Source organism: Meles meles, chromosome 18, assembly GCF_922984935.1.
Source record: "Meles meles chromosome 18, mMelMel3.1 paternal haplotype, whole genome shotgun sequence".
Taxonomy (NCBI): domain Eukaryota; kingdom Metazoa; phylum Chordata; class Mammalia; order Carnivora; family Mustelidae; genus Meles; species Meles meles.
This window is the reverse complement of record NC_060083.1, coordinates 58,936,828-59,048,483: the sequence shown is the minus strand read 5'-3', so window position 1 is coordinate 59,048,483 and position 111,656 is coordinate 58,936,828. Positions and strand designations below refer to the sequence as shown.

The 111,656-nt window shown below is 56.0% G+C and overlaps 5 protein-coding genes across 9 annotated transcripts; 1 reads left to right on the top strand and 4 right to left on the bottom strand.

Moving 5' to 3' along the window:
• Positions 1-7,534: 7,534 nt before the first annotated feature.
• Positions 7,535-43,604, bottom strand: LOC123929548 (SAP30 binding protein). 2 transcript variants are annotated; one of them, XM_045985363.1, is made up of 11 exons: positions 43,460-43,604; positions 42,092-42,201; positions 39,789-39,836; positions 20,532-20,574; positions 15,585-15,673; positions 13,305-13,396; positions 12,522-12,582; positions 12,009-12,060; positions 11,055-11,113; positions 9,507-9,591; positions 7,535-9,239 (listed from the first exon to the last, which is right to left on the bottom strand). In XM_045985363.1, the coding sequence occupies exons 1-11, from the start codon at positions 43,563-43,565 to the stop codon at positions 9,058-9,060; spliced, it is 927 nt and encodes a 308-aa protein (XP_045841319.1). In that variant the 5' UTR covers positions 43,566-43,604; the 3' UTR covers positions 7,535-9,057. The 2 variants fall into 2 exon arrangements, with proteins under 2 accessions (XP_045841319.1, XP_045841320.1); XM_045985364.1 differs by lacking the exons at positions 7,535-9,239; positions 9,507-9,591 and adding an exon at positions 11,221-11,446.
• Positions 43,605-43,939: 335 nt separating this feature from the next.
• RECQL5 (RecQ like helicase 5) lies at positions 43,940-79,000 on the top strand. 2 transcript variants are annotated; one of them, XM_045983766.1, is made up of 20 exons: positions 44,412-44,538; positions 45,789-45,910; positions 47,004-47,522; positions 47,644-47,749; positions 48,258-48,369; positions 49,569-49,731; positions 56,975-57,054; positions 74,647-74,865; positions 75,115-75,214; positions 75,336-75,372; positions 75,494-75,552; positions 75,640-75,713; positions 76,079-76,172; positions 76,440-76,574; positions 76,873-76,990; positions 77,258-77,405; positions 77,555-77,645; positions 77,851-78,075; positions 78,258-78,327; positions 78,425-79,000. In XM_045983766.1, the coding sequence occupies exons 1-20, from the start codon at positions 44,418-44,420 to the stop codon at positions 78,523-78,525; spliced, it is 2,694 nt and encodes an 897-aa protein (XP_045839722.1). In that variant the 5' UTR covers positions 44,412-44,417; the 3' UTR covers positions 78,526-79,000. The 2 variants fall into 2 exon arrangements, with proteins under 2 accessions (XP_045839721.1, XP_045839722.1); XM_045983765.1 differs by having other exon boundaries at positions 43,940-44,538; positions 76,873-77,405.
• SMIM6 (small integral membrane protein 6) lies at positions 58,629-61,344 on the bottom strand. Its single transcript, XM_045984823.1, has 4 exons — positions 61,309-61,344; positions 59,901-60,065; positions 59,277-59,434; positions 58,629-58,979 (listed from the first exon to the last, which is right to left on the bottom strand). Exons 1-3 carry the CDS (start codon positions 61,342-61,344, stop codon positions 59,411-59,413), a joined length of 225 nt encoding a protein of 74 aa, XP_045840779.1. The 3' UTR covers positions 58,629-58,979; positions 59,277-59,410.
• Positions 64,030-72,897, bottom strand: SMIM5 (small integral membrane protein 5). Of its 3 annotated transcripts, none has more exons than XM_045983767.1 (4): positions 72,231-72,897; positions 66,194-66,405; positions 64,478-65,767; positions 64,030-64,227 (listed from the first exon to the last, which is right to left on the bottom strand). In XM_045983767.1, the coding sequence occupies exons 2-3, from the start codon at positions 66,318-66,320 to the stop codon at positions 65,670-65,672; spliced, it is 225 nt and encodes a 74-aa protein (XP_045839723.1). In that variant the 5' UTR covers positions 66,321-66,405; positions 72,231-72,897; the 3' UTR covers positions 64,030-64,227; positions 64,478-65,669. The 3 variants fall into 3 exon arrangements, with proteins under 3 accessions (XP_045839723.1, XP_045839724.1, XP_045839725.1); XM_045983768.1 differs by having other exon boundaries at positions 65,234-65,767; XM_045983769.1 differs by having other exon boundaries at positions 66,194-66,365.
• Positions 79,001-79,146: 146 nt separating the features above from the next.
• MYO15B (myosin XVB) lies at positions 79,147-103,496 on the bottom strand. Its single transcript, XM_045986283.1, has 57 exons — positions 103,486-103,496; positions 103,282-103,414; positions 103,098-103,211; positions 102,706-102,972; positions 101,656-101,781; positions 101,278-101,451; positions 100,779-100,904; positions 99,352-99,429; positions 99,003-99,118; positions 98,870-98,915; positions 98,588-98,712; positions 98,088-98,205; positions 97,645-97,814; positions 94,642-95,007; positions 94,505-94,529; positions 94,277-94,450; positions 93,938-93,995; positions 93,601-93,731; positions 92,588-92,683; positions 92,229-92,464; positions 91,968-92,146; positions 91,718-91,790; positions 91,138-91,299; positions 90,794-90,891; positions 90,615-90,691; positions 90,404-90,488; positions 90,104-90,202; positions 89,870-89,985; positions 89,586-89,771; positions 89,271-89,349; positions 89,040-89,129; positions 88,692-88,917; positions 88,523-88,613; positions 88,201-88,408; positions 87,629-87,741; positions 87,337-87,396; positions 86,724-86,799; positions 86,476-86,594; positions 86,141-86,259; positions 85,918-86,059; positions 85,562-85,673; positions 85,284-85,450; positions 84,773-84,900; positions 84,543-84,606; positions 84,379-84,451; positions 83,690-83,766; positions 82,180-82,256; positions 81,974-82,089; positions 81,787-81,881; positions 81,599-81,676; positions 81,379-81,475; positions 81,065-81,207; positions 80,817-80,932; positions 80,347-80,480; positions 80,036-80,169; positions 79,781-79,921; positions 79,147-79,610 (listed from the first exon to the last, which is right to left on the bottom strand). Exons 1-57 carry the CDS (start codon positions 103,494-103,496, stop codon positions 79,551-79,553), a joined length of 6,900 nt encoding a protein of 2,299 aa, XP_045842239.1. The 3' UTR covers positions 79,147-79,550.
• Between the last annotated feature and the right edge of the window lie 8,160 nt (positions 103,497-111,656).

Below are 111,656 nucleotides of genomic sequence, written 5' to 3'. Positions count from 1 at the left end.
AACGTGTTATTTACTTTGTGATTAAGAAGTGAGCTAGGGGGGTGATGAGGCTTTGTCACTCTGCCCACTTCCCAGTAACTTTCCCTGAATGGTTTTTTGGGGTTTTTTTTTGTTTTGTTTTTTTAACGATTCTATTTACTTATTTGACAGAGCAGGGGAAGCAGGCTCCCTGCGAGCCCAATGTGGGGCTCGATCCCAGGACCCTGAGATCATGACCTGAGGCAAAGGCAGAGGCTTCACCCACTGAACCGCCCAGGCGCCCCTCCCTGGATGGTTTTAGTCAGCATCCCTTGTGGATCTTTGCTTGAATTGGGAGGTTGAAGAATGGTGATTTTCTGTTTCTACGTTAGTAGAAGCTATCCTTCTGATTAAAAAAGAAAAATAGAAGTTCCCTTTGATGAAACTATGTGCCTCCGAAAACGTAGACTATGGCTGACTCAGTCAGTAGAGAAGGTAACTCCAGATCTCGGGATTGTGAGTTCAAGACCCACGCTGGGTGTGGGTGTGGGTGTGGAGCATACTTAAAAAAATGAAAACCAAAAAACCCAAGCCCCCCCCCCCCCAAATACAGGATAAATGCTTCTTTTGGGGTTATAGAAACTTTTATTTTACTTTTTAGTTTTTTATTATTTGCATTTTATTGAACAGGTCTGAAATGTAAAGCTTAGATATGACTTTTTTTTTTTTAAAGTAGGTTCCATGCCTAGCATGGGACTTGAACTCACAACCCTAAGATCAAGACCCGAGTGGAAACCAAGAGTCTCTTAACTGACTGAGCCACCCAGCACCCTTAAAATAGGACTTTAAGGGGGCATCTGGCTGGCTCAGTACAGAAGCTCCATGTTGGGGCTATAGAATATTTAAAAATAAAATCTTTAGGGGTGCCTGAATGGCTAAGTTGGTTAAGCATCTGCCTTCAGCTCAGGTCGTGATCCTGAAGTCCTGGGATTGAGTTCAGCAGGGAGTCTGCTTCTCCCTCTGACCCTCCCTCCTCTCATGCTCTCTCTCTCTCTCTCTCATTCTCTCTCTCAAATAAATAAAATCTTTAAAAAAATGAAAATAAAATCGTTAAAAAAATTATTAATCTTGGGGCGCCTGGGTGGCTCAGTGGGTTAAAGCCTCTGCCTTCGGCTCAGGTCATGATCCCAGAGTCCTGGGATCGAGTCCTGCATCCGGCTCTCTGCTCCGCAGGGAGCCTGCTTCCTCCTCTCCCTCTGCCTGCCTCTCTGCCTAGTTGTGATTTCTCTCTGTCAAATAAATAAAATATTTTAAAAAATTATTAATCTTTAAGAATATTGAATAATGGGTCGCCTGGGTGCTCAGTAGGTTAAACCCTCTGCCTTCGGCTCAGGTCATGATCTCAGGGTCCTGGGATCGGGCTCTCTGCTCAGTGGGGAGCCTGCTTCCTCCCCTCTCTCTCTGCCTGACTCTCTGCCTACTTGTGATCTCTGTCTGTGAAAAAATAAATAAATAAAATCTAAAAAAAAGAAAAGAACGTTGAATAGTAAAAGGGGGTGAAGTCTTATTCACAAATTAGTAAATGGTAAATTAGGAAAAGATGTAAAACTTTGGGAATTAGGCATAAAAACCTGTTCAGGACTTAAGGGAGGTCCTCATTTTCTTACTACAAAAGTCTCCCGTCAAGTAAAGGCTATACCATCAAGAGTGCTGGTTTATGAAAAACTCCAAATTGCACACAACCCCGTTAAGGAGGAGGAGAACCGGCCGGTCAGTTTGCCCCAGCGATGGTGGGGCTGAAGGGCGGGGCTGGAGGGCAGGGGCGGGGCTGGAGGGCAGGAGCGCTGCTGGAGGCTGCAACTCAGGTCCGGGACCTGTAGGTTTTAAAGAGCAGCAGCGGGTGTCAGTGCGTTTACCAAAAGGCTTTGCTTTCCCGTCAGTTTCTAGGATGCTGATGCTTTCCTCAAACAAGGTAGAAAAAAACCACATTAAAAAAAATTTTTTTTTCAGGGGCGCCTGGGTGGCTCAGTGGGTTAAAGCCTCTGCCTTCGGCTCAGGTCATGATCTCAGGGTCTGGGGATCGAGCCCCGAATCGGGCTCTCTGCTCAGCGGGGAGCCTGCTTCCTCCTCTCTGTCTGCCTGCCTCTCTGTCTACTTGTGGTCTCTGTCTGTCAAATAAATAAATAAAATCTTAAAAAAAAAGATTTTATTTATTTGAGAGAGAGCTTGAGAGAGCGAGAGAGCCTGTGCATGAGCAGAGGGAGAGGGAGAATCAGATCATGACCCAAGTAGAAGGCAGACGCTTCACCAACTGAGCGCCCAGGTGCCCGAAGTTGGAAACTTTTAAACATCACTATTATTAACAAAACAACCCACAAGATTTCAACTGTGGTGAAAACATAGAACATAAAATTTACCATCTTAGTCATTTGTAAATGTATAGTTTAATAGGGTTAAGTATATTCGCATTATTGGGCAACAGTGTCTCCAGAACTTTTCATCTTGAGAACTGAAACTCTGTACCCATTAAACAGCTCCCCATTTCTTCCTCCTCCAGCCCCTGGTTCACTCCTATTCTATGTTTGCGTCAATGAACTTGTGTCTATTTTTTGTGTCAATGAATTTGACTTCTTTAGAAACCTCATATAAGTGGAATCGTGCAGCATCTGTCTTTTTGTAATTGGCTTATTTCCACTTATCGTACTCTCCGTCTGTGCTGCCTGGGGCAAGATACTAAGAAATATTAGTATTAGTATTAGTAAAATATTAGTATTAGATACTAATATTTCTTAGTATCTAAATACCACGTTTTCTTTTTTTTTTTTTTAAGATTTTATTTATTCATTTGACAGATAGAGATCACAAGGAGGCAGAGAGGCAGCAGAGAGAGAGAGGAAGAAGCAGGCTCCCTGCCAAGCAGAGAGCCCGATGCGGGGCTTGATCCCAGGACCCCGGCTCGATCCCAGGACCCTGGGATCATGACCTGAGCGAAAGGCAGAGGCTTTAACCCACTGAGCCACCCAGGCGCCCCTAAATACCATGTTTTCTTTATCCATTCATCTGTGAATGGGCGTTGGGTTGTTCCCACCCGTTGGAAATTTGAATAATGCTGCTACCCGCCAATCAATCTTCTCTACCCTACTTTCAATTCTTTGGGATCTATTCCCAAAGTGGGATTGATGGATCACATGTAGCCCCGTGTTTAATTTTTTGAGGACCACTATGCTATGTTCCAGAGCAGTCCCACCATTTTATAACCCTGTCAAAAGTGCCCAAAGGGTGAATTCTTTTAACTATCAATTTCAGAGCAAAGAGTGAATAATATTCTACCCTCATGGCAGCCAATACATGTTTTCTTTTTTCTTTCTTTTTTTTTTTTTTAAAGATTTTATTTATTTATTTGACAGAGAGAGAGATCACAAGTAGGCAGAGAGGCAGGCAGAGAGAGAGGAGGAAGCAGGCTCCCCGCGGAGCAGAGAGCCCGACGTGGGGCTCGATCCCAGGACCCTGAGATCATGACCCGAGCCGAAGGCAGCGGCTTAATCCACTGAGCCACCCAGGCGCCCCTCTTTTTTCTTTTTTTTTTCAAATACTATGCATGAATAACTTTTTTTTTTTTTTTTAAATTTATTTGACAGAGAGATCACAGGTAGACAGAGAGGCAGGCAGAGAGAGGGGAAGGGAAGCAGGCCCCCTGCTGAGCAGAGAGCCTGATGCGGGGCTTGATCCCAGGACCCTGGGATCATGACCTGAGCCGAAGACAGAGGCTTTAACCCACTGAGCCACCCAGGTGCCCCTGAATAACTTTTTTTTGCGTGAATAATTTTTTGTTTGTTCAGTCGTGTACAGTGGCGACGGGATAGAAGAGATCTATATTTGGTCATTGTCCACAGTTCCTGGAGCTGCTCTGGAACCGCTAAGGTGAAAGGAGTGTCTTTTGTTATTCATAACAGGGCCCTTTCAACCGCCACAGAGTTTATGTTAATGAGGTGACTTTTGGAAAGCCACGGAGGGTGGGGGCGCTGGTTGTCAGGGGAACCGACCACGTGATTAGAGTTGGAACTTTCAGCCTCCACACTCCCCCACCCCTACCCTTGCCCCCATGGACCTCTGGAGAGAGGGGATGGGGTGGAGATTGAGTTCCATCCCCAATAGTCAATGGTTTGATCCATTATGTGGAGTAATGAAGCCGTCATGAAAATCCTAACCCAAGGGGGTTCGGAGAGCTTCGAGGTTGCTGACCACCTGGCCTGCTGGGAGGGTGTTGTGCCCAGAGAAGTCGTGCAAGCTCCAAGCCCCTGGCTCCGTACCGAGCCCCTGGGCCTCTCTTCTGTCTGGCTCTGCCTTAGCTGTATCCTTTTAGAAACCAGTAATCCATGAAGTAAACTGTTTTCCTGAGTTCTGTGAGGCATTCTAGCAAATTACTGAGTCTGTGGAGCGGGTCATGGGAACCCCCAATTTATAGCCAGTTGGTCCCAAGTACCAGAGGCCCCGCCCTGCAATTAGCATTCGATTGGGGGCGGGCGAAGCTCTCACAAACTACAGGTGGTTGGTGTCCGAATTGCATGACATGGGAAGCCCACACATCTGATGTCAGAAGTGTTTTGTGGGTGTTGCAAGTAGAAGTGGACGGAGAACAAGGGTTCTTTTCCTTTTTGACAATAACTGCATTCTTTCTGAATGTTCGGTTTTCGTCACATTTGGCCAATGGGAGAGCCTTTACACCAGCTTGACTGACCTTTGAAACACTCCTGCTAGTCTTCCTTGCTTTCTGGAACAACCTGCTCTAGTCCCACTTAGCTTTCGGGGTGAAAGGTTCCTTCCTCTAAGGAGCACGGGGCTCCCTGCTCAGCGGGGAGTCTGCTTCTCCCTCTCCCTTCTGCCTCCCCCTCTGCTCACGCTCTCACTTGTTCTCTCTCTCTCTCAAATAAATAAATAAACAGAATCTTAACTGTTACTAGGGGCCATCACACTGGGTCCTCTCAACGGACATGGCTAGGAAATTTTTTTGACAGAGAGATCACAAGTAGGCAGAGAGGCAGAGAGAGAGAGAGAGGAGGAAGCAGGCTCCTTGCTGAGCAGAGAGCCTGATGCAGGGCTCGATCCCAGGACCCTGAGATCATGACCTGAGCTGAAGGTAGAGGCTTTAACCCACTGAGCCACCCAGGCACCCTAGGAAATTTTTTTGAATCATGAGTTCGTATTGATGTTTCTGATTCAAATTTAATATTAGGGAATTTTCTTAATTTCTTAGATTTTATTCTTTTGTCTCTTTTCTCTTATTTTTGTGTTCGTTCCCTTTCTTCACAAAAGGCATCATATTACATGCCGGTTCTGCACCTTGCCCTTTTCATTTTCTCTCTCCTGGAGATCAGTCTCAATCTGTCCATGGAGATCTTCCTCATTCTTTTTTCTGGCTCGACAGGCCTTTATTTTTTATTTTTTTAATTAAAAAAACTTTTTTTTTTTTTTTTTTAAGTAGGCTCCACGCCCAACGTGGGGTTTGAACTCATGACCTGAGATTAAGAGTCACATGCTCAGGGGGCGCCTGGGTGGCTCAGTGGATTAAGCCGCTGCCTTCGGCTCAGGTCATGGTCTCAGGGTCCTGGGATCGAGCCCCGCATCGGGCTCTCTGCCTGCCTCTCTGCCTACTTGTGATCTCTCTCTCTGTCAAATAAATAAATAAAAAATCTAAAAAAAAAAAAAAAAAAAAAGTCACATGCTCAGGAGAGCCTGGGTGGCTCAGTCGTTAAGCGCATCTGCCTTTGGCTCAGATCATGATCCAGGGGTCTGGGATCTGAGCACTGGAGGGGTGGGGGAGAAGCAGAGGGAGAGGGAGAATCTGAAGCCGACTCCACACTGACGTGGAGACTGGTATGGGGCTCCATCTCATGCCTCTGAGAGCATGACCTGAGCAGAAACCAAGAGTCAGACGCTCAACCAACTGAGCCACTCATGCGCCCCTAATTTTTTTTAACAGATATTTTATTTTTTAAAGATTTTACGTATTTATTTGAGAGAGAGAGTAGGAGAGTGGGATGAAGAGCAGAGGGAGAGGGAGAAGCAGACTCCCTGCTGAGCAGGGAACCCATTGTGGGATTCCATCCCAGGCCTCCGTCTGAGCCACCCAGGCGGCCCAAGAGATTTTTTTTTTTTTTTTTTTTTTTTTTAAAGATTTTATTTATTTATTTGACAGAGAGAGAGATCACAAGTAGGCAGAGAGGCAGGCAGAGAGAGAGGAGGAAGCAGGCTCCCTGCAGGGCAGAGAGCCCGACGCGGGGCTCGATCCCAGGACCCTGAGATCATGACCCGAGCCGAAGGCAGCGGCTCAATCCACTGAGCCACCCAGGCGCCCCGAGATTTTAAACATATACAAAATCAGAGGGGATCCTGAACCTTCCTGTACCCATGACTGAGCCTCAGTAACTACCAATGTGCGGAGATCTCCAACAGGAGGCTGTCGGGGCAGGGGTCGGATACGAGGGCCAGGAGCTTTCAGCCCAGTGACCAAGGGGGCAGGAACCACCTCTCCTTCCATCCCCTGCCCCTCCAATCCCCTGGGCACTTGGACCGAGGTCTGGTTGACCACTCTCCACTCATAAGGAGAACCAGTGGTCTCCGCCCCAAGGCATGTATGCAGAGGTTACTCGGCATGGAGAAGGGAGCGATGAATGCCCAGGCGAGACTGGGAGGGAAGGCCTGAGCCACATCCGGTGCACAGACGGGGTCGGTGAAAGGGCCGTGGAGAAGAGTGGGAGGCCGGGAGTGGCAAGGCTGTTGGCAGCCTGCATTGCCCCACGGAAGGGGACTCTTGGGTGGAAAGCAGGGGGCCATGTGACCTGCTGAGAGCCCCATTGTGAGAGGGTGTAGGATGAGGCCAGATAGAGCTTGGATGGGAGTGGGGGGGGCTGAGACAACTTACAGACAAGGTCTGCCACGAGAGGGATGAGGGCCACAACTAAGCAGGAAAGATGGTGACGGGGCAGGGGCTTCCCAAGGGACCCATGCGACGTGGGGACAGCACAGGACCCCGGGTATGGAGCTGTTGGCCTGGGACGGATCCTGAGGTCATCACCCACGGTCAGAACTATAGGAAGAGGGCAGGGATGCCTGGGGGGGCTGGGACAGAGTTCGGTTTGTCCAGACCGGGCCAACCAGGCAGAGATCCCTTGGGTCCCTAGTGCCTGCAACATCCGGTCTCCAGGGAAAGGAACTGGTAATTTGACCCCACGCCACCCTCAGGGGCACCAAGGTGGGCAGGCACTAATCCTGTCTTACAGAAGAGAAAAGTCAAGTTCAGAGGGATTAGAGGGCTTGGCCCAACTCACAAGGCTTCTGAGGGGAATAGCATGGCCACATGGGGCTGCCCAACTCATTGGGTGAGTGGCCATTACTGTTCAGTGGCAGGGCAGGGGGTGCGCAGAGGACAGTCAAGGGCCACGACCCTGGCTGGTCTTTGCTGTGGAGTCTGCTTCTCTCCTTGGTCTAAATGAAGAAGGAACCGGACGGGCCGGCAACAAAGTCGTACCTTATTGTCTACACAGCTCTTGCATAAATCATTCCACAGACTCCTCACAACTGCTTAGGAAGCTTTATTACGGGGATCTGACAGAGAAGACTCACAGAGACAAGGGCCCGAGACACATGACTAAAACACAACTTGTTTAAACCAGGCTCCAGAGCAGAGGTGCCGTCTCGGTCTCCCGCCACTCCCATGGCGCCGCATGGAGCTATGGGGGGCCCCTGGTGGAGGCCGCAGGGCAGGAGGCCTTCACAGACCCCCTTGGGGCTAAGGGGGCAGCAGGTCCTCACCAGGGCTGTGAGGTCCCATCAAAGGAGGGGAGCAGGACTGACCGCTTTCCATGCCTGAGTGTGTGGAGGGGGGCACGGGGGACAGGGACACACGCGAGTCCAGTCCGATTGCTGGGATGGTGGGGCGGGACTGGCACCCTCGGCCAGTGATGCAGGCACCGGGGTGCTGTCGGAACTGCCTTCCCAGCCCTCTGCCCCTGCCTCAGAAGCTACACGGCTCTTCACGGCCCGGCTTCCCCCTCCGACACGGAGCCCTTCCGCTGGCCTGGAGAGCTGCCAGGGAGCAAGAAAGGCAGAAAATTCCCTCCGGACTCCGGAGCCGGCGGCGGCTGGGAAATCGGTTTTGGCCTCAAGAGGAGCGCAGCGGCCGCTGGCGCTGCCCAGACGCTGCTGTGGGGCAGAGATAACAGGCACAGGAAAGGTGGGGTGGCAGGATCCTCCCAGGAGCCTGGCTTTCACGTAAACAACGAGCTGCTGCCGGCCGGGGCAGGAGGTGATTCACGTCCCACACCGCGCGGGGCCTGCTGGCCGTGCTTGCCGGGCACTGAAGGACCGGGGCCGCCGTGGCCGGGTGCTGAGGCCTCTCTGGCTGTGTGTGTGGGTTGGGGATCAAACCCAGGCCTTCTGGCAACTGGCTTGACCTCAAAAGCCCGGGTGTGTCTAAAAACTGGCCAGGGAAGGGCTCAGTCACCCCTAACGGAGGAGAGGCCTCGGCTCTCGTCTGAGAACTGGCCGGGTTTCAGGATCAGGGCAGTGAACAGCGGGACCAGGGGTGCTCCTCCATCCTCCGGGCTCCCATCTGCCCGCGCCAAGAGGCATACGCTGGCAGTGACCACGCCAACTTCCCGGGCCACCCCCACGGACTAGGGCCACAGGCTTCGGCCACTCCACTACCAACCCTGAGGTAGTGACCCTGACAAGAGATGGAGAGAGCACTTGGAACTCCCACTTCTGCCTGAAAACAGACCACAGTAGAGGCCAGGGCAGCCAAGAGGCCCGAGTGGGAGAACACGGCACTTTTAGTAGGGCCCCGGGCCCCAAGTGGTGTGTGCACACAATCCATAGCACCCGACTCCTCTGTGGCAATGTCCTTTCCCTGGCTGGAAAGCCACACAGAGGCTCCTCTTGGGGTGGCATCTGGGAGCAGATCCCAGTCCTGAAATAAACAGAGCGGCTCCTCCGCGCCAACGCGGGTCGCTGGGCCACACAGTCTCCTCGGGCCCCGGAGCGGCTCCTCTCCTCGACGGAAAGAAGAATGTCCGAGCCACTCCAAGCTGGTCCCTTGGGTCACTGCTTGGCCTTTTTCACGATGGTGCCCACGGCAGAGATCACAGTGGTCTTGGAGCCGCTGGCGCTGGTGGTCACCGTGACGACGGCGGGCAGGGTCGCCGTGGTGGTGAGGATGGTGGGCTGGGCTATCGTGGTCACTGGGATGGCCGAGTCCCACTTGCTCTTCCTCTTCTGGGCGTCTGCAATAAGGCGAGGGAGGCATCAGGACCCAGACGAACCAAGAAGCAACACTCCCTTTTCTAGCAGGTCAGGAACGGCAGGGGCAGCCAGTGGACTGGGGACCCCACCCCGGACTCCCAACAGGCCTTAACAAACTCTGGGGTCAGAGAAAAGCACAGCAAGGGGAGCCTAGGCCCAGATCCCCACAGCCTCTCCTCCCCCAGACAAGGCAGGGAGACCGTCGCTCCATTCGTGGTATGGCTGGAAGCGGACAAGCCCCCTTCTACCTGCCACCGCTGTGCTGGCCGTGGTGGTGGTGGTGGCCGTGGCGTTGGTCGTGGTACCTTTCTTGGTGCCTGTCACAAACTCGATCTGGAGGGAGAGAGGAAAAGAGGTAAGGGCGGCAGCCAACTGTTTGTCCACACCCTTCTGCCGGAGGCGGCGTGCGGGGCACAGATAGGTACCGTACAAAGGACGCCCAAGGCAGCAGCCCTGTCACACCATCTAAGGGAGGGACAAGGTGTCGGAGAGGTGCCCAGAGGAGGCTTTTACTACCGTTCTTTTAAGCTGGGGTGGGGGAGAGGGGGAGAGTCTCAAGCAGGTGCCACACCCAGCATGGAGCGGACTTGGGGCTCGATTTGACGACCCGGAGATCAGGACCTGAGCCCATACCAAGAGTTGGATGCTTAACTGACTGAGCCACCCAAGCGCCCCTTTTATTTTTATTATTTTTTAGGAGTGGGGAGGGGCAGAAAAAGAGGGAGAAAAAGGATTTACTTTTATACTTCAAGGAGAGTCTTCTCTTTTTTTTTAGTATTTTATTTATTTATCTGAGAGAAAGAGAGAGAGAGAGAAAGCGCGCGCAGGCCCACACGTGGGTACACAAGCAGGGGGAGCTAGAGAGGGAGAAGCAGGCCCCCCGCTGAGCCGGGAGCCCGACACAGGGCTTGATCCCAGGATTGCAGGATCATGACCTGAGCAGAAGGCAGACGCTTCACTGACTGAGCCCCACAGGTGCCCCGAGGAGAGCCTTCCAGACAGACACTGGAACGCTCCGGGCATCACCAGGATTCTGTACATGCGGGACACATCAACCGGCAGCCCCGCCGCACATTCCGGGTGGAGGCGCCCCCCCCGCCGCCCCCCCCGCCCCCGGAGCAGCACAGCTTTGGTCTCTGTGCGCTGCAGACACGGCCCACGCTAAGCCTGGGGTTTGGAAGGGGAGGGGAAGAAAAGGGATGTTCCACCAGCACTAAGAATGAGAAAAGCTGATCGCCCGGTAGCTGCTTGGCGGGCCGCTGGCTCACCCTGGCTGCAGCCCCTGCTAGGGGTTTGTTGGGGGTGGGGTCGGGCCGCATCCCGGAGGCCCCGCTGCGCGGGAGGGTCACAGCAGAGCAAAGGCAGGCAGAGCTAGTGGCCCGAGCACAGTCAGTCTCAGAGCCGAATTTCCGTTCCCCAAGGGATCCAGACCGTGCTGCTTGGGAAGAAGTGGTGGTCAGGGGCCTAAATAAGGGGTCCTCCGGCCACCAGGTGCGGGACCTGCAAGGAGGCACTGAGGTGGACTGTGGAGATCAGACCTGGAGGCCGAGGAAGTGCTCTCAGAAGGAAGACCTGTCGCTCTACTCAGGCCAGGGAGGACACGGGACAGCAGCGAGAGCCAGCGGGGCGCCACAGTGGTGAGGGGAGCAGAGGGAGGGTGCAGTGCGGCAGACCACAGACCCCAAGAAACCAAATGGAAGCACCCGAGAGGCACCTTCAAGCTGACGGTGGGGGCTGCGAAACGACAGTCCACACACGTGCCCCTCCCACCACCAGGACATTCATCTATCACTTACTTTGGTGCGTTCCTTTTTGGCCTTTTCCAATTTGTCCATTTCAATCTTCTGGGCTTTAGCTACAAAGACAAGAGAAGATCTAAGAAAAGCAGCCCTGGAACAGCTCCCACGTGAGGGGCCACTTTAGGCCGAGGGTCCCTACACCCGCACTTGCCACACCCCGTACTCTCGCTCAGTGCGCACACCCAGCCTCCAGGCCAAGGGGCTCACTGTCCTGTTGCGATGGACAAATGGAAGGGCCGGTCCTCGGCTGGCACCAAGCAGAGGCCTCACACCAGCAGGCTCAGGGGCTGGGGCTGTGCACCCTCGTGTGGAGGGGCCGGCTGCTCCTAAGCGCCAGCAGACTGTCGTCGCCATGTGGGGATGCAGGCCCCGTGTGGACAACCTACCCGCTGACCCAGAAAAGCCGGGATTACAAACTTGAGGTACAATGTTGGCAACTCATTCAAATTAAAGCAGGACAAAACTTGTACGGGCCAAACCAAACACACCTACAGGCCAGATCTGGGCCAGGGGCTGCTGGGTTAAGACCTATCAGCAGAGGGCTCGGACTCTGAAATTCCCCTCTGTTCTTCCTGTAGGGACCCTTGAGAAAATGCTTTCCCACTGGCTTCAGGACCCGCTGTCCCCCTGCCTGCGACACTCTCTCTGCACCTCTGAACCTCAGCTCGAATAGGACTTCCTCGGCAAGGCCGATCCCACCCCCTCTGCCCTGGCCCCCTTCGGCTGGTTAGGGCGCCCCACCTGCACCCCCACCACACCCGTCACTGCTGGGACTGCTCCTTCTTTGCCTTCTGTGCCAGGTCGTAAGCCTCCCACGTCACAGCAGGTCTGTACCATTCAAGGCTGCATACCCACCGCCCCGGACACGGCCTGACACAGGGGAGACCCTGAAATACATGGTGGCGGGCTGACCGAACAGACGGAAGGCCAGATGGACGGACGGCCACCTACCTAATGCCTCATAGTAGGAGTCCTCAGACCAGCCGTGGGGGTCGAACATATCCTGCAAAAATGAAGAGCTAACACTGTAGCCAGCAAGGGTCGTTGGATGACAAATGGCTTAGAAACCCAGGGCCCTCCATGGATTTTTCCTAGCCCGGAGGCCCCTGACGTAAGGACACAGGGGCTCAGCTGTTATCCGTGGCCCAGCCACGGGGTAACCGATTTCCTCCTGGGAGTATGAGGCAGTGAGGCGTTTGTCTGCGGACTCTGCCACAGAAGCACAGCGAGTGCACGCTCGGGCCCTAACCAGTCCGGGTCCCAGGGCGAGGTCTGTCGCTGTGATTTCTCTCCCGGACTATTTCAGAGCCAGGGGGGCTCCGCGCGGGAGCTGGGACCTGCGCCCTTCAGCCGGCACTGCCGCTACGCGGGCCTGCGTAGCGGCTCCACGGCCAAATCCGGCAGAGCGAGCGCAGCGCCCCGGGCAGCCCCCCTCAACCCGCCGCCTCTGCATGCAGGGCATACCTTTGGGTAGTTGGTGCCCAGCTCATCAATTGCACAGAATTGGATCAGCTTCTCGTAGATGCTGAAAGAACAGCAGAAGGCACTGAGCAAGCCCTGGTCCCAAGCCGGGTGTGCGGCAGATTCTGAGAGATCAGAACCGTGTGGTTCTTGGGCTCAAACGAACCCTTTAAACCCAGCTGAACTGTTCCAAGCAAGCTTCGTGATAGAAGGGGAAATGTCCCCTGGCCTGACATGAAGTCATTCCTAGTCCTCCCCACGCCCAGAGAGACGGCTCATTAGCCAGGGGCCGGGACAGCTACGGTGTCCGGGTTTTTGGTCTTATCCGGACATCTGACATACAGTTTGTGGGGCGGGGCGGGGCAGGTCCCTGATGTCACTATGTCAGACTGCCATGTGCGCCATGTGCTTGGGGCCCTGGATGGAGCAAGACCTGGACAAACCTCTGTACCTAAATCCTGTCACCTGCGTGCAGCACCAGTGACAGTTTGGAGGGGAAGAGGAACCCACACGGACTATCTAGTCCAATTCCCCCACTGCAGAGATGAGGAGACTGAGGCCTCGAGAGGCTGTATGCCTTAGGAGCAGAGCGAGGAGAACACAGCTCAGGCCTCTCGGCTTCCACTCTTCATCCTGGTTTCTGTGTTACTGCAGCCCGGGTGCTGGCCGCTGTGGGCCCGGGTGCGATCTTAGCTAGGCCTCTCCCTGCCACTTCCACAGGGGCATTCCAGTTCCCAGGCCGCCATCAGTGACTCACCTGACCCTGAAGGCCCATGGAAAACTCACCTGGGGTTCCGAAATTCTTTTTTCCTTTGGATAATGTAGTTCATATCCATTCCCTCTTTTATCTTCCGCTCATAAAGCTTCTGGATCTTGTCCTACAGGAGAGAAACAGAAGGGCCCTTCGGACACCACCCATCCCACTGGCAATCCCAGCCTGTGGTCACAGGTGCTGGGTGGACACTTGGGCCACAGAGACCCACAGAGCCATGCAAGGACCTACTCCGGTCACATTGTCTTTCTCCACCCAGCCTGTGACCAGCGCTGAGCACAAGTAAGAGAAACCGAGACCAGTCCGTTTTCGGTTTGCTTTCTCCTCACTCGCTCTGGATGGCTGGCAGAGGGAACGGTGAAAGGTCAAGGCGGAGAAACCAAGGAGAAGACAACGGAGGGCTCCGCCATGGTCAGTCAGCTCCTGAATCACCCCAAGAGGATGGGCAGGGGGCTCAGTGCTGGTTTTCAATTTTAGCACAGGATTCAGTCCTCAGTGGGAGACCTGGGAAGGCTACATCCTTTCAAAGGAAGGAAGGAGTAGTGTGTTTTGGATTTGGCCCCACAAACTTCCTACAGTATCCTTTGTAGGCAGGCTCACAGACGGCCAGTCCCTACGACGTTATGAAGAGGCACTGTCAGGGGTCAAGAGCCCGTCTCATTAAAGCTACCCCACCCCAGACCCGTCCTCTGGCTTTCAGTGGGCAACAGGAGAACCAGCTGGCAGGGAGCCAGGCCGGTCCCACAGGTGTCTCAAGGCCCAGAGAGATGAGGCCGGCAGCAGATGGCAGCCACATCACCCAGTGTGGGAAGAGGCCCCAGAAGCCCGGGTCTCAGGGCAGAGTCACCTCTGAGGAGGAGCAGTCTTACCCAGCAAGGCTGGAGCTGGCCCGGGGCAAGGTCTCTCTGCAGCCTCCCCCACTAGTGGCGGCTAAATGCACAGACTCTGCAGAAGGAAAACACGTGGGACACTCTTCACCTGCAGGAGGCGGCGGGCAGGGCTGCAGGTCCCGCGTGACGCCCTTGGGGAACATCAGGAGCGGTGACCCACCCCGTGTCCGAAGGCTGACTCCTGCCGAGACCGGCCAGAGGAGGCACTGAAGTGCGGAGAGAGGGTCTGTAATGCATTCGCCAGGGCAGAGACCACCAAGAACGACACACCTCCCCGTTCTCTCTCCAAGGGCAAACCAGGGGGGCCTCACACGGAAGCCTTGGCCCGCTGAGGCCGACCCGTATGTTACAGATTCCTCTCCTGGGTTTCCTGGGCCGTCAGATGGGCTCTCCCACTTCGGGTCAAGTGAAGTGTTCACTGAAGGTCATGGTTTCTACCACTAGAAGGATCTAAAAATGAGAAATGCGCTGAACTTGAGGGCTGAGCCAGCTGGCTGTCTGTCTGGCAGAGACTGCCGGACTGTCCTTACAGGCCGCGGCTTGTTGCCTGGCGGGGAGATGAGGTGCTGTGCTCATGGACAACTCAGCCAAGGGAGGAGACTTCTGGGAAAGGAAGAGGATCTGTGCCGCGCCCCCAGCCCCGATGCGGGCCCTGCCCAGCCAGCTGCATTCCGCAGCCCCTGGGCCCCTTAGTCATGCATCCGTTAGGATGGCACCCTGGGCCCGTGCTGTGGCCAGAGGGACCAGCAGAACCTACGGAATCAAAGGCAGAGCAGGGGGACCGGGCGCCCACACTGGGCAGCCCCGGGTGTCTGCTCCTGTGTCCATCACGAGGTTCCACACACAGGGGAACCCGCCGAGGGCCAAGGAGAAACATCTGCAAGCGCTGAAAAGGAGGTCCAAGGCCCAGCTGCCCCCGAGGCCCTGCTCCCAAGGGAGTGACTGCACCCACTGCCCCAGTTCGTCCGGGTTTCAAAACCCCAGGCCGGGGCTGTTTGTGACCTTGTCAGGAGAGGAGGACAAGAACCTTAGGCATATCAATGCCTGTGTTTCTGCATTTCTACAAACTGTCTTCCATTCTCATGGTTCCTCCGTTTCTTAGTGAAGTGCCCCCTGGCTCAGCTGGGTCGCACAGAAAGTCACGGTATTTTCTCTGTCCAGGCTTAGGACCCCATGGAGGGCGAGTTAGGGGGTCCCCGCTCGAGCAGTGCCAGGTGATGAGGGAGGGGCTGGCAGTGGGCTCAGAGCAAACGCCTGTCGCAGGCGAGGAGAGGTGACCAGGACGTGTGGGCCACTGCTGACCTGGCTGTTTCTTCTACGGAAGGCTCTTTAAGTCAGACCAAACCCGACACCCGAGCAGCCCTTCCCCCCGACACGGCTGCGGCAGCAGAGCCCCGCACTTACTTGCAAGTGGTTCGAACACCTGCCAGGGGGCTCGGGCGGGATCTTGATTTCATCAGGTGACATGTTCCGGACTCTTTCAGAAAAGGAGGCTGTGAGAGAACAGAAAGAATTCTCTGTGGATGTATGTGATGGGGGGTGGGGGGCGGGTGTAGGATGGGGGCTAAACACGGTTAGGGAAAAAAGGGCACATGAGACCTTTTCAGGGAGAGAGAAAGGCTATGAGACAGTACAGTGGTGTTCAGAGTGGCTTCTCGGTCATCTGAGTTGAGATCGAATGACCAGAAGGAGCCAGCGTGTGGGAAGAGGAGTTCAGGCAGAGGGGACAGGTGTCAAGAATGCATAAAACCACATCCTAGAAGTGAACTTTTCAGGAAAAGGTCTGTCCAGGGTGTGCTGGTGAACGTCTAACAACCCGCTGGGGGAAGAGGGGAGCTTTGAGCTACAGCATCTGCAGTTTCTGGGTTACTGATGCTCTTGTTGCTGGACCCGGGCCAGGAAGCGGGGAGCACCACCGGTTGACCGTGTGAGCCAGCTCCAGCCCCCCACTGGCTATGTTCCTTTAACACCTCCCAGGATTCTGGAAGCTCTTGCCCAAGACAGAGGAGAAGTTCCGAGTTCCTCTAGGACTCAAAACATTCAAAACTGCCTGGTGCATAAATGATGTTTTAAAAGAAATTACCTGTTATTAGTTTAGTCTTTTGAAAATAAACCAATCAACCCTCCTTTGGCCCACCTCATTCCTGGGAACAAAAGGCCTGGTTCTGACGTGAAGAACCACAACTCCCAAGGGCTAATTCCCTCGGGATCTGCCACTGCCCACCCAAATTGCCTGCTCCCTCTGTTCTCTTCTCCGTAGTCTGGCCACCCTCAGCCTGCAGCGTGTGCTCAGGATCGGACAATGCACCATTTGTTGTAAGATTCTGTCTGTGCTCTTTCAAACATTCTCTCATGAAAAGGGCCATACAGTGAGCAAACGGCAGGCGGAGTGGGGTGGGGCAGGATGAAGGGAAAGAATGAACAAACCAGCACCAATAACAGCCAGCAAGTAGCTGCTGGGTACCCACTGTGTGCCAGGCCCTGGGCCGGACTATCTCTTAGCCCCGCGCGGCTGCCCGGACCGGCTGGCGAGAGCCTAGCACAGCCTTTGCCTTCTTTCCTCCCAGCGCCGGTTAGTATCTTTCTCAGCAGATAGGGTACTTTGATCTCCGCTCAGAGCGTCACTATTAGTGTAAGTAGCTCAGTGCTGAGCAGGGCTGAGGGCATGGCTCTGTGGGCTTTGCCAGTCTCAGTGGCGGCAGAATAGGCCCGCACACACTGCAAAGCCCGAGGCTGGGGCAGAGTCTCAACACGCTACACGCGCCAACTCCCGCGGTCGGCAGCGGGGTTCTCACTGGATGCGCCCTGACAACAGAGCGCTAGGCCGGCCATTTTGGGTGAGGGCAAGACCGGGATGGGGTGACCTACCCCGCCGTGAACCTGGGACAGCCGTGCAGCCCAGGAGCAGTTTCCACCAGGGGACCACGTGCTCCTCTTTGCCCGGCCCTTCCCTTCTGCCTCCTGAGTCCTGAAGCAATGGCAGTACCCAGAACGGGCTGCAGTTCAAGTCTCCTCCCGACTTCCCCCTTCTTTGCAGCCCTGGGAGGGGCTGGGGTTCTCAGCCAGAGGCTCAAGCAGGCTGCAGAGGCCAGCTGAGAGTGGACCTGGCCGGGGCGAGCTGTCCTCGGTATTTCTAGAGGGCAAAAACAAGGAGGGCCCTGGCATGCTTTGGGCACAAATGAGAAGGGTGAAGCTCTTCCCTGGGGGTGCGGGGGTGGGAGAGGGAGGCAGAGAGAGAGAGAGAGAGAGAGAGAGAGAGAGAGAGAGAGTGTGTGTATGTGTGTGTGCGCGCGCGCGCGCAGCACGGACAAAGAATGCCCTTTGGCATTTGCCAGGAAAGCCTTTTGGAAACACAGGGTGTGCCGCCGTCGCCACAGCAACCAACCACACTAGGGCTCAAGTGGTGCGCAGTATGACTCGGGGGGGGCCCTCCTGAGCTCCCGGGTTAGGAACAAAAGCATTCCTATGAAGTGACTGGCAAGTGCAGGGACAGTCAGAAAATTAGGTAAAAAATTCCGCACAGCTTCCAGGAGCAATCTTTCAGTGACTCTCTTTCCTCAGTCCCAGCACGATTTCAAGTAGAAGACCTCAAACCCGCATATATGGTCATCTGAGCAGCCACAAAGCCTCAAACCATTTTCCCAGGAAATCCGTCGAGAAATGTGTCCGGGCCCTTAGGGCAACTCCAGGTACCATGGCTGCTCTTGGGTGTGCTGGGGGCATTCTAGAAGGGCAGCTGGTACTCAGAAGTCTACCTTGGTGATTCACCCCTGTGCACACCCAAGCCAGGAAACAGCCCTGGTATCCATAGCTGCCAGGTGTGAATCTGAGCAGGAGCGGCTCCTTAGTCGAGCTTACGTAACGGTGGGGAGCAAGGAGTGCCTGGGGCGTACTGTGGGGCTGGGAGCAGGGAGCAGTGGAGCTCTCCCTAGTTCACTAGGGACACGGAGAACCCAACCGATTCCCACCCCAGGCCATTGTTCCAGGCATGACCACAGGGCGTCCGTGGGGCATCTGGAGGGCGTACGCGCTCGGCTCTGCGAAGCGGCCACGGTGCTGGAGAGACCTATGAGTCAGCTTCTCTGCTTTCATTTGCTCCATTAAACTTGGGGCTGTCTCACATATGAAAATCCTTCCCATACCAGGGGGAGCAACCCGAGAGTCCCATCCCTAGAGGTATTAACGAAGGAGCTGAGTGCAGACTGAGCTCAACTATCACCTCGTCGCTGAAGATCGGTAGGAGGAACCAAGACGATGAGGCTTCAAGACCTACTGGGGTGAACAGAGAAAAAAACTATGGGGGTAACCCTACTGTGAAAGAACGTACTTAGTAAAAGGAACTACGGATGTGCCCCGTAACACGGAAGGATCTTAAAAACGTGGTGAGTGAAAGAAGCCAGACAAAGAACAAGATGGTCATTTCATTTCTATCTGTGGTTCTCAACGGGGCGGGGGGGGCAATTATGTTCCCCCAGCCCCCAAGGGGACATCTGGGAATGTCTAGAAACATTTTTCCCTGTCGCATCTGGCAGGGGGAAGGGAGTGCTAGGGGCATCCTGAAGACTGAGGACATGCTAAAACACGGTGTCAAACACGCGCCAGGCCCCCGCGACAAGGAACGCTCCAGCCCAAAATGGCAAGAGTGCCAAGGCTGAGAAATCCTGCTCTTTATGAAATTCTAAAAAAGGGCAAAACTATAGTGAGAAAAATAGATCACTGCTTGCCTGAGGCCAAGGGAGGAAACAGTCTGCAAGGAAAGGGGTATGGGGAACATTCTGCAGTGATGGAAAAAGTAAAATTTTTTTAAACATTTATTTCTCTTTAAGTTAGCTCTAGGCCTAATGTGGGGCTTGAACTCGTGACGCCGAGATCCACAGTCACATTCTCCACCAACTGAGCCAGCCGGCGCCCCCGGAGTGACAGACGTGTCTCACACTGTGACTGTGAGGGGGTCAACAGGACTGTACGGATGTGGCAAAGCTCATCGAATGGCTCAAAGGGGCAAGGAGAGAACAGGGGAAGCTGGCAGGAAGAAGTCGTGGTGGAGATGGCTCATGTGCCCCTATCCCACTGCCCGCCAGACACCGCGGCCTCGAGCAGGCAGCGGGCTCCGGGGCAGGCTGTTTGCAGACCCCACAACCACCCCCACCCCTAGCTTCTTGGGAGTACACAGCAGGGACCGGCGAGGCGGTCAGGAACAGGAGACCGAGGCTCTGGTCTACACCTACCCCTGTGGATTGCCCACTCGAAGGAAGCCACACTCTGCTTCCTCTGTCTGCAAAGCCAAGGGGCGCATCCCCTGAGCGCCATTTTCTAAGGAGTCAACACTAAGGTCTAGAAAAATTCTGGTTTTTATAGATTTTAAAGACTCACTCAGGGATAAAGGCAGAATCCTGCTGAGGGCCTGGGCTAGTCATCGTGGTACGGTGCTACCCAAGCCTTCCTCAGCAAACAAATGTAATGGAACAACTTTCAGTTCTTCCAGTTAGGAAAACCAGAACAAGTCCCCACATCCTGTAACCCTTTAGAGGTTCCTTTAGAGGATCCTGTCCAAAAACGGGACAGGTCCAAGGGCTGCGAGCCACAAAGCCTCCATCTGGAAGAGCGGGAGTGGCTTCTGCAGGCCGCAGCCGCGGCAGCCCCGAGGCAGCAGGACCTCCGCTTTGTGAAGGTGAACGCAGCAGGCAGGGAAAGATGGTCACAGTCACCACAGAGAGGGAGGGTCACCCTTTCCATGAGGTTGGGACAGGCTTGGAATTGCTGTTTACAAAGCCCACGACCAAACTGTCGGAGCTGAGGGACTTTCTAAAAAGGATCAGGAGGCTGGCTAGCACAGGACTGGGATGACAGGTGCCAGTTCTCAGAAACATAACTGCCCCGCCCTTCTAAGTCACAAAGTATCCTAGACTCTGGGGTATGAGGCATGTTCCCTTCTGGGGACAGAACCAAGTGCCAGCAGAGGCCACATTTGCTCCTTGACTACATGAATATGCCAGCAAAGTGGGAGGCGTACAAGGACAGAGGACAGGCCTAGGGCACAAGGGGAATGAGCTCCCAGCTGAAGGAGGCCCCAAATCCATCCAGACAACACTGGCAACTGACCGAAGCCCAATGAAACGCACCATGGATATGATTTTCAAAGAATTGTTCCCTGGGTGTCCTACTCAGACATCTTAGCAAATGCCAAAGGCCCCGAGAGCGCACATGAAGAGAAGGCTGTCAGCAGAACGGCGGCCTTGGCTGAAGCAGAGAGAAGCCCCATGCAGGGGCAGGCCCGGGCGTGGTGGGAAGCCAGGTCACTCCGGGCAAGGCTCAGACCTCTGCCCCCGAGACTCCCCCTGGGGTACTCACCAACTAATTCCTGAGGATCTCGCTTTTCTACTTCTGGGTTATCCTGCAAAAGAGAAACAAATACAAGGAGGTAAGTCCGGGACTCCTGACCCACAGCTCCTCACGCAGGATTTTAAGGGAGGAGAAAAGGAGCAAGCGACACAAGAACCTAAGAGCGAGCCGGTGCTTTGGGGGCCTTCTGGGACCCGAGCCGCCTCAGCTCCCTCCATCATCAGAGCGGCCATGACGCTCCAGATGCCTGCTTCAGTCTCCTCCACGGCCTCCAGCAGCAACCAACATCCACCAATGCCGAGGAGAGCAGACACCAGTCTCCATCACCTGGACACCTGGACCCTGCCCACCGTCTCCCCTGGGGGCTGGTCAGCCATTCCCGATCACGCCGCCCCTACCTGGCACCGAGGAAGCAAGAGATGGCAACTTCCCAACACAAGAATTCCAAGAGACGAAAGTCTCTGTTGCCAAGAGATTGTTCTCGCTTTCAGTTTAAGCAGAAACGGGAGACTTTATCATCAGGGGGAAGCTCACGGAGCCCTGGGGCAGGCATGTGCTGGGCCTTTAAATAAGTGACTGACCCGGGCCCCAGTAAGGTCCTGGCACAGGGGCGGCTTCTCTCCTGGCTCTCCTGGGCTCACCTCTCGACCTTTACACTGGCTTTCTCTCTCTCCAAGGAAAAAGCTCTCCCAGATCCGTATCGCAAACTTCCACCCGGCAATACCACTTCTGCGGGTCCCTCAGGCTGGCCGAGAGCAGAAATTTCTGGGCAAAACTTTCTTATCAGGCGTTCTTCTGGACTCGCTCTGTATTTCCCTGCTCAGAGTACATGCTTCATCTAAACCAAAGCCACCTGGAGAAGGCTACGGTCCCAGCCCCCGTCGCAAGCCTGGACACAGGGAGGGAGGCAGGCCTCCCCTTGCTTCCACCGTCCCAGATGGCCACTGGCAGCAACAGAGCTGTCTCGCCCATCTCGGGGGAAACCAGCCCCTCACACACAGCCCGGTCAGGGCTCTCAAGGGCCACCCCAGGCTAAGGATCAAAGTGGCAGGAGCTGGGCTCACAGGAAGCTGTTATCTCCTTTGGTTGGCGGGGGTGGGGGCAGGCAAGACAGTAACAACTCTGGAAAATGGGCACCCGGCCACAGCTGCGGCGCTCTTGTGTGCTGCACTTACGGTTATACCAAGGAACATTTCAGAAAAGAAGGTGCCAGGAGGCCGTCGAAAGCCCTCCCGTGCTATGGCTCCCGGCCAAGAGCAGAGTAGTCGTTCTTAACGTCCTTCCCCAAAAAGTCCCTCCTGATTCTGGGACAGGCCCAAACCCCTCGCTCTTCTGAACACTGCGGCCATTCATTCGACCTGGACGGGCGTGCCGTCCTAGGCCAGGCTGCTTAGCAACCGGTCTCCCCCAGCCACCCGCCCCCTGCCCGTCAGGTGGGCAAAGAGGAGGCAGGCCTGTGCCTGGGAGGCGTGCCTGGAGGACTGCCATGGCCAATTCAGGCTGGTCATCAATCAGCTGCTTTACGGGGAGCGCCCGTCTCCAGGGGCCCCACAACAACCCCTTTGTAGCAGTGACTCCCAAGGAACCAGAGTTGATGAGTGTGGCAGCAACAAAACGTGGGGCTGGAAAAGGTCCTTAAATTTTCCCTCCAGGGGACAGCTTTCTGGGTGCTAACTATGGGAAAACATCAGTTGGGTACATCCTACCTCCCCTCCCCTGACCAGTATTCCAAGGACTGACCTTAACCATTCAAAGGCCGCCTGGGGGAACCTTCCCAAAGCACCACAGGGCACCAGCCCCTCGCTGGCCTGAGGAAGGAGGCAAGACAGCCACGTGGGAATTCCACAGGGTCCACTATTCCAGAAGCACAGGAAGTTGGTCACCAAACACAGTGTCTCTTCTACAGGGAAAATACTTGTTCACCTGCGGGTTCCTTGGGCTGGGTGAAAGGCTGTGAGCCACCCTGGGGCCTCCAGCAGCCTGTGCGCCGCCCCCACCCCTGCCCCTGCGACGGGAGGGGTGGGGATTCCTGCATTTCACAAGGCCCTCGCCTGGCTTAGCTGGGGGCGTTCAGTCATATCTCAGGGAGGAAGGCAATGCTGGGGCAAAATCACCAACAGGAAGGTGTTCCCCCTCCTTTCCATCTTTGGCTTGGTTACTCATTCTTTCAAACTAATCTTTCTACACAAATACAAAAAGTGATAAAGTTGATAGTTGGTTTCAATTCACCAACTGGTCTACTCTTTGCTTTTTCACTCTCACAGCACTGCGTGGGTGCGCACGCGCACAACCCCAGGTGGGGCGTGTCCCCGGAGCCCCGTGGAGCTATGGACTCCTGCTCAACCCCAAACCCACCATCCCCAGGAACATCTCCTCCCATGCAACAGAATTCAGCTCCATGATCCCTCCAAGCAGAGTGCCAACCCCTATGAACCATGGACCCAACTCTAAGTGCAAGAAGACTCTTTTGCCTTAAGAGAATCCTATAAACTGAAAATACAAATGAGCCACCCCAGACGGGAAGCCATATACTTTTGCACAAAGTTCTCCTGGAAAGACTTTGGAATCTGTGGTTGTTCGGATCCCTCTGTGTCACGACTACCCACGGGACTCCCAGGCCCCGACAATGAAACAATGGGAACCTGTGCCTCCTGGTGGCCACACCTTGTTAGGTTTTAGAATGTAATTCTTCCGTCCTCTGACATGAATAAGCTGGGCTGTGAGCCTGCTGAGTTCCGGGCCAAGATGCCCCCCAAAATGAAGGCAAACAACCCAGGTTCTTTTGGATCCAAAAGCATTTAACCCCACATCCTGCCCGAGCACACCAAAGGGCCTGTGGAGCCAAACACCAGAGTTCTTCAAAGGGGGATGAACCCAGGACCACAGACGATGCTGAAGAACCAGCAGCAAGGAAGGAGAGTTGGGGGTCTGCGGAGATGATGGAGGATGGCTGTCAAATTCCCCAAAGATGCTTGCTGGGCTATTTCCCCTCAGCTGTCCAGCAAGGTACATTTCATCCAATAAAGGCAGCCTCAGGGGGAGACACAGTCCTGGGGGCAGAGGCGGTCCACACTCAAGAAGAAGACCTAGACAGACACCCTCCTACCGGTCATGCCTCAGATACCAGGAATTCAGTACAAAATGAACCAAGCATCCATGATAGTTATTTTGGAAGGCAGTCATGAAAAAACATTTGATGAAGTATTTAATAGGACAGAGCTAAGGAGAGCGATGGAAGGTTCACATTATTAAACTGCCAGCTGTCCAAGACAACGGTTATAAACCCACCACAGGTTCTCTCTGTGCCCTTAAGGAGGCCGGAAGGCAGCCATCAGGAGGATACAAGTAAAAAGCAACAAGAAACCACTGTTCTTTTCTTCTCCCTCGGTGCTGTTTTGGAATGCACAGGAGGGTCCCTGTCTTGACTTGTATGAATCTATCCCCCTGACCTGCAGGGGGATAGTCTCAGTGGTCAAAGTCATGAACTCAGCCCAGAGACCTCGTACCAGACATGTGTCTGAGTCAGCCGGGAGGCACGGAACCCACAGCCCAGAGACTGGGACAGGCCTGGACGCAGGCGCGCATGGCCCTCAGATGCGGCGGGCCAAGGGCTTCCCCTCCGGTTCACTAGGAAGGTGAAAACAAAGCATCTCACCTAGCAGGTCCGAGGAGAAAAGACCAGGTAAGCCACTTCGGCTGTCTAGTTCAAGTCTACGTAGGACACAAAGAAAAACAAAACAAATGCGTAGCTTCTGAAGAAGCCAAGTGAGAACACGGGAAGGGCAGGAGAAGTGCTGAGCTGGTCAAAGACATAAACTCTGAGGCAAGGCCCCCCCTCCCGACTGTCGGCGCTCCTCTAACCTCGCCAGGCTCCCCGCTGAGCCTAAAGCCTCAGCAACTAGGGCGCCAGGGCATGAAGTGGCAGAGGCAGGCCAGTGGGTGGCCCTGGAAAACAATGATCGGGACCTGCCCAATTTCGGTTCCTTAATCATTCGGGTCCAAGACCCATAAGGATGCGGCAGATACAACAGGGCCTTGTTCTCGGGCGCCTGGGTGGCTCAGTGGGTTGGGCCGCTGCCTTCGGTTCAGGTCATGATCTCAGAATCCTGGGATCGAGCCCCACATCGGGCTCTCTGCTCGGCAGGGAGCCTGCTTCTCTCTCTCTCTCTCTGCCTGCCTCTCTGTCTACTTGTGATCTCTCTCTGTCAAATAAATAAATAAAATCTTTAAAAAAAAAAAAAAAAAAACAGGGCCTTGTTCTCAGGGACTGCAGACCCTGGAATGCGGTTCCCCCTGTAGAGAATACGAAAAAGTCCAGCCACTCAGAAACTATGACTGGAGCAGAGGAAGGAAACAGAAACAATATGGCTCCATGACGTGGGCTAAGCTGCCGTTTGAGCAGGGAGGACTTGCTCAGCAGAGACGTACCAGATCCTGGTCGAGAGAGAATGGAGTTTTATTTAGAGCCAACAAGCTTCAGCAGTCGCTCCTGGAGGCAGCCCCACAAAGCCCGCTCAGAGGTCCAGCGTCCAACCGCAGACAGAGCGGCGCAGCCCCCAGCCGCTGGATTCTGCCACATCTCAACGAGGTGGCTTTGCCCCAACTCTGGGAGCATCGGGCACAGAGAAAGTACTTTGAACAGAGGGTGGAGGGCGGCCTCTTCCCGCTGCCGGGGGAAGACTGCGACAGACTGTCCGGTTTTCTGATAGATGACTGACCTAATCCTGCTTCTTAAAAGTAGGTGCAGCCGGGGAGGCGGATTAGTGTAACAATGCCCTCCAAATCTTCGATTCTCCCAGACCTGGGACTGGCCAAGCAGTTATTAAATCCTGGTGACAGCTCACTTAGAGAGACGACTCCTCACTATGGTCCGAGGCCCTGGGTGACACCGGGCCGGCCACGTCGGCCCCCTCCTCCCAGCACAGAGCGGCACCAGAGCCCGGGGAGAACTGGCTCCCTACAACTCCTCCTCCCCACTCTCGCTGAAAAGTAAGCCTCACTGAGACCTCAGTCCTCAGCTCAAGGAAGTCGTCTTCCGCCCCCCATCCCGCCGATGAGGACGTTTGCTCTGTTCTGGGCCCTCACTGTCTTTAGTTACCATGGTGTTCCCAGCACCTGCAGGTTCGTGCCCCGGCCACAACAGGTGCTCGAACACTGCTTGACCCTGATGAAACACACACACACACACACACACACACACACACACACACTCTCTCTCTCTCTCTCTCTCTCTCTCTCTCTCTATCTATCTATCTCCTTTGTAACAGGCCAGCGGTCCCTTCCTCCACCCAGTTCCAGACGGCCTTCAGCTGCAGTGCTCCCCGCCACCAGACTCCAGACCGGTTTAGAGCCACAGTTAGCTTCAACGTGCCACTCAAGTGTCAGACGGGGAGGCAGCAGAGGGGAACTAAGAAAGGGGCTAGACTTGGCGAAGAAAGGCTGATGAGAGACAGGCAGAAGGAGGAAGGCCATAGGAACAATACTGAATTAAAACAAAACAAAAAAACAAAACAAAACAAAAAAAACCTCCTTAAATCTAGCTCGACACTCCTAATCCTAAACAAAAAAACAGAATTATCATACAGTTAACCCTTATTCCTTATTCCACAAGTAATTTATTGAGCGTTTATTCCTTATTCCACAAATAATTTATTGAGCGTTTATTACATACTGGGCAGCAGGCCAAACACTGGGGACAGAATATGAACGCAACTCAATCTCGGGGAATAAAAACCACTTCCAAGCTCCAAAAAAAAAAATAAAATAAAATGAAAGACTGTGGTTTGATGGACAAGGATGGGGCATACTGAGACTATCAGGAATCCCAAGGCTCAGCAGAAGTCACCGAACCCCATGTTGCACAGGCTCGGCCCTCCCTGACACAGATGCCCAGCGTCTGCACCCTGTTTTCCCACGCACGCAGAGGAGCCTTGGAGAAAGCCCATCACCGGCACATTTCCTTCTGCTGTATCCTGTTGGCCAGGATTGGGTCACTGCCACGGCAACACTGCCTGCCTGGGGATGGAAACACTCAACTTGTCAGAAAAATGGGCGGAAGTTGGTGGGGTCACTCTGGACCCAACAGACTCACCTTCACTCCCAGCTTACTGACGGGAAGGCTCAGTTCCCCAAGCAGAGGTTTCTACAGGAAAGGGTTAAACATGCATCCGCTAAGACAAATTAAGCCAGCTCTAGAACTGGCCTTGTAGGGCGCCTGGGTGGCTCAGTACTTAAGTGTCTGCCTTTGGCTCAGGTCATGATCCCAGGGTCCTGGGATCTTCAGGCTCCCTGCTTGGCGGGAAGCCTGCTTGTCCCTCTCCCACTCCCTCTGCTTGTATTCCCTCTCTCGCTGAGTCTCTCTCTGTCAAATAAATAAATTAAAAAAAACCAAAAACACCTTAAAAACAAACAAACATGGGGCACCAGGGTGGCTCAGTAGGTTAAGCCTCTGCCTTCAACTCAGGTCATGATCCCAGGGTCCTGGGATCAAGCCCCGCATTGGGCTCTCTGCTCGGCAGGGAGCCTGCTTCTCCATCCCCCCTCTGCCTACTTGTGATCTGTCAAATAAATAAATAAAATCTTTAAAACCAACCAACCAACCTGGCCTTGTAGACTGAAGAAAAGAGGAGAACAGTTTCTTTTCCCTATCTGAAAATTTTAGCCCATCAAAGCCAACATTGCTCAGTGTGGTGCTGATGCTCTGTCACGTGGAATCATCCAGACTTCAGTGTAAATGCAAAGCTCTGGCCAAGAGCCATTTCCCAAGGGGAGGCTTTGGTATCTGATTTGACTACATGTGATTCAAGAGATCCGAAGACTCTGAGTTTCTAGAAAGTTGTAGAAGATGTTCAGAAGGGGACCTTCCATTCCTCCCTCTTACACCTAGGGGTGTCTGTGTTTGGGTAAAGAGGTCACTTCACAGCAAGAATCTGAATTAGCCCTTCAGCGGTGGGTCAGGTTGTACTTTTTTCTTAAAGGTCTTCCATAAAAACAGTGTCTCTACATTTCAAATTGTTATTTGGGGACAGGGTGGAAGGGCTTGGAGCCAGACAAGGACAAAGAAAATAGCTTTGTGAGGCTGAGGACAGAAAAGTCTTTCTGACATGTAACTCGACATGCTCACTAAATTACACTAGCATCATCCCATCTGAGAGGTCAGCCACCGAACACGTGTTAAGATCAACATATAGGACAAAAGTAACAGATATGAGAAAGCCAGATTGGAAAGGCAAATTGGTCACCATCTGCAAAGCGGCAGGAAGAGGAATTAACGATCTACAGGGCCAAAAGCAAAAGCCCGTGCCTTTAAAGCACCATTTAGAAAAAACCAAACTCCAAAGTTAGGAATGCAAATGAGCAAAATCCTCTTGAACCCAGAAACTGCACAGCAGCATTTCAAGGGACAAGGATTAGAATTACAGAACGAGGGTGGGAAGTGCCAGATCCCTCCCAAAGGACAGGCAGCTTGTTTTCTGAATCATAGAATTTCAAAAAGATTGAAACCCTGACTAGGGAAGGAGGCACCCAGCCACACCTTGGTTAGTAATCTGTGGCATCTGGGCCCAAAGGGAAGAAGTATGTTGGGGCTTGCAGGGCTGAAGGCTGGCCGACTGGGCATGCAGGGGCTCCTTCTGGCTGCAGAACCACAAAGGAACGGGGAGGGGCTTCTGGGAGTCTGAGCCTCAGCTGACTTGGGGCAAGTGCAGTCTGTTGGCAGTTCAGTGGAGCCAAGAGGGGAGGTCAGAGGGAGAATGATGGTCCTTCTCCTCTTCAGGAGATCATCGCTTCCAGCGATGACATTTCTATCAGAAGTGGTCAGCTTAAGATGGAGTCAGCCCTTCTCTGGACGGTGGCTCGGCAAAGGACCCAGCTGGGAATTCTTTCCATCGGGACAACAAAAGAGCTCTTTCCCTCCACAAAAGTGCTGCAGCCTCTGCACCGCAGCACCCCGCCCCCCATCTCTGTCCCGTCTGCCGCTCGGATCAGGTCACCATTGCAAGCACAGACCCCAGGGTGGGGTTGGGGTGGGGGTTCTCCCAGCATGGAAATTCCAAGACTCCCACTTCTGCAAGGGAAACCCCAGCCTTGTTAAAGGTGAGTGGCCATTTGGCCATCGTGGTGAGAGAGCAAGGAAGCACGAAATGTTAAGTAAGGAGGCTTGGGCATTCTCAGCAGTTCAAAGGCCACAGTACAACTTCCAGCAAGAAGTTCGGAGTGGGTGACTCCCAATCCAGCAATGGTCAAGGGCCATTTCCGTCTCTGGTCTCAGATGAGTCATGCTGCAATCTTTTTTCTAATCAGCATTCAAAGGGTCACGAGGTACCGGAGGCACAACATGGGAGAAGGTAGGATAACAAAACCAAGATGGAGGGACCAAGTACACAGTCTCCCTCCCAGACCCCGAACAACCCAACCCACTCAAAGCTAACACATATCATCCAAATCTTCCTTACCACGAGGCAGACATTATCATTCCCATCTTACAGATAACTAAACCGAGGCAAAGTCCAATGAAGTGGCTTCTCGTCTCGGCAGTGGCAATGCTGGGACTCAAGCCCAAGTCTGTCCGACCCAAAGCCTAGTAGTACTGCTTCCCAACTTCTGATCTCCTCCCTCTAGACTACAAGGCGGCAGATAATAACGGTTTCTCCGAAGTCTTTGGTTCAACGACTGGGGAAGCCAACATCAAAGACCAAGGAGAAAAAATATCTTTCCAGGAATGACTCCATAGTAAGTCACAGAGCAAAGGAGGAGTTAAGGGGGAAGACAGCCAAAAGTATTACCTTTTAACTGTAAGGAGCAGGGAAATAGCTCAAGGGTCCGAAGTGCTCCAGTGAGTAATGTCTGAGCTGACCCGAATGGAATGGCCGGTACTGAAGATTTAATCACATAACCGGGGGGGGGGGGGGCGGGGGGCGCCTGCTACCCTGTCCGTAGCCTAGAGACTTCCTGGGTGCTTTTGGAAGGAATGCTACCAAATCCTGACCACTGCTCAGCCCTCCTCCCTTACTGGGTGAACAATCATGGGGACTGTGAGAACTCAAGTTTCAAAGAATGAGTTATTTCTTCTGACCCATGTAAAGAGCACGGCATGTGTTCTGTCCACCAGAGCCTAATCGTGGTGTTTTGTTCCGTAACAATGATAAACAAATTAATTTTTTTGCTACTAGAGTGTACTGACTGGTTTGTATTCTAGCTAGCTCACATGAGACGAGCTTTAGGAACTGATGTGGAAAAGTGCGCTAGTGACTGGTCTTTCCCTTGGAATAAAAGCCAGATCTCAACCTTTCCTTTATCATTCCTCTTTGAAGGTTTTTAGAAAATGACCAAAAAACGTTTCTTCTTAGAGCAAAGTTTCATTGAGATATAACTCACGTTCCACACAATTCTAAGTGTTTCACTTCTAATTTTCCACTGGTGTCCTGCTATTATAATTACTCAGACTGTAACAACACTGAAAACGTTTTTTATTCAGATGGAAACAAAACTGGATGCCAAATATATATGCTCTTATACAAGCAAACAAAAAGAACAGGAGAATGAAATGGATGCACTGTTAAGATTGTGGAATTAGGTGATTTTTTTTTCTTTTACAAAATATTCAATTCCTGCTATTATAGAAATTTGACAATAAAATTAAAATAAAACAAAACCCTGATAGGAAAACCACCAGAAAAACAGTATCATATAACCCTTTCAGGTATCAAAGACCTCTAAGAAAAAGTCCAAGTTTATGCTCGAACCGCTAACCTTTGCTGTACCATCCTGAAAAGCAATTTTCAGTAGAATATTCCACAAGCATGGGTTCTTCTGAAGCTCACCAAGCAAAGGCACACAATGACCCGCCTATGAAGGCTGGAAAAGGACTCATGGTTCCTACACCACACCGTACAACCTGCCCGCGCCCCCACTTTTTTTTACGATTTTATTTATTCATTTGACAGAGAGAGAGGGATCACAAGTAGGCAGAGAGGCAGGCGGTTGGGGGGGAGCAGGCTCCCCGCTGAGCTGAGCCACATGCGGGACTCGATCCCAGGACCCCAAGACCATGACCTGAGCCAAAGGCAGAGGCTTAACCCACTGAGCCACTGAGCCACCCAGGCGCTCCCCCCATTATTTAAAAAAAGATTTATTTGAGAGAGAGAGAGGGGAGAGAGAAAATGAGCATGGTGGGGGCAGAGGGAGAGAGAATCTCAAGCAGACTCGGTGCTGAGCGTGGGGCTCGATCTCACCACCCTGAGATTATGACCTGAGCTGAAGCCAGGAGTCGCGTGCTTAACCAACCGCACCACCCAGGTGCCCCACAACCTGTCTCTCTTAAGTATCCTTCACGATGAACAGAACCCTATGCAGCTTGCTTATGAAAAGCCTTAGCATCTTCCTATCTGATTTCAGAGTCCTGGAGGAAGAGCACACTCAAAGCCTGAAGAGGAAAACATTCGCTCTGCGGCAATCCTGCAGAAGCTGGTGCGTGTTCTGGAGCATCATTCCTCAGATGGCCGATAAAGAGAATCAAGGATTTCAACTGGAAATGCAGCCCACCTGCACTGCTGGGAGGCTCCTGGAAGTTCCTCCTAAAATCAGTAGCCGGTAACAAATTCCTTGGAAACAAGTTCCATGGGCAGTTTCCAGGCTCCAGATGTTTGATTCTGAAACTTGGAAAGATCAGTAATAATGCCTTGTTGGGAGATGCCTGGGTGGCTCAGTTGGTTAAGCATCTGCCTTCAGCTCAGGCCATGAACTCAAGAGTCCTGTATCGGCCTCCTTGCTTGGGCAGGGAGCCTGCTTCTCCCTCTGCCTGCCGCTCCCTCTCCTTGTGTTCGTTCTCTCTCTTTCTGAGAAATAAATAAATAAATAAAATCTTAAAAAAAAAAATGCTGGGGGGTTCCTAGGTGGCTCAGTGGGTTAAACCTCTGCCTTCAGCTCAGGTCATGGTCTCAGGGTTCTGGGATCAGGCCCCGCATCGGGTTCTCTGCTCAGCGGGGAGCCTGCCTCCCCCTCCCTCTCTGCCTGCTGGTGATCTCTCTCTCTCTATCAAATAAATAAATAAAATCTTAAAGAAAAAATGCTGGGGTAGGGGAGAGGCTGGACAGGACAGCAAGCAGGGGATTACTGAATCAGCTCTAGCCAATGGGAATCCTTCCTCTAGACTGCAAGCCAATTTATAACACATGGTGACCAAGACACTTGACCTCCTTAAGGGAACTCAAGTGTGTGAGGTACAGGCACCTAAGGTGAGACCCGTGAGTGGCCGAGCCCAGCCCCCGGGGAGGATGAGAACCTTACAAGTCCCAGTGCTCCGGAACTCCAGAGACAATCTACCAACACAGTTTCCAGACTGCCATCGAAGCACCTGGGACGCTGCAGCAAACTCACAAAGGATACACATGGCATTTAAAAATTTCAAGGGAGGGGCACCTGGGTGGCTCAGCCGGCTCTTGATGTTGGCTCAGGTCATGATCTCAGGGTTGTGAGATCGAGCCCCGTGTCAGGCGACTTCACACTAGGTGTGGATTGGGATTGGGATTCTCTCTCTCCCTCTGCCCCCAACCCCCGCTCACACTCTCCCTCTCAAAAAGATAAATCAAAATTTCAAGGGAATCACAGCATGAATCAGTATCTATCAGATACCACACAAATTCATGTATTATCTTTTCAAGCAGCTACCAAACTGTGAGGCTAGGAATACTGTTTGGAGTTAATTGCTGGGTATTTCTTTTGGCCTGCGAGTTCTGTGATAAATTCCTGAGACATCAAGGGTGCCATGAACTGAGAAGAATGTGGCAACTTCTGACCTGCACGATGGGGGCCTCTGGCCAGACCCAGTTTTGTTAAAAAGCACCCGCACACATCACACCACCTGGTGAAGTGGGCGTCACAGACGAGCTGAGGGCAGCTGAAGCCAGGTGCCTGTGGTCCCACAGCTGCAGGGAGCCGAGATGCGCTCAACCTGGGTCTTCTGACTCCAAGTCCACTAACCTGGCTCCAAAGTATGAACTCACATTTCTGCACTATTTTCGGGGCCAAAGAATCTTTTTTTAAAAAGATTTATTTATTTGATAGAGAAAGAGAGAGTGGCTTCATAAGCAGGGGGAGCAGCAGCAGAGGGAGAAGCAGGCTCCCCACCGAGCAGAGCCCAATGTGGGGCTCGATACCAGGACCCCAGGATCAGGACCAGAGCTGAAGACAGACACTCAAACAAAACTTAGCCACCTAGGCGCCCCTTGGGGTCAAAGAATCTTAGAAATGTTTTTTTGGGGGGCATTTGGATGGCTCCGTTGGTTATGCATCTGTCTGCCTTCAGCTCAGGTCCTGAACCCGGGGTCCTGGGATTGAGCCCTGTGTAGGAAGCCCTGATCAGCAGGCACTCTGCTTCTCCCTCTCCCTCTGCCTCCCCTCTCCACTCATGTTCTCTCTTTCAAACAAATAAAATAACATCTTTTAAAAAATGTTTTATTTTAATCAGAGTTATACACACCTTTAAAAAAAATGCCGGAACCGTATTTTCTCCCACCCGATGCCACCTCCTTGACCCAGAGATGCTATTTTGTTTTGACAGATGTTTGCTCTTCGGGCCAAGAGGATTCTTTCCCGGGGTCAAAGCCGGGACTGCAACACGGCAGGGAGCCGGCAATCCCACCCTGCATAGCGAAGCCGGCCCTCCCAGCTAGCTGGCAGCGGGCCGCTCCGGCTTTCCCGTGCCAGGTCATCAATGCCCGTGTTTGTTTTCAAAGGAAGGGTGTGTCAGAGACAGTAAGCCAGTGGAAATACCTTCATCCACAGGAACTGTGGGAGTGGGGAAAAAATAAGCAAGGGAAAACGTTCCAGGGTAGCCGAGGTAGACCACGGACAAAGGAGAGTGGGAAAAGGAAGCCCATATGCCAAGGGCAAACAGATGGAGGAAACACTCAAGCCATCTGGCACCCTCGTGCCTACAGTAAAGAGCTGAAGGGAGGCCTGCCACTTCCGGTCCGACTTTCTCTAGGAGAACAGCGCCACCTTCTGTTGAGTGATCAGATCGGAGTCAGGCTGCTTACTGAGGAGGTAAGATCAGAAAACTGGAAGTTGGAGAGAAAGACACAATGGAACAGAAGTGCAGAAGCATTCTTCTTCCCGTGGAATGTTCGGCCACCTCCTCTGCTCTAGCGTTAGGGCAAACTCAGCAACCCAGAGCTCGATCCCACCTCCCAGGCTGATGGATTAGAACCAAAGTCTCCCTCCAGAGGTGGCTCTGGGGTTATCATTTCTTACTCAACCTTCCAAATATGGGACTTCGCGCTCAGAGGCAACCCCAAACATCAGTGATAACAATTAGGGCAATTCCCTTTCTCAACTCAGCAGATAGTAAGTGGAGTGAGAGAACACTCAACTTTGCTTATCCATAATGTCCACGCCCTTTCCCAGGAGACCGCTTGGTGAGGGGGCAGCGGTCAGTCGAACCCCAATTCACACATTTCTTTAGGACATTCTTGACAAAGGCTTTTTTTTTTTTTTGGACAAAGGCTTTCTTAAAACTTGTCTGAAAAAGGTCCAGAAACAGGGAGCTCACCACCTTGGGAAGCAAACATGTCTCCCATAACTCTGTGCTTCAAGGTCTGCACTTGGCTGTCCCCTCCCCGCCCCTCCCCTAGGGGACCTTCAAACAGCAGACAATGCAGGCTCTTCCCCCATCAGCTCTCTCAGCTCCTGAACCTCTCAGCTAACGTGGTTTCTAGCTAGATCCCTCTAGTCCCCTCACCTTTATGACTGCTCTCCTCTGAACGCACTCCAGTCTCAAAATGTGGAATTCGTTATTCCCAAACAGGCCCAACGACAGGGTGGCCAGCCTGGGAAGCAAGCACAGGAGGTACTGGTGGTTGCGACTAATGCCACTGAGCACACACAGGAGCAGAGGCTCCTGTTCACTCGGTTAATCCGCGTAAGACAAATGAGGCGGATTTTATGATGATGCTTGTTTTCCAGGTGACAAAGCCTGAGGTTAAGGGACTTGCCCAAGGACAGCTGGAATTCAAACTCCATCAACTCCAGAGACTTAAGTGCCCCCGCCGCCCCGCCCCTGCCACCCCGGGGCTGTCTGGTCTTACTCTGATACCCTCCCCCTTCCCTGCAGCTCAAGGCCCCGTATGGCTGACAGCTCACTGGACACTTACAGACCAACGTAAACAGCTGCCAAACAACGATGAAGTATTCCCGACCCAAGACTCTTGTTCCTGAAGAACAGTGGTTCTCCAAGTTCATCTGTGGACCCCTGGGGGTCTGCACAGTCAAAACTATTTCCCCAATACTAAGACATCACTTGCCTTTTTCACTGTGCTGACGGTGTCAGGAGCGAGGGTGGATAAAGCTGGCCCTTTAGAACAAATCGAGGCAGCTACACTTAGTTTTAGTAGGCATACTCTCGATTTAAAAAAAAAAAAAACAATTTCACTGAGAATATCCTTGCTGAAGTAGTCAAAATGATTACTCTCACTGAGTCTTGACCCTTGAGTACAATTTTTTTTTTTTTGCTTTGATGCCATGAGAGGGCGTGTCAACACCTCTGGACACTGAGGTCCGATGGTCACTTCAAGGAAAAGCACTTAGGTGAGGGACTTACTAGCTTATCTAGTTGGTTTCTCCATGGAACACCACTTTTACCTGAAGGAATGACTGACAGATAAGCTACCATTAGTCAGATTTGGGTAACTGGCAGACATTTCTGAAAAAAATGAAGCCCAGGGGCACCTGGGTGGCTCAGTGGGTTAAGCCTCTGCCTTCGGCCCAGGTCATGATCCCAGGGTCCTGGGATCGAGCCCCGCGTCGGGCTCTCTGCTTGGCAGGGAGCCTGCTTCCTCCTCTCTCTCTGCCTGCCTCTCTGCCTACTTGTGATCTCTGTCAAATAAATAAATAAAATCTAAAATAAATAAATAAATTAATTAATTAAAAAATGAAACCTTTTACATCAAGGAAAACTCCAATAGAACTCACTGAACTCACCGGTAATAATGAAATTCAAGATCTTGAGTAAAAACTAGCATCCTGGAAAATGTGTACTCTCCGCGGTGAAAAGGCAGCTTTCCAATACTTACTGGCTTGTCTAATGAGATTGGTAATGTCACTAACAAATAGAATGTTCTGGATATCAGAACACAACACAGCACTGCACATCTGCATGACTCGGTGAACCAACATTTCCCAAATCCCGGCGCCTGAGGATGGAGTGTCATGGGTGGGTAAAACAGCCCTTCAGAGTGTTAGGCAGACCCAGGGACTTCAATAAAGCGGGTACAAAAAGTTCACTGAGGGGGCGCCTGGGTGACTCAGTCGGTCGGGCATCTGCCTTTGGCTCAGGTCATGATCCTAGAGTCGTGGGATCAAGCCCTGGATTGGGTTCCCTGCTCCGAGGAAGGCCTGCCTCTCCCTCTCCCTGCCAGTCCCCTTGCTTGTGTGCTCTCCCTCTGTCAAATAAATAAATAAAAATCTTAAAAAAAAAAAAGTTCAGGGGTGCTTCAGTGGCTCGGTTGGTTGGGCGTCTGCCTTTGGCTCAGGTCGTGATCTCAGGGTTCCTGGGATTGAGCCCCATATCAGGCTCCCTGCTCGGGGGGAAGCCCTGATGTGGGGTTCTCCCTCTTTCCCTCCTCCTGCTTGTGCTCTCTCTCAAGCGCTCTCTCTCTAAAATAAATAAATACAATCTAAAAGAAAAGTTTAAAAAAAAAAAGGTCACTGAGAACGTATCACATTCCATGGTATGAGTAACTTTTAGGAAACCACTGCATGTTGAATTTTGATCGAGTATGAAAGAAGAGATCCACAATCACCTAAAGGGCTATTAAAATATTTTTCCTCTTCCCCATGACCAGTATGTGAAACCAGATTTTCTTTACTTCAACCAAAAGAACATACTGCAACAGAGCGCGTGCAGGAACGGTGAGGAGACCCCAGCTGTGCACCAACATGGCCGTCTGACGCTAAGGAGACCTGCGCAATGGGAAAACCGTGCATCTTTGCATCAACTTTTTTCGATTTCAGAAACAGTTATTTTTCATTAAAATGTGCTTTACATTAATACGTAACGGGTTTGTTATTCTAAAATGACAACCATTTAAACATTTTTTTTCAGTTTTTTTTTCCCCCAAAGATTTTATTTATTTGATAGAGAGAGATAACAAGTAGGCAGGGAGGCAGGCAGAGAGAGAGAGAGAAGCAGGCTCCCCACTGAGCAGAGAGCCCGCTGAGCCACCCAGGCGCTCCAAAAATTTTTTCAGTTTTAACTTCTAAAACAGTAAATACCAATAGATAAAATCAAAATGAAGTGAAGCTCTTCGGGATCCTCAGTGTTTAATTGTGCAAAGACACCAAGTGTTTTGAGAACTGCTGTAGTAAGAAATGAAAAACAGATTTTAAAAAGCTAAAGCAGAGGTAGCCTGGCTGGCTCAGCTGACTGAGTGTCTGATTTCAGCTCTGGTTGTGATCTCGGGGTCGTGGGATTGAGCCCTGCTCCATGCTCCTCTCCCTCTGCCCCTCCCCCTGCTCGTGCTCTCAGTCTCTCCTTCAGACAAATAAATAAAATCTTTACAAAAATAATAATAAGGGGCACCTGGGTGCTCAGTCGGTTAAGTAACTGCCTTTGGCTCAGGTCATGATCCCAGGGTCCTGGGAGCAGAGAGCCTGCTTCTCCCTCTCCCTCTGCCTGCCACTCTGCCTATTTGTGCTATCTGTCAAATAAATAAATAAAATCTTTAATAATAATAATAATAATAATAAAAGCCAAAGCAGGAAGGAGTGCCATCTGGTGGAAAAGACAGTTCTGGTAGAAATGACACAAGCCATTTGCTAACAAAAATAAATGGTGCCTCTAATTCATCCTGGTAACATATCCTATTTTAGAAACTTCACATACTTAAGGTAGAAATACTCAAAATTGAAGGCTTGGAATTCAAAAATATTGTTAAAAGTTGGGGTGCCAGGGAGGTACAGTTGGTTAAGTGTCTCACTCTTGGTTTTGGCTCAGATCATGATCTCAAGGTCATGAGATCAAGCCCTATAGTCAAGTCTGCTTAAGACCCTCCCTCTCCTCCCGCCCCCACCAGCATGTGTATGCAAAGACTTTCTAATAAATAAATCGTGAAGAATATCTCTCTCTCTATATATATAGTCAAATATCAATTAAGCATGCCACCAGAAGAGTTCTGGAATAGAGGAAGGACTGGGAGGGGTTTGCGGTGGAGGCTGCTGCCTGAAGACAGTCTGAGGCCAGCTCAGGTAGGAGAGGAAGGCAGCACCAGGACTAAGGCATGGGCAGCACAGAAGACTATTTCCAGTCCTTGCGGTGCCATGAACACTCATGATTTTTGACCGTAAGGACATGTACAGCTCTGTCTGAACCCTTCCACACTCATCCTCCAAAAGAACTACAAGTCACTTTAAGAGTGGCTTCTGCATTCTGCTCTCCGAGGGCCTCTCAAGAACAGACATTGTTCCAGATCACTTTTTATGCCACAACCAGACTCGCAGTTCCAATGACTGAATGAAATATAGTAAGGCGTGGGGTGCCTGGGTGGCTCAGTGGGTTAAAGCCTCTGCCTTTCGGCTCAGGTCATGATCTCAGGGTCCTGGGATCAAGCCTGCATCAGGCTCTCTGCTCAATGGGGAGCCTCTCTGCCTACTTGTGATCTCTCTCTCTGTCAAATAAACAAAATCTTAAAAGAAAGAAAGAAAAAAAAAAAAGACACGTCTTCCCAACCTTCACATGGTACCCAGAAAGGCTGACCCGAGAGACTTTAACCTATTTTCCAGTTCTGGCCCCCTCACCCCCAACCTCATTCCCAGGGGATCTGCTGTTTCGCTTGCTGTAGTCCAGAAGGGGTGGCAGCAGAGTGCCGGCCCCTTCTTCTCTAGCAACTTCCCCAGGAGGCCTTCCAGCCTCAAGCAAAGGCCAGCCACTACACACACAAAGGCTCCAGGTCCCACAAACCCTCTTCTTCCTCCACAATGAAGTTCTAGCACTTGGCAGCTCCTCAGGCTTATCTCATGCCTGGGCTCGAAGGCCCTCACACCCCAAATACGAAGACAGAAGGTACTACCACTACCGCCATCTTCCTTCCGCAAGCCCAAGCAGCGGGGTGGCCGCCCTTGACCCAGGCCACAGGTCTGCCCTCCGGTTTTATGCTTAGAATGCCTGGATGAGTTAACCTTGAGTTCCTTAACTTGGCACAGAAAGGCGCGGCATCTGCAGTACCTAGGACTCAAGTCTTTTCTTCTGAGTGCTGGTGCCCAAGCTTTCTTCCTTGGGAAAATGTGTTTTCCGTATCATCCACAGCCTCTCACGGGCTGAATGGCTGCACAAAGTTCTATCCAAACACAGAATCCGTTCAAATTTAGAACGGCTCGTGCCCTATTTTCAGATACACTATTGTTTTGATTACAATTTGGTACAATTTTCTAAATTCTACTATGTTGCCTTGAAGGCTTTGGTTGGTTTCAAAGTAGCTTTTAATCACAAAACTAGGCCCATATTCCCCAGGCCTAGAGTGATAGAATCAGACTTTCTCTTTGAAAGAGAAATGTTTATTCCCTAAAGAATGTGTCCTCAACAGGCACAGGGTACAGTCCAGCAAGCCTACCTGACACAAGGCGGATGGGGGGGGGGGTCGTCCTTACCCATCATCAAAATAGGTCAAGGAGCATGACAGGAAATGCTGCTAATGACTCCCAGCTGCTAGTGGGAGGGAAGTATCAGAAGAAATGGCGATGTTGTTTCAGAAAGCCCATTCTGTTTACCTAAAAGCAGATGGTCATGGGCCTGGGGAAGCAAGGATTAGGTACAGCTTTGCCAAAAGGCAGGGAGAGGCCTCACTCTGTCTGACCCCCGCATGGCCCTTCCTCACTTCTAGACAACTGAAGAGTACAAAAGGCAGCCCTTATGGCTTCTTGATTCCAGAGACATTCCCACATCTAACCCACCTGCCGGTGCAGCGACCCCACCAAGCCCACCTGGCTAAGAGCAGAGGCAGGTTGCTAGGCTCAGCCAGGCCTCTCGCCTTTCTAGTCTGGAGATAGGGCACTATCTGCAAGGCTGGAAATCCAAGCTGCCTCAGGACTTACTCGTTCCACGGTGACCTCCTTTCTTTAGAAAGCTGGTTTCAACACAGAAAATGTACACGTGGTTCACAGTGTGTTAGCAAAGTGTGTTAGCGGGACTGAGCCGGCCCAGACACTGAGTCTGAGCCACAATGTTACAATGCCTCGTTTGCATCCAGCCACCCCACCACAGCCAACACCAAATACCTTTGGGTCATCAGCCTCAGGTTTTTCAGTCTCTGAATCGTCATCTTCCTACAAGACAAAGAATTTAGAGGATTAAGCTTAAAGGAGCGGGCCTGAGGGTTCTCACATGCACAACTAGGGGCTGCAGCCATCCCACCAAGAACCCCTCCCCTGCCCTATGACCCAGAACTAGAGGAAGAGAAGGGGGAAGGCGATGTTGCGGGCGTGGGGGTGGAGAAAGGAGCATCAGCAGCTCCAAGTCGCGACTCCAGCAGTGCGGCAGTCTAGAGCGATGGAAACGCCCGCGATTAAAAATCACATATATAAAAATGGGAGAAGGTTGCAATGTGTCAGAAAAGAATAAGACCAGGCCCCACAGGGTAAACCAGGCACAGTGTTTCTAATGAAATATTGCTTATTCAAACCGGGAACATGAGAACCTTTTTTTCCTTCTTTGCCTTTCATATACACAAGGACATCAGACCCAGACCTACCATGACACGGTTCACGGTCAGAGTGCCATGACCCCCACAACCACACCCCAGCACTTCAGCCCAGGAACAGTCACAGCTACATGAACAGTAGGAGAGCAGGCGTCAAATGACCAGGGCAAGTGACTCAGGGAAGGGTTAACGACCAACACCTGGCCTTTCCTGGGTCCCAGCCGGGCAGACTCTGCCTCCATCCAAGCACTCACAGAACTGCCACTGACCCGTTCTATCCAGTCTTGCTCCTGATCCAAACGGCCTGCCTGACACAAATCACCATGTGAACAAGGCATTCTCCAAAGCGTGCACTATAGCCTCACACGGGCTAGCCCACCATTCCACGGAAGGCTACCGAAGGTCAAAGATCAGCTACGCTACTACGTAGCTATATCCATGTCTGTTGCCAGAACACCCCAATGCACAAGAGCCTTTAACTTAACACCCAGGGGAAAAAAAATTAAGTTTCATTTGAAATTGCTTTTTTCAATCGAGCTACGCTTTAACCCAAACACCAAGTAGCGCCCCAGATGTTGATATAAACATCACTTGTGAGACTCGGACAAATTATACTGATAGCTTCGAGACTGAATTGTCATGCCAGTGAGCCCAAAGGGTTAAATGCAATCTCCATGATTTCCTTAAAATGAGATCAATCATGCCAAATAATCAGAGATGTAGCTCGGCCAAATACAATCACATTGCAGAATGTCTATTATCGGGATTTGATGAGAGGGTTTTACTAGAATGATGTAAAGCTTAAATATGATGAAAATGCTAAGCAAAGCAACGTGGAACAACACTTCGGAAATGTATCATGCACTCTTACTAAGAGAACAGTTATGGTGTTAAGCCAGTATGGGTGTACTTAAGAAAACAATTTGCAAAGCTTTTCTAAACAATTTTAGTCAATTCTTAATTATTAGCATTAATGGTGGGGCTACGGACATGAAAATATCTTCCAAAAGAGCATCAAATACAAAATGCTTTTTGTTTTACTTAAAACGTCTTTCAACACTAATATTTAAATATCAATGCACAAAAAAACTTTCAAACAAGTAGTAAAGTACATTAAGTATTTTGGTTAAAGGTGTTGTTGAATAACCAGATTCTATATCCAGATTTCACTTTGTATGTCTTTGTGCTAAGCATCAGCTTGAATCCTTGCTTTCTCTCCAAGCTGTTATAAACTTTGGCTCCTAAGACTCAGACGGTAATGTATCCAAAGGCTTTCTGTTTAATTAAGGCACAACTTCTCTTTTACTTGTTGCCAGCACATACTAAATGTCAGGGAAGATTTGTACTCAAGAACGGCAGGCACTCTTATCAAAAGTGCAAGTAAAATATCAAAAAAGAAGTTAAGAAGGATCAAACCACAAATAAAAAAACTAAATAATTTCCCTTCCTAATCTAATTAAAAAGCTGAAGATTTGAATAAGCTCCAACCAAGATTAAAAACAGTACAGAGTCGACTGCAGGTATAAATGATACACCAGTTAGGATGAATGCATTGCTGTAAATGGAATAAACTGTCTTAACCGGGAAAAGCCATATGAAACACTCATTGATATCTCACTTAAATAAAATAGTCCATTATCTCTTCCCCCCAATTTCAAATCAAAAGTTAATACAAAATGGTCCAGATGAAAACAAGTTTCGTTTTCAAACAGAACTACTGATATCCAACCCAGTTTCCTCAACTGAAACTAAACAAGAAGCAGGAGAACAGAGGGGAATGACGTTAGCCATGGAATGGAACACTATCGGTACAGTTTGAAGGTTTCTGGCAAATGAAATGGTGCTTTGAGCAACTCTGGATTTGGGAACAGATTTACTTACCGACTGTTTGCTGTTCTCATCCTCTTCTTCTTCATAACCATCTTCATCACCTCCGAGGCGAGAGAAGTCATCCTCTCCATAGGCTTCAGATACTAATCCACCTTTCTCCTCTGAAACAGAGGAAAAAAGAAAAACAAATGAAGGCATACAAAAATGGAAGACAATATTTTGAGCGGCCAGAATTAGCCCCGCAGATCAAAGGGGGGCCTAAATCTCGTGTAAGTGACTATAGGTCCAGAATCTGCCTTTGGAAAGAACACAATTTACTGGATAAAATCATTAAAAGAACATGGAAGAAATCCAAATGCCGAATTCTTTCTTTCATGCTTCCTATCTACCTACTATACCAATTGAAGCCTTCTCTTTCCTGAGCTACTATTGTTGCAGGTCGTTTGAAAACCTCCTTTGATATGGGTATCTCTACCTTGTACCAGAAGTCCAGAACTTATCTTCTCATACAAAACAAGGACTCCGTTGTCCTCATTTTTGTGTGTCCTCCCTACGAACAGGAACTTTAACTGGGACCCTCAAAGGGGCTACCAATCATACCTACTTGAGAAACAAAACCATCTTCTACCTTTAAACCAAAACAAACCTAACAACAAAAAACCTAACAACAAAAAAATATAAAACGATACAAATTACTGGGAAACCACCAGAGAACCTCCCAACTGGAAGACACCACAAAAAACTGAGAGTAGCTAACCTCCAAAGGAGGAAAGGAAGGCCCAGATACGAAAGGTAACTTGCTGCCTTATGATCCCAAAGAAATCTGTTCTCATTTCCTAACATTGTGACTCTCAACCAGGGTAGGGCAACAAAATCACTGATGGGCTTTAACAGCTCACAAAGTAAGGGAATCACTGAGAAGCATTAAAAAGCTCACAAAACGCCCAGATCCTACCCCAAATCTACGAATTACTCCCTCATCAGCGAGATCAGACATACATATCTTTAAAGGCTCCAAAATGCGTCTAGGGCACATTCCTAAAGCGAAGTTATAAATTTAACAAGACACAACCTTTATCAACCTCCACGTACGTTCTACTCATCGCTCTCCCCATTACACAGTGAACCCGGAGGGAATAGGTAGCTTTGGATCCTCTCCATCCACCCCTATGTCTCACGCTGCCCGGCACGGAGCCTTTCAAAAGTTTCGGCAGAATAATCGAATCAACGGAAGGAGATGGCCCGTTTTTATTCCAGAGCGTCTACTCTGTCCCAACCAGAGCCTCGACCGCGCTTCGAGGTTCCCGGACCCGACTCTCGGGGCACAATGACCACCTCTTCCCCTCCCGCTCCGCTACGTGAACAGCATTCCGAGCAGACACCAGATTCTCCCCTTCTAGTTCCCGTCTCGGGCCTCACCAGGCGCGCCGCCCGCCGTTTCGACCCCAGCCTCGCCGTCGGACTCGGGCTCTGAATCTTCCGCGTAAACTGCCAGAGACGACAGAACGTTCTTCTTCCCCGCCATCTTACTCCCACAATCCCAGAGTGCTTCACTTCTACGAGTTAAAATTGCCGACTTCCGTACGGAAAGGCGACTTTTTCCTATCCCAGGAGAACCCGCGCCGGTTCCCCTTCAGGAACCAATCAAAACGGCCATTTCTGCGCCTGGCCCCGCCCTTCGGGCCGGAGCTGCCGAAAACGTCATCACCGCGCGACAGATATAAAGTTGAGTGGGTTTTCTCTGACACAATTCCCAGCCATTTGGCGCCTCAGAATTTGGGGTGGCTTATGGGGGTCTTCGAGTAGTTCCCGACCGGCGGGCAGCAGCGGCCCGGCAAGAGTCCTTCGCTCCTGGGTGGCCCGCGCCCAGCTCTCATATCTTGGGGTGAAGAGAGGGAGACTTCGGCTGGGGAAGGGAGACAGGAGCGGATCTGTGGGGCTTAGAGGAAGAGGGATGACCTCTCCTCCGGGAGGTCTGAAGAAGGGGTCAGGGCTCTGGGGGAAGAATGGCCGTGAGACCAGCGCTTATAAAAGGAGCGGGAGGTGGATCATAGAAAAACAATTCCATCCTCTCCAAATTATTCCAAAGATACAGGTTGAGTTTCTTCTCGTAATCTTGATTTCTAGCCTGTGCTGTATCATGGATGGGATATTTCAGTGTTTCTGAAAGTGGAGGTGTTAGTTGCCCGGCAATGTGTTGCTTGAGGCTGTTCATCTGGAGCTGTTTTAGCTGGAAATACTATACTGCTTGAGAGTAATAAAGCAAATTTTACGTAGAGAAAAATGAGCAGTATTTTAAAAGCGGAACAGAGGGTGTTCGTTGCCGTCATGTGATCATCACCTTTACCTTAACTTCTGGCCACGGTCTGTCGCTAAGATGAGCACCCGCCCTTCTTTTGACCCTGAACGTCGAGTCCGGAGCACGTTGAAGAAGGTCTTTGGGTTTGACTCTTTTAAGACACCTTTACAGGAGAGTGCGACCATGGCCGTAGTGAGAGGTAACATTCCCGAACTACCTGCGTTGACGTTTGTGCTGGCTGTACTGTAGCATTGCCTGAGGGTGCCAGTTGCCACCTTGGAAAAGCCCTCCTTTTCCACCCTTCCTACTTTCCCACCCTTGGTCCGGGATTGTTGGAAATCTCGTAGACTTGTCGCTTAAAACTTGCAGTTTTATTGGCAGAATCACCCAGCTCTTCTAGTTCTTGCATTTCATAGCCCGCATGGGGGATTGTCTTTGAAAACAACTCTTCCATTTCAATTCATGTTTGTTTGTGCGTGGGCGGTAGTGGGCGTGGCAGGAATAACCTAATTCAGCTACTGACCTTCCAACCCCCTTTTATTTAAAACAAACAAACAAACATATTTATTTATTTGACAGAGTTAGAGAGACAACAAGAGAGGGAACACAAGCAGGGGGAGTGGGAGAGGGAGAAGCAGGCCTCATGCGGGACTTGATCCCAGGACCCTGAGCTGAAGGCAGATGCTTTATGACTAAGCCACCCAAATGCCCCTCTGAGCCCTTTTTTGAAGATTGACCTGGGTCCTAAATAGGAAAGGAGGGAGTAATAATACTGTAAACCTGAGATACATTGGCAAATGGGGGTTGTCAAGAGGAAAGCAACAATGTAATATTAATTACATTATAACACTTATAAGCAAAAGATCTCTAAGTGATGTTGCTTCCCTGTCTCCACAGCTGGGCCCACTCATCTAGAAATATTCAACTTTTCATGGCTATTTAATTCCATCATCCATATCCCAACAGACTCAGACTTCTCACCCTCATGGTTGTTATTGCCATTACTGGAAATGGTTTGTGCCCATTTCCAAATCTCTCTGGATCTCTACCCTTTACCAGGAAGGATGGGAAGGAAATTAGCATTATATTGAGAACTTTCTATGTGCCAGACACTCTGCCTGGTGCATTTCCTATACTCTCATTTTTCAACAGCCTTCATGAAGTAAAAGAAGGCAGGAAGTGTTTATTTATTTATTTATTTTCTTTTAAAGATTTATTTATTTATTTGCAAGAGAGAGAGTGTGCTCCTGCACAAGTGTGGGGAGGGGCGTAGGGAGAAGGAGAGAATCTCAAGCAGACTCCCCACTGAGCACAGAGCTTGAAGTGGGGCTGGGCTCGATCTCACGACCTTGAGATCATGACCTGACCTAAAGTCTAGAGACACTGAATTGCTTGGGCCACCCAGGTCCCCCCAGGCAGGAACTATTAAGTGTTGTTGTCTTTTTGCAGGTGACAAGGATGTCTTTGTGTGCATGCCCACAGGGGCGGGAAAATCCCTTTGCTATCAGCTCCCTGCTCTATTGGCCAAAGGCATCACCATCGTAATCTCTCCACTCATTGCTTTGATTCAGGTGAGGCTTAGGGGAGTGAAGATGGTAGCCCAAAAAGTTTAGGGGAAGGTTCTTTTTTTTGTTTTGTTTTGAACTGGAAATGTCACTTCTTGTTGGTCTTTACCCTTTTTTTTTTTTTTAAAGATTTTATTTATTTGACAGATAGAGATCACAAGTAGGCAGAGAGAGAGAGGAGGAAGCAAGCTCCCTGCTAAGCAGAGAGCCCAATGTGGGACTCGATCCCAGGACCCTGGGATCATGACCCGAGCCGAAAGCAGAGGCTTTACCCACGAAGCCACCCAGGCACCCTGGTCTTTACCCTTTTATTTTCTTTGATTTGCCTGTCTCTCTTTCTGTGTTGGGTTTCTGAATTGCCCAAGTGTGGGGGCCCCAGTAGTGTATATCGCTCTGGAGGGTTATGAATGAGTCTTCTGTGTCTCGATGGCCTGAGGTCTCTCACCTTCTTTTGTTACTGTCCACCCAGAGGAGTATGGAACTATGTCTGTATACACATATGAGTGAGACACTCACTCATGGACACACATGTGCACTTTTGACAGGTTAGAAGATGCAGATGGATAGAAAGCGAAATTGATCTAAACGGGCTGGGACATTGTCAGCATCTGCTCTGCACCTCTGGGTATATTTAAGGCCTGCAGATGGGCTGACAGAATCAGAAATGAGGAAGTGTGGCCATGCGGTTAAAAGCCATCCAGCATGAAGAGAAACGGGGTGATAGGAACAGTGCTTTGTGAGTTTCACGAGGTCTCGGGCTTTGAACTCAATGGTTCATGTGCATTCATTTCATTTTTGCAGTGTAAAATTTCATTTAATGCCAACAGCTAGGCTGTTAGGTAGTTGCCAGTTTTACAGGATGAACAGAGTCTCAGAGCCAGCCAAAGAGCCTGTGGTGAGTCAGTGAGTCAGAAATGAGCCAGGACTGTCTGCCTCTAGACTCTGTGCTCTCAACCACTGCACCTCCTGTACTCGTGTGCACAGAGAAGACCTTGGAGGTTGGGAGGAGGACGTTTATGGCTGGAAAATGCCCAGCGAGCCAAAGTGACGTTGACCACTGGGTCCTCCCCTTGGTGAACTGTTTCCTTTGTTCCCTCAGGACCAAGTGGATCACTTGCTGGCTCTGAAGGTACGAGTGAGTTCCCTGAACTCTAAACTCTCAGCCCAGGAGAAAAAGGAGCTGCTCTCTGATCTAGAGCGAGAAAAGCCGCAGACCAAACTTCTGTACATTACGCCGGAGATGGCGGCTTCGGCCTCCTTCCAGCCCACGCTGAACTCACTGTTGTCCCGTCACCTGCTCTCCTACCTGGTGGTGGACGAAGCTCATTGTGTTTCTCAGTGGGGGCACGACTTCCGTCCTGACTACTTGCGTCTGGGTACCCTCCGTTCCCGCCTGGCCCATGCCCCATGTGTGGCTCTGACTGCCACAGCCACCCCGCAAGTGCAAGAGGATGTATTTGCTGCCCTGCACCTGAAGCAGCCAGTTGCCACCTTCAAGACTCCCTGCTTTCGGGCCAACCTGTTCTATGATGTGCAGTTCAAAGAGCTGCTTTCTGATCCCTATGGGAACCTGCGGGACTTCTGCCTTAAGGCTCTTGGACAGAAAGCTGGTAAAGGGGTGAGGAACCTATGGGGCTGACAGGAGAAAGAGCGAGAGCTTCTTTTAGAGGAGGCCACAGTAAAAGGGACAGATTGTTCTGTTCTAAATGCTCACTCTCTTCCCGTGTCTCCTCATTCAGTGGCTGTCTGGCTGCGGCATTGTCTACTGCAGGACCAGAGAGGCTTGCGAACAGCTGGCCACGGAGCTCAGTTCCAGGGGAGTGAGTGCCAAGGCTTACCATGCAGGTGAGGGGCGCCTGGGCCGTGGGGTCCGCCTCCATCTCAGAAGCCTCTCAGTGGGCCTCTGGTTCTTTAAGGATCCTGGATAATCAGATGGTGTGTCCTCTTTTTCCGGATACCCAGGCAGAGCTAAAGGTATTCCCTTATGTTCATAAAAAGGAGTATAGACACAAATGAGATCTAAAATGAGAACTGTGACTCCTGAATTCTCTTTCTCAGCCTGCGCCTTTCCAGCAGCAGGTGAGGAGTTTTTAGAAGTCCAGGTACTGGTGTTATGGAAAGAGCACAGGTTTTGGAGGCCCGTGGACTTGGGTGTGAATCTGCGCTTTGACGCTTATTGAGTGCTCTGTGCTCCACGCAGGGTCTTTATGAGGTGAAGTGCATGGCCCAAGGCCGTACAGCTATAGTAAGTGATGGATTCCGGGTGTGCGCGTAGCGCCCAATACAGTAACACACCCGAGGTAGACTCCGGGGGAAATATGGGCTCCCTTCGTCACCTTCCCCTCCATCACAGGGCTGAAGGCTTCCGAAAGAACACTGGTGCAGAATGAGTGGATGGAGGAGAAGGTCCCTGTCATTGTTGCAACCATTAGTTTTGGGATGGGAGTGGACAAAGCCAATGTCAGGTGAGTGATGGTTTTTGCCTTCCCTTCCCAGTTGGGCCCTGGCTCAGGTGGACTGCCTAGTGCTCTCCCTCAAGGACCAAGTGCACATGCTCCTTCTAGGGCCAGAGGGGAAGGAGGCCCCAGGAGAGAATCCGCAGTGCATAGCCCACATGGTGACAGGTGCTATGCAGCCCGCTCGCCAGTGATGCAGGTTCTGCCATCCCCCAGTAGAGGGCAGCATGCAGCCATCGGGCCCATCCATTAACGCTCCCAGTTCCCTCACCAGAACGGACTATCTATAAAAATGCTCCCTGTGGAAAATCAAAGGCAGTGGCTTGTTACCCAGCATTCCTTGTTACTGCTTACTGATGATCTAGAAGAGACCGGTACATCCCAGCCTCCAAGACCCACCCTGGCAACTGCTGGGAAGTCTTTTACCTCTAGCCCCACCTAACATTCCAGAGACATTTTCAGCTACCGCGAAGCCCTTTGCTTTGAGTAACACCAACAGTAATGCCTTGTATGATTTACAGAGCACTTTTGCATACATGGTCTCGTTAAGACTCACAGGGAAGCTGGGTTGGTCAGGGGAGGAATGAGTCTGTGTGCTTACATTTAAGAGGACACAGACTTTGGAAGCAGAGTTTGGACCCTGCATTGGCTGTGGTTAGGGCCAACTTTAGTCCGACAACCCTAGGCCCAAATCCTAGCTCTGCTGTCCCCTTGCTATGTCGCCTTGTACACATTTTCCTGCATCATTTCCTTGTCTGTAAAATGGAGTTATCTCACCTGATAGCAACTGCCAAATTAAATGAGACAAATATATAAACTGGCCCATAGTAGGTATTTAATAGTGTTAATTTCTCTCTCTCTTCCAAGAGGGTAAAGGGATTTACTCGAGGTTATACAGCTCCCTAGTGGCCTTACCTTGTTTCTTTAAAGCCCAGTGCTTTTTCCTCTGGGCCATGCCAGTGAGAGTTTTTGGTTTCTCATATGGACTGGAATTGCCCCCTTTAATTCTGCTGTGGCCTTTAACTTGGGCCACTCCATGGCAGGAAGGCCTACTGATTGGGTGCGGGGGTCTTGGCTACATTTATTCTGAAAGCTGCTAGCCTCCCTGCTCTTGATGGCCACTGAGAGCCCTGTTTCCCGGGTTCTGGCCACTCCCCCCTCAGCTCCTCTGCCACAGCTCACGCGGCTTGTCCCTTTGGATCCTTCAGGTTTGTCGCTCACTGGAATATTGCCAAGTCTATGGCTGGGTACTACCAAGAGTCTGGCCGGGCAGGCAGGGACGGGAAGCCTTCCTGGTGCCGTCTCTATTACTCCAGGAACGACCGGGATCAAGTCAGTTTCCTGATCAGGAAAGAAGTAGCAAAACTCCAGGTAAATCTGGGCAGCAGGACCCCTTTCTGTCCAAACCCCGCACTCTCCAGTTTCACCCATCTTATTTCTGAACCCAGATGGAGCTCCTGTAAGCTACAGGGGTGCTCCTGGGGCTAGGAGGTATAGTGGTAGGGGAAATGGTATTCTGGTGAATACGGAGCTTGCAGTCGCGAGGTTAGACTCTTTCCCTTCCATTTGGTGTGTCTTAGTGTGATCTCTTTTGTGCCTTTTATTCTACATAGCCAAGATCAGTCCTGCCTTGGGGTTTTTTCGGTTTTGTTTTGTTTGGGTGGAGAGAGAGATGGAGAGAGAATCTTAAGCAGGCTCCACAACCCTGAGATCATGACCTGAGCCAAAATCAAGAGTCAGACACTCAACCAACTGAGCCATCCAGGAATCCCAATCCTGCCTTGTTTTAATTAGCTTTGTTACATAAGCATTTTCCCATATTGTCGAAAGTTCTTTGTTTTGTTTTCAGCCTTTTTTTTTTTAAACTGGTTGTACTTGCTTTGCAGAGAGCCTAGAAATAGACCCGAGTATGTAAATCAACTAGATATGTGATAAGTGACATTATAAATCCACAGGAAAAGGGTGCACTGTTGAATAATTGGTGCTGAAAAAAGATAAAGTCAGGTACCTGCCTCCTGTACCATACACATGTGAATTATAGGTGGAGTAAAAACCTCAAAAAAGTAATATTGAAGAAAAATATTTTGTTTCTTTGACAAAGGGAAAAGCATGTCAGGATTTTAAAAGTGGAAACTATGAAGGAAGGCATGATCTGTTTGACTAAATTCAAACTAAAAATTTCCGTATGACAAAAGACACCGTAAACAAGGTGGAGAAACGAGCCATTGCTGGGGAAGGCATTTGCAATATACATGATTGACCGCATACGTAGAGAACTAACTCCTGCAGGTCAGTCTATAAAAGGCAAACAGCTGCAGAGCAAAAAAGTATGAATTTCACAGAAGAGGGAACCAGCATATCTAATAAAGGTTTGAAGAGTTGCTCAGCCTCCCTTGGGAATCAGAGAAATGCAGAGGAGGGCATGAGCTGTCACTTCGTGCGGGTCATACTGGCAACGGTGTACAACATGTTTACAGTCACTGTTGGCAAGGATGTGGGGAAAGGGGAACTCACGGTGGTGTCAGGAACCGGACCTGGTATGACTGCTTTGAAGAGAGACGAGGTGATACAAGGAACGGAAAGGTGCTGGGGCTCTGTGATTCGGTATTTCCCCTTCTAGATAAACAAGTTTTCACGTGTATGGGGACACACGGAGATGTTTGCTGCAGCTCCGTCATAATGAACTCTTCGCGTGTAGGGTATTGGATAAGTAAACACTGGGTTAGTCACACAGTGGAATGGTCTAAAGCAGTTAAAAATGACACAGTAAATCGACATTAACCAACATGGATAAAGTCCCCCAAAGCGTAATTTGTGAAGTTGTAAAAGGATACATGCAGACTTTTCCATATAAGAAATAGTGAATGCCAAAATAGAGAAATATTATACACAAATACTTACATCTGATCTTTACCAAAATGACATTAAAAGGACAAAAAAATATATAAACCCGCAGGGACAGAAAGAATAGAAAACAAGGTAGAAATGTTAACAAATGTCTGCCTAGAAAACCCCAGACTCTACTGGAAATCTGTTGGCATTCATAAGAAAACCTGGTAAAGTGGCTGAATATAAGGGAAATATTTTATTTTTTATTTATTTTTAATTTTTATATTTTTTAAAGATTTTATTTATTCATTTGACAGACAGAGATCACAGGTAGGCAGAGAGGCAGGCAGAGAGAGCGGAGGAAGCAGGCTCCCCGCGGAGCAGAGAGCCCAATGCGGGGCTCGATCCCAGGACCCTGGGATCACGTGACCTGAGCTGAAGGCAGAGGCTTTAACCCACTGAGCCACCCAGGTGCCCCTGTACTTTATATTTTTATTAAAGATATTTGAGGGGTGCCTGGGTGGCTCAGTCGTTAAGCGCCTGCCTCCCGCTCAGGTCCTGATCACAGGGTCCTGGGATCGAGCCCCGAATCGGGCTCCCTGCTTAGTGGGAAGCCTGCTTCTCCCTCTCCCACTCCCCCTGCTTGTGTTCCCTCTCTCACCATCTCTCTCTCTGTCAAATAAATCAATTTTAAAAATCTTAAATAAAAGATATTTAAGAGAGAGCGTGAGCTGGGGGAGGGGCAGAGAGAGAGGGATAAGGAGACTGTGGTGAGCGCAGAGCCCGCTGCGGGGCTTGATCCTAGGACCCTGAGATTAAGAGTCAGATGCTCAACCTACTGAACCATCCAGGCTCCCCCATATTATGCTTTAATATACAGGTACCCTTTGCCCCAGATACTGTATTTCTGGGACCGAATGACCTGGAAGAAAAGCTCATGTGCTGGAGGGCCTGTGTGGTAAAATCGGTCACGGGGACTGACAGTGGAACAACCAAACACTTGGCCACGAGCAGTGATAAAATTGCAGCACGTGCTCACCGTGGGGCTGGTAGGCATAACTGAGTGCCCGAGGGCTCTTCTCTTGCTTTTTGAAAAAGAAATTATGTTTATTAATGTGTGACATTGGAGGTTTGCTTATTCCCTGTCTGCTCTGTTGAAATGTAAGTCCCATGAGAGCAGGGACCTCTTGTTTCCTGTGGATCTGTGACGGCCAGAGCAGTGCTGGGAAGATAGTAAATGCTTAATGAATGATTTTTTTGAACGGGTAGGGGACGTGAGTACAAGTTGGGATGGGGGGGGCGCCTGGGTGGCTCAGTGGGTTAAAGCCTCTGCCTTCGGCTCAGGTCATGATCCCAGGGTCCTGGGATCAAGCCCCGCATCGGGCTCTCTACTTAGCAGGGAGTCCGCTTCCTCCTCTCTCTCTCTCTCTGCCTGCCTCTCTGCCTACTTGTAATCTCTCTCTGTCAAATAAATAAATAAAATCTTAAAAAAAAAAAAGACACAAAGCTTTAAAAAAAAAAAAAACAAGTTGGGATGGGGAAGGAAGGGGCCTTGTGTGGGCCTGGTATTTGCCAGGAGCGAAGGGTACCTATTAACTGCCCCCTCCCTTTTTTAAAACTGGTCCCTTTTATCTGAAATCCAAGTTAGACAAAAGATTTTGGTAAGGTGATGAGGCATAGTATATTTATTTAAAACTTACACAGGGAGTTATAAGAGCTGGCGCTAGGCTTATCAGGAAGACGCGTGAGACAGAGAAGATCCAGAGCCTCCAGAGAGGTGTTACGTGGAGGGCTGGGGGCCAGAACAGCGCCAGTTTTCTCCGTCATAATATCAGAAAGGAGAAACAATGAAGCAGTGCCTTCCAATTCTACATAAACCGTTTCCAACCTAGAATTTCCAACCCAGCCAGCCAGTTAAGTTTGAGGCAGTTTAAAGACATTTACAGCTTCCGGTTTGCTAATCAGAGGTTGGATGTCGGAAGTGTTGGTCTTTACAGGCTCTGGGAGCAGAAGGCTGTTGATGGCGGCAGCAGGGCGGTCGACCGACGTGCTCATGTTCTCCCAGCTGTGCAGGGATTTAATCGCCATGCCCAGTGAAGGGCAAAGATCAGGACCACCAAGAAGCACCCCCAGTGCTCAACATCCAGTGTTTTTTCCCCTTGTGTGGCCGGTCACGGAGTCAGGAATTCAAAGAGGCCTTCAACACGATGGATCAGAACAGAGAGGGTTTCATTGACAAGGAAGATGGCGTGATAGGCTTGCCTCCCCGGGGAGGAGTCCAGCTTCTGAGTATCTGGATGCTCCGTGATGAATGAGCCTCCGGGCCCATAGATTTCACCGTGTTTCTCACTGTGTTTGGGGAAAAGCTAAGTGGCCCAGATCGGAAGATGTCCTCAGAACTGCTTTTGCTTGCTTTGATGGAGCAGCAACGGGCACCATCTGGGGAGATTTCCTGAGAGCCACAGACAGCGTTGGGAGGCCGGCTTACAGGAAGTGGGTGAGCTGCGCAGAGAAGCGTCTGGACAGAAAGGGAAATTTCAGTTCATGTGCCTCTGTAGATATGGAGCAAAAGACAGATGACTAGGGCGCCTGGTGGCTCAGTGGGTTAAAGCCTCTGCCTTCGGCTCGGGTAATGATCCCAGGGTCCTGGGATGGAGTCCCACATCAGGGTCTCTGCTCGGCAGGGAGCCTGCTTCCTCCTCTCTCTCTCTCTGCCTGCCTCTCTGTCTACTTGTGATCTCTGTCTGTCAAATAAATAAATAAATAAAATCTTAAAAAAAAAAACAAAAAACAGATGACTAAAAAGAAGTTCGGATTCCAGCCAGACGTTCCTTGCTGCCGGGGCATTTCTGAGACTCTCTTAGACCCTGTTGCCGGCTCTTTGCTTTGCAGCTTTTGCCTTGCTCAGATTGATTCTCAGCCGTTTGGGGCACGTGTGTCTCTGTAATCACGGGAGGGGCCACTTTTTACGATTTTCAGGATAGAAAATAGGGCAGTTTGGGGCACCTGGGTGGCTTAGTGGGGTTAAACCTCTGCCTTCGGCTCAGGTCATGGTCTCAGGGTCCTGGGATTGAGCCCTGCATCGGGCTCTCTGCTCAGCAGGGAGCCTGCTTCCCCCCCTTCTCTCTCTGCCTGCCTCTGCCTACTTGTGATCTCTGTCAAATAAATAAATAAAATCTTAAAAAAAAAAGGGCATTTTAACTTACCAGCCCCCTCCCCCCAAATAATTGCAGTCTTCAGAGAGTCAGTACGGTTTTTCGAGAGAAAGTTATTTACTCAGTTTTTTCTGAACCATAATTAAACTTTATAAAAAAAGACATTTTCAGACGCAGGATATCAAGAAACTTCCTCCTGTGGAGTAGCTACTGAAGTATGTCCCCCGTGAGGGAGGCAGTAATCAGTAAGGGGAAGATAGAGATCTGACCTGAGTCAGGCAAAGGAATGTCCTGGGCGCCTGGAAGGTTTGTCTCAGCTGTGCGCCAGGCCCAGGGAGGGGCAGTTCAAGTTGAACCACCGGGACAGAAGGCTCCAGGGGGAGGTTTCTAAAAATATAAGTGGAACCTGCCATGTTTGGCCCCTGTTGACATGAATTTTTCATTATATCACAGCATATGATACAGTGAAGTAGTAATACACTAAAATTTTTTTAAGATTTTATTTTTTATTTGACGGATCACAAGTAGGCAGAGAGGCAGAGACAGAGAGAGGAGGAAACAGGCTCCCCACCGAGCAGAGAGCCTGATGTGGGGCTCGATTCCAGGACCCTGAGACCATGACCTGAGCTGAAGGCAGATGCTCAACCCACTGAGCCACCCAGGTGCCCCTGAAATACACTAAAATTTAAGTGAAAAAAAAAAAAAAAAAACAGCTATTAATTTTGGGAGAACAAAGTTGTACACGAAAGGATATGTGAGATCACAAGAAATGTAAAAAAGTAGCCACATAGTTTAGCCCTGAATGATGTTGCTGTTGTTTCCTCACCATAAGGAGAATTACGATTTCAGAAGAAATTGTGATAATAAACAGATTGGCAGAATGAGGGGAGAGAGAGAAGGTGTATTTATGTGTGTTTAGGAGGTGGGGATGATTCATTCACCTTCTAGAAGCAGAAGTTCAGTAGATGAGATCTCAGGTCTCAGTGTCTGTTATATTTTCATTCCTTTTCTGTATCGTTCTCTGTATTTTTTATTTTGCTCAGCCACCATATAGTACAGCATTAGTTTTTGGTGTAGTGCTCAGTGATTCATTAGTTACATATAACACCCAGTGCTTATCGTAGCACGTGCCCTCCTTAATACCCATCACCCTGTTACTCCCCACTCCCTGCCTCTGAAACCCTCAGTTGGTTTCCCAGGGTCCATAGGCTCTCATGGTTCGTCTCCCTCTCTGATTCCCTCCTTCACATTTCCCTCCCTTCCCCTATGGTCCTCTGTTCTATTGCTTATGTTTTATATATGAGTGAAACCACATGGTAATTGTCTTTCTCTGCTTGACTGATTCACTTAGCATAATCCCCTCCAATTCATCCACATCAATAGAAATGGGTGTTCATCCTTGTTGATGGCTGAGTAATACTCCATTGTGTATGTGGAGCACATCTTCTTTATCCATTCATCTGTTGAAGGGCATCTCAGCTCCTTCTACAGTTTGGCTGTTGTGGACATTGCTGCTATGAACACTGGGGACATTGCTATGAACATAGCAATTCACATTGCTATGAAAAGAAGTGCCCCTTCTTTTCACTACATCTGTATCTTTGGGGTAAGTACCTAGTAGTGCAATTGCTGGGTCATAGGGTAGCTCTTTTTTAACGTCTTGAGAAACCTCCACACTGTTTTCCAGAGTGGCTGCACCAGCTTGCATTCCCACCAACGTTGTAAGAGGCTTCCCCTTTCTCCACATCCTTGCCAACATTTGTTGTTTGCTCTTTTTCTGTATTTTTAAATATTTCACAATTTTTTGAAACTTTGACAAAGACATGTACAAAAAGGCAAATAATGCATAATCCCAGCACTCAGAAGAAATCACTGCTCACATTGTAGTATGTATCCTGTAAACACAGAGGTATGTGTGTTCCTGCAAATCTAAAGACACTGGCGCATATATTTACTATTACATTAGCCATATGATATTAGGGGACCTGGCTGGTTTAGTTGGTGGAGGACTCTTGATCTCAAGGTTGTAAGTTTGAGCCCCATGTTGGGTATAGAGATTACTTAAAAGGAAACGATGGATCATATTATATAGGGTTCCCAAATGCCAGTCCCTGGGTCCTTGGCATGAGAATCACCTGAGCAGCTTTTTGAAAATAAACTCGCCAAAGCTCTTGTTCTAGAAAGTTCAGTTCAGGAGTCTGGTATGGGCCCCAGCTCACTTTTTGAAAGTTATCCATGTGGGGGATGTCTGACTGGCTCAGTCAGTACAGCAGGTAACCCTTGAGCTTGGGGTTGTGAGTTCAAGCCCCTTGTTGGGTGTGGATGTTGCTTGGGGAAAAAAAAATCTTTAAAAATATAAAATAAGGCAACCCCTTCAGGTCTCCGCCCTCCCTGGGAGCTTTGTACTATCATTTTGCTATCACCCAATAAACCTTGCTTTGCTATCCACCAAAAAAATGAAATTTAAAAGTAAAAAGTTACCCAGGTGATTCTGATGCATGGTTTGGGGACACCATTTTATACATGACTTGCTTGCTGTCATTTGATATTTTTGTTCCTCATCATCATTCAGGCTGCAAGGTAATTGAACTATACCAGACTTTTGTTAAGTGGGCTTTTCTTGTCTCCAGGAAAAGAGAGGGAACAAAGCGTCTGATAAAGCTGCTGTCCTGGCCTTTGATGCCCTGGTGACCTTCTGTGAAGAACTGGGGTGAGTGACTTTTTTCATACGTGTAGCACTGTGTTAGTGAGGTCTTTCCTCCACCAGCACCTGCCAGTTAACCAGCTGATGTAGGATAGCTGGTGAGCGACCAAGGCATGCTCCCTGCCGAAGGCTCCTGTGTGGAGCGTTTCCCATCAGGCAGCCTGGATGTCAGTATCCTCGCCAGGAAGGCCCCAGAAACTAGCAGTGTGAAGTCATTCAGTATTTTGGGTGGTCATCCATCTACCCCACTCCACCCACTTCCGGAGTAGCTGGTCCCATAGGTGACCTGTCATGGATCACGTGGTCGGTTCTGACCCATGAGCATTGTGGTCATCACTTGACACTGAGCTGGACCACTGGCTTCAGCTGAGCAGGAGGCACTTTTATCCTGGACCCAAAAAGAGCCACATGACCTACCTTATCTCTTGCGGGTGAATAATAAGCTTGGAGAGAAGTCAGCTTTTCTCGCGTAACACCAGCCCGCCCACTCGGAATCCACTTCTCGGTTTTATCTATATGTGCTGGTGGCAGAGGCTTGAAAGAGCCTGATGGCTGCTCAGTGGCAGGCAGGTTGTGGCAGGACAGGTTCAGGACACGAGGGACAGCCTGGATGATTCTGGACAAGCTGGGAGCACTTTACGTGCGTGTGGCCCTTTGGTCTAAAAAAACTCACCTTGGCCAGTCCCCATTGAACAACACTGTGAGGTCGATGAGGCAGAAGTGATTGCTTCAGACTTAGAGATGAATAGGCTGATGCCCAGAGAGGTCATGGTCACCAAGCTCACAGTAGACAGACACCGCTAATCCTGAGTCTCCCGAGTTTTAGTGACATGAGCATTTCATATACACATCTTGGTTTTTGCACGACTGGGTTTTTGAAGCCTAGAGCAGAGTAAGTAGATAGACTTGGTACCTAGCAGATGTTTGGAGCGCTCCTCTAAAAACTGAGGTACTTATTTGGGCCATGTGTTTTGATTCCTGCCCCCTCCTACTCACTGATGATTTGGTGGCTCCTCTGAGACTGAGTCTCTGGTCTGGTCTGTGTGGCCCGGCCACGCCCAGCAGAGGTGCTTGGCACCCTTGCCCAGAGCTGTCTTTTTTTTTTTTTTTTTTAATATTTTATTTATTTGACAGAGAGAAATCACAACTAAGCAGAGAGGCAGGCAGAGAGAGAGGAGGAAGCAGGCTCCCTGCAGAGCAGAAAGCCCGATGTGGGGCTCGATCCTAGGACTCTGGGATCATGACCTGAACCAAAGGCAGAGGCTTTAACCCACTGAGCCACCCAGGCGCCCCTGCCCAGAGCTGTCTTGACCAGAGCCCTTTTCAGGCACTAGTACTGGGCGTTGTTAAATTAAGCCCTCTCAGGCTCCTGTAGCAAAACGCTCATAATGAAAGAGCCGCATGACCTTGCTAATTGTCAGAGTCCCTTCTGCTGGAAATAACCCTGCCGGCTTCTTTTTTTTTTTTTTTTTAAGATTTTATTTTATTTATTTGACAGACAGATCACAAGCAGGCAGAGAAGCAGGCAGAGAGAGAGAGAGGAGGAAGCAGGCTCCTTGCTGAGCAGAGAGCCCGATGCGGGGCTCGATCCCAGGACCCTGGGATCATGACCCGAGCCGAAGGCAGAGGCTTTAACCCACTGAGCCACCTAGGCGCCCCCCCACCGCCGGCTTCTTTTCTGGGATGAGTCGGAGGCTCCAGGGGACCATCTGAAGGGTTAGCTCTGCTACATCCCTCTGGGCTGTGGCCGCCCAGCAACAGGACAGATCCTGCTAGGGGCCCCTGCCTTCATTTCTCCTGCGTCCTGCTGAGGAGCTGGGGCCTCTCTGTGCGTCCGGGGGTCTCGGCATCAGCGGGCCTCCTGCGCCACGTGCAGCCTCATCGCTCCTGCCTCGTGTGCTACATGCGAGGGTTCCAGATTCCAGGACTGCCTGGGGTGGGAAAAAACCGCTGTTGTGGCTGAATGTGAAATTGCTCTTTGGGTGAAAAAGAAAATGTTTCTTTATGGCGTAAATGGTGTATCGCCTATTCCCCACCAAATATTTGCTCTTTTTCTAAGAATAGTCCTGGTTTGTGGTTTAGTGGAAGCAGCTGTTTGCTAAGGGAGGGCACCTGGCAGCCAGGGCCAGGCCCGTGTAGCAGCTTTGGCGGAGGCAGGCACGTCTACAAAGATGGTGTTGTAGGGCGGTCTGGGGTGTGTGGGAGCTGTGGGACCCTGTGAGGGATACCTGGGCATCTCTGGGACCAGTGGCAGAGACACTCAGGTCCGTATGGATGAGGTCAAGGCCAGGCATCCAGCGGTGCACCTCTCTCCGCCACGTGCCTCTGTGTTCTCTGAGCCCCGGCCATGACAAGCATTTGTTCACTCCAGGGTGGGGCTCTCCACCTTTGAGCGTTAAAAAGAACGATCATTAGGTTGAAACAACTTCCATCTTAGAGGCTTCTGTACCTTGTCTGAGATAGAACAGCCTAGTGTTTGGGCCACAGCTGAACTGGGCGCTGTTGTCTGGGGACTGGTCTGGGGGAGCCAACAGCCCCCCTGTCTCTCTGTTTGTTTGGTCATTTATTCGTTCATTCATTCATTCATCCAGCAAATACTGTGTGAAATGGACTGCGTGCCCGGAACGTTGGGTATGGGGTTACAGTGTTGAGCAGAGAGTGGGTTCAGCAGGGAAGACAGGCACTTATCAGATAATCACATTTGTTAATTAGTTAATTACACTAACACGTATGTACAATTGTGGACTTTTAAAAGGGCTTTGAAGAAAAGGTCCATGGTGTTTTGAGAGTTGACAGGTGGGGCCCTTCTGGGCCCCCAGAAAGTCAGGTCATGACTCTTCACACGGGCTGACCTTCCCCAGGGGAGGAAGCAAACCAAACACGATGGCAAACACGATGAGAAACAGGATCATGGTGATGAATAAGCTGATCACTGCCAGCCCCACCTGGTCCCACGGATTCTGCCAGAAATCCTCATTCCACATGAGCTTCCGGTTTGTCAGTTTGCCCACGTGAACCTGGAAGAGAGGGGATGGAGGTCCTGAGTGCTGGAGCCTCTCCAAGCCCTGTCGCAGGCACTGCTGTCCACCCCCCAACTTTATGCTCTGGAGCAGTCTCAGAGTCGCTGGCCCACCTCTGCAGGGACCACGGGCTTGACGCCCTGGTGTGAACAGGAACTTTCCCATCCCTGAGCTCGACTCAGCTCAAATCTAAAACGCACGACTACAGATCCTTGCTGTTTTCCCTGCCTCCACTGCCAGACATTTGGGAAGCATTTTGAGAGATAAGCATCGGAGTCGAGGAGTGGACTCCAGCTGAGGCCTGGGTAAGCTAGCTCCCCTGGAGGCAGCTGGAAACGACTAGGCTGCTCGAAGCAGCTCAGGCGGGCAGGCTGCGGGCCGGTGGCCAGTTGAGGGGAGTAGCGGCAAGAAGGAAGGAGTCACTACCTCATTCTGCTCGTAACACTCCCGTGTCAGGATAATCCTGCAGGCCCCACACTTTGGGGACCTGAGCCACACCCTGACTCAAAGAAGCAGCTGTTGGGAGGAAAAGGTGTTGGCATGGCCAAGTGGCCCTGACCAGACCTCATTGCTGTCACGGGAACGGACAAAGGTGGGCTAGGGCCTGTTGCCCAGCAACTGCCTTCCCCTTCGGCCTTTCATACTTACCCCTGCGGCTGCGTTCTGTCCTTTTTGTGATGTCGTTGTGGGGGCTGCTCAGGGTCCGGATGCTCAGGTGTCCTCCTGAGAGAAGTCAGGCTTGGAGTGGGCCGGGGAAGGACACTGGGTCCGGGACCCTTGCCTCAGGCCACCTGTCCACCTTGCCTGTGGCTGGGTCCTGCCTCTCCTCTGTCTGGCTGCCAGCCTGTGGACTGGGAGGTCCCGGCCAGAGCGCAGGAAGCCCCGGGCTGGAGCCGCACCTGGGCTGCCCTCTTCCTGCGGTGCTGGGGGCCTGGTGAATGGTTAACTAGCCCCGGCTGGCGCCTCCTGGAACGAGTTTTTTTGTGGAGGTGTTTATCACCATTGAGGTCCCAGAGTCCTGCGGAGGCTACCTTCTCCCTAGTGCCTTTGCTGGCCTCTCAGCTGCTTCCCGTGGTCGGTTCATACCCACTGGTGTGATAGGGCAGCGAGGAAGCAGAAATGGAAACCTACAGACCACCACTTATTCCTTACAAGTTAGGATTCAAGTGCCCAGTGTGGCCAGGAACCACACTAGGTACCTCATGTCCATTGTGAACCAAGGGAGGCAGCCCCTGCCCACCTGGGCTTCCACTCTGTCATGCTGGTCCTCAGCCATGCTTGTTAGAATCGTCTGGGCCCTGCCTGGTATCACTTAGCCCAGTCCTGAGCAGTCAGAGGAGCCACATGCTCTGTAAAGCTGGCGGGGTGGTGCTAACATGCAGCCGGGGTTGGAGGAGATGGATGATGAGCGAGTTCAGTGAAGTTCGTCTTAACTGTCCTGGGCTCACCTGATGTTTCGAGTTTCCTTCCATAAAACCTTACTGATGCGTGCCCTTGGCTGCTGAACGCTCCCAGCCAGCAGGCTGGTCTCCAGCACGGCCGCCTACTTCCTCTGTCTGCAGTTGGATACTTACCGGGAGTCAGCTGTTTGTTCCCAAACCTGTTTGTGGCACTTGTCCTTGTTATTGTAATGACATAATCGCACTTAATGTTACATAAAAGCATGGAGCAACAGGAATCCCCGAAACCCCAGTTCTGCAGCTGGGGAGCAGGCACCGGAGTGAAGCAACTTACCCAAGGTCGTTCAGCTGAGAAGTAACCGCTGGGCGGGGGGGGGGGGGGGGGGGGGGGGGCGGTGTTTAAACCCAGCTGTGGGGTTCGGCAGCAGGCTGAGCGCCGCTCTGTGCTGCCCCTCAAGGGGGTAGGGGCGGGGGTAGGGGGAGTTGTTATAAGCACCTGTGACTACTTTGGAATGACTTTGGAATCACTCAGTTTGTCTGTCCAAACAGATGTGGCAAGACAACTGGAAACATTTTGCAAAAATCCAGGATTTCACATGTTGATTTCTTTGTGGATGTCTTTAAGTTCTTATTCCGCTTTATAGTTACCACAGTTAGCAAAGAGCCAATGTAGGAACTCTCCGGCCAGCAAACCCCACACTCGGAGGAAAGGCCTTGGCCCTACGGCAGAAAGACTGGCCAAGGAATGTGCACGTGTGTGTTTCCATTTAAAAGGAGATGGGGGAATGTTTTGGGTCGTGTACACCAAAGGGTCTTGAACCGACTTCTTAAATTAATTGCTGACCCTGACCGGAAAATTCTACAGAAATGATTCTCATGAAGGGAACATGAAGGGAAGAGGTGGAGAATGCTGTTGTGTGTATGTGGTGTAGCCTGGCCTGGGGGCTGAGGGGATCCCCCATAAGGCGTGAGGTTAGGTTGAGGCATGAGGAAGGGGTAGGACTAGGGCACAGTGTTTCATGGCAGGGAGCAGGTCCTGAGGACAGTGAGGAAACTACCTTTGAGAACAAAATTATTTTGTCCTCAGTTTTTTGGTCTGGAAATTGTGTTACTCCTGGGCAACTACGTCGTGAGGATTTTTTACTGTAGGTTGCTCTTGAACTTAATGCTCAAGAAGACAGATTTGGGAGAAGAGTGTTTTATGTGCTCTCTGCCAGGTTTTGCTAATGAGATTTCTTGCGCCCGTGGCTCCATGGTGGTTTCTGGTAAGTCCTAATAGCCGGGAAAACGCACGGATCTTAAGTGTGGACCTTTGGAGGAAGTGAGAGGCTCCCGTGGAGGGGAGGCCACAGTCGGGAGACCCGACGAGGCTGGGGAGTCGGTGCAGCGGTGCGTGCAGGCAGACTTGGGGGTGGCTCGTTCCAGGGGGCCTGGTGGCAGGAATGGAGACTGATGGCCAGATGCCCTTCGGGGTGCAGACAGCCTGCTGGCCTCCGCTTCCGTGGCCACCATTGCTGCACCTCTCTGTTTGTTCTTTCCCACAATGGGGGGTCTTGCTGCTTCCTCTTCCTCCCTCTTCCGGAGAAGCCCTGTGCCGGGCTGCCCTCGCGCTGGAGCCAACCTGACTTGTTGAGCCGAGTGGGAGCGAAGCCCGCCCAGGACTGCCGTGGGGAGCCTTTAGTGGCGGGGCTCAGCGTGGGCCAGTTTGCTGCCAAATGGGGAGGAGTCACCTTCCCAGCAGCGCCGGGATGGCATCTTACTCGGGCTCCGAAGTTAGGAGGAGAATGCCAGAGAAACGGGCTGTGGTCCCCACCTCTTGGCAGCCAGCCCTCGGAGCCAGAGTCTGCTAGCAAGGAGGCACGGCCTCTGCTGCCGTCAGGAAGGGCCATTCTTAGTACCGATGGGGACTTGCTTAAAGGAGAGTCACAAGGGGACTGGACTGCCGCACTGTTGTCCTTCCTGGGGGCCCTCCAGCTGTTGGGGCCCTCCCACCTGCCCTGTTCTCCTTCGGGGAGGAAGACCTAGTTGGGCCCCACCCTAGCTCTGACCTCTTGGGCTCCACCCACTCAGAGGGAGGTGATTTTAAGATGATTTGGGGTGTGGGATCTCAGATTGGTTGATGGAGGATAGTGGGATGGGAGCCTTGCGGGCACTGCGCTGGGAGGCCTCAGGGCCTGGGTGTGGTGAGCAGTGGTGAGCAGGGGCTCTGCTGGGTGGGCTGGGCCCAGCGGCTGACTCTGCCACTTTTCAGCTGATTGAATTTAGGAGAGTGACCTAGTGTCGCTAAGGCTCGACTTCCTCATCTCCTAAATAGGGATCATAATGGCACCCTTGGCACTGAGGCGGCTGTGATCACACAGAATCACCTGCATCAGAATGCTTTAGGCTTGGGGCGCCTGGGTGGCTCCGTCAGTTAAGCATCTGCCTTCGGTGCAGGTCATGATCTCGGGGTCCTGGGATTGAACCTCACATCAGGCTCTCTGCTCAGCGGGGAGACTGCTTCTCCCTCTCACTCTCTGTGCTCTCCCTCTCTCTCTCAAATAAAATCCATTTTTAAAAAAATGCTTTAGGCAGTGGCAGAGCACACATAAGCCCTCAGGGAATTTCAGCCGACTTGATCTTCACCCGAGACCTTCACCATGCACCTCGCTCCTCGTTACCACTGTTGTTCTGAATCCTGTTCTTGTAGGGTGGGTGCAGCCTGGTTCTTGAATTTCTTTTTTTTTTCTGTGGAAGGACTTCCTCTCTGGGTCTTCAACCTAAACCAAACCCGTCAAACAAGTCAGTGGACACCAGGAAGTGAAACCAGCCAGAGTTTCTCACACCTGCCTGCCAGCTGGAGATGGAGGGGAGCGGGGAGCCGGGCCTGGCATCCCTGATCCACTCTGTTTTCTAGGTAGACAGAGCTCCACCCCCAGTGGCTCTGGGGGACCAGTGGGGATGGAGGGAGAGGTACCATGAGAGCTTTTTGGCTCCGCCCCGCCCTCATTCCTGGGTCGGTAGCTCTACCTGGGCTGTTCTGTGGAAGAGAAAGTAAACTGAAGGGAGGGAGACGGTGGTGGTGCATCGTGGCGGGGCCGGTCTTTAAAATGGGTCCACGTTGCTCTTGCTTAGAGGGGCGGGCGCATAGTGACGATGGCTCAGCCCCCCCATGCCCGGCACTGTTCTAAGTGCTTCCTGTAGGTCATCTCAGTTTCTCCGGGGGTAGCTGCCGGGGTTAGCAGAGTCTCAGAGGGCAGGAAATGTGGCGCGGGGAGGTTGAATCACTAACGGGCATTCACGCAGCCGGGGAGTGGCGGCATGAGGATTGGCACCCAGACAGCCTGGCACACGACGGGGAAAGGACTGAGGGGTCGGGATGCAGGTTATGGAGCACAGGAGGGGCCTGACCTCTTCTCTGACTCCAGAAGTGTGGGGCGCGCAGGCTGTAGTCACCGGCGGCGGAAGCTGTGGGGTGGTGCTCCTGAGCCCAGCACCCGGGCAGGCGCTACCCCGTCATGGCAGCGGGGGCCTCGGGAGCCGGAGCTCAGCAGCAGCTGGTGCCGACAGGACTTCCACCCTCGCCCTTCCCCTGGCTCCCTCTTGCATGGCATTCCTGCCTGCCTGTGTGCAGGGAGTGCGGAGGCCTGGAAAGGACAGTCACCGGCCACACCCCTGGCATCCTGGCGCATTGCCCTTCAGAAGCACAGTGCCCGGGCCAGGGAGTCTGATGCCCCAGAAACACATAACCGGAAAGCTTTTACTGGGAAAGAAACGGACAAATACCGGAGCAGAAAACTGACGCCGCCCCTCTGGCGGGACGCTCCGGATCCGGTAGCTAGTGCACAAAGTCCCTCTTTGGCGTGGAGGCCCCGAGGGCCAGCTCCCCACAGGTGCGGGCTGTTCTCCTTTTAAGTATGGGGACCCTGCTTCTGTGTTTTGTTAAAAGGTGCAGATTGGGAAAGTTCCAGTTCATGTTTACTCGGTGTTTGAAACAGTTGACTCGTCCTCGGCCCCCCAGGATTCACCGGCAGGTCAGAGTTTGGGGGCTGTACCAGCGCTTGTTTCCTTGATGAGGCTGCAGGTGGCGGGTTCCTGGGCAGGGTCGGAGCTGGGACCACGGGATCGCGGTCTGGTGGCCTGCGGGCCGCAGGGCCAGGTGGCACCTGGGATCATGGCTTCGGCAGCCTCCTCTCCAGCGTCTCGTCCTCATCTCCGTCCCTCACGGTGGGGTCATGGGCCGCACTTGGACCTTCCTGCCTCTGCGCTCAGGGCAGCAGCAGCAGCAGCAGGCTAGCAGCAGCAGCAGCAGCACGGTGGCTGGGGAGGAGGAGACAGAAGCCAAGGGCTCGCGGAGAGAAAGAACACACACCCGACTTCTAAAGAAACCCCTCCAGAGGTGTGCTGGCTCTTTGCCCAAAGATAGTCTGGTGAGAGGCGTTGGGTGTCCCCTTGCCAGCCACTGGGCCCGACCTCCCTCTCGTGCCGCCTCTGCTGCCCACAGCTTCGCTCGAGCTATCCCTCGTTGGCATGCGGGGCTGCCTCTGGGCCCAGGTTCCAGCACCACCCCATCACCAAAGCAGCTTGTCGAGGATTAGGGCAGTCCCTTGGATCTCCCCCAAGGACATCTCCTTCTCCTCCTCTGCCTGGGGGACACCTAGGCAGCCCTCTGGCCAGCACCAAGGTCTCACTTGGATGCCAGGAACAGCCGGGGACACTGGCGAGAAAGCGAGAGCCCCAGCTTACCTGTGAAAAGGAGGATGACTGAGAAGGCCACGATCTCCACGGGCTCGGCCTGGGGTAGCCTCTGTAGCTTGAGCAGTAGCCTCTCACCCATGGAGCGCATCTCCTGCACAAAGCTGCCAGCTGCCATGGCGCACCGGGCTCCTGCGGGCTCCTGTGGGCTCCTGCTGGGCGCCTGTCAGGCGTGCGGAGCGGTGACGGGAGTCCCCACCCACCTGCAGCCCGCGGAACGAGTTAGTCGGGTCTCACCCCTGCACCCCTGGGGCTCATGAGCAGGGAGGGAGCCTTTGGGGCCCTCCGCCCAGCAGCCGGCAGGGGCCCTCAGCCCCCATCCAGCTGATACCAGCTGTGGTCGGAGAAGCTGGGGATGGCAGGCAGCCTGAGGCCCCGCCGCGGGGGCTGCCCAGCTCAGCCAGACACAGGAGCGATCTGTCAGCTCGCCACGGTTGGCCAGGGTTCCCGACTTCGAGGTGGGGTCACTTCACGGTTACACTCCTTTGTCTCAGGCACCACTCCTGGTTTTGCTGGGGGGACCTCGGGCTGGCATAGCACCCCTGGTGACCCCTGGGTCCTTCAGGACTTCAGGTGCCTTGCCTGGGTTCTCAGCGGGGAGACTGGGCTTTGGGATTCCAGCCTGGAGCTCTTGGTCCTGTCATATGTGGGGCAGAAGGAGCAGGTTCCTGGAGCAGGCACATGGGGGCTTCTAGCTAGGGTCAGCTCGAGGTCAGAGCTAACAGGATGATGGTCTGAGCCCCTTTGGGGCCCTCTGCCTCTCCCACCAGCCCAGTTTTTTGACTTAGAGCTGTTCTTTGAGGAGGAAGAGATGGCACCATGTCCTTGCAGGTTTACCCAAGGGGGTCCTCTCAGGATGCGATCAGGCGTCCCAGTGCTGGTTTGCCAGCCCCTCCCCTGCTGGCTCGAACCAGGAGAGTCCCCTCTGCCCCTACCCCTGCCCCAGGTATGTGGCAACTCAGCCCTGTGGCCCCCTGACTGAGAGCCTTTTCCTCAGGGTGCCTGGCAGGGTGCAGGGCAAGGTCCAGGCTGAGCCCGAGTGGGAGCGCGCTCTCCCTCAGTGTCTTTCCCTTCAGTGGACGTGAGGGGCCCGGGAGCTCTTCAGAGATGGACCAGGGACAGCCTGTGCCAACCCAGCCTGAACTTGTTCACCTAAGGCGGCTCTGATCCAAGAGAGGGTAACAGGTGTCGGGGGCTCATGCCAGACCTTAAGATCTAATTACTGCCGCCTCGTCCTGGGCCGTGGCCAGGTGGTTCTCCCGAGATGGCTGCAGTCTTGGAAGCCGGTCGCTGCTGGGACTTCCGTCACAGTAGAGCCGTCTTAGAACCGCCTTGAAGGTCTTCTGTTGGAACCCTCTGCCCCCTTCCTGGCCACGTGCACTCCTTCTGGTCTGCACCCTTTGCGTGAGCCGCTCTCGGTGAGATGGGGGGCGGGGTTCCCACCTGCTACGACAGCCTGCCCTCTTCCCTCTTGGAACAGTGCTGATCATTGGAAGTGGGACCTCCTCCTGACCTTGCTGGTCCCACCTGTGGTCACATAGGACACTTGTACCCCTCTTCTGCCTCCTGGGCCTTCGGGACCTGGACGGCAGCTGGCGGGTGTCTCCCATGTCCCCTTTTCCACAGGGTAACTGTCCTCATTTGGTCAGCTGCCCCACAGGGAACGTTGTTTTGATGCCATCTGACTCCTTCCTGCTTCCGTGACATGGACGTGTCTCTCTCTGTCTCAGTCTGTTTCTTTTCCTCATTTTACGTGAGAGGAGGTGCCCATCTTTCGAGGCTGTTGGATTGATTCCTGGGAGCACAGCGGCGGCCAGCACCAGTCCTGGCACACGTGGGGGCCCCGCACATGTGATCCCCCTCGGGTAGGCGGTTTGGCCACCATAGGAGCATCGAGGAAGCCTTTGGGGCAGCTGTACCCCCTTGTATCCTGTCAGATAGGGTATCTATCTGGGGACCTTCATCTGTGTCCCGCATTCCTAGGATGTCTGCTGTGGGAGGTGAAGGCAGGCAGTGGGCCGGAGCCAGGAGCTGTGGTGTAAGTGACGTGGAGGGTAGCGGGCAGCCGGTGGGTCACGGGTTTCCTATCGGAAGTGGGAGGCTCCTGGAGTTAGATCCTCCTGTCTTCTCTCACGCCCCACCCCAGGGTCAGCATGTTTCTGCAAAGGAGATCAAGATCCCGGTTTCCAAGTGTCCTAAAGGGCACGGGATCCTCGAATGGCACAGGTCATCTAGCCCTGCTTCCCTTGCCGTATGGGGAACAGAGCCGGGGGATAGTAAGTGGTTCCTCTGCGGTCACGCAGCGGGACGGGGAGCCTGGGCCCCCTACTGCCCCATGCTGGCTCTCGTGGCAGCCTGTCCTAGGCGGCTCGCCCTCTCTGGCTGGCAGGGTAAGTCAGCTCCCAGGGCGGCCTGCTGAGGGCACTGCCCATGCACTAAGCCCGGTGCAGAGACCAGGGCCCCAGAGCCTTTTGGAAGTAGGTGTGCCCTGCGTGACCAGCACCATTCCACACTCCTGAGTGTGGAGCACTGCGTTTATCCAGGCACCTCACCCTCAGGCTGGGGCCACACCTGTTCTTTGAGAACCACAAGGGACTCATCATCAAAAGGCCAGATCTTGTCTGTCTGCTTCTGGTTCACCAAACTCCTCCCCAAGCATAGGGCCCCTCTCCTCTGGTCACACTGAACAAGCCGCGGCCTCTCCCGCTCTGACCAGGGAAGTGGGTTTGCACCAGGAGGGTGGTCTCCTCATTCTGGGGCCTCTCTGGATATCCCCAGTTCCCGTGTTCCCGGCGGGGGGGGGGGGGGGGGGCAGTAGCCCGCCTGCTGGTCTCATTCCTGGAGGAGGGAACGGAGGTGCCCAGCAGAGCGGCAGGGGACACTTCGCACAGGGCTCAGGACTTGGGCACCATTTCTCCTCCCCTCTTCATCTCCGTGTGGTCTGGCTCCTTCAGTCTGATTGGCTCTGCGCCTGCATTGCCTAATGTAGCCATCAGAGACTCCTTGAAAGAGGAAGCGGGCGGAGGCCGGCTGGGCTGGGGCGGTGCTTTCTCTCGGGTTTCCAGGTCCAAAGACCCGGGGAGGGGTTGTGGAGGGGGAAGCCTCCGCTTGTGAGCAAGACGGAACACGGAGACCCGCGGGTCTGAGGGGTGTGATCTCCAGAACAGGGAGGACCCAGGTTGGGCCAAGGCTACTCTGCTGTGCAGAAAGGTGGGCATCGTTGGTTAGAAGCTTCAGCTCTGAAGTTGGCCGTTTTCCGAGCGTTGTGACGTCAGGATGCTGCAGCGTCCGATCCCGGGGACCTGCGCCCCGCTCCGGGAGGAATGCCAGTCCACACCAGGGGGAGGCCATGGCTGTGGCCATGGATGGTATTGTGCCTTTGTGCCCAGGGCCTCTGGTGAGCTGATTTAACAAGCCGTACCAGCCCCTAGGGTCTCGCCCCGGGCTGCTCCCTGATTCTCTCTGGGCTGTGATCGGGAACGGGACACTGCACACCTGAGGTTCTGCCCCAAAGCTGACAGGGAACCCCCTTTGTTTTTTCAGTTGACATTCTGCCATTTCCACCCTGGCCTCGAGCACAATAAACCTTAGTGGGGACTGTGGGAGCTGGGGGACCTTGTTCTCCTAAGAGGGCGAGGCACATTCCAGCACGTCGCAGGCGCTCTTCCCAGCCGGCTATTTAAAGCGAGGCTGGGGCCTGCCTGATGCCTGGTGCCCGATATAACCAGCCGTCGTCAGGTGACCGTGCCGTCTCTTCCTCGGCCGTTGTTCTGTAGGGCGTCCTGGTCTGTAAGTGTTCCCGGCTGTGACCTGGGGAGCGTGGGTGCCCTGAGGCTGGCTGCTGCTTGTCCCTTTTACCTTCACAGGTTTGGAGGGAGGAAGACAGGGAAGCCCAGAGCAGGTACTGATGATCGCATGTATCTTTCTGGCCTATCTCAAGAAGATAGGAAGGTCATCCATTCTCCTTCCCAAACTGCTTCCTGCCAGCGAACCAGGGAAATCAGAGTCATCCCAGCCCTGTGCTCCGAAGTGCCTCGGTTGGAGGCAGCCAAAGCAAGTGGCTTCCCGCGGCCCCAGGAAGGGAGAGCAGCCTTGGCCGTCTGCATGGCCCTTCTTGGAGCCTTTGGAGGGTGCTCCGTGGCTGCAGCGGCGGCGCATGCAGGGAGAAGTGAGCTGGCAGAGGTGAAGGCTGGCAGAGCTGGAGGGACCAGAAAACGTTCCTTTGTGTGGCATCTCCTGGCACAGAGGACCTTGTGACAGAGCAGGCAGGTATCCTGCAGGCTTGACAGCTGCCGCTGGGTACTGAAGCTTCCCTGCTTCCTCCTGGCAAAACCGATACTCCAACCCCAGAGGCCCTTAGTGGAGGAGAGCAGGCAGCAGGCGGGCCTGGGCGTGACTGATAAGTGGCGTGCTGATAGCTCCCAGCCCTTGTCATTTTGTCGTAGTGGCCTGTAGCCACTCTTGCCCCACCGGGTCCTGTCTTGTTTGGGAAACAGCCCTGATGAGGCAAACCCATGGCTGTGGCAGATTTGCGGGGTCCAGAGGCCTGATCACTAAGGCGGAGGTGTCCACCGGGCACTGCGTCAAGCCTTCAGACGATGCCCGTTTCTGCCTTGGCTCCAAGTTGCTGTGGGGAGTCGACATTTGAACCCAGAGCAGTCCTGCTTCCCTAACCTCGTGGGTTTTCCAGGTCTAGAGGAGGCCTTCCTGCTGCTGGTGGTGGTACTCCCAGACCAAGGAGCTACGCATCACACCCCTATTCCAGCTCAGCGCCTGTGTGCAGGGGACCCCGACCACCCATGTCCTGCGGCTGCAGGGACTCTGCTCCCCACCCACCTGCCTTACAGATCCCAGCCGGCAGGGGTAACCCCAGGCTCACCACTGCGCCCTTCCCTTTCCCAGCCCTGCCCGCTGCCTCCAGCACAGAACCGGTGCTTGGCCCCTCTCTGCCACGCCTGGCCCATGGGTGCGGGGCTTTCAGTCTCCCCAGCCGCCAACCCGGGCCAAGTCCCACAGCTCCTGCAGAGCCAAGAACACTTGGACTGATCCTTGATTTCCACTTTCCCCTGGATTGTTGTTTTCCTTTCTAAGTAGATACTAGCCTGTTTGCTTTGGGGGAAACATCTGGGGGGCGGAGAAGAGAGACTTTAACCCTAGTGTGGGGACAGGGAGGCCGGAAGAACAGGCAGCCTCGGTTCATGGGGCCCTGCCCAAGGGGGCTGCTCTTGGTGCTACTCGAAGAGCCATTTTGGGCTCCGCGTTCCAGTGACACGGCAGAGGGCCGAATGCCAGGCGGGGTCCTCCACTGGCCTCACCACCGTTGCCCTCTTCCACCCGCCCTGGGTTGAGAGTCAGGCTCTCGTGCTTCTGGTGCAGCGTTCAGGGAGGTTTGGGAGCTCACGGGACTCTACTTGGGCCCAGGGAGGAGCACCCGGGCTTAGCTCTGAGCTGAGAACACCTGGCAATGAGTGGGCCAAGCCCCTCGCAAGAGGGGGCGGCTGCCACGCTGATGCAGGACACAGATGGGCAGAGCTGCTGCGGGTCCCACCACATCCTGGGGGGCACGAACTGGCGGGGCAGACCCTGCCCCGAGCCGCCTCCACGGGGAGAAAGCAGGCACACCCAGGGCTCTGCACTGATCCTGGGGAAAAGGGAGGCTCAGTGGGCAGGCAGCCGTCCTCTCCCGAGCCAGGGTAGCCAAATCCCCTGTTTAAGCCCCCTGAATAGAACAGGCTTAAACTAACTTGCAGAGTAAGCAGGCACTCGGGGCCCCTCTGCCTGCTCAGCGAGCAGGGAGGAAAGCACTTGGAGCAGAGAGCTGCAGCTTCGGCCCATGTCCCCACCGTACCGGGCTGCCAGCAGTAGAAGGGAGAGCCCCCGTTTAAACAGGCTGTCTGGAGACCATGACCACATTGCACCCCCGTGAGCCTCTCTGTTCGAGGTAGACGGTGGCTCTCCACCCTCGGGGCGGGAGACCCTGGCTGCCCCACACCCTCCGCCCCTCTCATCCGGGACTGGCACCACTCACCTAGGAACTCAGATCCCGGGGAGCCCAGCAGCCTCCTGGGCCTGTCCTCAGCCCAGCCGCCACCTCTTCCTTCCTTCTCGAATGCCTCTTTCCTGACCCACTGCTGGGCGCCTTCCTCAGAGCGTGTGGAACTCCTGGCTGCTGACAGCCAGCTGCTGTCTCGGCCTCAGCTCTTCTGTTGTTGGTCGTCCTGGAGATCCAAGTGTCAGATTACACGGGCGGCCACCAAAGCGAGGGAGGCAGTGCCCTGCTCGGCCCCTGCCCAGGCCAGGGAATCCCTGCTGGGACCTCTGGGGGTGGCTAGGACTCCCGCGTGCTGCCCTGCCTCTGGGAGGTCTGGCTGGGCCAGAGCCGCCTCTTCTGTTCTCCTCTTCCTCTCGGTCCTGGCGGGTGTGTGCTAAGCCATGGTGGGCTGGGCCTGGGCTGGGAGGTGATAAAAGAGGAGGTCGGCTCTCTTGTTCCCCTGCGGAGATGCCCTCTGGGAGGCTTCACCTGAGCGGCAGAGTTGGTGGGGGGGGCTGCACAGCGCTCCCAGCTCTTTGGCCCCCTCCCTCCCCTTAGGAGCACTTTGGGCCCATCCCCCCAACCTGTCTCTGGAGACTCCCTGGCTGGTCCCACCCTTTGGCCCCCTCCAAGAAAGAAAGTGAATAGTGGGGGAGCTGCCGGCCCATCCACAGATCCAGCCCCCTGGGGAGGCATCTGGGGAAAGAACTTGGGGGTGACTTGAAAGTAGCCTGCTTGCCTGGGGGGCGGGGGTGGGTTGCTGGTGCCTGGTGTCTGGTGTTCCCCAGCCCCGAGAGGAAGGAGGACCCTGTTGATCTGACTTTCTGGAGTGTGTTTGCTGGGGCCGTCTCTGCACGCCTGGCCCCGGCCAGCAGGGACGGGCTCCGGAGCTCAGTGGCTGGCAGGGCCCTTTGACATTTGGTTGGTTGTGCCACCCCAGCAGCCCGGGCTGTGCCTGGAGCGGGGCGGGAGCCGACCCCAGCCCGCATCTGTGTGCTCTCAATGGAGCCCTTTGAGTGTGAGCACAAAACCCCAGTGAGTCCGAGCTTGAGGGAGGGTGGGGGGAAGGAAGCCAACCGTGTAGCCACACCACTTGGATGCCAGAGGCTGGACAGGCGGCCACTGTGCCGATGCACAGACTGGCCACGGAGGGAGTCCCTCGGTGATTTAGGAGTGGCCGGAACAGTGCCCTCTGGTGGCCGCCCGGGCCCCTGTGCCGTCCCCTGCCACTGGAAGCGGCATTCTCCAACGAGGCAGCCAGACCCCACTTCCTGGGGCCTGTGGAGCCGTCCGCTCTTGCTCCGGTTCCTGCCCCTCAGGGCCTCAGCTCATCAAAGTGTTTCTTGAAGCTCTAGGCTGCGCTCACGTTGAGCGGCGTTCTGGTTAGAGAGTGACGCCCCCTATTCTCGTCCCCAGGATGTGGCGCCTGGACAGCCCTGCCTCTGCCGCCCCATCTCTCAGGCTCCCCTACCTTGTGCCACATTCCCGCGGCAGGACTGGCCCTTGGCAAGGGTCCCGAGAGATCTGTGGCCCCTCCGGAGGCCTCTGCAGCTGCCCCAGGGACCAACTGTGCCCCCATCCTGGGAGTCATAAGAGAGATAGCTGCAGTCTGGTATCGCAGCAAGGGGGCTATGGCAGGGTTGAGGCCCCGGAAGATGTGATGAGACTCCTTCCCAGGCTGGTCTCCTTGCTGCCCTCACCAGTGAGCAGCGTACGATGCCAGCTCGCAGAGATGCTGGTTTCTGCTCTCGGGCAGTGGCCCAGCTCCGGGCTGCACGTGCAGGCATCTTCTTGGGGACAAAGAAGGTCCATGAGAGAGAGAGCAGGCCAGAGTGCCGAGGCGGGGGTAGGGCCACCTCCATCCCCCGCCTCCGGGAAAGAGTCATAAAGAGGGCTCACTGCGCCGGGTGCTGTACATGGTGCCTCGGGGTGCCATCTCCCCCAGCCCTGCCCGGCCAGGGGAGCCAGTGCTCTTCCTGCACCGTTCGACAGGCCAGAATGTGTGGGCTTTGAGCCATCCAGTGCTTCCCCTAAAGAGGAGGCCTCAGCAGCAGCGTCAGCGTCTGTACCCAGAGCTGAAGCTGCTTCCAGGGCACCCCGCCGCCAGAGAGCGCGGTAGAGGGCAGGAGGCCAGGACCTAGAGGAGCAACCTGTAGCAAAGCAGGACAGAATGGGGACCACAGCCTGGGTCCACTGGGTATGTTCTATGACCTTGAGAAAGCTCCTTCACCTCATCCTTGTTACCTGTAAAATGGGTGACCAAATGGCGCCTTGCCAGGCTCGGACAGCGCGAGGTGGGAGATACTGAGTGGTGCCCACACGTAGGGCTCCTCAGCCGGAGTGTGGGGGGTGGGATGAACGCTGGCCTGCCTGGGTCCCCCACCCCTGACCTCTGCTGTGCCGCCTCCGCCAGGTGCCGCCATGCTGCCATCGCCAGGTACTTTGGGGATGCGCCCCCTGCCTGCACCGAGGGCTGTGACCACTGCCGGGACCCCGTGGCCCTGCGGAAGCAGCTGGAGGCCTTGGAGCACAGAAGCAGCTGGAACAAGACTTGCATCGGACCTTGCCAGGGGAACGGCTTTGACCCTGAGCTGTATGAAGGAGGCCGCTGGGGCTATGGGGGCTTCAGCAGGTGAGGGGCTGTGAAGTCGGGGCCCCCGGCCTGCCGCAGATAGGCCGGCACCCCCCCTCGTGCCCAGGCCAGACCAGAGGCACCGCAGTGCCGTCGTCCATTCCCTGTGCCTGTGGACCGTGTCGGAGCCGGGAGCCTCGTGTTCCTCCTACCTGCCGGGCTGCCAGAGACAATAGTGTCCCACCGGAGAAGTGTACCAGGAGGACAGAGCCCAGGCCCCGGGCTGCTGACGCCTAGCCTGTCCCCTAGGTACGATGAAGGTTCTGGAGGCAGTGGGGACGAGGGCAGAGATGAGGCCCACAAGCGGGAGTGGAATCTCTTCTACCAGAAGCAGATGAGCCTACGCAAGGTGAAGGGGATGGGGGCCTGGGACCCCTGTTCACAGTCGCTCAGCCCCTACCCTGGTGCTGGACGGGGGCCTGTCCTAGAGCTGAGCAAGGTGCCTCATGGTCCCTCATGTCATCTTCCAGGGCAAAGACTCCAAGATGGAGGAATTCGTACCTCCAGGTCAGTACAGAAATGTCCCTGGGGGCTTTTGGGCCATTCTTAGGGTGTAGATGTCTCATTGGGGACTGGGGACTCCAGAAAGCAGAGGTGGAGTGGAAGGACCCACCCCTCTCCCCCCTAGATGAGGACTGTCCCCTGAAAGAGGCTTCCAGCAGGAAGATCCCCCACCTCACTGTGAAGGTAAGCGGTGGACAGCGCCTCACACTGGCCCCCGTGACTGCTTCCCCAACCCTGGGCTTGAGTGACCAACTTCCCTCCCTTGTGTAGGCCCGGGAGCACTGCCTGGGGCTTCTGGAGGAGGCTCTGAGCAGTAACCACCAGGCCACAGGCGCCACGCATGGGTGAGTGACCCGGGTCAGAGGGGCCAAAGAGGCTTCCCCAAGCCCCTATTCCTTGTAGGCCACGAGAACCCCCATCCCTCCTGGCTTATTTGGGCGCCCCTCCCCCAGATTGTGACCTGTGCTTCTCCCAGTGGCTGCAGATCTCACTGTCCTGGCGGGGGCGGCTTCACCAGGACTGAGGGGCTGCCAGTACCTGCTGGACAGTAAGCCCCCGGGTGCCTAGGGTGCAGGTGGGAATCCCTGTGCCCAAGGTCATGCCCACTAGGCCCTGAAGTCATCTCCAGGGACCCCACGGAGAATCCCAGGAGCTCCACAGAGAGAGGGCTCAGGCCTGGCTGATGCCTCGTGCTCATTCCTACCCTCAGACCTGATCTCCAGGCCAAGGCTGTGGAGCTGGAACATGCAATGTTCCGAAATGCCAAGGCGGCCAACCTGTACAAGGCCAGCGTGCTGAAGAAGGTGGGCGCTGGGCAGGGCATACTTCTGGGCTGGGGTGGGGAGATAGCCCCTCCAGCCTCCCAGGCTGTCTGCCTGCCCCCTGCCAGGAGGCCTGACCTCCCTTCCTGGCCAGCTGGAGGTGTTTCCAGCCAGCCCCGTCAGGACTAGAACTTGGCCAGTGTCCAGTTACCTGCAGCCACAAGTCCCCGAAACCCACTTTGGAAAGTCTGGGTTGGGGCTCTCAGGAGCTAGTGGGTGTCACGGCGTCCCTGCCTGTCGCTGACTCAGGTGGCTGAGATCCACAGAGCCTCCAAGGACGGGCAGCTCTACGACATGGGAGGTGCTGCCAGGAGCTGCAGTGAGCCGGCCCAGCCCCCAGAGCCCACCGAGTATGACATCCGGCCGGCCTCCCAGGTGTACTCGGTGAGCAGCGTCCTGCCATCCACCCCAAACCTGGGTCTGGAAAAGGCATTGTGTCCTTTGTCCTCAGCCAGGGCACGGCCACTTGCCCTCTCTAGCACCGCAGCCCTGGCCCGGGGCGCCCCGCGGCAGGCCGTCCAGCTTCCCTCTGCAGCCCCCACAGCTCCTCTGTCCTCGGCCTGACCCTCACCCCGCAGTGTCCTGCCGGATCTCTCCCTCCGCCCCTCCCGAGAGCCAGCCCACCAGCTCAGCCGTTCCGGACCAGCCAGGGATGCGCTCAGAACCTCTCTCTTCTTCACAGCCCAAACCCAAGCGGGTGGGAGCTGGTTTCCCCAGAGGCTCCTGCTCATTCCAGACGGCCACTGAGCTGATGGAGAAGACGTGCGCCGAGGAGCAAGCCCCCCAGCCTGTGCGGGGAGGTGAGCAGGGGCCCCCCAGCCAGCCCTGTGGCCTCCAGCGGGAGGACTGTAGTGAGCCCCTCCCCGGGCCCGGAGGAGAGGCCCCTGGAAGCAGTGCTCAGTGTGGGGGGTCCTCCCCTGAGAAGGTGAAAAGCTCCTCCACGAAGGGCGGGACCAAGGCCCGGGCCAGCAAGAAGCAGCAGCTCCTAGCCGCAGCGGCCCTCAAGGATTCGCAGAACATCGCCCGCTTCTGCCAGAGGGCCAAGAGCCCATCTCCCCTCACCTCAGCCCCAGGGGCAGAAGGTGCCGGCCCTTCCTGTGAGGGAGTGCGGGGACCCCCAGCAGCCCCAGAAAAGTACTCAGGAGAGGAGGACGGAGCCCTGGGGTGTTCGGCTGTGCCCTCCCAGACCAAGGAGTGCACCAGGGAGAGGCCAAGGTAAGGGCCCTGATGGTTCTGAAATTCTCCGCCTCTTTGCTCTCTGGGCCTTTGAAGCTCCGGCTGTTCCTAGGGTGCGCTCTGTCGGGCCGGGGCTGGGGGCGCAGCTGGTGGCGTCAGGGCTCATGCTTGCTCTCCCCTCTGGCCAGAGTCTGCACACTCAGAGACCAGGATCCCCCCGAAGGCCAGCCCACCCCCTCAGAGGAGACACACAGGGGCAAGCGGTCCAGACCCCAGCAGGTACTGACAGGGACAAGGCCTCAGGGGAGGAGGCCTGCAGAGCAGGTTAGTGTCTGTTCTCTGGATGAGGGGTTTGGGGAAAATTGTCTCTTCTTACATCCCAGGGATAGACAGGACAGGCTAGAGGGGGCCCAGTCTTCCAGAATGAGGGAAGGGGCCCGTAACGGGGAACCCAGGAGTGACTCTCCACTCTGGTCCTGCACAGGAGAAGCCAGAGAACCGGGCTCAGAAGAGGCCTCGCCCCTCGGCTAACGCCTCCTTCTTAGCCGAGGCCAAGGACAGCATCTCGGCCGGCAGTCCGGGCGTCTTGAACCCCACAGTGCGAGACTCCTGCTTTCTCCCAGCGCCTGGCATCTCCCTCAAGGAGGCCGCAAATGTTGTGGTCAAATGCCTGACCCCCTTCTACAAGGAGGGCAGGTTTGCATCCAAGGTAGGGTGGGTTCTGCCCTCCCCGGGCCTGGGACACTTGGGTACCGTGGGGGCAGGCTAGCCCTGAGATTGGCTGCCTCTCTCCCTGGGGTCTGCCTGGCCTCTGGGTCAGGGCTGAGGGCCTCTGGTGTGGGGGGCAGGGCGGGGCCCGTGCTCTTCACTCCCGTCGCCCTCTGCCTCCAGGAACTATTTAAAGCCTTTGCCCGCCACCTCTCACACGCGCTGGCTCAGAAGGCCTCTCCTGGAAGGAGCGGTGAGTGCCCGCGTCACCAGGCCAGGAGGTGTTTGCGGGGCTTGGTGGCAGGGAGGGGACGGGCCCTCACTGAGGTTCCCCCTTCCCGAATCTGTAGTGAAGGAAGAGGCCCAGGATTTCATCAAGCAGTTTTTTCACGGCCGGGCCCGGTGCGAGAGTGAAGCTGACTGGCACGGTCTGTGTGACCCACAGAGATGACCTGCTCCTACCCGCTAGGGCCTGAGTGCTCCCCCCCAAGCTGTGGGCCAGCCTGGGCCTCACTCAGGACCAGGGAGGGGGGAAAACCTGCAGCCGTCAGGGGCATCATCTTTGCTCAGGGTCCGTATCTTGCAGCCATATTTGGAGATGGCCCCGGTCACCTCCCAAATCAAGGCCAAAGGCCGGAGGCCGGCCACGTTCTGCCTGCAGGGTCTGAGGGCTTCTCCTCCTTGCCTCCCTGCCTCTCTCGGCTGGGCTTTCTGAACCGGGTCCCCAGACGAGAAGGGGGCGGGGTGGGGGTGGCGGCTGCCGGCAGAGGAACAGGAGGAAAGAGTGGTCCCTCCGCCTCTTGTGGTTGAATTGGAGGCCAGTGTGAGGCCACCAGTCCGAGGCCCGGCGCCACTTCAGGAAGAGCCCTGCCGGCCTCGGGTTCTGAGCCCACTAGCCCTTTCTCTCATGATGCCAGCTTCCGGCCTGGCCCCAGGTGCAGAGCTCAGGAGCAGCGCAGCCGCTGGGCCCTGCTCTCTGCTCAGCTTCTGGTCAGGAAGGCTGGGCTGGACAGAGAATTAGCAGAGAAATAAAGTCCTGTTGGATTTGACACGCACACGCCCACAAAACACGGCCTTTTTCTCTTGGGAGTTTTATTTTCTCACTGTTTGCTTCCCCTAGGCTTGGGCGGTTCGTGCTGATGTTGGACCCGGGTCTGGGGCCGGCTGGACATACCCCTCGCCTAGCCTGGGCACATTAGATGCGCAAGCCCGTTCCTGCAGCCCCCACTCCGGCCCCCCACTCCGGGGTCCTGGTGTTGTCCTCCTCAGTCGGCACCACTGGAGCAGCTCCAGCCCGCGGCCTCCACGGTGGCCTGCAGCGCTGTGCTGTGGCAGGTTCCAGAACAGCCAGGTGGGGAAGTCCCAACCAAAATGGCCTGACAGCACCCAGGGAGACCTTCCCAGTCCGACTGGGACGTGGTAGGGGCCCCTTCCTCATCTCCTCCCCTCCCCCAGTCCTCTTGGGTGAGACGGCCACTAGTTGGGAGCAAGGCTGCTGTCCCTCAGGAAGGCGATGGTGTCCTTCAGCTCCTGGGCCTGCCCGGGGAACAGGCCTGTGAGGACAGGGCCCCCCAGCGTGCCCCCACCTCTGCCCTGGGCCTCGGCACCCCCGAGCCATGAGCGTGGGGCCAGGCTCTGGGCATGCCGGGCCTGGGTCAGGCGCCCCCCGCCTTGCCAGGGTGTCATCAGAGGCCCCAGCCACTCACTTTGGGCAGCTCAAACCAGATGGTCCGGGGGCTGTCGGCGGAGCCGTAGTTGAGCTCCAGGCAAGGGGCCCCCTTCTTCTCCAGGGGGCTCAGCAGGTGGAGCTGGTGTAGGTCCTTCAGGGCGATGGAGCAGCACGGTTTCTGGGGCAGCAGAGACAGCAGAGCTTGGCCTCTCTCCGGGGAGGGGTCGCCATGGGGGATGGGACAATGGCGCAGGGGCGCTCGGACCAGCATAGGGGCAGGATCCCGGCCCACCTGGTTGAAGGGGTCCAGGAGGATGAGATGCTGGCGGTTCAGGCCCAGGAGGCTGGGTCCAGGCAGGGCCAGTTGACTGACCCGCAGCACCACATAGACAGTGTAGCCGAACAGGGGCAGGTGGCTCGCAGCCTCTGGGAACGGAGGGCCTGGGGTAAGCGTTCTGGCCGTTCACGCCCTGGCACCTGCCCGAGTGGGCCCCTAGGTCGGGCGGGCTGGGCCGGGCAGGTAGGGAGGCCTCCTCAGGCCCTCCACACCTTCCCTTCTGGGCCCTTGCCGCGGGCCCTCTGACCCCGGGGCCCCAGACCCACCGATGAAGCTGATCTGGGCCTCTGAGGAGCTGCAGCCTCGCAGCTGCCTCAGCTCCTGGTACACCAGGTTCTTCATGGTGGACACGTTCACTTGCGACCGCAGCGGCTTTGGCAGGTAGTCCAGCAGGTCTTGCCTAGGACACAGAGTGGTCGCTCAAGGCTGGGTATACAGCAGGCGCTAAATGAATGAGCAGGGGCTACCGTGCGTGAGACTGGGAATCCAGACTTACGAATGAGGCACGGCCCTGCCTACGAGGAGCTCGGGGTGGGGAGGTCAGGTGTACATAGCCTTATAACTCCAGGCCCATGACGTTAGGGTCGTGAGGGTGCACGTCGAGTGGCCTTGGCTCCGGAAGGCCGGGTGGGGGACGGGGAACTGAAGGAGAGGCCCATGGAGTATGTGCTGAGGCGCGCCCCAGCACCGGCAGGGACCAGGGCTGCTAGGGGGTGGGGGCCGTGTGAGCGCTCACTCCGCCAGGTGGTCCCCTTGGGCCTTGCTGCAGTGCTGCAGGGCGGCCAGCCTGGCGAGCTGAGCACTGGCCTGGGGGGTCACCAGCAGCTTCCCCTTCAGGTAGTCCCGCAGCACCTGAGGGGGGACGGCAGTGAGGGGAGGGAGGCCTGGAGGGCCCCTACGCGGGCAGGGCTTGCTCTAAGCTGCAGCCCGGGGGCCAGCCACCAGCTGGTGGGGGCCGGGGGTGGGGGGGGGACGGCAGCGGACCTGCACGTAGTGGGTGGTGGTGTACGTGGGATTTTCGAAGTGCAGCGGGGTCTCCCAGCCGAGCCGCCGGCTGTGCAGGCTCACGTCCTGATCCACCACGCTGTTGAGGTACTCGTGGGGCCACAGGGGCCGCACCAGCTCGCCTGAATGGGGAGCCCAGGTCCACAGCCCGCCCCGACGTCCGGGGCCAGTCCTGCCCGCAGTCCTGCCGGCCCCAGCCCGGAAACCGGCCCCACTCGTAGGCATACAGCCGGTAGGTAAGCTGCCGCCTGGAATCCAACCTGCCCCCCCTCCTCCCCAGGCGAGGGGCTCACCTTCCCTTTTGATGAGGAAGAGGGCAAATTCCTGCACTTCCTGGGGGTCTGTGACGCCCATTTGCTGACACAGGTCCTCCAGCACCTCCGCTGCCACCTGGGGCACGTTGACAGGGCCGTGCGCGGTGGGGCTGTGAGGCTAGGGTGCGGGGCTGCCCAGGACGGATGCCACAAGCTTTCCTGTCTCTCCCCAGCCCCTCTTCCCTGGCCCCATGCTCACCGTGAAAGTCCGGATACTGGTTTGGTAATCCATACCCCCTGGCAGGTGAATCAGAAGCGAGCGGACTTCTTGCCCTTTCTGCCAGGGCAGGTTGTAGGGTCAGTCCACCGGTGGCCAGAGGCCCCGACTCCCTGTCCCCACCAGGGAGTCCCATAACGCCCAACCTCCTGTTCCCACCCCTGCCATACCAGGAAAGCCTGAGTTTCGCCCGGGGAGGGCAGCCGCGAGCGGCCCCCGTATTTGACTGTGCGCTGGAGGTGCTCTTGGCTTCTCCGGGCCAGCTCTGCAGAGGGGAAGCGGGCCGGGGTCACGGGCATCTCCAAACCCCTCCCCAAGCTGCGGAGACCCCAGCCTGGAAGTCCCTCCCATAGGCACCTTGGCTTGGGCCTGAGTCCTGCAGAAACTTGGTCACGTAGGGCATCAGCGTGGCTGACGGGGGGAAGAAGCCGGTCAGGAGGCTGAGGAAGCTCCAGCCGCGGACACAGTGTTCCCTGCAGGGTGGAGAGTGCGGGCTTCAGGCCGGCAAGAGCGGGCCCCTGCGCCGGCTGCCCTCCGCCACTCCCCCAGCCCCGCGTACTCACGGCTGAGGATGTCTGGTCACCTGCTTGATGACTTGGCAATAAGCCTCATCCCTGAGGTTCTTGTTCTCCCGGCACAGCTGTGGGGACCGAGGAGTGGGGCAGAGTGACGCGGGAGCTGAAGTCAGGCAGCCCCCGGGCGCCTGGGGGCTCAGTGGGTTAAAGCCTCTGCCTTCGGCTCAGGTCATGATCCCAGGGTCCTGGGATCGAGTCCCGCATCGGGCTCTCTGCCCTGCAGGGTGCCTGCTTCCTCCTCTCTCTCTGCCTGCCTCCCTGCCTACTTGTGATCTCTGTCTGTCAAATAAAATCTTAAAAAAAAAAAAAAAATCCCACTAACAGCCACGGCTGGGGCCACCTCTCGGTCTTGGATACAGCTGTGTCCAACGGGTCACTCTAAGTCGCTGTCTTCGTCCGCTTACGGGCTGTGTTCAGCCCTGTCTTCTCTGCTGGCTCCCCTGATTTCCTTGACCTCCAGGGCCTCAGTGCCCTTGGGCCTCAGTCTACACACCCTGCTGATCTCAGCTGTTGCACCTGCTGATGACCACCAGTGCTGACCTCCAGCCCAGACTTCTCCCTTGAACCCAGCCCCCCCCCCCCCCCCGGAAGTCTGGACTGCACACTTCTATGTCCAAAAGAGTTTCCTGCACCAACCCAGACCTGCTCCTCTCTAGCCCCCATATCGAAGACGGTCTTTACTCCGGCCAAGGCCTCCGTGACATCTTTGGCCCCTCGGTCACACCCCACGTACAATTCATAGCAAACTCTGTTGGTCTGAGTCTTCGCCCCTCGGCTGCTACCTCCGGGCCTGGCCCGCACCATCCCTCACCTGTGGTCGTTCCAATAACGTCCTCTGGCACTTACCTCCCCCTGGGAGGGGTGGCAAACCGCGCCCCCTGAAAAGGTAAGCCAGTCTCTCTGCAAACCCCCTGGAGTGCCTACGTCTCTTGAGAAATCAGAGTCCCAACAGGAACCTACGACGGCCTGCCGTGACCTGGACCTGCCGACTCTCTCCAGCGTCATCCTCCACCCTGGCCTGACTCACGGGGCGCACCGGCCATGCTGGCCTTGCTGGTGCTAAGGCCCACCGTCACCAGGATTGTCACCCCTGCCCCCCTCTGCCTGCAGGTGATGCCCCCAATGCACACATGCCTCTCCCCCCAGCTTCCCTCACATCTCCACTCCAGGGTCGCCTTGTCACCAAGCTTCAGCATTCTAGCAGCCCCTTCCCTGCTGCATCGGTCTCCGTAGCACCTTTTACTCTTGAATACATTGCGTCGTGGTTTACCAGAAGTCTCCTCTCTCTAGCTTGTAAGCCTTGTGGGGACTGAGCCTGCTTGGTTCACTGCCGTGCCCCCAGCATGTAATAGGTGCTCAATAAATACTTTTGGATGATCTGAAGGACTAGGGGCTAAGGGAAGGGGGAAGCCACTCAGGCCCAGGCAGGAAGACAGGAACAGACCCTCAAGGCACACACAGTCTCCCCAAAGCTTTCAGCACACAAGCTCTTGCTTACCCTCAGCAGTTCGTAAAGGAGCTCGATCTCATTCTTGCCCCGGGGCTTAGACAGGTCCCCCATGAACTGCATCAGAGCTGCAGATGAGAAGCTTGGTGAGCTGGGTTGGGGGCCTGGTTTTGGCCTATGCTGTCCCTAGACAGAGCTTTCCCTGTCATCTTTTTTTTTTTTTTTAAAGATTTATTTATTTGACAGATAGAGATTACAAGTAGGCAGAGAGGCAGGCAGAGAGAGAGGAGGAAGCAGGCTCCCAGCCAAGCAGAGAGCCCGATGCGGGGCTCGATCCCAGCACCCCGGGATCATGACCTGAGCTGAAGGCAGAGGCTTTAACCCGCTGAGCCACCCAGGCGCCCCTTTCCCTGTCATCTCATGCCTTGCTCCCCAAAATGCACGTGAGCCAGGCAGAGCAGAGCAGTGTCCGCTTTACGGAAGAGGAAACAGGGCTCAGAGAAGGGTTCCGTGGCCACCTGTGGCTACACACAGCATGTAGCCAGCTGGACAGAGCCCTGCCTTCCAGCCCAGACTCCATGCAACCCACCACCCCTTGGGAGTGAGTAGAAATAGGTGAGGCCTATGGGGGGTTCTGCAACCACCGGTGAGCTTCCCTGAGTTGACAAGGACAGAAGGTGACCTGGCGCCCAGGTCCGAGGCATCACAGACATGGGGACCAGGATGCTATGGTCACTCACTCTGGAAGATTGCCACAGCCTGCCTGTTGGCGTCCTCATCGCTGAGGCTGATAAGCGATTCTTGTATGGGAGCCTGTGGCCAAAGAGACTGGGTTTTGAGTCTGGGGTCCGTAGAGGCCAGAAGGCAGGTCCACTGGCCCGACTTCCCCACCTGTCCCCCTCACCTTGGTGTACTGCACCAGGCTAGCCATGGCCTCCTCCTTAGCATCTCCGTGGGTATGGTCTGGCCTGAGGGGTCAGAAGGAAGGACAGCCCTGCTTGCTCAGCCCTCCCGCCCCCATCACCGGTTGCGTAGGGAGGGTGCTAAGAGCACGGGCCTGGCGGCTCAGAGCAGGAGGGCCGCTTTAGGGAGACTGAGGACAGCCAGGCAGAAGGGTGGGCCCAGGGCACTCACAAGGTCTGGGGCTTCCGGAAGTAGTACAGGGCAAATTCCTGCATGGTGTAGTTGCGGGAGTCCTCGGACAGAGAGATGTAGGCTGCCGAGTCATCGCTGTGGGCTTGGCTCCGGGGGCGGGCATCGTGCTGAGAGCACAGGAGACCTCATGCCACCCGAGGGCCCGCTGGCCTGTCCGGAGCGCCCCCGCCCCGCCCAGGCCCCCGCCCCGCCCGAGCCGAGAGGAGCAGGCAGAGCACACCACCAGAAGCCAGGGACGTCCAGAGGCATTTATTGAGCGTTCTTCTAGGGCAGCGCTGAAGGAAGCGCTGGGAGGGAAGGGCGCACCGCCCAGCCCCTGCCCACAGGGGGCTCACACTCTTGCGGGGGAGACAGACATCTGGAGAGGGCCGCATCAGGCCAAGCGCTGCCCGCCAGGGAGCAGGTGGTCCTGGCTGCTCAGGCGCAACCGAGCCCTTTCCGTCCTCGACTCCTAGTTAGGCTTCGTGTCCGCCTCTCCCGTCTTCCTCACCTCCGCTGCCCTCTCCCACTGAGCCAGCCCCGGCTCTCGGGGCTGCAGCCAACTCTTGCGCCGGCCACTCCTCTCTGGTGAGAAGGAAGAGTCTGGGGCGGCAGCCGGCTGAACTATGTCGGCAGGAAAGAGTCCGGAACGGCCCCCGCTGGAGCCAAACTGCCAGCCTGGAGGGCACCCAAGGACAGCGTCTCACCCACCTGGCCCCTCGGCCCCCCCACGGCTCTGCCGTGTGCTGCCCTCCCCGTGCCAGCTGCCCTGCCCGCCCCCGGGGATACCGGGCTCCAGCGTGGCTACTGGCAACAGCTTGATGAGGTCCCCACGGTGGAAGCTGAGGAGGCTGTGGTCATCTGTGATGTAGCTTTGCAGGGCGATGACGTAGCCGGAGTCCTGCCGGCGGGAGGAGGGTGAGCAGGCCGGGAAGCCGACCTGCCCGCTCCCCCCGTTGGCCTCCCTCCCCACCCGGCCCTCCACAGTTCCAGGGACCTGGCCTGAACACCCAGTCCCGCCCCTGGCGGCTTGATGGAGCTTGGCTGTCAGCCCCGAGACCAGCCAGACCAGATATAGCCGCCCTACTCAGCCCCCAGCCCCCAGCCCCGCTGTCCCCCAGCCCCCCTGCCCGGCCTGCACTTGCCTTCTTGAGCTCACTCAGGAACAGCTCGATCATGGCCTTGATGGCGCTCGCTCGGGCTGTGTGCAGGACCAACTGCTCGCTCTTCAGGGTCAGCTCCAGGGTGGAGCGGCCCGGGCACTCCACGCCCAGCAGCTCAGCAAAGCTATGCACAAGCCGAGAGGCATGAGCTGAGAGCCGGCTAGTCCCCGCCCGGCGCCCCCGCCAGCCCCCCGCCCAGGTTCACCTGTATGAGCACAGAGTCTTCAGCTGGCTCGGGTGGAGGCCGGGGCCTTTGGTCATCTTGAGCAGTCTCAGCCCCCGGTGGGACACGCCCAGCAGCTGCACGTCACTGCCACTCTCGCCCTGCCCCGAAGGAAGGTGGCTGCGTCAAAGACAGGCTCCTGGTCCCCACCACCATCCAAGACGCCCTGGGGCTCCTCAGGGCCGGTGCTGCTCTTCGTCCTTCCATGGGGGCCACCCCGCCCCAGCTCTCGTCCCTGCCACAAAGGCCCACGCCAAGCGAGCTGGGATCCAGCCTGGGGAGCTGACGTCCCCAGCCCTACGTCCAGCCTCACTGACCGAGACAGGGAAAATTCGGGAGAAGTAATTGGCCCACTTGTCCCTAGCGGCCACCACGATGCGCTTCTTGACACTGTCCTCGGTGGTGCTGAGCGACTCCAGGCCGACCTCCAGGTCTCCTGCAGGCAGGAACGATCCCCGACTGTCTTCAGGCTCCGCCACGGGGGATGCCCAGGGTTCGCTCCCTCCAGACGGACAGACCTAGTCCCAGCACTTCAGCCCCTGACTCCCGGGTCCCCGGACCCTACCCAGCAGCTCTTTCATTTTGCTCCGTTCCTCATGGGATATCCGGATGCAGGACTCGGCAAAGGTGTCCTTCAGGATCTGGGGGCAGAGCCAAGTGGTCACCCCCAGATCCCTGCGCCAGAGCTCACCGCGGAGGCAGCCACACGTGGAGAGGCTGGAGAGCCCCAAGGGCACGGGTGGAGCGGGGGGAATGTGGGGCCCCTGAGCCCGGGGCCACCCCCCCTCCCGCTCGCTTCCCGTGACCCGCACTAGCGGGCTGCTGCTCCTGGGTCAGGTGAGATCAGTTCCCTGAAGGAACAGAACCTGGAGGGGGGTCGGGGGGAGACGGATACAGGATGTGGGGCAAGAGGCAGGGCCCCGGGAGCATCCAGGAGCGTCTGCTGTGTGCCAGGGCCTGTGTTGGGGACAGTGTATGCTTTGTTTTGAACCCTTCACTGCCGGCCAGTAATGGTCCTTACTCTCAGGGATGTGCTGAGGACGGAGTAAATGAAGGCAGGGCTTGAGAGCCCGCGCCCGCCCTCTGAGTGCCAGCTGTGTGCCCCTCGCACCGCTGTAACCTGGCCCGGGGGCCGGTGCTGCGTGTCTGTCCCTGGGGCAGGTGGGCCAGGCTCTCACCTGCTCACAGAGGAGCCCGAGGCAGTAGGGGTGGCTGAAGTTCTCCCGGGGATAGAACACCTGTGGGAGAGCAGGGACAAGGAGAAGAGATGGGGACAGTGCCCTGCCCTCCCCCCGCCCACCTCCCAGCCCTGCCTCCCAGCCCCGGACAGAAACTCAGGCCTGATGAGGCGGGTCGTGGGGAGGCAGCCCCCGTGTGTGTGGGGGGGGTGATGCTGGGGTCCCACCTGCAGCCTGCCGCCCCTCCTCAGCCCAGGGAGAGGCCCGGCTGCGGCCCCAGCCTCATGCCCACCTCCTTGCGTAGGAACAACCTCCAGGACGGGTTGAGGTAGGAGAAGCACACGCTGCCGGAGGGCACGAGCAGCTGGGTGGAGACTCCCTGGTCCTCCATGGGCTCCATCCAGCCTGGCAGAGGGAGGAGTCAAAGGGCTTCAGCGAGGAGCTGCCAGAGCCAGAATGACAGGGACACGGGGGACAGAAGACAGTCCCCCTCCCTAGGGCCCCGTGAGGGCTCTGCCCGCTGGACCTTTGCTGCCTCCCTCCTGCCCACATCCCATCTCCAGCCTCCATTTCCAGCCCTCGGACTTTCCCTGCTGTCCTTGACCACGTCAGCAGGGCCACTAAGTCTAGAGCTGCCAGGATGCACCGAGGACAATACCCCAGGGCAGGCCCTCAAAGCCACATGGGCCCCAGCGTTACCTGGGCCCTGCCTGGGACAGGAACGCGGAAGCTGGGGCTCCTTGCCCATGGCTCCAAAGTCCGGAGCCCTGAGCACCTGACCTTATACGTTGCACACCGAGAGGCTTCTGGAAACCCTGCCCCACCCCAGTGAAGCCCACCAGAGAGGGACAGAAGGTTCCTTACTGCGGGGCCTGGCTGAAGGGCTGTCTGGCTCCTCAGGCGGAGGCAGTGGGGGTGCCGGCGGAGGTGAGGGTGACTGGGCGGCCGGTGCAGTCTGGCCGGAGAGACCCTGGCTGTCCTTGATGGGGCTGGAGGGCCTGAACTGTGGTGGGAACTTGGGTCGAGGGGCCACGGCTGGTGCGGGGCCCTTCCCCGGGCTGGGGGACGGCATCTGGGGAGGGACAAAGCATGTATGCAGCTGAGTCTAGGGTGAAGGCCAAATTCACCCCAGAGAGCCCTGGACCCCCGAGGGGAGAAGCCATGGCTGGACGGGCTGGGGCCTCACCGGCGCAGGTGCGTGGGCATCACTGATCCCCAACTTAGCCAGGGCCTCGTCCTTGGGGTTGTTTTTCTTCAGGAAGTTTTTCGGGGGCTTCCTGGGAGAAGGAAGAGGCCCTGAGTCCCCAGGGTGACTCCCCGGGGAGGGGGCAGCCCCAGTCGCCCCCAAGGCCCACCTGGTTGGCTGCACGGGCATGGGCACGGGGCCTGGGCGGCTCTGGTACATGCGGATAATGTTCCGGATCTCCCGGCTCGGCTCGGCCCGCTGGTGGGGCGCTGGCGCGGGGCGACCACTGGGCTCTGCCCCCCGGGCCACGGGCTTGGCCTCCACCTCTTGCGCAGCTTTGGCCCTACCTTGTGCTGGGGGACTCTTCACTACGGGGGGAGGAGGGGGCGAGGGCGCTGACCAGAAGGAGGAGAAACACATGAGACCCCGTCCAGTCCCACAGGGCCCGGCCCTCCCCCATGCCCCCCACCATGGTCCCCCCACGCCCCCCCATGGCCCTCCCCCACGGCCCCCCCACCTCTCGGTTTCTCCTCGTCCTGCTCCTCGTCCTGGGGGATCTGCACCTTGGGTGGAGGCTTCGCTGTCTTCACCGTGATCTGCTGCTGCCCTGTACGTGCCCCAGGTGGCCCAATTACTCTCCCTGCTGCGCCCAGTGGGCTCCGAGATGGGCGACACGGACCCAGGGGAGGACAGTGTGCCCCACGCGGCCCGGCCTGTGTGGAAACCCGACCACCCCGAGCACCCTCACCCATCTTCTGGAAATAGTCCTGTTTCTGCTTGAAGCTCTTGGGCCGCTGAGGCTTCTCTTGGGGCTCCTGGGAGGTCTCCTGAGGGCAGGAAGGGGAAGTGAAGGGGCAGCCCCGCCAGCCGAGTTGCCCCTCCCCCAGCATCCCCTCCACTCCCCGACCCCATCGCTGGGGCTCGGACCCCAGGCATCTTTTCCTCATCTTCCTGCTTCTGTGGGGACTCGTGGCCGCTCGGCCCTGGAACCTGCCGTCTCCATCCCAGACCCTGCCTGCCACCTGCCCGGCCTCGGCTCCTCGCCCTCCAGACTGGCACTCACCGATTCCAGCTCTTGCTCCGGCTCCCGCTGCAGGGCCAGGGGCTTCTTGGGCTTGGGGGCGACGGGTGGGGGTGAGGTCGGGGAAGCAGCTCCAGGGGCCTGGGCCCGAGGCTGAGCCTGGCGCCGGTGCCGCTGTGTCTGCTGCTCCAGCGACAAGGTCATGGCCTGGGTGGTCATCTGCTGGGCCTGAGGAGGGAGGGGCGGCGGGCCCAGGAAGAGCTGGTCGGGCTGGGCCCCGCAGACCTGGCCCCGCGAGGCGCTCTGAGGGCCCTGCCCACCCTCACCAGGAGGAGCGCCTGCTGGTTGATGAAGCTCTGCTGCTGGGCGGCCAGCTGCCTCGGGTCCACACTGGGAAGCAGGGGCTGCGGTGCCGGCGGCGGCTGCGGCGGCATCACCATGGCTGCAGATGGCGTACACGTGCCCCGCTTGCACATGGCCCCCGCCCGCTGCCCCCTCCGGGGGCAGGACCTCCCTTCCTCCAACTCCTACCTGAGAGGGGACCTGCCACCTGGCCTTACCTGGCATGGCAGGGACTGCGCCCATTGCTGGCATCATGGGCACAGGGGCAGGCATCATGGCCGGCTGGTATCCAGGCATCTGCATCATCCCTGGGTAAACTGAGGGAACAGGGTCCTCCTGGGTCAATCCTTATCTGGGCCCACAGCCCCCCTACCTCCAGCCCTCCAGCAACAAGAAGAGGACGGGCCCCCAGGGTGCTGGCTGGAGCTCTGACCCCGGTTGCCTGGAGGTCCCTGGCAGTGCTTGCCCATGCTGCGGGGCTGGGGAGACCCTGGACGGAGGCTGGGCCCCGCACTCACCCATGGGGTAGCTGCCTTGCTGCATGGGCCCCATGGCGCCTCCTCCCTTCATGCGGCTGCTCAGAGCCCAGGCTTGCTCCAGATCCTGAAGGAACCAAGGAACCTCAGGCCAAAGAGTCAGACCTGGAGCCCCGGGAAAGATGGGAGAGGCGGCGGAAACCCCGGGGGTTAGGGGCAGGGACGGGGTCAGGTGTGTGTGCGGAACACTTGCCCTGTGGCCCGGAGAGAGGACTGGCTGGAAGAGGTGGTCCAGGAAGCCATCCAGGTTCCCTGAGTTCTGAGACTCCCCTGTGGGGCCAGAGGAGGGTTAGTGCCCCGCTGGTGTATGGGGCATCCGGCATCCCCATTCCCATCGCACGGGCAACCTCACTGTGCCCGTTCTGGCCTTACCTGACTGGCTCCTGCTGGGTAGTCCGAGGGCTGGCCCTGGAGGTGGACCCGGCAGTGAGGGCGCCTGGATGCCAGGGGCAGGGGGGATGTCCTCGTCCCTGCAGGAGACAGTGGGCCCAGCTAAGGGGGTGCCTTGGATGGGGGTGGTGTCCGGGCTGAGGCAAGGGAAAGAAGGTGATGTGGGGGGTCATTGCCATGGTGTGGGAGCAGGTAAGGTACGTGCGGGGTGCTGGGCCTGTAGCAGGTCCTCTGAACCCCGGGGGGTGATAGGGTGGCTCGGGGGGTCACCTATGACAGACAGAAATAGGAACAGGCTGGGACAGGGATGCTGGGCCGGCACCTACAAGCCACGGGGGGCAATGGGGTAGCTGTGGGGACTGACTGGGTCCCCCAGGTCCTCAGTCTGGCCGATGAGGTCCAGCACGAAGTCACAGCCAACCAAATCCTGCCAGGAGTCCCCGGAGTGCAGTGACACGGACCAGCCACGGGGGGGCAGCTCCAGTCCTCTGGGAGGGAAGAGGGGCGCTGCAGGGAGTGATCAGCCAGGAAGAGGGCCACCCCGAGGGTCCCCAAGGGGAGGCCGCTGGGGAAAGGGCAGAACCTGGGAACTGGTTTCCTCAGACAACTCTCCTCTCTTCGCCCCTCACAACCTTCTGCTTCCACATCGGGTCTGATGTGCTCACTTATCGACCTGTTTCGTTAGAATCCGGACCACGGATATAACCTCTACTCTTGCTCCCTGTCCTGAACCTACGGTCTGGTCTGGCTCCTGCCCACTTACCCCTCCACGCCCCCACTCCCTGCCAGTGTCCTTGGGGAGCAGGCTTTGGCCCTGGGTTTGCAGGAGGCCCCTGACAGGAGAGTGGGCAGGGAGGATGAGAAGGGGACAGTGTTGGCCACACTCCCCAGCCCAGGGCCCCGTACCTGCTCTGCAGAATCCACCCGGCAAACTGCTCCCCCGTGGTCCAGGACTCCACCTCGGCAGAGTAGCACTCCTCTACAGGGACAGGCGGTGGGAGCCGGAGTGAGGGGCAGCAGGTCCTTCCAATGGGAAGGGGTTGCTGTCCCCATGGGGGCTCCCGGAGCAGGACAGGACCCTGTGATCAGGGTCCGGCGGGCGCCAGCGGAGGGCTGAGGCAGGAAGGGAGAGGCCCAAGCAGAAGGGGAGCATCACCATTGAAGGTAAAGATGTCCAGAGCCATGCGGCCCCGCCGCCGGCCAGCCGTCCACTCGAGCTGGGTGGGGGGGTGCGCCCGTGCCGTCCCAGGGGCCAGGTGCGCCTGCTCCAGGGCCCCCAGCAGCTTGTGCTGGCACAACGCTGCCATGCCCCTGGGGGCCTGGTCGGACACAAATCTGTGGGGACAGCACAGGGCTGCAGTGGGGGTGGGCGGTCCGCCGATCCCACCCCCTGGGCCCCGCAAAGCAGGCGCCTTACTTCAGCAGAGGCTTCTGCAGGGGGGCCATGGGGGGAAAGGCGCTGAGCAGGATGGCCATGAGGGCCCAGCTGCGCTGGGTCTGCTGCTCGTCTGGGTTGTGCCAGATCTGGGCCACAAGCTGGCTGAAGATCTCATCCCGCAGCCCCGGCCGGCGCTGGCCCTGCCGCACCAGGTACTCGCCCATGCTCCGCTCCTGCCAGGGCAGCAGGGACCCATCCCCCAGAAGCCGCAGCATCTGCAGACACATAGCAAGGAGAGGCAGGACGTGCCAGGGCGTGCCCCCCTGCCCCCCACGCTCAGCCGGACCCCAGGAGCCAGGGTCCAGCCGACCCTGTCCCCTCCCCACCGTGTCACTCACCACCTTGTTGATATCCAGCGCGTGCTGCGGGTTCTCCCCATGCAGCCGGGTCAGGGGCTCCGCCAGCAGCTGCCCGGGGCTGGGCAGGGCCGGCTCCTGCAAGGACGAAAGTGACAATGTCTGAGCACATGCCAGTCTGGCCGGTCTGTGCCGACCTGCGGGAGAAGCCCCAGCGAAGCCCAGGGGAGCCTGCGCCCTGGGAGACAGAGCGGGGCTGGCGAGGAAAACCACCATAGGTAGGGACGCATCTCCGTGGCTCTTCCTGATTAGAAAACTGATGCCCATGCGTATAGAAAACTCAGAAAACATGGAGAAGGATAAAGAATTTAAAAATCCATTACTGTTTTCCTGCCAGTCATGATCGCAGTTGACATTTTAGCCTCTCTTTCCAGTCTTGCTTTGTTTTTTCTTTTTAAAGATTTAATTTGTTCATTTGACAGAGAGAGAGAGCGCGTGCACGCACGAGCAGGGGGAGTGGTAGGGAGAGGGAGAAGCAGGCTCCCCGCTGAGCAGGGAGCCGGATGCAGGGCTCCATCCCACGACCCTGGGATCAGGACCTGAGCCAAACACAGACGGTTAACCAACTGAGCCACCCGGGGCCCCTCCAGTCTTGCTTTCTACGCAGATACATCCATCACCCTCCCACACCTATTGTTGCTTCTAACAAAGCCGGGATCATACTCTGTTGTCCGGTTTGGAATCCTGCTTTTGTACCCAACACGGCAGCCTGGACATTTGCCTTATCGTTACACACACTGTAAAGACACGACTTCAACGGCAGGACGAGCCACAGGTGTAACACAGGCGCGGCATCACGGAGCTGAGTCACTCCCGAGAGCGAGATGCTTCGCTTCAGTGGGTATTCTCCAAACGGGGGGACTGCACCCGTCGCCCCCATGATGGGAGACGGTGGGTGCAGTGGAAGAGGGAACAGGCACAGCTTCTGCCGGCAGGGCTAATGTCCGGGGGAGCCACGGAAATCTGCCAGGAAGAGCCATGGTTTGGGGGCCCACCTGAAAGTTAGTGGAGATGAAGCTGGAGAACGGGAAGTGGTCGATGTCGGGCGGGAGGCTCAGGCTGGTCCGGGCAGGAACTTCAGGGGGCATGGACTCGGTGATGCTCCCGTCCAAGGCGTGGTGATGGCCTGGGGGTAGCACCGAGAGGCAGCCCAGCAAGGCCGAGGTAAGGAGGCTGGCAATGGACCGCCCCCGCCCCTCATCATCCACCCCCAGTCCTGGGCCGAGGGAGCTCACGGGAGCCCAGAGCATCGCCGGGAGGGACCACAGCAGAGAGACTGGAGGGAGGGAGGGAGGGAGGGGTCGTGTAAGAGGGACACGAACCAACACTCACCTTCTGCGGTCTTCAGCAAGACGGCCACCTCAGCCGGGATCTCCAAGCGCCCCAGCTCCTGGCAGAGAGGAATGATCGACCAAGTACTGAAGGAAAGGGTACAGGGACCCAGTGTCCCTCCTCACCCCCAGGACCACGAATCTCTCCAAAGACCAAGGATTCTGATCCTGGACACAAATAGGACCGCAAGAGCCGTCAGAGGGAGACCAAGGGTGGCCCAGGCCTCTTCTTGGGGGACTCAAGGGATGCACACCGGGGACCCCACCCTCTTCCACAAGCCGTGCGGGTCCCAGGAGGCGCATCACCCAGCAGACACCCTCGAGCTTCCAGGCCACCTACCATGGCTGGTGCTGTCCTGGAGGCCGGGCCGCCGAGCTGGCCACGCCGATGCCCAAGCTGCTGGAAGAGAAGCAGAGGGAGCTGGTGCCCCGGTGAGGGGGTCTCTGGGAGCCTCCTGGCAACTCCTCCCTGCCTCAACGGTCCGGCGGCCCCCTCTGGCCCCCAGTCGAGAAACTAGCCGGACCCAGAGGGGTCGGCTGCCTGTCGCCAGCCCTTCGGAGCCCTCACCAGCCACTGCCCATCTGCCAGGGCGCTGGGGAGGAGGCAGGAAGAAATGGTCCCAGGGGACAAAGTCCAGCCAGGGAGCGGCCGAAGAGGGGAGCCGTGTGTGGGCACTGACCTTTGAGCCGCTTTATGGCCCTCGCCCTGGAGTCATCAGGCCAAAGCGGGAAGCAGCCCAGCCCTGAGGAAGGTCTGGAGGGGATGAAGGGAAGACACCCCAGACAGGCAGGGGACAGTCAGACTCTGGGGGGGGGCAGGGATGACGGAAGTGACCTCCCAAGGCCCTGGCCTCCCCTGGCCAGGCAGCAGGGAAGTGGGAATTGCTGGGGCGGCCGGGGTCTCTGAGTCCCGGTCCTCGTGCGCTCGGGCCAGGACTCCTGGACGCCAGCAAGGCTGCCTGACTCCAGACACTCACCTGTGATCTCTGTCGCCTCCGGAGCAGGGGCCGGGCCACCAGCAGGATGGTGCTCAGCTGTCCTAGAGCCGCCCGCCGTCGGAGGTACCGCTTCCTGGAGGCCGGGAAGGGGGTTGGGGAGGAGCTCAAGCCCAGACCCGGTACTCGAAACTTCTAAGCTGAGACACAAATGCACGGACTCCGGGCCGACGGGGTCCTAGGTGCTTAGTAGAAGCCATGGGGGAAGGACAGGACACCCTGAAAGAACTAGTACATTGAGAAGGTGTTCGGCACCAGGGATGACGGTCTCAGGCAGCAGAGCTGATCCCCGGCCTCACGTCGTGGGTAAGTCCCTTGGCCTCTCAGGATCCACATAACCCCTGCCCCACCACAAGATGAAATCAATCAGCCCACATGTTGAGAAGAGTCTCACCTATTTTTACTTGAGAAGCGGAATTTCTAAAAAAACGAAACAAGTGCTATCACTGGAAATCTAATAAGAGATCACGGAGGCGATCGTGTCCTTGAGAACTGTCCAGAGAGAAGACGACGCTCCTTAGTGAAGGAGTCGTGGGCAGGATTAAATTAAAAAATCAATGAACAGGGGCACCTGGGTGGCTCAGTGGGTTAGGGCCTCTGCCTTCGGCTCAGGTCATGTTCCCAGGGTCCTGGGATCGAGCCCCGCATCGGGCTCTCTGCTCAGCGGGGAGGCTGCTTCCTCCTCTCTCTCTGCCTGCCTCTCTGCCTACTTGTGATCTCTCTCTGTCAAATAAATAAAATATTAAAAAAAAAAATTAAAAAAAAATCAATGAACAGCTTTGAGGCAGTCGGCTGGCTCAGTCGGTAGAGCATCTCGGGGTCATGAGTTCAAGCCTCAAGTTGGGGTTAGAGTTCACTTAAAAAATAATAATAAATGTACATATTTTGTTAAAGGACACCACCAAGAGCATCAAAAGACAACCCACAGAATGGGAGAACGCTTGCAAATCATGTATTTGATAAGAGTTTTAGGGTGCCTGGGTGGCTCAGTGGGTTGAAGCCTCTGCCTTCAGCTCGGGTCATGATCTCAGGGTCCTGGGATCGAGTCCCGCATCAGGCTCTCTGCTCAGCAGGGAGCCTGCTTCCTCCTCTCTCTCTCTGCCTGCCTCTGTGCCTGCTTGTGATCTCTGTCTGTCAAATAAATAAATAAAATCTTAAAAAAAAAAGTTTGATATCTAGGATGTAGAAGGAACTCCCACAGTCCAACAACAAGACAAGCTACATGATAAAAGGCAGACCGAGGACTCGACTGGACATTTCTCCACGATGATCCACAACAAGCCGAGAAACATGAGAAGACGCTCAACCTTGTTAGTCATCAGAGAGACGCGAATCAAAGCCGCGATGCGGTACTGCTTTGTGCCCACGAGGATGGCCAGTGTCAAAAAGTAGAAAATAAAGGCACCGGGGTGGCTTAGTGGGTTCAGCCTCTGCCTTCGGCTCAGGTCCTGATCTCAGGGTCCTGGGATTGAGCCCTGCATGGGGCCCCCGGCTCAGCAGAGGCTCTGTTTCCCCTTCTCCCTCCCCCTCTGCTGATGCTCTCTTTCTCTCTGTCATAAATGAATCTTTTTTTTTTTTAAGTGGAAAATAAGTACTAGCAAAGTTGTAGAGAAATCGGAACCCTGAAACATGCTCCTGGGAGCGTAACCCCTTAAAACACCAAACACAGAATCACCGTATGACCCCGCAACTCCACTCCTAGGTAAAGACCCCGAAGAGCCGGAAGCAGAGACTTGAGCAGACACCGCTCGTGTTCCCAGCAACCTCACTCACGAGCACCAGAAAGTAGAAGCGGTCCTAATGACCGCTGACGGGTGTGGTCTGCGCACTCGGGGCAAGTAGGAGCGAAGCCTGGCCACCTGCTACCACGCAGACGAACCTCGTGAACATTCCACTTGGCGCAGTGAGCCAGACGAGAAAGGAAATATGGCATGAGTCAACTCGCTTGGGCCATCCGGACTAGGCCAGTCCGTAGGGACAGAAAGTGGATGGGAGGTTCCTGGGGCTGGAGGAAAGGCGAGCTGGGAAGGACTGTGTGAGGGATCGAGGGTCAGCTGGTGATGACATTTTGGAAATAGAGAGTGGCGGTGGGGGCGTGGTCTTGGAAGTCTCCCCTGGGGTCCAGGGCACTGCCCTCACTTTGTCCTCAGTGCTTTACTGCTACCTTGGGGGTGACTGGTGGCTGGTTTGCTGTCACACCGGATCCCCCCCAGTGTGCCTGGAAGGCACCATCCCTCCCTCCATCCCTGGCGGTCACCAGCTGGGCCCAGGGTAATGGAGAAGGTCAACCCGCAGCTGTTGTTCAATGAGCACAGACTTTCCCATCAAGCTGTAAAGGTGAATGGGAGTTAATTATGAGAAGGGAGAGGCCAGTCCTTAGACCCAAGAAGTCCAAAGAGCCTGGAGTATAAAATTCTGGCCTAGAGGCTGGAGAGATAGGCGGGATCTCACACAGACTGATTCACGCTTTTAAAAGATCATTCTTGGGGCAGAGTGGAGAACAGACTAGAATATGCTCAAGGAGTCCAGACTGCAGGTGCCGGTGGCCCGAGCAGGTAGTGAGCTTCTTGTCACTCGGGGTATTCAAGCAGAGGCTGCACAGGGATGCTGACAGGAGGGCCCCAGGGCAGGTAGATGTTCTCGAGGCCCCACCCCTCCCACACTCTGCCCCATCACCTGCAGGAGCCCCCCCGTCTCACCCACCCCTGCAGACCTGGCCTGGAGCCCTCGCACGCGAGCCTGCATCCGCGGCAGGAGGAGGCGGCTGAGGCGCTGACGGGAGATGCAGGTGCGCAGGCTGCCGTGCAGGGCAAGCAGGGCCTGGGAGCGTCGCTGGGCCCGGTGCTGCTCCAGCTGCTGCCAGCCGGGCTCCCGCAGCAGAACCTGGGGGCAGAGGTGAGGGCGCCCGGGCTGGGGGTCCCGAAGGCCGGCCTGCTCTTGCCCTGAGGCCTTGGCCTGCTTCCTTCCAGCAGGACAACTGATCCTTGCGGGGAGCCCGGGACACCTGCCACCCAGGCCCACTCCAACGCCTCACCACCCAGAAGGACCACCCATTCCTGAGTGTGTTTTGGAAAGCTCCTCTCCCTTTCCAGCCATGGACATGCGCACACACTCACACACACATACACACTCACACACACACACACACACACACACCTGGGTGGCTCCGAGGTGACAGAGGGCTGACTCGGCCCCCAGCACCTGACTCAGGATGGCGTCACACCTCACACGGTCAGAGGACTCTCCCTGCGCCTCCGTCTCCAGGGCCCTGAACCTGGCCCGAGGAGGGGGAAACTGAGGTCAGAACAAGCACAGCGAGGACCTCCCTCCATGCTTGTCCGATCCCCCAGCCCCTAAGTCATTCAACGATTTGCAACGCACCTACTACGTGCCAGACCCCAGCTGAGCTTTGCTGAATGGCAGGGGGCAGGTGGAGACATGGGCAGGGAGGGGGGTCACGGATAGGGAAGGACAGAGGGACAGAGGGAGAGCAGAGAGCGCAGTGAGAGGAGGCGGGTGGAGGCCGGGCTCAGGGCCCCAAGGAAAGAGGGTCCACTTCCACCCTGAAGGAACCCCAGGTCTGCCAGACACTCCAGGGGGCCGTCCTTATGGGTCCTGTGTCCAGGCCCTTGGCTGCCTCCATCCTGGGACCCTACCTGGCCAGGAAGGCCTGGAAGGGCAGGCGCACGGGGAAGTTGGCGCTGCGGGTACGCACTGCCTCCAGGATGCCCGCCTGGTACAGCTGCTCTGCCACGTGTCCCACATCAAAGAGGCTCGGAAGCTGTGGCCACGGAACAGAGCCAGTGAGAGCTGGAGTGGGGAGGCTTAAAGCTGTGGGGGGCCAGGGGGAGCTGCTGAGCAGGGCAGGGCAGGTAGACGGGCAGTCTCTGGGGCCAGGTGCAGGGCAGGCAGGGGGCGGGGGGGGGGGGGAAGCTCACCTTTCCCGGGTTGGGGTTGAGGCACTGAATGAAATAGACATGGCTCCTGACAGAGGAAGGGGGGGGGTGGGTCATACGGGCACAGAGCAGCCCCCGAGTCCCTGGGGGTCTCATATGGGCGGCACTGTCTCACCTGCCCAGCCGGGCTAGGAGGTCCTCCAGGGAATGCTGGAAGCGAGAGGCCAGTGTGGGCTTCCCCGGCCCAGCCGTGGCCTGGGACTCTGCTTCCCGGAACAGGCTGCCCACCAGCTGTGGGGCGAGAGGGGGCCGAGCTGGCTTGCTTCCCAAGCCTGTCCGCAGCCCGGCCTGCGTCCCCAACCCGGGGGAGCTAGTTGTGGGCCAGTCCCCAGCATCCAGACCCCCGAAGGCTCAGCCCGTGGTCCGAGGTACAGAGGCTACCCCTTGGGGCAAGAGCATCCAGGGCAGAAGGTGGGGGACACAGTGTGGAGGGGTGAGGGCTCCGAGGGGGCTGGCAGGGGCACCTGGAGCTGGCTCTGGGCAAGCATTGCCACCGCGGCGGGGTCAAGATGGTCCCGGTTTCTGTTTACAAACTTGTGAACCTGCCAGAGACAATGTGGGGAGTGGAGAGGAAGAGAGAAGGCTGGGCTGGGGGCATAATCCAGCCTCTCCCCGCTGGGCTAAATAAAGGGCCACCTTTGTCTGTCAACTAACGGCTCTGGGGAAAACAGGAAATCCCCATGCAAACGAATGAAGTTGGACTCTTATCTTAATCAGATATAAAAATTAACCCAAAATGAATGGATCAAAGACCTAAATTTAAGGCCTGGAACTCTAAAACTCTTAGAAGAAAATGTAGGAAGAAAGCTCGGTGAGGTTGGACTTGGCAACAATTTTCCTGAATAGGATACCCAAAGCGTAGGCAACTGAAGAAAAAAATAGACTGGATTTCATCAAAATTTAAACTTTTGTGGGGCGCCTGGCTGGCTTAGGCGAACACATGTGACTCTTGATCTCAGGGTTGCAGCCCCATGTTGGGTGTAGAGATTACTTAAAAAAAAAAAAAGTTTTCTTGGGGCACCTGGGTGACTCAGTGGGTTAAGCGTCTGCCTTCGGCTCAGGTCATGACCTCGGGGTCCTGGGATCGAGCCCTGCAATGGGTTCCTTGCTCAGTGGGGAGCCTGCTTCCCTCCTGCTGTCTCTGCCCCAGCTCATGCTCTCTCTCACTCTTTCTCAAATAAATAAAAGTCTTAAAAAAGATTTCCTTTTGTGAGCTTCCATATAGTTTTGTGGTTTTCTTTATTCAGACTCCTTGTGTGTGTGGCTTTTTTAGACATGATTAGAGTTTTCTGAGGGGGGAGCAGAGGTATAGCTGATCTGTGTACCAAAACAGGTCACCTCCTCCAAGAAGCCTTACTGGACTTGCCCTACCTCAAACTAGCCATATGGTCCTACCCTTTACCCCGCCCCTCAGCAGTCAACTTCCCGGGTAGGTGTGCCGTCACCTGTGAAACTCTGAAGGGGGTAAGGCAAGTCCCTTCAGTGAGTACCTACTATGTGCCAGGCACCTGCCTGACCACTTCCCCATTACCGCATTTAATCCTCACAACAGTGTTATAGGACAGATTCCCATTCCCATTCTACAGATGGGAAAACGAAGGCTCAGGAGGAGAAGCAGACACCCGGAGGTTACAGAGTCAAGTCCCACGAGTATGCCCCACCCCTGCTGGTCCTGAGGCTCGTGCGACCAGAACGCACTAAGGCACTAAATCATGCTGGGGACTGTGCAGGGCCAAGGGCGTAGGTAGAAACACTCGGTCAAGCCCTGGGAGGGTCCTCCCTTCACTTACTCCTTTTAGCGGTCAGGTGAGTCAGCTCTGGGGAGGGGCCCCCCCCGCCACATCACCCTCACGGACTCACCCCGGAGTCCGTCCCTGATTCCCCCTGGTACCTGGTAGGTGACAGTCCCAGCGTAATGCCTCACAGTGAAGACAGGAAGGGGCAGCTGGGGCTTGGAGTAGCAGGGGTGACCGCCGTGGAGGCAATGACACTTCTGAAGGAAGGTGTGGTCTGTGGCCTGGTAAGAGGGACGAGCTTCCCTCAGGCCTTTGAGCACGAGGCGCCCCAGTCCGGACCGCGCATCCCTCCAGGATGATCCAGAAGTATTTGTGGAATAGGGGTGCCACGGCCCTGAGGCTTGCTCCCTACTAGCTGGAGGCCCCAGGGACCCCCACCAGCCCTACATGTGTGCCGTTCCCACCACCCTGCCCCTTCCGCAGCAAGGACCCGAGGAACCCCAGAGAGGTTAGGATCACCCAGAGACAGGATTTGAACCCAAGCCGTACAGAGAGACTACGGGCAGGGCTTCTGGCCCCCATCACCTGTGGCTCCTCTCAGAGGGCCTGTGGGCCCCGGACTGGCCACCAGGGCCCCCACCACTCGGGGCTCACCTGGGGCAGCCACGTCTGGGCATCCAGGAGCCTCAGCAGGCTGTGGGGCTGGTCTACGAGGAGGTCCAGACAGGTGTCCCACACAGGCTGGGTAACGGGCACCCAGGCCAGCAGCTCCCGCCGACAGGCCTCCTGGGAACAGCCAGCGCGGGGCCAGGTCCAGAGCACACCCACCTGCGTGGGGGAGCTCCCTGGAGCCGGAGCAGGGATGGCCTCCCATTGTCCAGATGAGTAAAATGAGGCCCGGGAGGGCTGAGATGGTGGGGCAGGGGGCTTTGGGGCAGAGCTCTCAGTTCAGCACCCTCCATTTCCCAAGGATGGCCCCTGGTCTGGAAGGCCTGGGCGCCCCCAGCCCCCTCCCGGGCCAGCACCCCGTACCTCTTCCTGCGCCCACAGCAGCCGGCTGGAGAAGCGCTGCAGGCGCTCGCTGGCGAGGTTATTGCACAGCTGCTCCAGCCCGTTCACCCGCAGGGCCTGGGGGCACAGAGGCAGGGACATGGGCACCTGCACAGTTGCGGGGACACAGGCTGGTGGAGGGGGCCTGCACCCTCCCCTCCTGGAACTCAGGAGGAGTGGTGCCCTGGGGCTGACAGGGCCAAGTCCGAAGGCCCCCTCAGCCAGCATCCCTCCCTCTGCCTCAGCACGACTGTGAGCCTTCAGGCCTCTGGTCACAGCCATCCTGTGGTCGGAAGGCGTCTGTTCCTGCGACCTAGTGGCTTGCTGGCTATTGGAATCCCACATCCTCATAAGCAGGGCTCCAGGCCACTGCCTCCGAGAAGCCTTCCAGCATTCTTCCTGTAGGGATTATAGGTTCCTTTCTCTGCGGCCCCCCACATGTTCCTCGCAAGCCCGGCAGAGCCCGCACTCCATACGGCTTTGTACAGAGAGCTTTGGCTCGCTCTAGAACACACACTTGCCACAGTCATCTACAGTCGCCCACCCCCAAGAGGGCATAGTCACCAAGGGCATGCTGGGAAGGAGAGAGCAAGGGGCACTGAACAGTGTCCACCCGGGAACGAGGGTGGAGGCCACCTTCTCTTGCTCTAGCCCCCTTCTCCCTGCCCTGAGAAGGTGGGATCTTCTAGAAAGGGGTGAAGGGCTTATGAAAACTCAGGCCATTCAGGGCACTGTCCTTTTTCCTGCTCCTCTTGGGGCATGGGAGGGGAGGCTGAGGGCTGATCCTAGGGCCTTTGTCTTCCGCCACCTTAGAGGCTCCTGTGACACTCTGCAAAGCCGAGCAGGACAGAACTCTCCAGAGGCGATGTCGGGGCTGGACAGAGCGGGGCCGAAAGGCTACAGCTGCAGCCCGTGTGCCGACTCAGGGCTAGCCGGGCAAGGGCTCACGAGCGCCCCCTCAGGAAGCGCTGACCCCACAAATGACCAGGATGCGGTGGGCATCCTGTCCCGGGCCCTGTCCCAAGGGCCAACCTCAAAGCCGTAGACGTCCACGACAGTGATGGTGTCCACGTGCTCTCCCTCCCCAGGAGCGGCCAGCCGCGCGTTGCTCCTCTCCAGGAGCCAGGTGAAAAGCCGGGAATACAAGGCCTTGGCCAGGGCGTCCCTGTGGGCAGGCTGGGTGAGCCCGTGTGCCAGAGTGCCAGGCCTGGCCACGGCTCCCTCCCGCCCCTGGGGCCACCTGGCATCAACGGCGCTCTCCACCGGCAGAGGCCTGCAGACCCAGCCATACGGGGTCTCCTGCAGGGCAGAGGACGTAGGAACACGTGGAACAACAGGCCTGAGGCCCATGTCAAACCTGCGGGGACAGGGGGGGTGGAGGGGGCGGGGGAGTGGGACCCACCCCCTGGGAGCCCAGCGCTCACCGTGACCCTCCGGGTGACAGCCCCCTCCAGGCGCTCGGGCGGCACCAGCAACAGCTGGGCTGCTGCGTGGATCTCGGCCCAGCTGGACACGGCAGCCACCTCCTGGGACTCCCGCTGGACAGAGAAGGGAGGGGGCGGGGAGAGGCCTGCTGTGGACCCACTGTATCCCACACGCTTCACTGACTGAGCCACCCAGGTGCCCCTCCACTGCCTCGTTGAAGGGGAAACGACGCCCGGAACAGAACCGGGAAACATACAGAAGGCGATTCCCACGGTGCCGGGTACACACGAGCTGCTCCGTTAGCGCAGGTCTGCCTCTTGGGGGGCGGGGGGCAGCTTAGCAGAACCCGCAGTGGCAGAGATGATCCCGGCCTGTTTTCTCACCTACACGACGGGCATCTGCCCGCTCTCCAGCGGCCCTGGGGCAGGCCCGGGCTTTGTGATCTACCTACAGGTGTTTGCTATCCTTGCTGCCCTGATTATCCAAAAGAGCCACGGCTGATCCAGCGTCCACACGGGCCACAGCCGGAGCCCACCTCTGAAGACCAGAAGCAAATGTTGCCCAGGTGCAGGACGGCGGCCAGCACGGCCCAGGTGGCGGTCATCTCCTCGGGGCACAGGACCTGCAGGGCCTTCCGTAGTCCTTCGAAGTCCCGAGCATCATCCTTGCCCTGGAGACAGCAGGCCTGGCCCTACAGAGCACAGCAGGGGTGAGGGGACAGGGCCCGGCCGCCCAGGGCTCCCCTCTATGCTGGCCGCTCCTTAGCACGCCCCCCGCCCCCAATGCCAAGACCTTTCCCTGGGCAAGCCCGGTCACCCAGTGCCCAGTGGGCCTGCCCCCACCTGGTTGAGGTAGGAGTAGGTCTCTGGCCCCTGCAGGGACAGCTGCTCCCGTTCCACAGGGTCCAGCCCCGCCAACAGCTCGTAGAAAACATGGAAGCTCCGCTCAGCCTGGGCCTTGGGGGAGAAGGACCGGCTTAGGGGGAGCAGTGGTCTGGTCCTGTGCCTCAGGGGAAGCAAGGACAAATTCTGAGAAAGGCAGGGTTGGGGGGGGCGGTGAGTGACCACAACCCCTTACAGCGGCTCCTCCCTCTTTCCCATGCTGGGAGCCACGGAGAGGAGAACCGCAGGGCAGGTCTTACCTGAAACACCACCCTTGAGGTCTCGAGCAGATAATGGGACACAGAGGCTCCCACGATGACCCCACTGTGGGCACAGGACAGTGGGGAGGGTAGTGTCCAGGATGCATGCAACCTAGGGGACCTGCTCAGAATGGGACACACTAGGGGCTGGACCCAAGGGCAGCAGCCTCAGTTCCCAGTAAAGGGAACCGATCATGAGTGCCGCCCCCCTCCCCCACTGTGCCCTCCAGGACCCCTGCCACTCACTGCTGCACGCAGAGGCAGAAGACCTGGCCGAAGCGGCTAGCGTTGGCATTGAGCACCGTCTTGGCATGGCCGAAGCTGCTGAGCACGGGCAGGACACCATCCAGCTGTGTGGGGGAGATGCATTCGAGGACCCCTGGGACGGCGGTGGCACCCGCTGATCGGCCATCTGAGCAGAGGACACTTTGTGCCTGGGGGTTGTGCTCCTCCATGGGGAGGGGGAGTCCCACCCCACCTCGCCCTGCCCCACGATAGGCGATGTCTGGGGCTGCCCCTAAGAAGCCAGAGGCCCAGAGACCACCCCCCTGGCCCAAAGGAGAAGGGCGGTCCCTCTTGGATCCCTGGAAAAAGGCCAGCTGCTCCTCACGTGACATCTTCGGTCCCTTGTCTGCTCCTGTTCCAGGCTGCTTAGGAACTGCACAATCTTTCTGGCAGCTTCTGTCTTCCCTGAGCCGCTGTGCCCACTGCAGGCAGGAGGGGCTGACGGTCTCCAGGATAGGGCACAGAGGACACCCCAAGGAGCCCAGGAAGTGGGGTATGCCCACCCGGAAGTGATACACACCCACCCCTGCACCCCAGAAATGTGGAGAGACAGACCCAGGGCATGGATACCAAAGAGAAAGAAGTCTCCAAGATGCCACATTCAAGGGACACGAGGATGACTTTAGCCAGGACCACAGCCCTTACCAAGCCCAGCACAGCTGCCCAGCAGTGGACCAGACCTGCAGCTTCAAATGCAGACCCCGTGCCCCCTGTCTCCCAGCCCTCAGAGCAGCCTGCGCGTTCTGCGGGGCACCATCACTCACCCGAGGAGAATGCATGTGCCCTGCCCAGAGCTCCGAGACAGGCGATCGTAGGCTGATGCAGCGATGGCCAAGATGTGTCTGAGGGAGGAGGGAAGGAAGCGAATGAGAAGGTTGCCAGAGACGGGCATCTGGGCCCTCCTACCCTCAGTCCCCAGAATCTCAGCAGTGGGACATGTTGGGACTTAGCCACCTGGGGTCAGCGGGGTGTTGAGCACAGGGTTGGTGGGGCAAAGTCACGTACGGGGTGGTGTTAGGGGCCCTCTTGGGGTGGTAGCTGGCCAGGACCTCAGCTGAGAAGAGAGGCAGGGGCCGGCGGGGGTTCAGAGACAGCAGAAGAGGCCCTGCAAAGGTCTGGCGGAAGAAGCAGATGCTCTCGTCAGAACACGGAGGAAGCAGGGGTATGGATGGAGGGGGGCTCCGGTGCTCCCCAGCCCGGTCCCCGGCCCCCACTCTGCAGGTCCCCAGAGAGGGTTCAAGCACCCAGCCACAGAGGAGAAGGAAGGAGAAGTTCTAGAAGCGCCAGAGGGCCCTCTGATCCCAGGGGACAGGGACTCCAGCCCTCCACCCCTCCCCAGGAACCCCCATACGTAGATTCGGCCCAGATGAAATCTCTTCTTAAGGCACAGCAGTACGGAGCTGTCACACACTGGTCTGCGGCGACAGCAGGACAGCGGAGCAGGGAATCGGGGGCAGAAGGAGGTCCTGGGTTAGCGAGGCCACTGGCTACAGCGATCTTTTGGGCAAGTCAGGCCTCCTCTGTGGGCCCTGACCATAACACAGGGCCCGGCTGCTAACTGAGTTTCGCACTCTATGGGTAACTGACCAGAGGGAAGCTTTGTGCCAGTCAGAGAAGCAAGTCCCAGGCAGGGGCACCTGCTTTTCACCCCTCCCCCGTCTCTTCCAGCCAGACCTTTGGTAAAAAGCACAGTCCCTTCTAAGGGTATAATTTGTAAGGGATATAAGGAAGTGTGGGACCCAGACACGACAGATTTGTAACTGCCCCCGGCTCACCGCAGCCGAGCCAGGTCCTCCACGTCTTCCAGGCCTTCCCCAAGGTTCCTGCCCTCAGCGGCCAGGAAGGGTGGTGCCTCCAGGCCCGGCCCCAGGCTCAACTCCAGGTCCCTCTCCAGCGCCTCCTCGGTCTCATCCTCTGGCTCCCACCGCTCCTGCGGGGACCTGCGGGGGCTCGTGCTTCTCTCCCATGGTAGGCGGGTCTCCAAGGTGAGTCGGGGCAGCAGCACGTCAGGGCCAAGCCCAGGGTCCTCGCGGGGTTCGGAGCTCTGAGCCCAGTGGACGGGCACCTGAGCCCCCAAGGTCTCGGGCTCCGCTTCGCTGCTGGAGGCGCTCTCGTCGAGTGGGGGCTCGCGGTGGGGAGCACGGCCGAGGAGAGAGTCTCCGCGGGGCCCGGCTACACTTTCCCTACTCGTCCCGCGCCCCTCACTGTCCTCCGAAGCTCCTGCACAAGGCCGAACGTGACCCTCCCCGGGCGGGGCGTCCGTGGACCCTTCCTCTGAGCTCCGAGTGCTCGACGCCCTCCCAGTCCTGTGGATCCTGGGGAACACGACCGCGAACTTGGGATCCGGAGTCCGGTCCTCATCCTCAGAGGGGTCCTCGGGAGCTGAGCTCTTCGCAAACTGTGGGCAGCTCGAGTCGCCGCTAGGGGGAGCCCTGGGCCGTCCCCCCAGTCCCGCTACGCCGGCCAGGCGCAGCACTAGACGCCGCCGCAGTCCCGGCCCGCGACCCCGCCCCCCGCCCGCCGGCGGCCCCGCCCCCCGGCCCTCGCCCGCCCGCGGCCCCGCCCCCCGGTCCTCGCCCGCGGGCCGCCGCAGCCGCAGCCGCAGCCAGCGCAGGAGACCCAGGGCGCGCACTGCGCGCCGGAGTCTCTCCTTAAGGCGGGTGCGGCGAGGAGCCGGAGCCGCGGCCTGGGGAGCCGGGCCTGGCGGGGTTTTCGCTCGGAGCCTGCGGAGCGCCACAAGCGCCGCCAGCGGCGCTGGGTGTCCGGACCCGTCCCCCCCGCCCGCCCCGGATTCGCTCTCGCCGGCCGCCACTGGCACCTTCCCCACCGCCTTTCCGACCTGGCGGCGCCGAGTCCTAGCGCCCGAGGCCTCGGCTCTTCCAGGCTCGGCGCCCCGCGGCTCAGCCTCCGGTCGCAACTCATTGTCCCTTGCGTCCCGGGCCGGCCTGGGGTCCGGAGAAGCCCGCGAGCTCCGGGGGACGCACGTGCGGCTGTCCTCGGGGGGGCTGGAGGCCTTGGCTCTTTTGCCCGGCTCAGTCTCTTCGGCCTCAGGGGCCCGGCTCGCCGCTCCCGGGGCTGCCCGCGGGCCCCCTCCAGGCCCGGCCCCTTGCAGGCTGGACTCCGTGCCTGTCCCGGAATCCGCGCTCTCTCCCCGGGGTCCCACCCCCGACGACCCTTCCCGGTTCCGGGGCTCGGCGCTGTCCCCGCCGTCGCTGCTCCGACCGTCGCTGCTGGGGTGCTCGCCGGGTTCCAGCGCTGGCTCTGACCCAGTCTGGGGGTCTCCAGAGCCCGTGTCCGTTTCCTCCGGCTTCGGCCACGGCCCCGGGGCCCCACCGCTCTGGCTGTCGCTCTCCTGGGCCTCGCGGGCTTCGCTGTCCGGGCACGAGCTGCTCCCATCTCCACCCGAGGGGTCCACGTCGAGGCTCCGGGTCTCTCGGCAGCCGTGCAGAGCCGGGGGTCTCCGCCTCTTTCCTCTCTTCCTGCGGCGGCAGAGCCCCCGTGTCCTCCCTTCTCCGGAGATACTCTCTTTCTCCAGGCGCCCGCCACGGCTGTCCCGGTGCTGAGACCCGGGTCCCCGCCGCCGCGTGCTGCCTGGTCTCCCCTGGGGCTCCGGTGGCGGCCCAGCCCCTGGCCGTCTGCAGCTGCCGGTCCCCTCTGCGGCGGACTTCCGGCGGCCACCAGGGGTCCGGTGGCTTACCGAAGTGGCGGGCTCCAAGGCTGGTCTGGCCCTGTGGGACTTAAGGCGACCCTGCCGGCCTTCCTGGCAGGGCGCGCCCTCTGCGCTGGCGGACTCGGACTCCTCCTCCCCGGAGGCCCGCTTCCTGGGTCCGTCCTGGCACTGGTGCGCTTTGCCCTTGCTCCGGCCCATGGCGGGTTCAGGGAAGAGGGGCTTCCTGGCGTCTCTGTCCTCTCCCGGGAGATCTGGCAGCCTCTGGCGCCCTGAGCCCTTGGCAGCGTCCACACCGGTTCTGCTCTGGCATGGCGGAGAGTCGCAGTCTACCGCCCCCCCTACACCCCCTGGGGGCTCCAGCCTTACCCATGAGCATTAATAATGCAGGTGGCTCTGGGTCTTGACCCCCTAAGCCAACAAAGGAAGGGAGGCGGCCCAGGAAAGAGGAGACGCTTCAGCATCAAAGGCCAGGGACAGGGCAACCAACCATTCCGCCTGGAAGTCACGGCCAGCCAGGCCAGCCTGGCACCCTGCCAAACTGAGGACCCACATGCTTTGCTCCTATCTCACTGCTTGCCCAGGAGGGGGGCAGGTGGTGAGCCTTCCTTCAAAGAACCTGTCTGGGGGCGCCTGGGTGGCTCAGTGGGTTAAGCTTCTGCCTTCAGAAGATCAAGTCATGATCTCAGTGTCCTGGGATGGAGCCCTGCATCGGAGGGTCCCTGCTCAGCAGGGAGGCTCCCCCTGTCCCCCGCCTACTTGTGATCTCTCTCTCTGTGAAATAAATAAATAAAATGTTAAAAAAAAAAAAAAAAGAAGAAGAAGAAGAAGAAGAACCGATCTGGACCATCATCACGAGGGCTTGGAGGGACACCCACTCCTTCCTTAGCCCTCTTGGACTCAGTATCAATAAACAGCTAACATTTCAGGGCTGATATGCCAGGCAGCATTGGAAACACGTCGCTATGGAGTCATTTATTTCCGAAAGCTCGCTGAGAGGTGGGTGCCCTAAGGATTCCCATTTTATGGCTGATGCGACTGAAGCACACAGCTGAGTGTCACAGAGAGGGTCAGAAACGAGATGCCAACCCCGGCAGTCTGGTTCCAAGGCCCCCTGGAGCATAGGTGTGAGCGATTGCCACCAGCAGCAAACGAGACTTTTCTCTGGTCCATTACAATGTATCCAGTAAGCTCTTGGGCAGGCAGAGAGCTCTGTGCCCCTCTCCAGTCTCTCGCCTTCTTGGTGCCCTCTTCCCCTCTGGGTTGGTCCAGGCCAGGGCAGTAGCTCACTCAACCGTGTGGGTTGAGCCTCAGGTCCCTCCTCAAGCAGCCTTTCATTCAAATCTCCCCAAACCCTAGGAAAGGGATATGATCTCCTCCTACAGATGGGGAATCAGCTCAGTGGATAAGTGACTTGAGGACACACAGCCCGTAAGTGAGGAACTGGGCGGCAAAACCAGCTCCCTGGACCCTAGGTACCTGCTCTTCCGCTCCACCTAGCTTCTGCTGGGAACCGGTTTTGGAACTAGCCAGCCTTGGTTCCCCCTGCCCACCTCCTGGCTGTGTGACCTCCAGCAGCCTCCCAGGAACGGGACAGAGGACAGCAGGGGGAGAGGAGACCTCCTCCCTGCCTCTCCACCAAGCCTAGCTCTTTCCACCAAGCCCAGCTCTCGCCTCTGGCTCCTACCTTCCCCACCCATTCCTTCACCAGCTTTGTCCTCCCCCCCCCCACCGCTCCCCACATTCTGCTCCTCCCTCCCTCCCTCCCTCCCGGCCCTGCGACCGGTCACCATAACTTTCACCTTCTTTGCTTGGGTGTTAAGGTGCTGTGCGATTTTACACTCTCATTTAATTCCTACCACCCTCTGAGGGAGGCCCTGTTATTATGCCCTGTTTTATAGATGAGTAAACTAAAGCACAAGGGTGATGTCATCTGCCCAAGGTCACACAGCGGGTCACGGGCAAAACCAGGGTCAGTGTCAGGCGTGCTCCAAGTCTAAGTGAGCACTGAGTTTCCCACCTGTCAGTGCTGAAGACCCTGAGATCCGAGTCTCCAGACCAGGTGTCCAGCCGCCTGCGGAAGGTTGGCAAGGGCCTTGGAGTCAGGGGTGTGACCCCTGCCGCGCTCCCGCCTCCCTCTGCCCGAGGTTCTGTCAGCTCAACCCCTTGGAATCTCCACCGGCCGCTCCCAGCACCCCTCCCTGGATGGAGGCCGCAGGGCCCGCCAGCCCCTCTCTCCGTGCCAGCCCAGCTTCCACTAATCCACTTTCTTGGGGGGGCCTGGGGGGGCTCCGTTGTTAAGTGTCTGCCTTGGGCTCAGGTCATGATCCCAGCGTTCTGGGCTCGAGCCCTGTGTCGGGCTCCCTGCTCAGCGGGGATGCCTGCTCCTCCCTCTCCCGCTCCCCCTGCTTGTGTTCCCTCTCTCGCTGTCTGTCAAATAAGTAAAATTTTAGAAAGTAATAATAATCCCCTTTCTAAACGGCGCCAAACCCTTCAGCTTGTGCACGCCTATCCGTACAAATTGCGGATCTCCCACTCCAGATTAGAAGGTTTTCCTAGAAGCGTTAAGAGGCAAGCCACCAACACTAGCTATTATTTCATAGCACAGAGTTCTTAAGGCAAAGATCATTCTCAAAGAACATGGATATAAGTCCATTTCCAGAGTCTGGGTATTTTCAGATGTGCGTGTGTGGTGGTGGTTGGCTTCTCTTCAGTCTGATTTGCTGGCTTGTTGCTGGGGCCCTGAGGCTCTCTGCACCCTGGCGGTGCTTGGTGTTGCCATTTTCTTCTGATTTCTCGGCACTTGGTCTTCAGTTCTTGGTTTCTTGGCAGGAAACTTCATGTCACTTGTCCACTTGTGTGTTAATTCAGCCAACAGGATTGAGCACACAGGAAGTCCCTCCAAACCGGTGGTTCGAAAACCACAGTCCCGCAGGCTGTGTGTGTGTGTGTGTGTGTGTGTGTGTGTGTGTCCAGCCCTCTGGGATGGGCGGTTCTACCCCCTTGGCACCCACTTTGTGTGCATTACCCTCGGACCTACAGCCTGACGACCCGCTGCCAGCCTGGAGTATAAATAGCTTAGTTTCTTTCAAGATCCTGTGCATCAAGCCCTAACACGTTTGCCCTGACCCTGACCAGAGGGTCACCCCCATCACGACCCAGCGAACCTCCTGCACTCTCGTGAACCTCACAGCAGATCCCGAGGGCATACGGTCATCGTTCCATTCCCCAGAAGGAAGCAGGACGCAGAGGCGGTAGCAATTTGCCTGTCATAGGAGTCCGCTCGCTGGGATTTGAACCCCAGGTGTTCTCGGAAATAAACATTTCACAAGGAACTTCCTGCTTCAAGCCCCTCAGTGTCCCCATCAAGTGGGCCGGCTGTCGCAGTCCCCTCCTGTCTGTAGCTTTATCTTTCCATCTACCCAGGCTCCCTTTCCCACAATTTCTGGGACCGGGTCTGTGTCC

What these genes read in the sequence shown, in the direction of transcription:
- LOC123929548 (XM_045985363.1), bottom strand. Translation starts at nt 43,565, where the DNA reads ATGGCGGGGAAGAAGAACGTTCTGTCGTCTCTGGCAGTTTACGCGGAA. An exon ending in AACGGCGGGCGGCGCGCCTG is followed by an intron (nt 42,202 to 43,459) that starts GTGAGGCCCGAG and finishes CCTCTGTTTCAG; the next exon opens with AGGAGAAAGGTGGATTAGTA. An exon ending in ATGAGAACAGCAAACAGTCG is followed by an intron (nt 39,837 to 42,091) that starts GTAAGTAAATCT and finishes TTTGTCTTGTAG; the next exon opens with GAAGATGACGATTCAGAGAC.
- RECQL5 (XM_045983765.1), top strand. Translation starts at nt 44,418, where the DNA reads ATGAGCACCCGCCCTTCTTTTGACCCTGAACGTCGAGTCCGGAGCACG. An exon ending in ACCTTCTGTGAAGAACTGGG is followed by an intron (nt 57,055 to 74,646) that starts GTGAGTGACTTT and finishes CGCCTCCGCCAG; the next exon opens with GTGCCGCCATGCTGCCATCG. An exon ending in CGGCCTCCCAGGTGTACTCG is followed by an intron (nt 76,575 to 76,872) that starts GTGAGCAGCGTC and finishes TCTTCTTCACAG; the next exon opens with CCCAAACCCAAGCGGGTGGG.
- SMIM6 (XM_045984823.1), bottom strand. Translation starts at nt 61,344, where the DNA reads ATGGCTGAGGACCAGCATGACAGAGTGGAAGCCCAG. An exon ending in ATGACAGAGTGGAAGCCCAG is followed by an intron (nt 60,066 to 61,308) that starts GTGGGCAGGGGC and finishes CCTCTCTTCCAG; the next exon opens with GTTCACGTGGGCAAACTGAC. An exon ending in TGCTTCCTCCCCTGGGGAAG is followed by an intron (nt 59,435 to 59,900) that starts GTCAGCCCGTGT and finishes TAACGCTCAAAG; the next exon opens with GTGGAGAGCCCCACCCTGGA.
- SMIM5 (XM_045983767.1), bottom strand. Translation starts at nt 66,320, where the DNA reads ATGGCAGCTGGCAGCTTTGTGCAGGAGATGCGCTCCATGGGTGAGAGG. An exon ending in AGTCATCCTCCTTTTCACAG is followed by an intron (nt 65,768 to 66,193) that starts GTAAGCTGGGGC and finishes CCTCCTCCCCAG; the next exon opens with CCACCGTGCTGCTGCTGCTG.
- MYO15B (XM_045986283.1), bottom strand. An exon ending in GGACATCTTTACCTTCAATG is followed by an intron (nt 91,791 to 91,967) that starts GTGATGCTCCCC and finishes CTGTCCCTGTAG; the next exon opens with AGGAGTGCTACTCTGCCGAG. An exon ending in ACCCAGCAGGAGCCAGTCAG is followed by an intron (nt 90,692 to 90,793) that starts GTAAGGCCAGAA and finishes CTGGCCCCACAG; the next exon opens with GGGAGTCTCAGAACTCAGGG.